This window comes from Lampetra fluviatilis, chromosome 72 (assembly GCF_964198595.1).
Source record: "Lampetra fluviatilis chromosome 72, kcLamFluv1.1, whole genome shotgun sequence".
Lineage (NCBI taxonomy): Eukaryota > Metazoa > Chordata > Hyperoartia > Petromyzontiformes > Petromyzontidae > Lampetra > Lampetra fluviatilis.
In genome coordinates, this window is record NC_136346.1 from 2,504,512 (window position 1) to 2,609,624 (window position 105,113).

The window sequence follows — 105,113 nt, forward strand, 5'->3', positions numbered from 1 at the left end:
GAACCCCCATCCACAAGACGGGGGCGCCACCTGCACGTGTGGAACTCCCCCTCCGCAGGCGTTGATGTCGGCGGGAGCGGCGCTTTGGCGGGAACAGCGCCCCGACCCGCCGCCGAAATGGCGGGAGCGGCGCTTTGGCGGGAACAGCGCCCCGACCCGCCGCCGAAATGGCGGGCCCACCGTGTGGCCCGCATGCCCGGGCCTCCCCCGCCAGCCCCCGCAGCGACGATGGTGTCCTCTCCCCGCGGCTCCGTCGCTCTGTTCCCGATGGCGGCGAAGCAGCAGTGCGATGCAAGTCCCACCACTCCGCGTGCAGCGCCATCTCTCTCTCTCTCTGTCACCGGGGCTGCCATCCCCGGGGCTGTCCGAAGGATGGTCGTCACACCGTCCCCGTCGTACGAAGGCGTCCAGGTGAGTTTTATATTTGTTTTTCGTGTGCTCATTTTACTTCCCTAGGATAACACCTAGCAATATTTATTTTTCCACAACTTCTGACGACTCGGGACTTGACGACCGATGATGTCTTCACTTTGGAGTACAGTACAACAGCCTCGCTCTGCGTTCACACCACGCTTATATCTGGTTTGGCGTGGCTGGCTCCGCCCCGGCGTGGCTGGCTCTCTTCAGGCCACGCCTCCCTTCCCAGGACACACCTCACTTCCCCCACCTCTGGGAAGGTCCGGATCCCTCCACCACGTGACCCCCCAGGCACCCCCTTGGGGCCCCCAGCCTTCGTACAGGCCGACACAGTAGTGACCATTCTATGTCACTACACTACCATACACACTGCTACACTACTATACGCGACACGGTCAAACTACACTACTATATACTACACTACTGTACACGACACCACGATACTACATTGAGAACTAATTTCTTTAGAAATGCTTGTTGTGTTTAGTTTTTTGTCCACCCCCTGCATCTTCAATTAACATGGTTGGCTTCGTATGGTGCGATAAAAATCCAATGTACATTCAATATCAGCGGTGACAGTCTGAATTGGTGGCTCCTCCCCGTTTGACAGCCTTAAATTAGTGCCAGGTGTGCGAAAATCAGCGGCTACTAAATTCAACAGTGCCCTCCACCCTGAGCACACGCACACACGCAGCACACGCATGTAGTGTCCCGGCGGGGGATCGCCTGGCACAACGGATTTTCATACAAAGGGCCCCTAGGTGGGAAGTCCCGCAACTTTCCCGGTGCCAGCAGATTGGCCGACCCCCACAGGACAAGTCCCATTGCGGTGCCCCTAAATTGACTTAAAATTGTATGGGCACACAGAATCACGGAGCCAGCCACAATGAGTAATGCAGGCCATTGGGGAGGGGGGCTGGGGTGAAATATTATGCGAGCAGAGCAGACAATGAGGTCAGGGGATCCCAGCGCCACAGACCGAATGCACATGGGCAGGGTGTGTATTCGCCAGCCGGACGTCCTTCCATATTAAACAGGCTGAGTCAGGAATTAATGAGTACAGGTGCACAGACAATAGGTTGAGAAATAACCGGCTTGACGTTCCATGTGTAGTGGTGATATGCGCTGGGGTAAGGATCGTGTGCCAGCGCGTAGTGATTGGCTGTGTGTGTTGGTGACGCGCGCTGACGGTGAAGGATCATGGGTCAGCGCGGGGTCATGGGTTATGAGGTAGTGATTGGCTGGGTATCGGTGACACGCGCTGACAGCGGGGGGATCGTGTGGCAGCGCGTGGGGATTGGTCAACTAAGGGGGTGCTCACGTCGCGGTCCGCATACGCTCCGTCTCCCGGGAGCGGAGGCTATATAAGGCGGTGCGCACAGGCGCACGGGGAGTTGGTGACCAGTGAAGACAGAAGACGGACGAGGAAGAGATAGGGCCCTGAGGCACCTAGTCCCGCTGTCCTTGTGGGGACCGGGGCCCTGTGTGGCTCAGAGGCGGGACCTTGGGACCCGGGGCCGAACGTCCGTGTGAGGGCCGGCCCGCGGGACCCAGAGGTCGTGACCCACGCCCAAGCCGGGGTGGGTCTGTAGGCTCCACGGACGCTACGGGGCTGGAGTGCCCGTGAGCGTGCACCGTGAGCGAGTAGCGTGAGCGTGCAGTGTGAGCCGTAGTAACCACACGTGTCAAGTGGAATGTGCAGCGTGAGTTGTAGTGACCACACGTGTCAAGTGGAGTGTGTAGTGTGAGAAATAGTGACCACACGTGTTATTGTGGAAAGACAAGATTTAATAAAGTGTGCTACCCGTCAAGTGGTTTCCCGCCGTCATTCTGAATACTTCAACTGGCATCAGAAGTGAAACAGTCTTCCAGGCATGGATACAAGGAAGACTCTTCGGACTCACGGGATTGACCGCGAGGATAACCTCGATGACTCGGGCCAGCTGGCATCAGGGGGAGAGGACGAGGAGATGCCGACGCCGCAGGACCCACCGGGGGCGCCCGACGAGCGGCTGGGAGCTGATGCCGGACTCCGCGAGGCGCACTCCCGTCTGGCAGAGCTGCTACTCACCGCGGCGTCCATCCTGGCGGAGATCACCACGTCGGGAGGAGCGGGGACGTCGGCAGACATTCAACAGGCTCGCCTCGCTGATTCCCGCCAAAATGACTTGGCAGTTCCCGCCATTTCAACCACGCGGACATCTTTTGGCGGGAACGGCGAGCAACACGTGGCGGGAGTTCTCCAAGCGCGCCCGCTTACGTCATCAGCGCGCGCTACGGACCGCCATCAGCCACCCGCCATAGGGGCCGCCATCTTGCAGACTGACGGTGGGGCGGAGAGGAACCACGTGGCAGAGGACGACTTCATCTTCCAGCAGCGCCTTCCCAAGTTGACAGCCTTCAAGGCGGAAGGCGGGGACCGGGGCGCATTCCAACACAAGTTTCTGGCGCATCAAGAAATGTCGGCCTGGTCCGACGCTACGGCGCTGCGGGCACTGCCTGCCATGTTGGACGACGACGCGCTCACGGCCTTCAGGTCCGCACAGAGGTCGGACCGCTCCACGCTTAAGGCTGCGTTGGGCCTCATGGCCAAGGTCTATGGACCTCCTTCGGCTTGTCGCCATCAGTTTTACGAGCGACGGAAGGCGGATACGGAGACCGCGCTCGCCTACCGCACGGCGTTATTGGCTCTCGCCAACGCTGCGTTCCCTCGTATGGACGAGGAGGGCCAGGATGCGATGGTCTTGGAGCAACTGCTCAAGTTGGCGCACGACCTGGGGGTCCCCATCAACACGGCCGACGAAGTCGACATATTTTCATTGCGGGTCGCAACAAGTATACAGGCGCACGAGGTCCTCAAGCGTAAACAGGGGGTCGTCTGCACTGCTGCCGTGGGCTCAGCTCCGGGCCCGGTGGTCACCGAGCCCCAAGTCGTCTGCCCACGGGAGGAGGCGTTCACCGCTGGACGACCGGGGGACTGGAGGACCGGGGGTCGTTCGCCTCTGCGATCGGCCCGCAAGCTGGAGCAACCGAGACCTCCGACGTCCCTCATCACGTGTTACAACTGCGGCCTCCGGGGCCACGTGGTGTCCGGTTGCCGTGCTCCACGTCAGCGCGCCATGGGACCTCGGCTGGACGACGACCAAGGCCCCAAGTCGTCCCTACTACCCCCGGCAAGTCGCGGCACTTCACATGCTCAGCCTACATGCACGACACACATGGGCCGTCGCTTTGCGGCGGAGGAGGGCCGATTAGGGGTCGGGGATTCGGTTCGGAGAGGGGGGTTCGTGCGGGACTGAGGGGACATTAAATGGTCTGAGTTGGGTCACAGAATAGTGGCTGCGTTGGCGGGTTCATCGGTCGTTACGGGATTCATAGACGGGGTCGAGGTCAGGGTGTTAGTGGACACGGGGGCGTCGGCGACTATTATTTCAGACCTCATTTACAACATTCTCCCCGTCCAATGTCGACCTCTGCTTCCGGTGGACGTGCCATTTTACGCGGCAAATGGGGGCTCGTTGGGAATTGTCGGGCAGATTCGGGCGTCCATTTGCATTGGGGATATTAAATTGTCGGGACCTGTTTTCGTCTCCTCTTCCTTAGCGGTTCTTTGTCTGTTGGGCACAGATTTTTTTGGCTAAAATGCCCATTAAAATTCTCATCGATCAACGTTGCATTGAGCTACCATCGGGTCGCCGTATTTCTTTTTTGTTGAATCCTACGGAAATTCGGACGGCGTGCGCTACGATACAAGCGCTGGCGACACAGACCGTGCACGTGCCCCCGGGTTCGCAGATGTTGATTCCCCTCCGGTTGAGGAAGCCATTGGATGGGGAGACCTCGGAACAGGGCGTGCTTTTGGGTCCATCAAATAGGGCTGTCAGAGGTCTGGATTTGTCGGTGGCTCACACGTTGGTTCGGGCTGACAAGGACCCGTTCGTTATGGTTCTAAACGCTGGTTCGCGGCCGGCCGTTATTCAGCAGGGCACTGTGCTTGCTCACGCGGCACGGGTCCCTGCGGAAGAGCGCCTTGTTGCGCATGTTGATCCAGTCCCGGCGCAGAAAATTCGATCGGGGGAGGACCTTGAATGGGTCGATTCGCTGTGTGCGGACTCAAAGGATTTGTCAAGGGTACAGTTGGGTGCGCTGCGTGCTTTGCTGATAGAATTCTCTGATGTGTTCAGTAAGCACAAATATGACATCGGGTGCACGGACCTGTTGCGCCACCATATTGAAACAGGCGATGCGGCACCGGTCAGACAGAATCCCTTCCGGCTGAGTCCTGCTGAGGAGGAACACGTTCAGTCGGCCGTCAACGATATGCTGGCGGCCGACATCATTTCGCCTTCTTCCGGTCCTTGGGGAACACCTATCGTGCTGGTTAAAAAGCAAGATGGGTCCTTGCGATTTTGTGTAGATTTCCGTCGCCTCAATAAAATCTCCGTGGCTGACGCGTATCCGCTCCCCAGAATGGACGAGTCCCTCGATGCATTGTCTGGTGCGCGATATTTTTCTACTCTTGATTTATTATCGGGATTCTGGCAGCTGCCACTCGATGACGAGTCTAGACCCAAGACAGCATTTCGGACTCCAGGGGGCCTGTTCCAGTTTAACCGGTTACCCATGGGACTTCACTCCGCTCCCGCGACGTTTCAGCGCCTTATGGAGTTGGTTTTGTCGGGTTTGCAATGGGATACTTGCTTGATTTACCTAGACGATGTCATTGTTTTCAGTAAAACGTTTGAGGAACACCTCCAGCGGTTGAGAGGGGTGTTCTTGCGGATGCGATCGGCTAAATTAAAGTTTAAACCGGCCAAATGCCACCTTCTTCGAAAGTCCATGAGATACTTGGGCCACATTGTCGATTCTTCGGGTATCTCTACCGATCCCGCGAAGACGAACTGTGTCAGTTCATGGCCAACGCCCACATCGGTTTCTGACGTACGCAGTTTCATTGGTTTTGCTTCCTACTACCGCCGATTCGTTGAGCATTTCGCCACCATTGCAAAACCCTTGCACGCTCTAACGGCAAAAGGAGTCAAGTTCCGATGGGGACCGGAGGAGGTGGCCGCGTTCTGCTCCCTCCGGGACGCCTTGGTGGGTGCCCCGCCCTTACGTTATCCTGACTTTACAAGTCCCTTCCTGCTAGATACGGATGCTAGCAACACGGGCATTGGGGGGGTGCTCTCACAGGTCGTTGGGGGAGTCGAACGGGTGGTCGCCTATGGAAGCAGGGTTTTGTCGCCGGCGGAACAGCGCTACTGCGTCACCCGTCGCGAGTTGCTGGCTATTGTTTTTTTTGTAGAGCAATTTAGACCGTATCTCTATGGCCGTCATTTTACGGTCCGGACGGACCACGCGGCGCTTCAGTATTCATTGAGGGTCGCCCAACCCTCGGGCCAATTGTCACGGTGGTTGGAAGTCCTCCAGGACTATCAGTTTACGACCACTTACCGTAAGGGGTTGCGCCACACTAATGCGGATGCCCTGTCGCGATTGTCGCCTTGTCCCAAATGTGCATGCTTAATGGGGTCGGCGCGCTGTAAACCGCCAGCTGCTGTAAACGTGGGTGCGTTGGCCGCGACCCCGGATGCGCCAATTGGTGACGTTCCCGCTACCCCTGAGGGAGGGGACTCGCTGCTCTCACTGTCTCTGATTGAGTGGGGCCGTCTCCAAATGGCTGACAGCTCCCTGCTAGCGTTGCGTCGCAGGGCGGGGGTCCCGAGGAGGGCCGGAAGCGAACTGGCTCCTGGCTGCTCACGCAGGGCCTGCTAATGAGATGGGACAATTTGTCCCGGCGGCATGCACTCATGGTGCCTTCCGCTATGCGGGGAAGAGTTGTCCTGGCCGCACACTAACGCCTCTTGCATTTGGGGGTAAACAAAACGCTTGCTCTACTTCAGCGTGACTATTATTGGCCGGGGATGGGGAGCGATGTGGTAAATATACTAAAGGGGTGTGTAGACTGCGCCAGATGGAAACCACCGCCCGTGGCGTCAAATCCACCACTGCAATCTATTCAGGTCTCGCGCACTAACGAGCTCGTTGCGCTCGATATTTTGGGGCCTTTTCCAGTCACGCCTAGGGGTAACAAGTACCTGTTGGTTGGTGTGGAATACTTTACCCGGTGGCCTATGGCGTGGCCACTCGCCAACCAGTCGGCGGCGGCTGTGACGGACGCCTTTGTCCAGGGCTACGTTCTGGACAAGGGGGCTCCCGAACGCTTGCTGACCGACCAGGGAAATAATTTTTCGAGTAAATTGCTGCAGGAGGTGTGCGACCTTTTGGGTACTAAGAAGGTGCGCACCTCCCCGTACCACCCACAGACGGACGGGATGGTGGAGCGACTCCACAGGACTTTGACTTCTATGCTGTGCCAGCAGGTGTGCGAGGCGCATGTTGACTGGGACCTGCAGGTCCCGGGGGTCCTCGCCGCGTATAGAATAGCCCCCCATGCAGCAACGGGATTTTCCCCATTTTATCTGATGTATGGTCGGGAGGCCGACCCGCCCATGGAAACTCAGCTGGGTCTTTCCGCGTCACGAACGAATTCAAAATTGGCCGAACATATTAAATTTAACATTGCTAAGCTGACCGAGGCACGGGAGGCCGCACGGCTTAATTCGAGGTCTCGCCAAATCGCCAACGAGCGTTTGCGTGCACGGAAGGTATCCGTGCACGACTGGAAACCGGGCGATAGGGCCTGGCTGCACTGCCCTCAGGCACCTTTGGCTACGTCGCTTAAATTGTTGAGGCCATGGCGGGGACCCGTGGAGGTCGTGCGGGTTGCACGCCCCCAGTGTGTTCAGATAAAATGGGGAAAGCGTCGTTGGTCCGTCCACCCCTCCCGGCTGAAACCGTTCTCGCCTCCGTATGGCCTCCCTTTGTGTCGTGAGGACCGAGCATGTGACGTGACCGACGACCCGAGGAGGGAAATGTCTCCGCCTGATCCTCACATATCTCCGCCTGATCCGCTCCCAGGTGGCTCGGAACTGACAGCTACCGACCACCGGCGGCCGGATCCCCGCGACACGGCCGGTCCTTCCAGGCCCGATCCGTGCCTTCCGGGGCTGCCGGAGCCACCAGACGGTCGTCAGCGTCCCGTCCCGTACGATGGACCGGCCAGGCGGACTCGCGCTAAGTCGCGCAACTTTTCCTGACCAACTGAATGAGGGGCCGATGCGGCGGAGCGTCTCGTCACTGCGTTCCCCATCCGCTCGACCGCTCTATCACCCCGGTTGAGGAGCGAGCGGAGGGGGGGATCGATAGTTACAGAGACACTGGACACGTTTTTTTCTTGGAATTACTTTTATTGTGTTGTTCGTCGGTTTGTACATAGCTTGTGTCTGGTGTTGTATGTTGTTGTTGACTTTTTATTGTGTTGTTCGTCGGTTTGTACATAGGTTGTTGTCTGGTGTTGTGTCGTTGTGTTGTTGTTGTTGTGTTACGGGGCACACTGGGGGGTGGGGATTTTGTTGTTGTTACTATTGTTGTTGTTGTTGTGTTGTTTAGCAGCCGGGCCGGCTGCGAGCTATGTGGGAGGGGGTGATGTAGTGGTGATACGCGCTGGGGTAAGGATCGTGTGCCAGCGCGTAGTGATTGGCTGTGTGTGTTGGTGACGCGCGCTGACGGTGAAGGATCATGGGTCAGCGCGGGGTCATGGGTTATGAGGTAGTGATTGGCTGGGTATCGGTGACGCGCGCTGACAGCGGGGGGATCGTGTGGCAGCGCGTGGGGATTGGTCAACTAAGGGGGTGCTCACGTCGCGGTCCGCATACGCTCCGTCTCCCGGGAGCGGAGGCTATATAAGGCGGTGCGCACAGGCGCACGGGGAGTTGGTGACCAGTGAAGACAGAAGACGGACGAGGAAGAGATAGGGCCCTGAGGCACCTAGTCCCGCTTTCCTTGTGGGGACCGGGGCCCTGTGTGGCTCAGAGGCGGGACCTTGGGACCCGGGGCCGAACGTCCGTGTGAGGGCCGGCCCGCGGGACCCAGAGGTCGTGACCCACGCCCAAGCCGGGGTGGGTCTGTAGGCTCCACGGACGCTACGGGGCTGGAGTGCCCGTGAGCGTGCACCGTGAGCGAGTAGCGTGAGCGTGCAGCGTGAGCCGTAGTAACCACACGTGTCAAGTGGAATGTGCAGCGTGAGTTGTAGTGACCACACGTGTCAAGTGGAGTGTGTAGTGTGAGAAATAGTGACCACACGTGTTATTGTGGAAAGACAAGATTTAATAAAGTGTGCTACCCGTCAAGTGGTTTCCCGCCGTCATTCTGAATACTTCACATGTAAGGCAAGATGAACGTTTGAAAATCAGGTGCACGATTGGTTGAGCAGGATAACATAACCCTGGACTTTTGTTTGAAGTCAAGGGGCATAAAAAGGGAACTAAAACCCGTTCAGAGGAGATCTCATCTCCAACCTCTTGGTCGCCAAGACGACCCCCCTGCCATCCTGCCTCCTCGAGCCACTCGCAGCATCTGTGTGATGCCAGCGAGTGCTGCTACAAGGCAGTGATTGGCAAGGTTTTTTTTTCAGTGCAGTGTCTGTGATTTGTGTGTGGAGCGGCTATGTGGGGGCTGATGCCCACCTCCCCGCTCCCCGTGAGTGGGTGGGGCGCGACGTCCACCCCCTTCACTCCCCCCTCCCCCTCGGCCACTTCCCGCCGGGCCCCTGCCGATCGGGTGATTGGCCCCCCCCACCAGCACCCTCTTTGAGGGACATGGCTAAGTGGCTGGCTCACCACCGCCAAGAGTTATTCCACACAATCCACCACTAATGCGGAGGTGTCTGCGTGCACGCGCGTGCCCGTGCAGGCGCACGTCACCCACCACGGCTAGCGCTAAAAATAGCTGTATGAATATGCACGCGCCCCTCCCCCCTTCTATGGGTCGGCCTTAATCCGCTGTGCTAACATATGCTAATGCTAGCGGGAAGGGGATGGCTGGGACAGGGCTGTATGAATATGCACCCCTACCCTACCACTACTGATGTAAACGAAAAGAAGGAGATGACCTGCGGCGGGACCCTGGGTGCACGTCTCGCTATTTCTACCGTGTAAACGCGCCGCGTAAAGCGCGCTGTGCAAACACGCACGCGAGTGCAAGCACGCGTAAACGATGACGGTCGAATAGATGGTAATCTACGCGCAAACGGCAGGGAGTGGATTTAGTGCACCCCGACCCCCGCTTAATCACTCACGCGGTACAGCAGGTGCGCGTTTTCTACACACACTCGAACGAAAACCCACGTAAACAATGACGGTCGTATAGATGGTAATGGATGCGCACCTCACACACCAACCCCGTGCTCGCTCTCTCACGCACCCCGCCCCGCAGCTGAAGGTCGAGCCGCCACGTGGCCGATGGAGATGGCGGGGCAGCAGCGACGGGGAGCTCCTCTTGATTCTCCAAAAACCGACCCACTACCTTGCTCTGGCCCCCGATCCCCGGCGACTAAACCCCGCCTCTGGCCACGCCCCTCATGGAACCTTCGGGAGCGTTCCAGAGGCTTCTTGGGTGGCTCCGCCCATTAACCTTTGGCCTAGATGTAATCCTTCCCCTAGATAACCCATAACTGCATATCACACCACACCCCACATAATACAGAGGACGCTCTCATTACACAGGTGTTAAGATGTTCAAACACCAAATAGAAACATTTTGCAAGGAAGCAAGCCTGCATTAACCACATGTACTTGTGGTGAACATGCAAACAAACATGCTCTGATACTTATCAGAGCATGTATTATAATACATGCATTGTCTGGTGTAGGCTAATCAGTTTCAAAAACAATGCGTGTATTTAGAATAGGTTTTCCCCTTTTTTCTGGAAAGAAAACAGGTGTTAAGATGTTAAAACACCAAACTGAAACCTTTTACAAGGAATCATGTCTGCATTAACCACAATACTTGTGGTCAGCTGTCTCTGCTGTCTATGGTGTGGACCAATCAGTTTCAAAGACAATGAATATATTATCAGAGTATGTTGTTTGTTTGCATTCTGACCACAAGTATTATGGTAAATGTGTAATGGGTTTGATTGAGGCGCACCCTCAGCTTGTAGGCAACACTATTTATTAACACATAACAACCAACGTGAACACTATACATAAGGTGGTCACCACCGTTCCAAATCTAACTAACACTCGGGGAATAATACACAGCATGACTAAGGCAGGTGACGGGCTGCCTGGGTACGAACGACGATCAGAGACTCGAGGACCGTTGATGACGTCTTCATCCCAGGGTTGAACAGCCCAGCTCTCTGTTCACACCCCGCTTATAACGCCCGTGGTGTGGCCGGCTCTGCCTCAGGCCATGCCCCCCTTCTCAATCCTTTGGGAAGGTACGGGTCCCCAACCACGTGACCCCCAAGCTCCCCCCTGGGTCCCCTAGCCCCCCTTTGTCTGGTCACGTTTCCTGTTGGGTTCACGCAGAGTGTCACGGCCTGACATGACTTCCGTTACACCCGCCTACAGCACCCATATCGAGCTAACACAGTAGTGACATCATATGGCCCTACGCTCGTACAGTCCCGACACAGTAGTGATGTGGTATGTCACTACAAATGCAGGCATGGTTACTTGTAAAAGGTTTCAGTTTGGTGTTTTAATATCTTAACACCTATTCTTTGGGTCTTTCGGTAAAGCCACGTAGATAGAAAATAATAATAAAAAAATAAAATTATCACGACATTTCGATCTCAACACAAGCAATCGTTATCAGGTAAAAAAGATATAGCGGAAAAGCTGCTGAGGCCGGAAAAAATATAGTGGGAAAGCTGCTGAGGCAGGATGCTATAGAGGTTTGAAATGGGTGTAGCCCAGGGGTGGGCAAACTTTTTGACTCGCGGGCCAAAATGGGTTCTAAAATTTGACAGAGGGGCCGGGCCAGGAACAGATGGATGGAGTGTTTGTGTGAACTAATATAAATTACATGTAAAAATCATTACATTAAAGGATTTGGCCTTTAACAGGTAGCAAAGCATTTATATGCAAGGCAATTTAACAAATTGCACGAACATGAACAATACAAAAACATGTCGTAACGTGACTGATCAAACATCATGAATACATCTGAGGCCTGCGCCCAAACCAATTACCTCACTTGAACTTCTTTATTATCTACATTAACAGGTTAGAGCAGCCACGCAGGCTGTGTGTCGGAGATTTGGCTCCAACCTCGCTGCAGCAACACATAATCACTTTCAGTTTCAGTGGGAACAGTGTTGTTGATCTCCCATTTTTGCCAGTGCATCCAAGTCTGGAGTTATTTTGGTTGTGGCAATTCTCAAGATAGATCTGAGGTGCTGATCCGTTAACTTTGATCTGTGACGGGCTTTGTTGGCGTTCATGACGCTGAATGTCTGCTCAAACACATAAGTCGAGCCAAACAAAGTCAGTATCTTTTGTGCAGTCCTCCGGAGGTTTGGAAACGTGGCTCTGTTAAGTAAAGCATAACAGCCGTCCTCAGGTGAAGAACATGTCTGTCGATAAGACAGAGTCTGAATGACACGTCCTAGGCTTGGAGCGTCTATTTAAGCTGGGAGGGAGGAGGAAGAGCACCTTGACAAAATAATTTGCATATGAAGAGGAATTTAGCATATTTATGGAAATGCAGGAATGCGAATAGTGCTAATTGTGAAATGCGTGGGAGGTGGGCGGGGGGTTTTCAAAGTCATATTATGCCCATGCATATTCTTAGGTTTTTTCGGTAAAGTCACGTAGGTAAAAACATTCAAATTAATAAAAGTAAAATAAAAATCACGACGTTTCGGAGGCAACACAAGCTTCCGTCTTCAGATGGAACCGTCACAGCCACGACAGCTGTATCAAGTATATGAGAGATTGCAGGAGCTACCACTCCGTTTATATAATGGTTGGAGAGGGGGGAAGGGCCAAGTACAGCACACTTTTTTTTCATATGGTCAGGTGAGGCTTAAGAGGGTGAGCCTTTGTTATGGTTTGTGACAACTAAACATGGTGAACAGAAGAGGACTGGCGGATCCTTGGGACATTCTGTCTACAGGAAAGCCACCCACACAGATTCCTACTTGAAACCGGATTCCCACCACCACCCATCTCAAAAGAATTCTCTCATCAAAACGCTATACCACAGAGCCCATGGCATTTCTGACCAACACCACCTGGCCGGTGAATTAAGACATGTACATCGGGCCCTCAGGATGAACGGATACTCTGACCGCACTATCCGCCAAGCTGTTTCTCCCACCACACAGAAACAGCCACATGAAACTCCGACCAAAACTATCAAGTTACCATACATAGCAGGCGTGACCAAAAAGATCTCCAAAATTCTAAACAAACATAAGATCCAAGTCCGATTCAGTACAGTGCATAAAATCCGTGATCTGATTCCATCTGTGAAGGATGTCGTTCCTGACTTACAGTATCCTGGAGTCTACAAATCGAGTTGCATTTGTGGTGATTGCTACATTGGAGAAACGAAACGTCATGTTTCTGATCGTGTCCGCGAGCACAAGTCAGATCTGAAACACGGCAGAACTGATTCTTCGGCCGTTGCCGATCATTGCTACAACTCGGTGGGCTCTCATGGAATTGTCTTTTCCGAGACCAAGGTTCTCTGCAAACCTCCTGGCTACCATCAAAGGTTTGTACACGAAGCCATACAAATATACAAACACAGACATAATTTCAACCGTGATGATGGTTACAAACTGAGTAATCATCGGAAGGATGTGATTAACCATGCAAAAAAGATTTAACTACACTTATTTGACCAATCTTATTTATTATTCGACAGACAACTATTACAGGTGTACCATGTTTACCATGTTCACCATGTTTAGTCGTCACACACCATAACAAAGGCTCATCCTCTTAAGCCTCACCTGACCATATAAATAAAAAGTGTGCTGTACTTGGCCCTTCCCCCCTCTCCAACCATTATATAAACTGAGTGGTAGCTCCTGCAATCTCTCATTTACTTGATACAGCTGTCGTGGCTGTGACGGTTCCACCTGAAGACGGAAGCTTGTGTTGCCTCTGAAACGTCGTGATTTTAATTTACTTTTATTAATTTTAATGTTTTTACCTACGTGACTTTACCGAAAAAACCTAAGAATATGAATCCTTGCAGTCACGAAAGCTTCAAATCTAGAATTTATGCCCATGCATTATGCAGGATTAGCAGCATCAAAGGGAGGGGGCAGGGGCAGCACCAACAAAGGGAAGGAATGTTAATAGTGTGCAGCTGCAGCAACCAAACAACCACGTAACAAGCTAAAGTATAAACTACATAGTATCATCAGTATGCCAAGTACACTCTCAATAAGCTGAGCTACCAACCGTAAGTAATACATTACAGCTAAACTTTTTAAACTTTTTCCTTACATCACACGGGTCTATCCCACACTATATGCTGCCATAGACAAACCCAACACCAAATTGTATACTGTATTACTATACACTACCCTATGTCTTAGAATAATACATAGTGTAATATTACAAGTATGTATTATTCTACCCACCCAACTGTATACCACACTGCTGTATATTCACCATACAATCACGATACTATATATTACCATATACATTGTATTAAACATTACACCTTAATACTATTTATTATTATACAATATGCTATACACTATACCATTGACCGTCGCGTGAAAGGTACCAAGAGGAAGCAACGAAATATGTCAATGGGAGAGCGGCCGAAGGAAGCTTGCAGCGGAGCAAAGAATCCACTCCCCGCGGAGAACACAAAATATATAGTTAATGTCAGTGAGTGGAACGCGGTCTGAAAGCCACCGTAAACGCGGACGGTGGCTTTCAGACCGCGTTCCACTCACTGACATATTACACTGGAGTCAGAAGTGAAAAGGCATGTCAAAACAGCTCAGAAGAAAGAATATTCCTGCGCCATCATCTGCTACATCATCCGACGACGACGACCTTCCTCAGGCGGTGGACCTGCCTGCGATGGAGGAGGAGATCCGTGCGGGAACGAGTACGGGTCCGGGAGTCCAAGACGTCGCCGCGTCGGTGGACCCGTCTGCGCCGGAGGACGCGGACTTGCGATGGAGACAGATGGCGGCGCAGCTGGAGACACTGAAAATCGTGCTTGCGCAATTGTGCGAGCTCGTCACGCCGAGGACGGCATTGCCTCCGCTGTCGGCGCCATCGGCCACGCGGCACGAAGACGCCATCTTGGGCGTGGCAGGAGAAGAACGGCGGGAAGCCGCCATCTTGCGCTCTCCATGGCGGGAGGCCGCCATCTTGAACACGTTGCGATGCGACGCCATTTTGAATATGCCGCCTGATGAGTCATCGGCTGAGGACGGCGCAACAAGGAGTCGCAGTCGTCATCTCACGACCGTTAAAGAATTCTCCATTGGTGGCGATTGGAGTGCTTTCGCCTGCAGATTTTTGGCGGCGGTACGCTCTGCAAGGTGGACGGACGCTGAGGCATTGGAGGTTTCACCGACTCTTTTCGATGACGAGTCGGTGAGATTCTTCCGTTCTATAAAGGCCGAGAAGAAGAAAACATTGAGAAGAGCTTTCGACGAGATGGCAGATGCATACGAGCCACCGGATGATGCTCATCGCCGGTTTGTTCAATGCCAGCGAGCACCCGAGGAGTCGCCGGTGGCATACAGGGGTGCGGTATTGGAGTTGGCCATGGCCGCATACCCGGAGACGGAGCCTGACCTGCTCGAACCTCTCATCTTGGGTAAGATGCTCGAGCTGTCCCGGGATTTGGGGATTCCTATGCCGGTGTGTGACCACGAAAAGCTGACATCCCGGGCGGCCGCTAAATGTCTGGATGCCCAGTTCAACCTGCGCCGTTGGAAGCAAGTCACGGCGTAGACGGGGGGGCCCATCGTCGAAGGAGGTGCCATGGGTTGAGATCCCAAGAAGGCGGTGTACGTTCCTGACGGGGGGGGGCCCGCAGGAGCTGACAGCCACCTCCGCTCAGTGGTCGGCCCGCAGTAGGCCGGGGCCGCGATCTGCGCCGCCGACACGGGAGCGTCGGGACGGGGGGCCTGCGGCGCGGCGCAATGACGTCGACTGCTTCCGCTGCGGTCGTAAGGGCCATTACGCCAGGGACTGCTGGGCCCGTGTCCCAGGTCCGCCCCAGCAGGAGGCCTCGACACCGGACGCGCCGCGGAAGGATTCTCCAGGACAGGCAAGTCGGTGCGCACCAGACACCCGGCAAGGCTTGACACCTCACTCATCACCGTTGTCGTGCGATCCGGGTGTTGTTAATAACGGGAGGCCATCGACTGGGCCATGTCGCTCGGTAACGCAGTGGCGTAAATTGGCACGGCGGGTCGTCGTGGCCGCTACTGGTTCGTCCACTGTACCTGGTTCTATACAAGGGGTGGACGTGCGTATTTTAGTGGATTCCGGAGTGTCCGCGACCATTATATTGGATGTAATTTTCCATCTGTTGGGCATCCCACCAGAGGCCGTGCGTCCGGTTTACGATTCCTGCGTCGCTGCGAACGGGGGTAGCATGGGCATTGTGGGCCAGGTGGACGCTAAAATATCTATCGGGGGAGTGTCGGCCTCAGGAATTGTGTTAATTTCGAGGTCCCTTGCAGTTCCTTATTTGTTGGGAACTGATTTTCTGGCCAAAATGCCCATTATAATCAGAATTAATGAAAACTGCATTGAATTACCGGGTGGGCGTAAAATTACATTTCTGCCGTCGCCCTGGGGGCGGCCTGCTCCGGTCGCCCAGGTGCAGGCGCTGTCCGAGGTATCTGTTGACATTCCACCTGGCTCACAGATGCTTATCCCTTTGCGATATCGGAAGCCTGTGCCTGGTCGTCACGGTGCAATTGGGGTTTTGTTGTCGCCGTCCGCCACCATAACGGGCGGATCGGCGCTCGTCGGGGAGCAAACTATTGTTCGGCCGGACCAGCAGCCGTTTCTGCAGGTGCTTAATGCAAGTACCGAAAATGTGTGTGTGCCGGCTGGTACGGTTGTGGCACATGCCACTACGGCGTTTATGGCACAGGATTGTCGGGGCAGCCAGGTCATGGTTCGTGGTGTTTCAGGCCCTGGGGCCGCAGATAATCGCTGGATCGCCGAATTGTGTGGGGAAAATCCTTCCCTCTCCGGGGAACAACGTTGCGCGCTTCGTAAATTATTATTGAGTTATTCTGATGTGTTTAGCTCCGACGATTTGGACTTGAGACGCACCTCGTTGCTTTACCATCATATTGACACAGGGGACGCTGCCCCTATTCGGTTAAACTCGCATCGGATGAGTCCGCGGAGCGAGATCAGGTTCGAGGGGCAGTGGATGACATGTTGGTTGCGGACATAATATCTCCATCTAACAGCCCATGGGGCGCGCCTGTTGTTTTGGTTAAAAATAAAGACGGCAAATTGCGATTTTGTGTGGATTTTCCGAAATTAAATAAAGTGTCTGTGGTGGATGCGTACCCCCTGCCGCGTATGGACGACTCCCTCGATGCCTTGTCGGGGGCGAAGTTCTTTTCGACGCTAGATCTCTCTTCGGGATTCTGGCAGCTTCCCCTTGACGAGCCCTCGCGGGAGAAGACTGCTTTCCGCACGCCGCAGGGGTTATTCCAATTTAATTGTCTTCCGATGGGGTTGAATGCTGCTCCTGCCACATTTCAAAGGTTGATGGAGCGGGGTTGCAGTGGGAGACATGTCTGATATATTTAGACGATATTATCGTCTTCAGCCGCACATTTGATGAGCATTTACTGCGGTTGGAGGCTGTGTTCGCCAGGATGCGTTCCGCTAATTTGAAATTTAAGCCTAAGAAATGTCACCTACTGCAACGGTCTGTGCGCTATTTGGGGCATATCGTCAGTGCGGACGGGGTGGCCACGGATCCGGACAAGACAGCGTGTGTCCGTGACTGGCCAACCCCGGCCATGGTGGGGGATGTACGTCGGTTTTTGGGGTTTGCCTCATATTATCGGAGGTTTGTTCCGAATTTTGCGACGATCGCGAGGGCCTTGCATCTCCTTACGGGTAAAGGACGGAAATTTGCTTGGGGACCGCCAGATGAGGCGGCGTTTCAGGGCTTGCGCGATCGATTGGCTACGGCGCCGACGTTGGATTATCCTGATTTTGATCACCCCTTCATTCTGGATACGGACGCGAGTGACACGGGCATTGGGGCCGTGTTGTCGCAGTCCAAAGGTGGTGTGGAGCGCATGGTGGCGTACGGTAGCCGGGTATTGTCTCCTGCAGAAACCCGCTACTGCGTCACTCGCAGGGAACTTTTGGCTATTGTTTTCTTTCTCCGCCAATTTCGCCCGTATCTCTACGGTCGTTCGTTTATTGTACGCACGGATCATGCGGCCTTGCAGTATGCTCTCAAGATGGACCAACCATCCGGACAGTTGGCGCGGTGGTTGGACACACTGCAAGAATTTTCCTTCCAAATTCACCATCGGAAGGGGGTGCGTCACGCGAATGCGAACACGCTTGCTAGGTTGCTGCAGCGATCCCCTTGCGCGTGCGCGTCTGGGACGCATAGATGTGCGCCGATTCAACAATCCCCTCAGCCTGTTGCGTTGGCGGTCGAGGTGCCTGAAGCTCCAGGGGAGCCGGGACCGGCTGATGGGATTTTGAATCTTCCAAGGGCTGTGTAGATTCGGGAACAAATGTTGGACGATTCATTGGTGACTTTACAAAATCGGTCTGCGAAGAAGAGTGGGGGACCGGGTACGGGGGGTATGCCGGAAACCGCTCTCCGCGATGGTCTGCTGATGTGGAGAGAAGGGTTACAGGAACGCTGGCGTCTGGTTGTACCGGCATCCTTGCGGTACGAATTGATTAGGACTCTGCATTGCGACACGCTTTTACATCTGGGGGTGCAGAAGACCCTATTGACGTTGCAGCGAGATTACTTTTGGCACGGCATGACAACGGATGTCGTCGGTCACGTTCGCGCGTGTCCCGATTGTGCCCGGCGAAAGCCACCTAAACAACCATATGTGCCGCCGATACAGTCTATTCAGGTGTCTCGAGTTAATGAATTGGTGGCATTAGATATTTTGGGACCCTTCCCGCCATCCGCTAAAGGTAATAAATACTTGCTGGTTGGGGTGGAGTACCTCTCCCGCTGGCCGATGGCCTGGCCGTTGCCCGACCAGTCGGTGGCGTCTATCACAGACGCCTTTCTATTTGGGTACGTTATGGACAAGGGGGCGCCGGAGAGGCTCCTCACAGACCAAGGCCGGAATTATTCTTCTAAATTGTTGGGGGAAGTGTGTGCGGCTCTTGGAACTAAAAAGATACGGACATCTCCCTACCACCCACAAACGGATGGTATGGTCGAACGGCTAAATCGGACTTTGTCCACCATGTTGTGTCACACGGTGAGTGAAAAACAATCAGATTGGGATTTGCATATCCCTGGGGTACTTTCGGCATACCGGATGACGCCGCATGTGGCTACGGGATATTCGCCGTTTTTCCTTATGTACGGTCGCGAAAACGTGCCGCCGATGGATGTGCAGTTGGGAACTGGAGTGAGGGGACCTGCTAAGCCTCTTCCTGATTACATTCAGGACACCGTTCGCCGTGTTACTGAGGCGCGGGAAGGGGCCCGCATGGCTACGGCCAAAGCCCAGGCCCGGAACGAGCGGTGTGCTCGACGCTCTAAGGGGGAGTGCCCTTGGAAGGTGGGGGACATGGCCTGGCTCCATTGCCCACAGGTGCGGCCAGGTACTTCTCCTAAATTACATAAACCATGGCAAGGGCCGGTTCGCCTCATCGAGGTTCCCAACCCACAGTCTGCGCGTGTTCGGTTTGGATCTCGGCATTGGTTCGTTCACACGTCTAGCTTGAAACCATATGTGGCCCCTCGAACTGATGCGTCATCTCCTGATGTTGCCTTGCCGGGGTCTGTTGCTGCCGACTCACCCTTGCCTGTGCCTGTTGACCTTGCAAGAGCGCCTGTCGTGCCTTTTACAGACAACCCGGCCGTGACACTGCAGGAGACAGGGGACTCTGCTCGGGGTGTGCCTACCAGGGCTGCGGGGACTCCGAGCCCCGCTGCCCTTCCGACCCCGCCGCAGACACGATCGCGGGACACCCCCGACGCTGGGCCTTCAGGGATACAGGACTGGGACGTTGACGGGCCTCCAATAGTGACAGGAGAACTTCATCCTGTCGCTCCTAAAACCCCGTCACGTTCCCGGTCTGCAGGAGGGCCGCCGCCCGTCCGGGACGGACCGGCGACCCGCACGCGGTCGAAGTCCCTTACATTTTGTTGAATTTTACTGTTGTGATCTTGTTGTTATTGTTATATTTATTGTATGCTTCGTTGTCCTTGCATGTGTGATGGTTGTGTTCGCTCGCATTACTTGTTGTCGTTATTGTTCAGCCGAGGTCGGCTGGATTTTCTCTATGGGGGAGGGTGGTGTAATGCGGGCGTTAACGGCCTCGCGGATATGACGTCACGGGGGGAGGAGTTAGGTCACGTGAGAGAGAGGGGTGAGGTCTTAAGGGAGAGATACCGGAAGGGAAGAGGGAGAGTTGGGAATAGAGACAGAGTGAGGCCACGCAGGGCGGAGGTTGGAGAGTGGCGAGATCGCCACACACACAGTTAAGACTCGGCACCGTCGGCCAGCGGTGACGAGCACGGAGGAACGGGGAGCAGCGGTGGAGCTGCAGTGAGAGCAGCCAGAGAACTGCACAAAGGGGACCAGCAGCGGGACTGCAGGAACGAGGAAGGCTACGGGAGCGAAGGCAGCTGTCGGGCTGCCAAGCGGGGAGGCTCTGAGCGATGGCCGTGTGGGACAAGTGTAAAGAACCCAAATAAAGGACAACGGAGACACACCCAGTGAACGAGTCCTTTATTACACTCGTATAAAGTTCACAAGTTTTACGACTGTAATCACGACATGATTAAGCTGCAATACAGACTTACACAGGGATTCCTGATTGATGATGCAGTGACGGAAATAAGATCCTGGACAGGGTTTTCCTCTTTCACTTTATCCTGGATTCTTTTCAGCAGCCCAACATTTTTTCCAGTTAAATTTGGCGATCCATCCGTTGTGACATTGACAAGTTTACTCCAACGTAGCTTCGTTCTTTCTATGACAGCAGATACCTGGTTATACAAGTCCTCTCCCCGCGTTGTTCCTTTCAGGGACTCCATGATCAAAAACTCCTCTGTTATCGCAAAACTGTCGTCAATGCCTCGGATAAAAATGAGGAGCTGAGCAGTGTCTTTTACGTCCGTACTTTCATCCAGTGCTAGTGAATATAATTCAAAGGAATCTGACTTTTTGTTTAATTGACTGGCTATATTTTCATCAATCAGTTCCACACGGCGAGTCACAGTCCTGCGTGATAAACTGACTTTTTCAATTTAAATTTCGATTTAAAGCTTTCGTGACTGCAGGGATTCATCTTCTTGGTTCTTTCAGTAAAGTCACGTAGAAGGGAAATAATAAAATAATAAAAATAAAACATAATAAAAGAATTCTCACGACGTTTCGGCCACATCGCAAGCCGCCGTCCTCAGGTGAATAATAGGTCTGTCGGAAAGACAGCGTCTGAATGAGCACCACCATGCTTGGCAGCGTATATTTAAGCTGGGTTGGAGGGGGAAGGGCGCTTTGACAAAAGAATTTGCATATCAAGAGGAATTTAGCATATTTATGGGAAATGCAGATATGGGATTAGTCACTACTTGTGGAATGCGTAGGAGGTGGGGGGGGTTTAAAGTCATATTATGCCCGTGCATTATGCAGGATTAGCAGCATCAAAGGGAGGGAGTAGGGTTAGGTTAAATATACGCTGCCAAGCCTGGTGGTGCTCATTCAGACGCTGTCTTTCCGACAGACCTGTTCTTCACCTGAGGACAGCTGCTTGCGTTGTGGCCAAAACGTCGTGAGAATTATTTTATTATGTTTAATTTTTATTATTTTATTATGTCCCTTCTACGTGACTTTACCCAAAGAACCAAGAAGATGACTTTTTCAAATTTGCTTTTGATCTCCGGACAAGATGTCTGCTGTCTGTACCATGCATTCTTTACAAACTCGCCTTCGGAGAAAGGCTTGCTAGCCTTTGCTATTTCGAATGCCACCAAAAAACTTGTCTTGGTAGTTGACTCTTGAATCGCAGTTTGTCAGTGAAAAAAATGTTTCTGAGTCTGTAATTTAGCCGCCAACCTCTGAGCCGTAGCCGCCCGTTCTCGCGTTGACTGCTTGCTAGCATAGTTAGCATGCTTCGTAGCAAAGTGACAGCTGATGTTGTACTCCTTGAAAACTGCGACATTTTCTCGGCATATCAGGCATACAGCCTTTGTCCACTCCGTGTTAAACACTCGGCACTTTTCGTTTCCTTGATCCGCTCATTTTACAGAAGGGCTCACCGAAAAACCTAAGAATATAAGGGCTCACAGGGCAAAGCGAAAAAGTGAAGGGAGCACCATATCTAACTCAGCAATGTAAACAAACCATGAAAATGGCGCTGACGGCCCACAATGCATTGCGAGATCATGTGCCCTTTCGAGCCCTATACAGTAGAACCTCTGGTCACGACCATAATTCGTTCCATAACTTTGGTTGCAACCCGATTTGGTCGTGACTCGAACCTAATTTCCCCATTGGATTTTATGTAAATACGATTAATCCGTTCCAGACTCCTCCTATGTAAATACGATTAATCCGTTCCAGACTCCTACGAACTGTATATAATTATTGTTTAAAAAAAAAATTTAAGCACAAAAATAGTTCATTATGCCATAGAATTCACAGTGTAATAGTAAACTAAATGTAAAAACATTGAATAACACTGAGAAAACCTTGAACAACAAAGAAAACTAACATTGCCGCGTCAAGCTTTAGAATCGTTCAACAAGATGATTGTTTCGTCTGCTACATCAGTCGGTCGATTCTGATATAGAGAATATTCGTATGAGCAATTCATGTTTCTATTGAAAGTAAGTTAACAATAATATTTGGGTACAGTATTATTTTTGGAAGCATTCACTGCATCATCGTATGAATGATGTGAGAAGAGATTAACGGGTTCTTATGTTAGCGATTTACGTACTCAGCGCTTTCGCTCTCTAAATTACGGCTTGAATGAGGGGGGAGGGGTATGACTACACTCACAAAATCAATATCTTACTAAGCGAGGCTGACTGAGCAAGCGGCCACACGTGGGTCGCTGTTGTTTGTAAACAAACAACAGAAAATTTGGCGCTTACAAAAAAATGGCTTGGAAGGGGAAATCGGCCGTGGCCATGTTTGATCGCCACCCGAGTTTGTGCTCGTGACCAAATTCCAAAAAATTGTGAATTTTTTGGTCGGAACCCAATTTGGTCGTGGTCAGAAGCGTTCGTGACCAGAGGTTCTACTGTACACCACACTCCCGGTCAAAGTGAGCTATCTATACGGCCCGGGGGCCGTACTTTGCCCATATCTGGTGTAGCCCAAGGGTCATAAGCGAAGTGGGTGGGCTACCTCCACGACGACGAAGCTGTGGAGATGGCCATTGTATTGTGAGAGATTAGCATGTCAATGTAAGAAAAACGAACATGAAAATCACCGCAACATCGAGGAAAACGAGCAATGGTGGCTGTGTTAGTGATACATTTAGCCTGTTAACCTGGCAATGTAACTCAGAGTAGAAAATAACTGCTAATATCGGCAGGTAGGATGTAAACATCACAGCCAGTTATGACTTAAACTGGTTTATAATGTCCTTCCAATAATTGCTCAGTTTGTACCCATCTTATCGGTTGAAATTGTGTCTGTGTTTATATATCTGGATGGCTTCATGAACGAATCTTTGCTGATAGCCAGTGGGGTTGCAGAGTACCTTCGTCTTGGAAAAATAAATTTCGTGTGCCCACAGTGTTAAAACAATGATCAGCCACGGCCGAGGTATTGGTCCTACCATGTTTAAGATCTGCCTTATGTTCACGAACACGGTCCAAGACATGTCGCTTAGTTTCCCCAATGTAACTACTGCCGCAGACACAGCTTAGTTTGTAGACACCAGGGTATTGCATGTCAGGGATCACATCCTTCCCAGATGGGACCCAATCAAAACCATCACCTTTCCATACATAGCAGGGGTGACCAAAAATATTTCCAATATCATGAGCAAACACAAGATCCAGGTTCGATTCAATACAGTACACAAAATCCGTGATTTGATCCCATCTGTGAAGGATATCATTCCTGACATGCAATACCCTGGTGTCTACAAACTAAGTTGTGTCTGCGGCAACAGTTACATTGGGGAAACAAAACGACATGTCTCGGACCGTGTTCGCGAACACAAGGCAAATTTGAAACACGGCAGAACCAATACCTCTGCCGTGGCTGATCATTATGATAACGCAGTGGGCTCGCACGATATTGTTTTTTCCGAGACCAAGCTACTCTGCAAACCTTCGGGCTACCATCAAAGATTTGTCCATGAAGCCATCCCGATATATAAACAGAGACAATTTCAACAGAGAATATGGGTATAAGCTGAGCAATCATTGGAAGGACGTTATTAACCAAGCAAAGTCGCAACTTGCTGTGGTGCTTCCATTCTTCCCTGCCGTTTGGCTGTTATCTCCGACTCTGTTGGGTGCCTCTGCATTAACGGGCTGGGGTCTCACTAACATGGCCACCTCTGCTCCTTTCTCCTCGTTGTATTGAAGGTTCTGGCTGTGTGATGGGCTGTGTGATGGGCTGTATGTCTCACTGGCGCGACTACCGTTGCGGTGGTTCTCTTGCGTTGACGCGCTTGCCTCTTACAGCGCAGTTCGCAGCGCCGCAGCTTGTGTTACACAGACACATGACATTAACTTGGTAATCTCCCTAATCTCTCTGCCTAATCTCTCCCATCAACATAGTGCTAATCTCCCATTAACACCGCTGTTGTGCGTATATGCGGGGACGATACTCTTATGCGGCAACGGAAGCTAATCACTCTCCCTAATCTCTCTCCCTAATCTCCCCCATTAACACAACTGACGTGATTGCGTGGGGGGATGGAATTCCAGTTCAGACCCCGCCTGCTTACCCTTCACCAACATATATAACCTCTTGTTGTAACAGCTCTCTTGCTGTGTTCTTCCTGGTTCAACAGTTCCACTGCTGGATTATTTTTTCCGCCTGAGGACGACCTCTTGTGTTGCGATCGAAATGTTGTGATATATTATTTGTTATTTTATTTTATTTTTCTACCTACGTGACTTTACCAAAAGAACCAAAGAGTAGGTAGTAGGATAGACACACACAAACGTGTGTAGTAAGATGGACACACACATGTGTAGTAGGATGGTCAACAACAGGAACATACAAACTTTGGTGTTGTTGTTCGAAAAAATGGAAGGAACCGGGAAAGAGAGGAAGACTCTAACAAAGTAATGGCTTGACGATGACAGCGCTATAAGAGATCAATGCCAAAAAGATATGGCTACTACTACTTGAGCATATGCTATACACTACTATACATGACACTACTCATTACACTACTATACACTACGCTATACACTGCACTACTGTATTATACACTACTATAATGTGCACTACTTGAGTATGTTGGCACTATAAGAGAGAGGAAAGTGGAATGACGAACTGTGTATTGGACACCGACCACTAGGGGTTCTCTGAGGCATGACTGCCGATGGCAATGCTTTCTCTTGAATAGCCACATGTGTAGTGGTGATACGCGCTGGGTGTATATGTCGTGTGCCAGCGCGTATGTACGGGTGTGTGTGTGGTGACGCGCGCTGACGGGGAGGAGCAGGCGTCAGTGCGCGGGTGGGGGTAGTGCTGCTGATTGGCTGTGTGCCGGTGACGCGCCCAGAGGGAGTGATCGGGTAGCAGCGCGGTGTGATTGGTCGGAGAGTGGAAACACGCGCTGAGCGGAACCGGATCGTGGGGATAGCGCGTGGGGATTGGGTAACGGAGGAGCGGTGCCGACGTTGAGGTCCGCATCCGCTCCGTCTCCCGGGAAGAAGGGGTATATAAGGTGATGCACAGAGGAGCAAGGGGCAGAAGTGGAACCATCTAAGAATGAAGACGAAGGTGTAGAGATAGAGCCCGGAGAGGAGAGTAATGGAGAGTAGAAGAGAGTAAGGTATAGTGTGTAGCCAGCGAGAGAGAAAGGTCTACACGAGCTGAGTAAGGTATAGTGTGTAGCCAGCGAGATAGAACGGTCTACACGAGCTGAGTAATGTATAGTGTGTAGCCAGCGAGATAGAACGGTCTACACGAGCTGAGTAATGTATAGTGTGTAGCCAGCGAGATAGAACGGTCTACACGAGCTGAGTAATGTATAGTGTGTAGCCAGCGAGATAGAACGGTCTACACGAGCTGAGTAATGTGTAGTGTGTAGCCAGCGAGAGAGAACGGTCTGCACGAGCCGAGTATGCATACGGTGTAGCCAGCGAGAGAGAACGGTCTGCACGAGCCGAGTATGCATACGGTGTAGCCAGCGCGAGAGAGGCAAAGTCTACACGAGGCGAGAGAGGAGAGTGTAGCAGAGGCGCAGAGTCTACACGAGGCGAGAGAGGAGTGTAGCCGAGGCGCGGAGTCTACACGAGGCACAGAGAGCCGGCAGCACAGAATCCTGAGTCAAGAGAAGTGCGGTGTGAAGAAGAGAGGCCACGCGTTGTATTGTTACAAGTCAAGATTTAATAAAAGAAGTGTGTTCCCGTCAAGGAGTTTCCTGCCGTCATTTTCCAATACTTCATCTGGCGTCAGAAGTGAAACGGGCTTCCAAGTATGGAGACGAGGAAGACCCGTAGGACCCACGGGATTGACCGCGAGGAAGACCTGGACGACTCGGAGCCGCTGGTGGCGGGGGGTGAGGAAGAGGACTTGCCCACGCTGCAGGGTCCGTCGACGGCGCCGGCCGAGCGACCGGGGACAGACGCCGGGCTTCGTGAGGCGCACTCCCGACTGGCGGAGCTGCTGCTCGCCGCCGCGTCCATCTTGGCGGAGATCAGCTCGTCGGGAGGAGCGGGGACGGTGGGGGACATTTTACAAGGTCGCCCCGCAGATTCCCGCCAAAACGAATGGGGGATTCCCGCCATTGCGCCTGGGCCTACTTTTGGCGGGAACGGCGAGCGCCACGTGGTGGTGGGATCCCAAGCGCGCGCATCGACGTCATCAGCGCGCGAGGGGGTCCGCCATCTTACGTCTGCTGCTGGAGCCGCCATCTTAGACACCGACGGACAGGCGGAGAGGAACCACGAGGCGGATGACTTCATTTTTCAGCAGCGCCTGCCCACGTTGTCAGCCTTCAAGGCGGAAGGCGGAGACTGGGGCCAATTTCAGCGAAGGTTTTTGGCGCATCAAGAGATGTCAGCGTGGTCCGATGCTACGGCGCTGCGGGCATTGCCCGCCATGCTGGACGACGATGCGCTCGCGGCCTTCAGGGCTGCACGGAAGTCGGACCGCTCCACGCTGAAGGATGCGCTGGGTTTGTTGGCCAGGGTCTACGGGCCTCCCTCTACATGCCGCCATCAGTTCTACGCAAGACGGAAAGCGGCCACGGAGACCGCGCTGGCCTATCGCACGGCGTTGCTGGCTCTTGCTGATGCTGCGTTCCCTCGGATGGACGAGGAGGGCCAAGACGCGATGGTTTTGGAGCAGCTGCTCAAGTTGGCGCAGGACCTGGGGGTCCCTATCAACACAGCTGACGACATTGATATTTCTTCTTTGAGAGTCGCCACGAGTATTCAAGCGCACGAGGCCCTACAACGGAAGCAAGGCGTTGGTTGCAACGCTGCTGTCGTCGCAGCCCCGGGGTTGGTGGTCGCCGAACCCCAAGTCGTCAGCCCACGAGAGGAGGCGTTCGCCACGGGACGACCAGGGGACTGGAGGCCGGGGGCCCGGTCGCCTCTGCGATCGGGCCGAAAGTCGGAGCAACCAAGATCTACTCCGACCCTCGTCACGTGCTATAACTGCGGCCTCCGGGGCCACGTGGCGTCCGGGTGCCGCGCTCCGCGGCAGCGCGCCATGGGAGCTCGGCTGGACGACGACCGAGAGCCCAAGTCATCTCTACAATCCCCGGCAAGTCGCGGCACCTCACACGCTCGGCCTGTTTATTCGGCACACATGGGACGCCGCGTTGCGGCGGAGGAGGGCCGGTTAAGGTTCGGGGATTCGGTTCGGCGAGGGGGGTTCGGCCGGGACCAGGGAGACATTGAATGGGCGGAATTGGGGCATAGAATTGTGGCTGCTTCGGCGGGTTCGTCCGTTGTTACGGGATCTATTGATGGGGTTGAGATTAGGGTGTTAGTGGACACGGGGGCATCGGCAACTATTATATCGGACCTCATTTATAATATTCTTCCAGTCCAATGTCGTCCGCTGCTTCCAGTGGATGTGCCATTTTACGCCGCTAATGGGGGATCGTTGGGCATTATCGGTCAGGTTAGGGCGTCCATTTGCATTGGAGATATCAAATTATCGGGACCCGTTTTCGTTTCGTCTTCTTTGGCAGTTCCGTGTCTTTTGGGCACTGACTTTTTGGCAAAAATGCCCATTAAAATTCTTATCGATCAACGATGCATTGAACTGCCATCGGGTCGCCGGATTTCATTTTTGACGGGCCCTACTGACATTCGGACGGCGTGCGCTACGATACAAGCGGTGGCGACGCAGACAGTGCAAGTGCCCCCGGGTTCACAGATGTTGATTCCCCTCCGGTTGCGAAAACCATGGGTGAGGGAGGCTTCGGGACAGAGTATGCTTTTGGGTCCTTCTAACAAGGCTGTCGGGGGTCTTGATTTATCGGTGGCTCACACTTTGGTGCGGGCTGACAGGGATCCGTTTGTGATGGTTTTGAACGCGGGGTCGCGACCAGCTGTCATCCCGCAGGGCACCGTGCTGGCTCACGCGGCGCAGGTTCCTGGGGATGATGGGTTGGTTGCGCAGGTGGGCTCGAGCCCCGCGCGGAACGTTGAGCCAAGGGAAGACCTTGAGTGGGTCCATTCGTTATGTGCCGCCTCGGACGATTTGTCGGCGGCGCAGTTGGGTGCGCTGCGCGAGTTGCTCATTGAATTCTCTGATGTATTCAGTAAACATAAGTATGACATTGGGTGCACGGATTTGTTGCACCATCACATTGAAACGGGCGATGCGGCGCCGGTCAGGCTAAATCCCTTCCGACTGAGTCCCGTGGAGAAGGAACATGTTCAGTCGGCTGTTAACGATATGCTAGAAGCCGATATTATTTCACCCTCCTCTAGCCCGTGGGGAGCGCCTATTGTGCTGGTTAAGAAGCAGGACGGGTCCCTGCGATTCTGCGTTGATTTCCGTCGCCTGAATAAGATCTCTGTGGCTGACGCGTATCCGCTCCCCAGGATGGATGAGTCCCTCGATGCATTGTCTGGTGCGCGATATTTTTCGACTCTTGATTTGTTATCGGGGTTTTGGCAGTTGCCGCTCGACGAAGAGTCGAAACCTAAGACAGCATTTCGGACTCCAGGGGGGCTGTTCCAGTTTAACCGGTTACCCATGGGACTTCACTCCTCTCCAGCGACGTTTCAGCGACTTATGGAGCTGGTTTTGTCGGGCTTGCAGTGGGATACATGCTTGATTTATATGGACGATGTCATTGTTTTCAGTAAAACGTTTGAGGAACACCTCCGGCGATTGAGAGGGGTGTTCTTGCGAATGCGATCGGCTAAGTTGAAATTTAAACCGGCCAAATGTCACCTCCTTCGTAGGTCCGTTAGATACTTGGGTCACATTGTCGATTCTTCGGGGATCTCCACCGATCCCGCGAAGACGGATTGTGTCGGTTCGTGGCCGACACCTACGTCCGTTTCCGACGTGCGTAGTTTCATCGGGTTTGCTTCTTATTATCGGCGGTTCGTTGAGCACTTCGCCACTATTGCAAAACCCTTGCACGCTCTAACGGCGAAGGGAGTGAAGTTCAAATGGGGACCGGAGGAGGAGGCCGCGTTTCGCTCCCTCCGGGACGCCTTGGTGGGTGCCCCACCCTTGTGTTATCCCGATTTTGCCAGTCCCTTTTTGCTGGACACGGATGCTAGCAACACGGGCATTGGGGGGGTGCTATCCCAAGTCGTTGGGGGTGTCGAAAGAGTTGTCGCCTACGGTAGTAGGGTGTTGTCTCCGGCGGAGCAGCGCTACTGTGTCACCCGTCGCGAGCTGCTTGCCATTGTTTTTTTTGTGCAGCAGTTTAGGCCATATCTGTATGGTCGTCACTTTACAGTCCGAACGGACCACGCGGCGCTACAGTATTCATTGAGGGTCGCCCAGCCCTCGGGCCAGTTGTCGCGTTGGTTGGAAGTCCTCCAGGACTATCAGTTTACGACTACGTACCGTAAGGGGTTGCGACACACGAATGCTGATTGCTTGTCGCGGTTGTTGCCTTGTGATGAATGCGCGTGTTTGTCGGGATCGGCGCGCTGTAAACCGACGCTTGCGGGGGAGATGGGGGTACTGGCTGCGACAGCGGGCGCACCGAGTGGGGATGATTCCACTGCCTCTCAGGGTCGGGACTCGCTGCTCTCGCTGTCGCTCAGCGAATGGGGCCGCCTCCAGATGGCGGACAGCTCGCTGCTAGCATTACGCCGCAAGGTTGGGGGTCCCGAGGGGGACCAGGAGCGTACCGGCTCCTATGTACTTGAGCGGGGCGTGTTATTGAAATGGGACAGTTTGTCCCAGCGGAACGCACTCGTGGTGCCTTCCGCTGTGAGGGGGAGGGTTGTCTTGGCGGCACACGAACGCCTCTTGCACTTGGGAGTTAACAAGACGCTTGCCCTGCTTCAGCGTGACTATTACTGGCCGGGAATGGGAAGTGATGTGGTGCATATTCTGAAGGGGTGCGTTGAGTGCGCCAGGCGTAAACCACCGGCCGTGGCAGCTAATCCACCGCTGCAATCTATTCAGGTCTCGCGTACCAACGAGCTCGTTGCACTCGATATTTTGGGGCCCTTCCCAGTCACGCCGAGAGGGAATAAATATTTGTTAGTGGGGGTCGAATACTTTACCCGATGGCCTATGGCGTGGCCTCTCGCTAACCAGTCGGCAGCGGCTGTGACGGATGCCTTCGTCCAGGGCTATGTCCTGGACAAGGGGGCTCCCGAACGCCTGCTGACCGACCAAGGTAAAAATTTTTCGAGTAAATTGTTGCAAGAGGTGTGCGATCTGTTGGGTACCAAGAAGGTGCGTACCTCCCCGTACCACCCGCAGACTGACGGGATGGTGGAGAGACTCCACAAAACCTTGACTTCCATGCTGTGCCAGCAGGTGTGCGAGGCACATGTAGATTGGGACCTGCAGGTCCCGGGAGTCCTTGCCGCGTATAGAATGGCCCCCCATGCAGCTACGGGGTTTTCCCCATTCTATTTGATGTACGGTCGGGAAGCTGACCCGCCAATAGAAACGCAACTTGGCCTGTCCGCTCCACGAACTAATTCTAATTTGGCAGAACATATTAAGTTTAATATTCATAAGCTGACAGAGGCGAGGGAGGCCGCACGGCTTAATTCGCGGGCTCGCCAAATTGCTAATGAACGGTTGCGGGCACGGAAGGTGTCCATGCACGAATGGAAACCAGGTGACAGGGCCTGGCTGCATTGCCCTCAGGCACCCTTGGCTACGTCGCCTAAATTGTTGAGACCGTGGAGGGGACCCGTGGAGGTCGTGCGCGTTGCACGGCCCCAGTGCGTTCAGATAAAGTGGGGAAAGCGCCGGTGGTACGTTCACCCCTCCCGACTGAAACCGTTCTCGCCTCCATATGGCCTCCCCTTGTGTCGTGATGGCCGGGCGTGTGACGTGACCGGCGACCCAGAGGGGGAAATGTCTCTGCCTGATCCACACGTATTGTCGCCTGATCTGCTCCCAGGTGTCTCGGAACTGACAGCTGCCGATCACCGGCGGCCGGATCTCCGCGGCGGGGCCGGCCCTTTCAGGCCCGTTCCGCGCCGTCTGGAGCGGCCGGAACCGCCGGACGGTCGTCAGTGTCCCGCCCCATACGATGGACCAGCCAGACGGACTCGCGCCAGGTCGTGCTACTTTGCATGACCTGCCTCGTGAGGAGTCGGGGCAGTTGGAGCGCCTCGTCACTGCGTGTAGTCGCAGGGACGTGGGGCGCGTTCGTTTCGAATTTGCTCGTATCGTGTTATTGTTGACTTTTCGCGTTCATTGTCAATCTGTACATAGTTATTCTTGTTGTTGCTGTTGTTGTGTTATGTTACGGGGCACACTCGGGGGGTTATGGGGTTTTTTTTTTGTTGGTTGTCGTTTTATCGTCGTGGTTGGTTGTTGTTAGCAGCCGGGCCGGCTGCGAGCTATGTGGGAGGGGGTGATGTAGTGGTGATACGCGCTGGGTGTATATGTCGTGTGCCAGCGCGTATGTACGGGTGTGTGTGTGGTGACGCGCGCTGACGGGGAGGAGCAGGCGTCAGTGCGCGGGTGGGGGTAGTGCTGCTGATTGGCTGTGTGCCGGTGACGCGCCCAGAGGGAGTGATCGGGTAGCAGCGCGGTGTGATTGGTCGGAGAGTGGAAACACGCGCTGAGCGGAACCGGATCGTGGGGATAGCGCGTGGGGATTGGGTAACGGAGGAGCGGTGCCGACGTTGAGGTCCGCATCCGCTCCGTCTCCCGGGAAGAAGGGGTATATAAGGTGATGCACAGAGGAGCAAGGGGCAGAAGTGGAACCATCTAAGAATGAAGACGAAGGTGTAGAGATAGAGCCCGGAGAGGAGAGTAATGGAGAGTAGAAGAGAGTAAGGTATAGTGTGTAGCCAGCGAGAGAGAAAGGTCTACACGAGCTGAGTAAGGTATAGTGTGTAGCCAGCGAGATAGAACGGTCTACACGAGCTGAGTAATGTATAGTGTGTAGCCAGCGAGATAGAACGGTCTACACGAGCTGAGTAATGTATAGTGTGTAGCCAGCGAGATAGAACGGTCTACACGAGCTGAGTAATGTATAGTGTGTAGCCAGCGAGATAGAACGGTCTACACGAGCTGAGTAATGTGTAGTGTGTAGCCAGCGAGAGAGAACGGTCTGCACGAGCCGAGTATGCATACGGTGTAGCCAGCGAGAGAGAACGGTCTGCACGAGCCGAGTATGCATACGGTGTAGCCAGCGCGAGAGAGGCAAAGTCTACACGAGGCGAGAGAGGAGAGTGTAGCAGAGGCGCAGAGTCTACACGAGGCGAGAGAGGAGTGTAGCCGAGGCGCGGAGTCTACACGAGGCACAGAGAGCCGGCAGCACAGAATCCTGAGTCAAGAGAAGTGCGGTGTGAAGAAGAGAGGCCACGCGTTGTATTGTTACAAGTCAAGATTTAATAAAAGAAGTGTGTTCCCGTCAAGGAGTTTCCTGCCGTCATTTTCCAATACTTCACATGTACCCCCCTTTGACGATGCTGTAACATGGCTAGTATAGGCCGCCATTATAATAAGCCTACCTGCCCCCAGCCATGGGTTAACAAGCCCTCAATGGCAGAGCAGATGGAGGAAGATGTTAAGATCACAATGGTTGTGAAGGAGGATGAAGGCTGCAGCAGAACGATATCTCCAATCGTCTTGGTCACCTTGCCATTTGATTCATGGCCCTGTTCGGTCAAGAACTGTGTGGAAGCTGCTGGGCAATAGATTCTCCACAATAAAATAAGTCACACACATGCGTTTTTCATGAAAGGAACAACATCTTCCAGCACATTCAACACAAGTCCTTTAGCGACCAGCTAGTGACGACGAGGGCAGGATTGTGAAGTTTGGAAGCTTCTAGCCACAAACTGGCATGAAGGCGGCAGCTACAAGAAGGTTGTCTAACACTCGCCGTGGACATGAGTGTGTTTCGGCAGCTGTAACTGCGACTGAGCAGTCCGACGTGGAGAAGGGGCTAGAAAAGGTGCCCTTAACATAGTCTGGCTCACCCCTTCCCACCTGGATAACCTCATCCAGAGGGATCATTATTACTGTGGTGGAAACAAAAATAAAAATCAGACAATTACATTTGGGACCTGGAATTTCAGGACCCTTATGGACAACGCCAAAAGTGAATGCCCAGACTGCCGCACTGCAATCGTGGCCCGGGAACTCAGACGACACAACATTGATGTAGTTGCCCTCAGTGAGACTCGGCTAGCACGGGAGGGGCAGCTCTCAGAACAAGGAGGTGGCTATACCGTCTTCTGGAAAGGCAGACAGGAAGAACACCGATGGCTGCACGGAGTTGGTTACACCATCAATAATTAACTAATCAATAACGTTGCCGAGTTACCTGTCGGAATCAGTGAGCGCCTCATGACTCTATGTCGCAAACTGGTAGGGAGCCAATATGCCACTGTCATCAGTGCATATGTTCCGAAACTTGATGATGAAACCAAAGAAGAATTTGACGCCAACCTTGACCATGTCCTTTCTACCGTTCCTGTGGGAGACAAACTTATTAATGCCAGAGTTGGAAGGGACTTAAACCTCTAGAACCATTGGCAGGGAAGGAGTGGGAAAAGCCAATTCCAACGGCATCCTCCTCTTGACTAAATGCACGGAACATGGACTCATCATCACTGTCACGTTGCCTAATCAGGAGGGCTGATGGTTGGGGTGCTTCGCGTTTCCCTGATGTTCGACCACTCAGAGCCCTGGCTGTTAGGGGTGTCAGCTTGTTATTCCTCCGAGCTGACACCAACCACACCAGACAGAGGAGTTACGCCGTGAAGCAGGCTACCACAACGAACATCACCCAAGTAACAATCAATCCCCGATCACCCACACACATCCACTCACACCTACAGTCCCTACCACTTTCCTGAGACACACACCGAAGCTTTGGGGGGGGGGGGGAGAGAGAAGAGGGGGGGGGGGGGGTCGTTCACCTCCCCCACGCAATCTGGCCTCAGTTCCCCTGCTCCTCCTCCAGGGGCCTTCCTCTCCCCTATGTAACTCTGCTTCACATTGCACCCGTCCGTAGACAGGGGGAAGATGTTCTTGGGCCACCCAAGCGGCCACCCTGGCAACCCAATAGCACCCGATTTCACTCTCGGTCAGTGCCAGGCTGCAGCTCGCGAAATCCACAGCAAGAACATTTTTCAAATTTTGAAATCCACAGCAAGAAAATTTGAACATCTGATGATGATTGCTTGTGTTGCAGTCGAAGTGTCGTGAGAATTTGTTTTATTGTTTTATGTTTGTATTATTTTATTGTTTCCCTTCTACGTGACTTTACCGAAAGAACCAAGAATATGAATCCCTGCAGTCACGAAAGCTTAAAATAAAAAAAATACCACCAACAGTGTTAGACCAGAGGACCTTAAACTATACATTGTAATATTACACTATGTATTATTCTACACACCCTACTGTATCCCACACTGCTGTAAATTCACTATACAAATACGATACTATATGTTACCTTATACATTATATTAAACATTACACTTTTATACTATGTATTATTATTATACAATCTGCTATACACTATACCATTGACCGTCGCGTGAAAGGTACTAAGAGGAAGCAACGAAATATGTCAATGGAAGAGTGGTGACAGGAGACTTGCAGCGGAGCAAAGACTCCAATTCCCTGAGAATACAAAGGATATATAGTCAATGCCAGCGAGTGGACTGTGGTCTGAAAGTCACCGTAAACGTGAACACAATCAGTTAAGACCCGAAATGGTTTATCACGTCCTTCCAATGATTGCTGAGCCAGAATACATCTTCTCGGTTGAAATTGTCTCTGTGTTTGTATATGTGGATCGCTTCATGAACGAATCTCTCATGGTAGCCAGATGCCTTGCAGAGAACCTCTGTCTTGGAGTAGTCAATGTCATGTGAGCCCACTGAATTATAACAGTGATCTGCCACGGCTGAGGTGTTCGTCCTACCGTGTTTCAGGTCTGCTTTATGTTCACGGATGCGGTCCGAGACATGTCGTTTGGTTTCTCCAATATAGCTGCTACCACAGAGGCAAATTAGTTTGTAGACGCCAGGGTACTGTATGTCTGGAACCACATCTTTTACAGACGGGATCAGATCACGGATTTTATGTACTGTGTTGAATCGGACCTGGATCTTGTGTTTATTCAGAATTTTGGAGATCTTTTTTGTGACCCCCGCAATGTAGGGTAAGGTGATGGTTTTGAATGGCTCCTCAAGAGGATTCTTCTTGATGGTTGGAGTGATGGCTTTGCGGATTGTGTAGTCGGAGTAACCATTAGCCTTGAGAGCTTGGCGTACGTGCTTGAGTTCACTGGCACTGTGTTCCTGGTCGGATATGCATTGGGCTCTATGGTGTAGAGTCTTGATGAGGGAATTCTTCTGGGATGGATGGTGGTGGGAATCCGGTTTTAGGTAAGCATCCGTATGGGTAGCTTTCCTGTAGACAGAGTGGCTCATTGAACCATCAGGTCTCCTTTTAATTAGGACATCCAAATAGGGTAGCTTGCCATCTTTTTAGACTTCCATGGTGAATCTGATGGCTGGGTGTATGGAATTGATGTGGTCGAGGAATTGGTCTAAAGCAGGCCGGCCATGTGGACAGATGACAAAAGTGTCATCCACGTACCTCTTCCATAAGGTCGGGCGTAGAGTGGCAGTCTGGATGGCGTCAGTCTCAAATTTCTCCATGAAAACGTTGGCTACAACCAGAGATAGGGGGGAGCCCATTGGGGTGCCCTCAGTTTGTTTGTAGAAAGTTCCATTCCAGGTGAAGTATGTATTGGTTAAGCAGTGTCTCACCAGAGGGGGTACCTCAGTATTCAGTCCTTGATGAACCAAGTCTTCAATGATTGCGATGGTGTCAGGTACAGGAACTTTGGTGAATAAGGAAACCACATCAAAACTGACAAGCAGGTCGTCTGGGGACAGGGAAATACCCTTGATTGTCGATACCAGGTGAGTAGAGTTTAGTACCGCAGAGGTGGTTTTTCCAGTGAAAGGGCGCAGGATTTCAGACAAAAAACGAGCCAGTTTGTAGGTGGGGGAGTTGATAGTAAAGACAATGGGACGAAGGGGTGTAACTTCTTTATGTATCTTTGGCAAGCCATATAATCTTGGTGGCCTGGCCGCAGAAGGTTTCAACGAGAACTGTTTGGTTTGATCAATTAATGCGGTTGAATCAGACATGATTTTGTTGGTTTTAATGACGAGGCTGTTGGTGGGGTCTCTTTTTTATTTTTGTATAGCTGCCATCGTTGAGTAGTTCTTGAATTTTGTTGTTGTCTTCTATTTTGTCCATGATGACAGTGGCATTGCCTTTGTCGGCTGAGAGGACGACAATGTCATCCCTCTTTTTTAATTGAGCTCATTCAAAACGCTCATCTTTGCTGATGTTGCTAGCTGGCATCTTTGCGTATTTGAGGGTTGCAGCGATTTCAGATCTTGCTACGTCTGCAGCGATGTGACCCAGGCCCTTTAGATCCACATCTACTTGGGCAATCATATCATTAACTGGTATGTGTCTAGGTGTGACTGCAAAGTTTAGTTCTTTAGCAAAAACGGATTTAAGACCATCAGAAATAAAACTGTTACTGCGATTAATTACGACTTTGTTAACGTCTAGCTTTTCGGTGTGTGGGTCCGGTCTCTTGTTGGAGAGGAGGTTGAATTCGGAAACCAAGTTGTCCTTACATTTGGTCGACATAGTGGCAGCTAAAGAGGCAGTCATATTGTCTACATGTTCCCAATCCGATGTGGACATTGTTGCAGTCAATGATGAGTGTGATTTGTAGAGTGTCTTGTCTAACTGCTCAACTATGTCCATAAAACTGTCTCCCAAGCAACGGCTTCAGCGCAAGGGATGCCTACGGAAGATCAACGTCGAAGGTCTTCAGGACTCGATTAAGCAAATCTCTTCCTCCAATGCCTCAATGAGAAACTGTCAAACTTGAATCACCAACAGTGGGAGAATGTTCGCAGCATTTGGGATATCATTAAGTCCACGATCATTAACACATGTAAAGAGACACTTGAAGGCTCTACCAATAAACATCAAGACTGGTTTGATGAGAATGATCAGGAGTTCCAAGAGTTGATAAATCGCAGACGCAAGGCTTTTTGTGGTTGGAAAAAAGATACCAATTCCAAGCAAAATACGTGGAATCACCATCAAGCAAAGGCAACAGTCAAGAGGTCCCGTGATATAAAAAGAGATGGTGGGAAGGTAAGGAAAAACAGATCCAACATCTTGCCGATATCCATAACATGCGCGGCTTTCGCATTACCACCAGAAGTGCCTATGGTTTGAGCACTTAGGGACCAACCCCTCTAAGGACTAGGAATGGAGATGTGATCAAGGCAAGGTTCGCTGTCAACACTCGTTGGAAGGAGCATTTTGAAGATCTTCCTAATCGTGATTCGTTCGTCGATGACAGTGTTTTCCACCCCATCCCACAACACCCGATCAGAAATGAGTTTGCAATGCCCCCCAACCCTTGATGAAGTGAGGAAAGCCATCAAGCCGATGAAGAACAATAAAGCATCTGGAGCAAATGGAATCCCTGCTGAAATATTCAAACAAGGGGGGATAGGAGCTCATGTCACGGCTCCAAGCACCCATCTTGCAGATTTGGAAACACGAGGAAATCCCAAACGACCCCAGGGATGCCATTATTGCGACCATTCATAATAAAGGAGATACAATAGATTCTGGAAATTACAGGGGGATCGCCTTGCTGTCCATTGCAGGAAAGATCATTGCAAGAACTCTCCTTCCCAGAATCCCAATGTGGGTTCAGACCATCAAAAGCCACAACTGACATGACCTTCACTGCCTGCCAACTGCTAGCCTTCTGCGACCTCATGCAAGCCTTTGATTCTTACAACTCAGAAGCACTCTGGAGGATCCTTCAAAAGTACGGATGTCCATCGAAATTTGTCACCATTCTTCGCATGCTGCATTATGGTATGCGAGCAATGATTCTTAGTAATGCATCCATGGTAAACCACTTTGAAGTTAAGACTGGAGTCAAACAAGTCTGTGTCATTGGTCCAAACCTCTTTTCAGTTATCCTTACCACAATTTGACACTTAACTATTGGCAAGCTAAACTACCAAATGGATGGTAAGTTGTTCAACGTCAATCGACTTAGATCGAAAACTATAACCATCCCGATCGACAGCAGTTATTGAGCTCCAGTATGCTGATGATGCTGTAGTGTGTGTCCATTCAGAAGCAGTTATTCAGGCAATCGTCAACATTTTTATGAAGGCATATGAGAAAATTGGACTGACGCTTAATATTCTAAAGACTAAGGTCCTCCATCAGCCAATTCTCAATCAGCAGTCCTCAATACCGACAACATACATCCACGGTGAGACTCTGGAGAATACTGAGCATTTCCCATACCCCAGAAGCCTTATTTCTCAGAAAGCTGACATCGACAAAGAAATCCAAAATCGCCTGAAATGTGCAAGTGTAGCTTTTGGTCGGCTAAGAAAATTGGTGTTTGAGGAACGTGGCATCAGGTCCAAAACCAAGATCATGGTTTATTAAGTAATCATAATATCTACCTCACTGTACAAAGCTGAGACGTCAAATCATACAGGAGATATCTCAAAGCGCTAGACAAGTACAATCAACGCTGCCTGCGGAAGATTCTGAAAATTAGGTGGGAAGACAGATGCAATACCATGTGTCCTCTGACAAACAAACACCACGACCATGGAAGCCATGATTATTCGACATCAGCTTCCCTGGGCCGGCCATATCGTCCGTATGGCAAACTCCAGGAAGGATGTCCTCTAGGCCAACATGAAGAAGTGCACCATCGACAGCAACTCATGAGAGACTCTTGCCCAGGATCACCTCAGCGTGGAGACAAAGTCTATTTCAAGGATCCAAACATGTTGAAACGCAACAGCAGCCCGACTTACTAATGCATATTCTTTGGGTCTTTCGGTGAAGCCACGTAGATAGAAAAAAATAATAATGCAGTTCCACCCACCACTCTTTCTGGACATAATTGCCTGAATCTATCGATCCCAGACTGGTATCTTCAGCCATCTTCAGACCCACAGATAACACTACGAAACACAATTTTTGTTCCTGGATAGTAAGTGTTATTTTGTAATTGCTTATGCCTAAAAATAAAAGAAAATGGCTTTTATTCCCCACAAACTTTGCTTTTGTGACCAGGACAATGATATTTCGAAATTTACCTATTTTCGAATGAGAAAAGGGGCGAACTTGCGTCTTTTCGTTCACATGAAGTCAGAAAAAATAACATGAATCAAAATTTACATTTATTTATACTAAATTATTTATAATCCAACTTTTCTATGGAAGACAATCATCCTTTATTGCGATGGATAGCCTATGTTGATGATGAACAGGATGACTATAAACTACTATACACTAAATTTCGATTTAAAGTTTTCGTGACTGCAGGGATTCATATTCTTGGTTCTTTCGGTAAAGTCACTATACACTACACTTTTCTACACCGCTATGTGCTACACTATACACTACACTACTATAGACTACTATGTTATCTTGATGATGGCGATGCTGCTCACCAAGTGTGTTGGCAAGAGGTGGGCCATACACTTTACCCCACCACACGTGATATGCCAATGGCGACTATGATGAGCGGTAAAATACACTTCGCACCACGGGGTGGACAAGAGGCATAATTTGCAAGTTGAGTGATCGCTGGTTTAAAGTGGCCGTGCCAGAAGAATACATTTATTGCGAGTCTTGTGTGCTACCCCATTGTTCTAAAGCCAACATGCCACTTGCCTTGGTTTCTCAGTGAAAAAAAGGTACACATTTTAATTATTTCTAGAGACTCTTCTATACGTGTGACAAAACCGGAAACTAGATAAAAAAAATAAAAGTTCATTCGGTTAGCGATAATGCAGATACATCTTGTCACCTTCCAATGTTAGTCTTATTTTACTAAAGATGGGACAAACAATTCCAGTTCTTGCGGTGTCGCCCCTGCAATGAGCGTACCACAAGTTGTTAATTTCTCCATGGCCCATGCGTCTGTCCTCCTCTTGACTCTCTGATTTCACATTAACACTAGCAGGAAGTACCCGGCGTTGCCCGGGTTTTAAAAATATTTCCAAACTACTCTTAATAATGTAACTGCAGTGCGTACTGACTGTGGTGGTACCTGCTTTCACTGCAGCAGTGCATACTGTGGTGGTACCTGCTATGATTACAGCAGTACATGCTGACTCTATAGCAGTATTTATGGACTGTATAGCACAAAGTACTCACCTGTCAGAGTGGCGTGGTGAGGCCTAGTCCCGTGCAGAGCCTCCGGCCTCGCCTAGATTACCCAGCCGGCCAAGGTGTCACCTTGGCAGGCTGGGGTTGGGCTGCTACCCCTGCCCCCCCCCCCCCCCAGCCACGATCTCCTCGGCCGCTCTGTAGTAATAAATAATAAGTATAACCCGTAAAACAAAGTTTTTCACTATAAATTCTTTATATGCGTGGCAGCGAACTTAATATAAAGGATTAAAAAATATATTCGCCTGTGAAGGACGCGGGGATCGATCCCGCGACCTTTGGCATGGGAAGCGAGGGCGCTACCAACTGCGCTACTCCGCCACGCCCTCGATGAATGGGCCAATCGCAGCGCTAGGAAAACCAAACGGACCAATCGTGTCTCGCAAATCCCTCACATTTCGTCCAATGAAACTGCGTATGGTCCGGCGACACACAGACAGACAGACACACACACAGACAGACAGACAGATTTGCGATTTTATATATATAGATAACCAAGGGCACTTGTGCCCCAACCACTTCGTTATGATACCAGGACGCTTGGGCTACGCCCATTTTAAACCTTTAAAACAGCTTCCCTTTAGTGGCTTCCCCCACTTTCCACCTGATGAGGGTTGCTTGTAGTTTTTTTTACTATCTACGTAACTTTACCGAACGACCCAAAGATTATGAATAAAAAAACACCCCAAAAGATACAAAGATAAAGATCCCCTGTATAGCCTGTAACAGACTGTTGGCACACGGGTGCGGTGGGTGGCCCACAACCAATTCAGATAATCTTCACGGTTGTTGGTGGCAGTGAGTGGGAATCAAACTCTGCTCCCCAAGACAAAGACCCCCCCAATAACCTGTAACAGACTGTTGGGGTAAGTGCTGTTAGTGAGTAGCAGCACCTCTGAAGGCCGGACCGTCACACGAAGGGGGTGGGAAGCCATCACTACACCCGTCCGCCTTTGTATCAGTGGCGATGTTTTTACACATCACACCGGGTTACTCATTTAAGTCGACCTAGGGGAGGCCCAGAGCCGATTCAGGTAATTGTCACTGGTGTTAGTGGCCGTGAGTGGGAATCAAACTCGGGTGGCACGGGTTCATAGCGCAGTGCGCTAACCGCTCACACTACCACTCCCCCAATATGTATACTCACATACATAACACACGTGCATCGACACATATACACTATGTATTAAAAGACGATTCCCAGATAAATACATTTAATAGGTTTTACCATGTATGGCAATAATAAAACAGAACTTGTGTTAAAATGTTCAAACACCAAATAGATGATACCTTTTGGCAAGGAATCAAGTCAGCATTAACCACACAAATTTTGGCAAAACATGCAAATAAATAATGTACGCATTGCAGTGGCGGCTGGTGATATTTATTTTTGGGGGGGCGCATTTTTTTTATTTTATTGAGGGGGGCAAATAAATATAAAGCAGTACCAAAAACCATTTTGACTACTTGAATATAAATTTTGATGATCTTTATTTACATTTCAGACCAAAAGAAGTACCAAAAAGCATGTTTCCTACTTGAACATAAATGTTTCTCTTTTATATACATTTCAGACCAAAGTACCAAAAAGCATGTTTCCTACTTGAACATACATTTTGCTCTTCTTTCTTTCTGGCCACCAAATTTCTCAACTACTCTCTGATTAAAGTCAGTCATCTCCGTAACAAGTCTCTTTTCCATGGACAGCAATGCCAGTGCATTCAGCCTCTCCTGGGTCATGGTGTTTCTGAGAAAAGTTTTTATTCGTTTCAAGGTTGAGAAGCACCTCTCAGCTTCAGCCGTGGTCATGGGTGTGGTAATGATAACTTTTAGGAGAGTCACAGTTTCGGAAAAGACTTCTTCGAGATTATTCTCCATAAACAGCTGGAATAGGTCCACAGCACCGCGGCAGGCTCTGAACTCTTCCTTGCTGTAGATGAGACTGAGCTCCGTCTTCAGCTTGCTTCCACTGAGCATCGGGTACGCTTTCATGGTGCTGCTCAATGCATCTTCAGGAAAGGTATCCTTGTACTCATCAAACCTGTCCCCCTGCAACAAGGTGGCACAGACAAGGTGGTCTGTGAAGGAGAAACGCTCCCTAGTGTGTCCCAGGATTGTGTCACAGACCTATAGAGATAATTAAACAAATAGATATATAAATGTAAGGTAGTAGCCTGGAGTAGACCACTAATTGTCACAGTTGCAATTACTTTCAAAAGAAAAATAGAGCCATTTGAGTTTTTGTCCCATACAAGACTGTAGTTTTTGGTGGCTTCAAATTTCATTTGATCATTTATTTTTATGTTGCCAATTTATTATTTTTGGGATGCTATTGTATATTAAAATTAAGATTTTTGTTAGGATTTATACCAAACTAAAAATGTTTTCTTGAGTCTGTAGAATATGATATGTAGGCAGGACATCTCTGCAGCACAACAATAATGTAAAATGGGATTTTGACTGATTTCTATAACAAACTCACCTCTGCTGCAATCCTTTCACGGTCTTCCGAACTGAGCGCCCGGCGCCTCTTTGCTGGACGAGAACCACTGCTTTGCTCACCAATGGAGTGGAGAGAGTTTCTGCAAAGGACAAAGATAATTTATTATAATTTTGGCAAAGGATAAAGAGAGTTAAAAATGAAAGAGAAAGCAAATAATGATCATATTACAGGAATAAAGTTACCTGATCTTTTGTATTTCTTGTTGGAACTGTTGGATGCTCACTTTGATATGGACTGAATCAATGTTCTTTTTCTGGAGCTTGGCATAGAGGAAGTCTACATGTGGCATGATGTGGTGATAAAGTTCCAGAAAGAACTTAAAATCCTCATCCTCCAGTAGCATGGCCAGGGCTCCTGCTTCTCTGACAGTATTGGGCTCGAAGTCACCTGAGTCTTGTATGCTCTCAAAACAGTGAATGAGATCCTCTCTGTGCTCAAAAACAGTATTAATGGCATGGCTATGAAAGTTCCATCTGATGTTGCTGGATCTTGGCAGTCTATGGGCAACCACTTTATCCAGAAAACATGTCCGCTTGGGTGACTTAGAAAAAAAGCTGGCAAATCCATCAATGTTAGAAAAAAATATTCTCGTCTTGGATATGTGAGACGTGGCCTGTTGCATTATCAGGTTGAGCTGATGTGCGTAGCAGTGAATGTAGTGGGCATTTGGGTACACATCTTGTATTTTTCTCTGAACACCTGCAGTAGCACCCCTCATCACGCTGGCCCCATCATGTGCCTGGCAGATGAGCTTACTTTTCTGATCCTTAGGAAGGATAGAAGCAAGACGCTCTTTTAGTGCAGTAGCAATGGACTCAGCTGTAGCTGACTGCAGAGGGATGAACTCAAAAAATCTTTCCTGCACGTTATTTTTGTCGTCGATGTAGCGCAGCACAAGCACAAGTTGGGACTGTGTGGCAATATCTGTTGTTTCATCTGCCTGGATTGATAAAAAACTACTTGTCTGGACTTCTTTGATTATTTCTTCTCTTGTAACAGACAACATACAGTCCAGTAGCTCGTTCTGTATAGTTTTCGACGTTCCCTTAAATACAGTAGCACTGTCAAGGTGCTCTTTCAATGCTCCATCAAGAGAGGCAACAAAATCCACCAACCCGCGAAATATACCGGGGTTATCTGAGCTCTCACTCTCATCATGGCCACGTAACGCCAACTCAAATGCTCCACAAAATTTCACACAGTCTATTATCCTGGACAGTATGTGTCGATTTTTTGTCACCTCTTCGTTGTGCCTTCTAATACCAATCCTGTAGCCTTCATCTAGTTGTTCAGCAATGCTAACTCTGCCCAAAAACGTTAGTTTCATGCTATTATCAATATGGCTGCGGCTACTTTCATGACGTTTGCATTTGTCAGAGAGATGTTTGAGGTCTCTTACCCCCGTCGTTGTCCACAAAACTTCAGTGCCGACACTTTGAAATAAAAGACAGGGAAAACAAAAAAGAGAATTGCTAACATCACATCCAGCCAGCCACCTCCGTTTCTCATAACAAGCGCGGGTGAAGCTTCGTGTGTAGCTTCGTCCTCTGTCACTGGCCTGCTGCTGGATTTGTAAATCGGGTTGGTCCGGTCCGAGATCCTTTATCTTTTTTTATTTCTTCCAGCGAAAGCCTTGTGAAAGGGTTTTTTTGTAAATAAATTACAGAATTTGGATGAACTGCTGCCATTGTTTACACAAAAAATTTGATCAGCCTAGCAAGTGTCGAAGTGGTGTCGCCTGCGCACTCGCAGTAGTGGCCCAGAGCGTAAAGTTGAATGACAGGTGACGAGAACCAATCAGATTGGATAAAATAACATGTATCCAATTCTGATTGGCCAGGGACGCAACGACTTGCGCCCTGAGGAGAATCTTTAAGAAACCAATTAGAGACCAGCTTCAGGTCACATGCTGTCCGAAAATTTAAAGTCTCACATAGACATCCATTTGTCCGGCGTCCCGCATGAAACACATTGAAAAACATCGAAAATAGTTGACCGATTAAAGCCAGTTTTTATTAAATGCTGATGCTTTTCTTACTACCAGCCGGCACATCGTATGAAAAAAATATTTTATTTATGTATTTTTATATAATTTTTGTATATGTATATTTCTTGAATCTTGATGGGGGCGGCGCCCCAGCGCCCTCTATTGACAAGCCGCCACTGACGCATTGTCTCTGAAACGTATTGGCCTACTCCAGAGACAGCCTTCTTTATGGCCTTGTCTCACCACCAGTGTTAGCAGACCAAAGAATGCCAAAAGGCGAATAGTACAAAGACAATGAAAGTGTCGTGATATCGCGGATGTCACTGTATGGTGCCAGCCCTAGAGCGGCACGGTCTGAGATGCACTCACATCGTGGACATCACGTATGTAGCGACATCGTGTATGTCGCTGTGTAATGCCGGCTCTAGCGAGGCACGGCGTGCGATGCATTGTCATCGCGGACACCCCATAGGTGGGTGTAGTACCAGCCCTGGGGGGGGGGGGGCTCGGTCAGCGCTGGAATAGCGCAGTGGCACCACGTGTGGCGTGCTGTGCTGACTCCTACAGGAGGAAGTGTGAGAGTGTCAGCCATGGGATAAGGTTACCCTTGGCCATGGTACTCTGGTTGACCCTGGAAGGCAAGTGACCAGAAAGATCTACACAGGGGCCCCAGGTGGGGGCTAGGGGGTGGTCACGTGTCAGGGTGAGATCCTACGGGAAGGGTCGAGAAACGACGAGAGGTTTCTCGAAGGTGGTCGTGGCCAAGGGCGGGGCCAGCCACGACTGAGCAGCATATAAACCGGGGTCCCGCACATGGACCGGAGTTCAGCGTTGCTATCGTCATCTGAAGATCTACGATCTACGTTCTACGTCCAAGAAGAAGTCACCAACATGTGGACGAGGACTCCAGCTAGGGTCCTGTCTGTTGTAGCTACTCCCAGTAACTTAGTTATTTTCATTTTTATTTGTATTATTATTTTATTTTCACCTTCGTGACTTTACCGAAAGCCTATTCTAATTTTTTCATAATTTTGCTACTAGAAAAAAAGGTATCCCATATATATAAAGGTTCAACCCGAGCTACAAGTGTTCTGATGTTTGCATTTCCTTTGTACTGTTCGCCTTTTGACATTATCTGGTATAACATCGGTGGTAAGACAAGATCATGAAGAAGGCTGTCTCTGGTGTAGGCCAATCAGTTTAAAAAACAATGCCTACATTATAAGAGGATACTTGCTTGTGTAGTGGGTTCGACTGAGGCGCACACTCGAACTTGGAGGCAACAGGTTTATTACAACACCCCAACAGGGTCACTACATAACGTACACTGGTTCTACATCTAGGTGATAACTACGCGGTTAACTAGATCACAACTGGCTAATTACATAACCGGGTCAGTCAGTAACACACTGCCTGACCCACGATGCCGAGCGTAAAGACCAAAGACCAAGGACCGAGGATCGAAGAGACGTAGCACCAACAGGTTCCATTTCAACAGAAAGCCCATAACCCTCTCGGGACTGCCCTTTTATGCTCCTGAGTGTGGCCTGGCTCAGCCCTCAGCCATGCCCCCTTCTAGATCCTACTAGAAGGCTCTGGCCTATATCACGTGTCCCTCGAGCACCCTTTTGGGGCCCCTTGCTACCATGCCCCGGTCACGTGCCCTCTCGGGTTCACGCAGAGTATCACGTCCTCAATTTCTCTCTCTCCGACCCTCACCAGAACTATGCCCCCTAGGGCCCGCTTCCATGCCATATCCACTGGTGCAGGAAAGAGACTCAAGACGTACAGTTCCACTCTTTTGACAGTAGCTGGCGCTAAACACCATAGTGAATCCATATGTCACTACACTTGCATGTTTTGACACAAGTACGTGTGGTTAATGCAGAACTTGATGCCTTCCAACACGTATCTATTTGGTGTTTGAGCACCGCAGTTTAAAACTTGAGCTTCGAGTATTTGGCTGCTCTACATTTCCACGTGATGATGAAAAGACCCAATCCATTGAGCTATCACTTGTGATGGCCAGGTCGCTTCTGACAAAAGAGCTACGTAGCTCGGTGGGGCTCACATTCACTGTCAACAGCCGCACAAAATTCAACACCCTCCTGTCAATGTGTGGTGACAGACACCTGCTGAACATCACAATCAGAAGTTCATTGTGCGCAGTGGCTATTTGAGATTAGTGTGGCGGGGGGGGTGATCAGCCTTGTGCACGCCGGCATCGCGCGGCGCATTCGGAATGCTATATACACTACATGATATAGTACACCACTCTACACTACAATATACACTATATGATATAGTACACCACTCTACACTACACTATACACTACAAGATATAGTACACCACTATACACTACACTATACACTACACTTCACGAGATAGTATACACTACACGATGTAGTACACCACTATCCACCACACTATATAGTATACACTACACACTATAGTACACCACTATAGACTACATGATATAGTACACCACAATACACTACACGATATAATGCACTATACACTACACGATATATCACGTAACTTTACACTACATTATACACTACACGAAATAGTAATAATGCTGTAGGTGGCTTGGTTGGGGTGCCTCGCCTTGTATACAGGAGGTCGTGGGTACGATCCATGCTGTATATTTGGAGTTTGCGTCTCTCTTTCTCCGTGGTCGCGTGGATTTTTTTTTCTCCAGGTCGTCCGGTTTTTCCCCCTCCACACTTAGAATCGACATCAACCACGCGTTGCGAATCTTTGGGCTGCTGTGCTTTCCACACGATGATATCAGCCACACTTCGTTGGGCTATCGTTTGTGATGACCTATTGGCTTCTAAAATAAGTAATATTTTAAAATACTTTTATTAAAACACGCTTTAATGAAATGTACCGTACTAGTAATGGCAGGACTCCACGACTCCAGGAAGTGGCCCCGAAACTTGCCACAACGTAAGGGACCGACGGACCGTGGTGATTAATAGCCAGCGTGATTTGAGCGTGGACAATTAGAGCCAAGGCGAAACATAACATATAAAAAATAATGTTTAATAATATATATTGTATGATATAATATAGTATTGTCATCAGTATGACATAAGTATACCAAGTTTGCAGTCGATACCACATTGGGAAGTGGGTTAAAATTGAGTTACAAGATTTGAGGATACGACAAGAACAACAGAGTCAAATAAAAGCGTGTAAAAAAGCTATATAGCCCACAGTGGGGCCTTATACCTGGAAACACAAGTTATATTTGTAAAGTGTGTTAAAGTATTTAATTTTGTTTTGAGGTAGCGCGTCTATGTTCCTCCTCAACCTTGTTGTTCTCTGTACCGTCACTGCAGATCGACAGAACCGAAGATAACAAAAATAAAATGTATCCTACATTCAGCAATGGATGTCTGTTGATCTTCACTATGCGCGTGCGTCTGCATCGCAGGTCAGACGCCGCCCCGTATGGGCTCGCTGTCGTCTTTCAAATGTGGAATTTACACAATCCCTTCGTGTGATGTTCTACCCCCCCAGCCCCGCCTGCACCTTCCTCGATGGCCACGTGATGTCCCCCCCTCCTCCACTCCCCCTCCTCCCTCCCCTCCTCCCTCCCCTCCTCCACCCCGCCTCCTCCACCCCCCCCCATGCCCCCTCCTCCACCCCCCATGCCCCCTTCTCCACCCCCCGCCACCTCCTCCTCTACCCTCCCCCAGGCCTCGTCACGAATCACTGAGAGCCAATGTACGAAGAGGGGAGTTGTTGTGGTTAGTGCGTGTGTGTGTTTATGTGTCTTTGTGTTTCTGTGTCTGTGTTTCTCTGCGTGTTTCTGTGTCTTTGTGTTTCTGTGTGTTTCTCTGTCTTTGTGTTTGTGTTTCTCTATGTGTGTTTTTGTCTGTGCTTCTCTATGTTTCTGTGTATTTATGGTTCTCTATGTGCGTGTGTTTCTGTGCCTTTGTGTTTCTCTGTGTTTCTGTCTTCATATTTCTGTGTATTTGTGTTCCTGTGCGTGTGTTCCGTGTTTCTGTGTCTTTATATTTATGTGTGCATGTTTCTGTGAGTATTTCTGTCTTTGTGTTTCTGTCATTGTGTTTATGTGTGTTTCTGACCTTATGTTTCTGTGTATTTGTGTTCCTGTACGTGTCTGTATTCATATGTCTTAATGTTTGTGTGTGCCTGTCTCTGTGTGTGCGTGTGCTTCTGTGTGTTTAATTGGTATGTGGGGGAGCGGTCGTAAACATCACCACTGGAGAGACAAAGGTGTCGTGGCGTGGTGTTGGCCACCCACCCCCTCGTGTGCTGTACCGGCCTTCATAGGTGCTTGCTAACGGCACTCGCCCCAACAGCCTGGACAGGTTATAAGGGGAATCTTTGTTATTATATTAACTTCGATGTATGTGTGTCCGCCTGCCTATTTGTTTCACGTCGACGTGTGTCCCCGAGTGCTTGTCTGTCAGTGTTTTACTATCATCGTCTCTTTGTGTCCTGTTGATCAATGCGTGTTCCTCCTACCCCTACACGGCTCAACCAGAAACCCCAACACTTTTGTCCTTCTCCGCGAGGGCTTCGATTAGAACGGGTGGAAACGTGCGGCGCGGACGATGTTCAACTTGCACCATGGCTGGTGGCACACACACCCGACACAACAGTCTTCAACAAAGCCAGTCTTTATTTCCTGAGGCACGAGACGCACGCACGCACGCGTCTTCTCACTTCACTCCAAGCCTGTTGAGCTCTCTCGTTCTTCCCTCCCAACCCACCACCACATATATATCCCCCAAGCCCCCTTTCTTGAAGGTTCCTTGACCCACGTTTCCTCTACAGCCAATCACATTCTCACTTTCTCTTAACGGATCCCCCCCCCCCAACCGACCTCCGTTACCACGCCCCTTTTCCATTTTGTATGTCTCCCTCCAATCCCTTAAATGAACCTTATGGCGGGACCCTCGGGGTCCCCATAAGCCCCAGTTCTCACATAAACTGCGTTGCAACGTCATTTTATGTCTGTTGAAGGGGAACGATACGGCAATCTATTCCTCTCGACGACGGCAAATTTTGGCAACGACGGGTGCTCGGTGAATGATCCGCACCAGGTGGGTCGCGGTGTTTATGTGCGCGGTGGGATGGAGTCGTCAAAATCTTGTATTAATTACGATTTAGATTTCCGTTTATTCTGGAACCCGGGGTCCCGCCATAAGGTTCAAATGTCCCCCCCCACCCCCGACTCTATCCGTGCCACCTGAGTGTCCACCACGTCAGGTGAGCATCGTCGGTAAGCGATGCAATCTCTACGTACTGTACACGCATGCCATTGACTTAAAATGCGCACGACGGTCAGGTTGTATTGCACTTTTACCGTATCAACAACACGCATCTTCTTTACAACACTGGTAAATGCAACTAATCGAACATCCAGAGTTAATGTGCCTATTATTATACATATACACCAAAACCACAATGTCAGTTTACGACAATATGGAATTCTACAAACACATTCTTACGAGTGCACGCTTTCGAGGCAGGCTGTCCAACAACAAAACATCCTATTTGGAATAATAATAGGCTATACACTTTCTGGCATTAAAACAGGTGTTAAGATGTTCAAACAACACACCTTTTGCAAGAAATCAAGTCTGCATTAACCACGCACAGGACTTGTTGCAAAACGTGCAACCAAACTTGCTCTGATAATGCACGCATTCTCTTTGAACCCGTTTGGCCTCCACCAGAGACGGCGTTCTTTATGGCATTCTCACCCTACCGGTGTCAGACCAGAGAATAACGCCAAAGGGCGAACAGCGCAAAGGAAATGCAAATATCAGGGCACTTATAGCTCGGCAGTAAAAAAAAGGTTCAATAGATATGATCCTTGTCGTGTTTGTTGCAGCGTAGATTATGGTGAAGTTGATGGCGGTGTGATAGCGATGATGATGGCAATGTATGATGACAATAGTCTTTGCATAACATGCAATGAAACATGCTCTGCTAATTACGTATGCATTGCCTTTGAAACAGATTGGCCTACACCAGATAGATACACTTTCTGTTATGGCCTTGTCTCACTACCAGTCTGAGACAAGAAAACGCCAAAATGTAAACGGTACAAAAACAATGCAAATATCAGTGTCACTCGGTGGTTAGAACGTTTGTTGCCATATTTTGCCACGGCATGAAGTGTGCTTGATGTAGATGTGGCCGGTCTGCCCCGTCTCTCCCCTCCCGTCATTAATCCTTGCGAGGGGGAGAGCAGGGCTACACAGACTCAATGCCTTGCAATAATAGGTGTCCATTTGGCGTTTGAACACCTGAACACCACTCCTGTGCTACTGCGAGAAAGGGTGTAACGCCGATTATTTATTGAAAAAAAATGATCATCATCACCATCACACCTCGATGATCCCGGGGTTATTCCCAATCAGACGCAGCATTCGATCTAGAGCGCCGATGCGCGGAGCCGCTCACCTGATATTAAGCTTTGAACGGGTGGAGAGCCCAAAATGGGCGAGACTGGACAATGAGACCCATCATCCTGGCTCTCTGGAGATCACATCTGTATGGTTTAAAACAACATGGAGTTGAAACTCGAACCAGTTGCGTGTTCAACCGTTGTATCATTCTAAGCGACGGCGTAACGACATCATTATCAGCTCATGGGAGGGGGGGGGGGGTGTTGCGGAAAACGGTCAGGTGGAGTTTCCCAATACAGTTGATCATCGATTTGCCGGCATTCGATTATCCGATTTCCAACATTATCCGGCGGTCCCAGCCCAATCCGGCAAAACCCGCTCCAAAAACCTGTAACTAGTCCAGCGATCGGGACCGCGTGCGTGTGACAAAAAAAAGTAGCTACGCTTGAATCTTGACTTAAAGCTTTCGTGACTGCAGGAATTAATATTATTCGGGTCTTTTGGTAAAGTCACGTAGATAGGTTCAAATAAGATAACAAAAGAGTCTGCATTGAGCAGCTTTCCTCCTCTTTCCTCCTGATGACGATCGCTTGTGTTGTGATCGAAACGTTGTAGTTCTTGTTATTTTTGTTATCTTCTTTGAACCTATCTACGTGACTTTACTGAAATACCAAAGGAATATAGCTATGCTTGATTTCAGTGTTAAATATTACGTACAGTACATATAACAATTCTATATTTATTTAAAGTTGCACATTTTGATGTGACGTCACATTTCTCAAACCCCCCCCCTCGTCACACATCGTCACAAATGTCTGACCCCCCCCCCTAGGTGCGTGACGTCATTTATGGACGCCCCTTACGCTCACACGGTCTCGAACATTTAACGCTGTAGGGGGTCGCTCCTGTCTTTTCGCAAAAAATACAGCCACGAAAACAACAGCTCCTCTCAGTAGCTACGAACTTCTTTTGCAAATATTACGTTACTGTGCTCTTGATTAAATAAAAAATAAAATGCGGAACGTAAAATGAAATCTTTTCATAAAAAAAATCTAACCGTGTTTTAAATGTGTTGTTGTTCTTTGGCACACTGTTCTTTTCGGGAACATCTCATCGTGGTAGTTATTAAGGGGGTACCACCAGTTCGTAGCTTTGGCCACTAGGGTGGTGCAAAAGCAACCCATTCACTCTTCTTAATCGTCGGTGTCTCCTGTTCAACCTCTACCATGGGTCTTTCCCCCCAATATTCTTGCACAGACCACCGGCTTCTGGATGTTGCCATTTTTATTTTTTTGCCAAATCTTGATGACGCAGTACATTGTGTTTGTTGCAGGGGAAATTTTAGGAGATGATCCGTGTGGTTTGTAAGAAGCCCCACGATTTCCATGGGAAGAGTTGCATCTCTGCCGAAACCCAGAACCCACCGTCTTCAGTCTGTTTAGCCTCCACCATGTGCGAGCCATTTGGAATTGGAACCAGACACTTGATTTTTTCCCCCCATTCTTTTTTTCCACGGGGGAAGTTGTTCTGGCATCCTTCCGGTGACGTGGTGTCAGGGTGGTTACAGTGGAGCACAAGGCGCTGTTTACTCGATGAGAGAAGGGTGGTGGTGCTCGCCGATGGTCACGTAACGGATGGCGGACATCCCACTCTAGGACTATCCGGTCTCCTCTACTCCTCATGTTAAGGAGCTATATGCCACAGTGCAATATAGGCAGGGAACATGGGGTGGCACTTAGGCACACCCCGTTACGATTCTGCACGTATCATTTAAAATTGTGTTGTCGACATGTTTACTGTGGGTTGAGCATCCCCAGTTAGAGCGTGCACACTCAGCCACAGAGCGGATTAATGTGTCCGCCTCCCCCCACTTTTAATTTGTGAGCTTTCGCAGGATGTCGTCTTGTGTGTTTGCCTTGTCTTTTGTACAGTATTTAAAGTGTGCTCTCTGTAGCCGACTATATGCGATCCAGTGCGAATCGTATTCTAAGCGACCGCGTTAACCTTTAATTATTATTTGATGAATACCTCCCTCACGCCGCGTCAGTCGCCAGGAATTGTTTTACCATACTTCACCATGCTGGTCAAATGCAGGTTGTTGGTGATAGAGAGACTTTGTTCTATGTTAAGCCTCCCACTATAAATGCGACAAATCACCCCCCACCGCCAGTCCAATGTCTATTAAGGTAGAGGTATATTTAAGTGATCTAACCCCACATATAAAAATACAAACTTTATTACGGATATTATTGGTCACGAAAGCCTACTACGACGTGTTAAACTGAGGTAGAGGTGTCTTGGCACTTGATCTACGACCAACAACCCGGCGAGCTCACGGACAAAAACACACCGGTGGTAGAGACTGTATAAACCTGTCCTTGGGCCTCCCCTAGGTCGACTCGGCCTCAAATGAGTACCTGGTGCAGTGTGAAAAATAAATCATTGCCACCGGGGAGACAAAGGCGGTCTGGCGTGGTAATGGCCAAATCACTCCCTTGTGTGCCACAGCGCCGGCCTTCAATGGTGCTCGCTAACAGTACTTGCCTCAACAGTCTGTTTAGATTTGACTTCTCCAAGACAGAGGTTCTCTGCAAGCCATCTGGCTATCATGAAAGATTCGTTCATGAGGCGATCCACATATACAAACACAGAGACAATTTTAACCGAGAAGATGGATTCTGGCTTAGCAATCATTGGAAGGACGTAATAAACCATTTCGATACACATTAGGGTGGGTAGAATAATACATAGTGTTAATTTGAAATGTATAAGGTATAGGGTGGTTTATAGTAATACAGTATATAATTTAATGTTGGGTTTATCTATGGCAGTATATAGTACGGTATATGCTCGTGTGATGTAAGAGAATAAAGTTTAGATGGAAGCATATTATATAATTTTTACGACGTAGAATTGTAATGTATTACTTGCTGTTAGTAACTCAGTTTATTGTAGAGTATAGTAAGTATACTGATGGTGCTATGCAGTTTATACTTTAGTTTTTTATGTAGTTTATACTTTAGTTTTCTACGTGGTTGTTTAGTAACTGCAGCTACATATCATTAACATTCCTTTCCTTTGTTAATGCTACTCCCTGCACCCCCCCTTGGTGCTGCTGATCCTGCATAATGCATGGGCATAATATGACTTTGAAACCCCCCCCCGCCCACCTCCTACGCATTTCCCATGAATATGCTAAATTCCTCTTCATATGCACATTCTTTTTGTTAAGGCGCTCTTCCACCTCCAACCCAGTTTATATATAAGCTCCTAGCTTGGTAGTGTCTCATTCTCATTCTTCACCTGAAGACGGCTGCTTGCGTTGTAGCCGAAACGTCGTGAGAATTATTTCATTTTATTATGTTTTATTTTTATTATTTTATTACTTCCCTTCTACGTGACTTTACCGAAAGAACCAAGAAGATGAGTCTGTTTAGACTATACGGGGGATATTAGTTTTTTTGGTGATAGTGGTGGTGATGCTGCTTAGGTTATACACCTCCTGAACGTTCTGGCTATACCTGCAGACACATAACTGTTGTATATTTAGTGTGTGTATGCGCGTCCGTGTATATCCAAGTGTAAGTCGATGTCTTTGTGTGTGTGGGTCAATGTCTGTGTGTGTAGGTCGATGTGTGTGTCTGTCTTTTTCCCCCGGGCAACGCCGGGTACTTACCGCTAGTATGGATATAATCTGTGTACGTGTGCACTTGGGTGAAAGTACATGTGTGTGTAGTTATCTGTGGCTCTTTCCATGTGTGTGTGTGCACATCTGTCTGTGTGTGTGTGGGGAGTGGTCGGGTAGTAGCGGTTAGTGCGCTGCACTACGAACCCGGCGACCAACACCAGTGATAGTCTTTATCTGAACCGGACATGGGCCTGCACTAGGTCGACTAGGCCTCAAATAAGTACCTGGTGTGGTGTGTAAAAAATCATCACCACTCGGGGGACAAAAGGCGTGGTGCTGTCCAAACTGCCCCGTCTTGTGCCACAGTTTTGGCCTTCATTGGTGCTTGCTAACATAACTTTCCCCAACAGTCTGTTAAGACTACACGGGGGGTCGTTGCCTTTGGTGATGCGAGATTACAGGCACCTCGCCGCTATCAGCAGGTTCACTTGGGTGAATAGAACGGCTATAGAGCCCCTGTGGGGTTGGCAAACAAGCCACGGATAAGAGCGAGCAGCACCTTGGACCTCGATCACGCGGCCAAATGTAGATATGAAAAAAATTATATAAACATTTCGCAACTGTATTTACGAGCCACGTGGGCTACAGGCGATTAGGTTGGCTACGTTCGGTGCGAAAAAAAGTCTACATACATACCTCCGATTAGCACGGTTCGCTATGTATGGTGCAAAAGAAGTTCAACATATACAGTCATACCTCGGTATACGACCACTTTGGAATACGTCGAATTTGGTATACGTCGTGTTTTGACGAGAAAAAAATGTCTTGGGATACGATGTCTTGCATGGGATATGACGCGCTTGCTAGAACTTGTATGGGCCAGGATGAGTCACCGCGTACCTGCGTATGCCCCGTTCACGACTGAAAGAAAGCGCCGCTCCTCAGTCTGTCTGTAGATCTCGTTCAGTGCACAACTCTTGCTATAACTCTCTGTGAATTTCCACGTGTTTTTTTGTCATTTTAACTTCTCTCAGCAAGGTAAAGTGACGTAATTTTTTATTTTTTTTTATTTTAATTTATTTATGCATTTATTTTAATTTATGTATGCATTTTAGTAATAAGTAGTGTCTAAATTATTTTATACAACCCCATTAATGTATAATATGACATATAAAATATAATTTTTTATACTCTGGAACGGATTTTTTCCTTTCCCTTTATTTCTTATGGGAAAAATTAGTTTAGTTTACGTCATTTTCGGTATAAGTCCTACCTTCTGGAACGAATTAACGACGTTTACCGAGGTACCACTGTATTTCGACGAGCATGGTTGGCAATGTATGGTGTGAAAAAACTTCAACGTAACATACATTGCATAAGGCAATTTAGCACCGATGGCATTGCTGGAAGGGGCTTTGATAATTTCTCGACTTTATTGCAAATAAAGTATAAAAACAATTATGCATATCTTACCGATAAAAGGCATTTTTGTCTGTCTGTCCGTCTGTCTGTCTGCGCACATGCACTTGCAAGGGATTTTGCTCTCAAACGGTGGGGTTTACGTAAAAAAAACCTTTGCCAGCGACCACGCCGTAAGCCCCACGGTGGACAAGCGCTATTCCGTTTTCCTGTCCGTTACCTTTAAAGAACAGTGTTTTTTTGCGATTTATTTTTATTTAAATATTTAGTTGTCAAATTATTTATTTACTTCCCTTCGCCGCTCGGGGAGTGCTAACGCAGCAGGCTGCACTTGCGCACAACATCCACTAGGTTAGCCCCTAGCAATCCACACGCGCCATCGCCGCAGGTAGCAACACACACACGATCGGCACAGATTTTCATTCACGTTACACATGCAGCAAAAGCACACAACACGTTATGTCTAACCCAATGCGTCATCAAACTACTATAGAGCCCCTAGATATTATTATTATAGTGCTTAAATTGTATTATTGTAGCACGGACGGGGGAGCGGCCCAGCCCCCAGCCTGCCAAATTCACACCTCGGCCGGCTGGGAAATCTAGGCGAGGCCGAGGGCTCTGCATGGGACTAGACCTCACCATGCCAATGTTAGCCACAATATCCTTTTCTTCTTTCCCTAACCTTACCTTGATAGCAACCCCGTTTTTTTTTAATAACCTTCCGAATATTACATTACCTACGTTTGTGTGCAGACATTTTTTGTTTGACTGCTCACAACTAATATTTAGAAAATCACTTGGTCGTTTTTTTTTAATTTGTCAACTCGCCTTCATGGAAATATACGTTTTGTATCACCACCTTGCAAATATAACATTAATACTGTTTGTGTGCAGACAAATGACATTTCTATTCCTTGCGTCTTTTGCTAAACTCAAGTACATTGCAACTTATGATTTAAATTATCACCTTCCAAACATTACATTACAAAAGTTTACGTGCAGAAAATTATAATTTCTCCTCCTAGCTTCTTTCGCTAAACTCATGTACATATAAACCTGCTAATTTCATATTCACCTTGATTACTTTATAATATTACAATGTTTGTTTTAGTTTGGGCGCATATAATATTGCTTACTTACCTTCGCCATTATTAAGAGATGTATTTCAGTTGCAAAACCACGTGGACAGAAACCTCTTCTTTACATATGTAGCGTCAGATCGCGTACGCACATTTGTAGCGCTGACCTGCAATGGCGGACAGTGCCCATCAGGGGCGGTACCTCATACCGGCGGGGAGATCGTTACAATCCCCAGCCCAGGAGGGAGGGGGCTGCGGGGTGTTCTGGGATCCCTGGGACCCCCACCCTTCTGGAACTCCTAAGGGGGCGTGGCCAGAAGCTGACACACTGGGGAGGTGTATAAAAGCCAGGCCTCTCCACAGGTTGAGGGCAGAGTTACGAAGACTGAAGACCAGTTAGACTAGGACCCTGGGACCTCGAGCCCGCTGCCCTTGTAAGGGCCGGGTCGAGCTTCGACCAGTGGTCGGACCCGTACCTTGGCTGGGTCGGGTCAGGATAGCCTCCCCAGTCAGGACCCTGGGACCTCGAGCCCGACGTCCTTCTCAGGGCCGGGCCGAGCTGGGACCAGTGGCCAGGACCCGTACCTTAGCTGGGTCGGGTCAGATAGCCTCCCCTAGGACATGGCGAGCCGGAGGGCTGGGAGTGAACAGGGCAGTGTTTAGGTCACACTAGCCCGGAGGCCATACCTCCCTAGCTAGTGGGTGTTAAGGGAGTTGCTGTTAGTTAAAAATAAATATACCGTGTTGCCTCTACCTCACCGTCTCCACTACACATACTCATCTTCCTTTTATTAAATTCATAATGTTATTGTGCAGAACACTATTCTTTCCATTCATTGCTTCTTTCGCTAAACTCACGTACATAGAAAGCTGCCATTTAAAAAAGCACCTTGCAAATATTCAAACTTATTTTTGTGTACTCACACCTAATATTTTACACTACCCTTGGACATGTCTACTATTTTTTTGTGTCAACTAACGTTGATAGAACCATTAATTTTAACGAATCACCTCGCAAATATTACAATTAAAATGTTTGTGTGCTGACTACTACCATTTACCTTCATCTATATTTATATATTCTAAATTGCCTCTAGGTCAAGGTGTGCATGTGAGTCCCTGTCCGTGTCTGCCACCATGTGTGTCTGTCTACGTCCGTGTGCTTGTGTGTATAAGTCGATGTGTGTGCGAGTCGATGTGTGTCTGCATTTTTCGCTAGGGAAATGCCGGGCACTTCCTGCTAGTGGATTATATAATGCTTTACAAACCGATGTATTTGTTGTCTGCGATGGTCACTGTGTAGCTGTAAGTGAAACCAGACATGTTTGTCTGTTCAGGGCAAAATAAATTTTCCCATTTGTAAGTAGTACCTTTTGCTCTGGTTTGTCTTCACGTTTTGAGAAATACCTTTTGAATCAATTTGGCCAGAGGTTAGTCCCTGATAACAACGAAACAGATTTACTCAAGTTTACCTTAACATAGTCAAAATATATCGACGGACAGACAGGCACACAGAGCTCATGCATAAGCCTTTCAAAGTGTTTAACCAGGTTATGCAGTAAAAAAGTTTATTTTTGGGGGTTAAGTGGTGTAAATATGTCTCGTTAAACCGGCCACTGCCCGACACAGCCATTGAGTAAGGGGGTTTATCACATAAACAAACGTAGCCAATTCGTTACTAGCTCAGCACTAAATTAGCTGTTGTGCTGGAGCGTAAACCCACATCAGTGAAATATTATGGTAGTTGAATTGTAAATGTGAACTCTTTGGGTCTTTCGGTAAAGTCACGTAGGTAGAAAAAAAATAGATCACGACGTTTCGGACGCAATACAAGCATCCGTCATCAGGCGAAGAATGGTGAGAAAGATGCTACAAGCAAGGGGTTACATAAGTGTGAGGCTAGCAAACAGAAGACTAGCAAGCGTCAGATAATCCTAGAGGGGGATTGAGGGGCTGCCATAACGAGAGAGCGGGTGGGGATGCAATTTACAGAGGGATCGGCGGCAGGAGGAGAGAGAGGGGGTGGGGCAGAGATAGGGAAGGGAGCTGCGCGAGTGCCAGGGGGAGAGAGAGGGGGGGCGCAGGAAGAGAGAGAGGGGGTGGGCATAGATAAACGGTGGCAGGGAGATAGAAAAGCTGTGTTAGTGAATGTGACTCAGAGAGCCGAGAGAAGCTGCTAACATAGGCGGGCAGGAAGGGGACATCACAGCCAGTTATGACCTAAACTGGTTAATAACGTCCTTCAAATGATTGCTCAGTTTGTACCCATCTTCTCGGTTGAAATTGTGTCCGTGTTTATATATCTGTATGGCTTCATGGACAAATCTTTGATGGTAGCCCGAAGGTTTGCAGAGTACCTTGGTCTCGGAAAAAAACTATCATGTGAGCCCACCGCGTTAAAACAGTGGTCTGCCACGGCAGAGGTGTTGGTTCTGCCGTGTTTCAAATCTGCCTTGTGTTCGCGAACACGGTCCGAGACATGTCGTTTCGTTTCCCCAATGTAACTGCTGCCGCAGACACAACTTAGTTTGTAGATACCAGGGTATTGCATGTCAGGAATCCCATCCTTCACAGATGGGATCAAATCACAGATTTTGGGTACTGTGTTGAATCGAATCTGGATCTTGTGTTTGTCCAAAATTTTGGAAATCTTTTTGGTAACACATGCTATGCATGGCAAGGTGATGTTTTTTTTCTACCTACGTGACTTTACCGAAATACTCAAAGAGTATGGATTCCTGCAGTCACGAAAGCTTCAAATGAAGATTGTAAATGTGTGTTATGGGTTTTAATCTCCAACACAACCGATTAATGGTGAACTAGTAAACTAATTGACTACGTTTTTTTCCCTCCAGATTTAGAAACATCCGTTTAGAGTATTTAGCTGCTATAAATTTCCACGTGATGATGAGTCACTTCGTGGAGCTATCATCTGAAAAATACCTACACAGCTCAATAGGCCTTACCTGGTAAAAGAGGAAGTAAATAAATCGCTTTAATGTCATTCAGTGGTTGCCCTTAGAAGGGGAGTGCAGTGTTGGGTTCCCTCCCCTCCTCAACATTTTCTTGTGGTCAGCAGATCTGCTCGACATCTTTCTATATGTCCTTGCTTTTCATAACCGGTTTAGTTTACGGTGACGGGTGTGTACAAAACGTGCGTCACCTAAAACGGGTATGCGCATTGCCTCAAAATTTGTTTTGTGGTGTGCCTGCTACCACAACGCTGTTTAGCAAGGAAGTTCGAGGACTGTCCTATGCGACAATGGAGCTGTGGTGATACATAAACTAAACTATTGAAGTGTTAACTATTATTTTTATTGTACCAGGTAAGACCCACTGAACTATGTAGCTCTTTTGTCAGAAGCGACCTGGCTATCACAAATAATAGCTCAGCGAAGTGGCTTGTCATGTGGCAATTTATAGCAGCCAAATATTCTGAACACGTGGTGCTGTTGTTTCTGAATGTGGAAAGCCGGAGGACCCGGAGAAAAATCCACGCGACCATGGGGAGAAAGACACCACAAACTCAAAATATATAGGCGTCAGGGTCGGGATAGAACCCATGACCTCCTGCATACCAGGAGAGGTAGTTAAACATCTCACCTCCGTGGCACCATATGTCCAGGTCCGGACGACGTGCAACTTGTACGTATGTATGTCTGTTGAACTTCTTTCGCACCACCAGACGGAGGCAACTGTGCTAATCGGAGGTGGGGGGAAGACAAACTAAAGACAAAAAGCTGTTTAAAAAAAGTTGAAAATTTTCTAAGAAATTACTTGGGAGGGGAATCGTAGAGGTGGTGGCATTTCCACACGAGCTGCTCCTGCTGCTACCCTTGGTCTTTCTGAGTGGTGAAGGTCGTAAGTTTTGGAAGGTGCTTACGGAGCTGCCTTGGCGAGCCGTTCTCGACTGTGCAACATCGCAGACGATGAAGGAAGTTGATTTACTCCCTTAGTTTGACGAGGTGCCAAGTAATTTTTTTTCGTGAGTCGACTACTCTCGACAAAGCTTCTTCAGTGTCGTGGAATCTGCACTTACCTAGGCAAGTATTGAGTACTCCATTGCCACTCTACACTATTTAGCTTGTCGATGGTGCGGAGGCTTTTGGTAATCAAAGGGGAGTTGTGCCACTTTCCGCAAGATGTCGAGCCTACAATCTGCTCTTGTGACCATGGTGTTTGTATGGCTGGTCCAGTTGATTTTTTTGTCAATGGTGACCACCACAATATTACATTTTTATTTAAAGCTTTCATGACTGCAGGGATTCATATTCTTGGTTCTTTCGGTAAAGTCACGTGACTTCACCACAATGTTGTTAGTGGGATACTTGGTGATGGTAATACAAGGCGCCGTGGTGGCTAGCAAATGTTAACTACCTCACCTGGTATATAGGAGCTCGTGGGTTCAATCACGAACTTGACACCTGCTGTATATTTGGCGTTTGCGCGTCTCTCTCCCCGTGGTTGTGTGGATTTTTCTCCAGGTCTTTCGCTTTTACCTTACAATTTTGAATCATCATCATGCGTTTTAGAGTTTTTGGATGCTATAAATCTCCACATGATGTGGATATTTATTTGGTGATAATTGTGGCCATAGCTCAGTGGGTCTTACCTGGTAAAATAAAAAATAAAAAGTTTAGTTTATAGAATGCTATTGGGGAGGTGGTTAGGCTCTCTCTCTTATTGGAGATGGTCATTGCCTGGCAATTTGTTACTTGCCACTTATGAGTGCAGATAGTACTTGGAGCATCATGTTCGCTATTGTGAATGTCAAACAAAGTACAGAAATATTCCTTTCCCGTGAACATAATAACGTGGAATTGTCACTACTGATACTGGACTACCAACAGCTGTCTGTCCTCATTTGCCTTTTCAATCACAGTACAGTCTGGTTCTCCTATAATGTGGCGGTAGTAGAAGAACACCATGTTATGGAGAAATCGCGATATAATAATATATAGTACAGGGGGTAAAGCACAGGCCATGATAACGCGCAAGATGATGCATAATGCAGGGCCGGACACAGCCTGAGAGGTGCGTGGTGGGTAGCGTTTATAAGCATCATCCAGCAGCATTCCCTTGCCTTGTTGTGTGGTGATGATGATGGTGCTATGCCGAGGCAGCCACCGTTACAAACCACTTTTTCCTCTTCGTGCGATGTAGTTCTGTTTGCTCGATTGCAATATATATCCGATTCGCATCCGCATCATAAAAAAAGTGTGTTCCCTAATTACACGTCCGTCAAGAGTACCACCGCAGCGGCATTGTTAGTTGACCTCTGTCAAGTGAGATCGATCACTGACAACAGCCTCAATGCAAAACCCCACAGCCACAGCACTCGCCCATGCTCTCAAATAAAACTAACTCACAACCTCGATGTGAAACCAAAAGCCCTCATACCTTCCATTTACAGGACCGAGCCCCATATCCGATGTAAATTGCACATTGGAGGGAAGGGATGAGGGGTGCTGCTTCACATTAGTCTACCAAGCTTAGTTGGCACGTGGAGGTTGAATTTGGCATCCGTAATGATGGCACACGGTGACCTGTAACTGGGTAGCTGCGATCTGCGAGGTGAATGTGTAGCACAGCATTTAACTTTTAATCTGATTTCAGCCACCATATTATTTTGTTTTGGCGCCGCGATGGCTAGGAGATGTTGAGTACCTTGCCTGGTATGCAGGAGTTCGTGGGTTCAATCCTGACCCTGACACACCACACGTTTAAGGTATTTGGCTACTTCTATACATTTCCACACGACGATATCAGCAACTATGTTGAGTGATCATATGTGATAGCCTGGTCGCTTCTGATAAAAGAGCCACATAGCTCAGTGGGGCCTTACACCTGGTAAAATAAAAAAAGAGTAAAATAGTAAGACGTTAATAGGCCGCTACGTTAAGGTCTGTGGCCTGGCCACGCGGGCCCGAGGATGTAGGCCCTCGGGCTCTGCCTCCCTCCTGCAGGCGGCGGCGGAGGGCTCCCCAAGCGCTGTTCGCAGCTTGGCCCAGAAGAGTGGCCTCGCTGCCTCGTCCCGGGGCCACACCACATGGGTCTTAGTGTAGAGTAGGCGGCGCATGCGATGGTGGGCGGACAGCTCGCGGTCGGCGATGTCTTCGATGATGAGCGTGACGAGAACGTCGCGGTGCTCGCTGAAGAGGCGGTACGATGCCATCTGGATCTCCATAGAGCACCACTCACTGCGCAGGAAGCCACGGCTCACCACGCACACGGTCCTGCGGCTCTTGTAGATGGCATCGACAATGTTGTCCACGATGTAGCGGCCCGGCACGAAGTCGCGGTGATGCAGGCACAGCCTGTAGGGCGGCAGGGGGCCCCCATCCTGCTCCAGGCGTGGCACGAGCTCTGACATGACCCAGGCCTCGTCGCGCGAGTTGTACGAGATGAAGGCGTCATAGTCATGTGCCAACCCATCGGCGGCACGGCGCCGCTGCTCACGGAACCAGGCGAGGAAGACATGGAAGCCGTAGCGGATGTGCCAGCGCGCCTTCACGTGCACCAGTGTGAGCGCCACGAAGAGCGCCACGCTCGGCGTCACCGTGAAGAACAGGATCTTCTCCTCCTTCTCGCGGCACACGGCCATGTCAAAGTCTGCAAAGGGTGCGGCGGAGCCCTGCGACTCGCCCGACGAGCAGCTGAGCGAGTAGAGGCCCACCACCTGCACTTGGCTATTTAATGACCAGTTCTGGAACCACGAGTTGTCGCAGGTGCACACCACAGGGTTGCCGCTCATATCCAGGTAGTTCAGGTCACCCAAGGGCATGAGGGCCTCCTCGGTGATGCTCTCGATGGCATTGTCTACCAGGTAGAGTGTCTTGAGGTGACCCAGTGTCAGGAACTGGGCATCATCCACGGCACTCAGGCCCACATTGCGCAGGTCCAGGATGGAGAGGTTGGTGAGCCTGTGGAAGACGCTGCGATTCATGGTCTGCAGACCGCTCCCCATGTGCTGCATCTCTAGCAGGCGCAGGCTCACCAGGTCGTCGAACGGGTGCGATGCATGGTCTGAGATCTGGTTCCCGGCCAGGTGGAGGTTCTCCAGGAGGCGGAGGCCCGCGAACAGGTTCTCCGGAATCCTCTGGATGCCGTACGGCTGTTGGGCACTCAGCTTGAGCGTGATGAGGTTGCTGAGGTTGACAAAAGGCGGGTTGTCCAGCAGCCTGGTGCTGTACGAGATCATGTTCTTCACCAGGTCCAAAATGCGGAGCGACTCCAGCCCCGCAAACATAGACGGCATCACCCAGCCTATGGAATTTTCATCTAGGTAGAGGTTCCGCAGGCCCACCAGTCCCACGAAGGTGTGCTCCTTCAGGGACGAGATCATGTTGCTACCCAGGTCCAGGATCTTCAGCTGGGTCAGATTGCCAAACACCTGCCGGTGCAGGCTATTGATGCGGTTGCGCCTCAGGTTAAGCGTCTGCAGGTTCTCGAGGGCCGCGAAGGGTGATGACGCATGGAACTCGTGGATGAGGTTGTTGTCCAGGCGCAGTTCGGTCAGCTCTCTCAAGCCACAGAAGGGATTTTGGCTGATGCTGAAGATCAGGTTGCCCTTGAGGATGAGCGAGCGCAAGCTGGGCACGTGCACAAATGCCGAGTTTTGCACCAGCGTGATCTTGTTCCAGGCGAGGGAGAGCGCCTCCAGATGGGGCAGCCGCATGCACGTGTCGCACGGCTCCAGCACGTTCAGGTGGTTGTAGTCCAGCATCAGGGAGCGCAGGCCATGGTTGGGTCCCACCAGGGAGTAGCCCTGCATGGAGCGGATGTGGTTGCGTGACAGGTCCAGGTGGCGGAGAGCGGTGCAGTTCCTGAGTGCGTCCGCAGTCAGGTTGGTGATGCCATTCCTCATGAGGAACAGGGATTGAACCCTTTCCATGAGCTGGGAGCTGCATAGCATCTCGAGGCTGCCATGCCTGCTGAAGCCCGACTTCTGCAGTTCTAGGGTCTGTGGCTGGGCATTGTCGAGGTGCTGCAGCTCGCGGACATCGAGGCGGTTGTCCCCCAGCAGCAGGTAGGACACACCGCTGATATTGAGGCTCTGCAGCCCCCTGACATCCTTCAGCCAATTGCGGGAGAGGTCGAGGAAGGTTATGGTGGTGAAGAAATCGGCTGGCACCAACACCGCGCTGATGGAGTTGTTGGCCAGGTGAAGCCAGCTGAGGTTCCGTGGCAGCACGGGGCCTTCGCCACTGCTCATGTTGAGCGTTTGGATAGAATTTCTGCTGAGGTCGAGGGAGTGGAGGCTTGACAGGTTGGCGACAGCCTGCACAATCGATGGGAAGTTGCGCAGCGCGTTGTGCATTAGGCTAATGTTGAGGATGCTCCTGAGGGGCGCAAACAGCTCAGGCGAGAGGCGTTTCAGGAAATTGTGGTCGAGCAGCAGATACCTGAGCTCGGAGAGGCCGCTGAAGGCATCCCGGTCCAGGGCCCCGATACGATTTATGGACAGGTTCAGCGTTCGAATGGAGAGGTCCTGGAAACTGCCTGCCCGGATGGTGGCGATGCGGTTGCGGTCCAGCCGCAGGAACAAGAGAGCGCTGCTCATGTTCTGGAAGAGGCCTGGTCGGAGCTCCGATATGGAGTTTTTGGACAGGTTCAGCACCTGCGGTGTATTGTGGATGTCCAATACAGCCTCCAGAACATCTTTTATGCCACCGTTCACACATTCCACAGTGCCGGGGGGCTTCTCTATGCACTTCCGTAGGCTATAGCCCTGCACCGTGGGCAGCCACAGCAGGGTGGCGGCAAGCAGGAGCCACGGCACGAGGGGAATCCACTGACCGCCCTCGTGGCTGGAGCTGGCAGAGGTGAGGACTGTGGCCTCGTAGCCACGATGGTGCTGCTGCTGCTGGAGGCGGCACGCGGTGAGGCGTGGGATGCCCATTGCTTGATGACCACTCAGGACTGCGAGGTGAGAAAGGGGGGGAGTGGAGAAAGGATCGTGAGCCTCCACCGTTTATCCATATGTAGTCGATGGTCGTGTTTTTTTGGCTAGATCGCATGCATATAAATGCATGTCATTAAACCTGCCACGACCCGATACGGCCAATCAGTCAGGGTGTTGTCACGTAAAAAAAGTGGTCAATTCGTTGCTAGTTCAGCACTAAACCGGTTATTGTGTATTGGAGAGTAAACCCACAACACACATTTACCATTCGAGTACTGTTACTTTTCGCCGGTGTGATTACAACAACAACCTGCCTCATCAGGCAACAGCCAGATTTGTGGAGAAATCCTCCTGCTGTTTCGTTCTTAAATACAGGTGGGGATAAATGTGATGTTGTCACTGGTGAGGCAATCAGGTGCCAAGATAAGAGGGGAGTTAATGTATTAATGATCAGCACGATACTTAAAGAACACCAAATAAATATGAAATACTCCCAAAAACAACTGAAATCGAGAATATTTATTCCTTAAGGAATCCGATGAGCTATAAAGCTATTTTTGCACAGTCGTCCAGTAGGGGCACAGGGTCAGAACGTTACAATAACAAACACTACACAAAACACGATAGGAGTGCAGAGTACAAGACAGGCAAACAAATCACCAAAAAACAAACAAATAAAACTAAACCGTCCCATCCTACCACTGAGATATTAACTTATTTTTCAGAATCAACCTGGCAATCAAAATAGTAGCTCAACAAAGTGGCTTATCATCATTGTGTGGAAATGTATAGCAGCAAAGTCTCTGCTCAGAGAAACATCGGGCAACGCCTCTTTTCTACGAATGGCCCCAAGCCGGCATTGAAAGTCTGAAATATATTCATAATAATAATTAAAATGTATAAAGCACCCTGAAACAATCGTTCTCAGGGCGCTATGCATGGAAAGGTGGAAAATAGAGTTAACATCGACCAAGGAAAGAAGGAGAGGACGTTAAAAAATAACTAAAGAGAGGAAGCCATTTGAACCGATATGTTTCGAGTCGAGATTTGAAATGTTTTGAAAGTCCGGACCTCGAAGGGGCAAGGAGTTGAATAGTTTAGGTGCCGCAATTGCAAAGGCACCGTCATCCCCAAGTGTGAAGCCTAGAACGTCGGACTTGTGAGCAATGCACAATCAAAGGATCTTAATGATCTTGATGGACTATATGACTGAAGGTCATGGATCGAAGGAGGAGCAAGTCCATTTAAAGCCTCGAATACCAGCAAGATAATCTTAAAATCAATACAGGTATGGACAGGGAGCCAGTGAATGCACAGGGGCACAAGTGTGAGCTGTAACTAATAAAGGTGTACCAGTTAGCAACCTGGCGGCCGCATTTTGAACATACCAAAATTATTGACCTCGTGTATATGATAGACATTCCAACCATCAATAAATAAGTTAAGAGAGATCGATTTGGATACTTGTTGGAGGTACTGATTAAAATAAACTGTGTTTTATCATTCATTTTAAGGAAGATTTGAGACATCCATGCTTTGACATGAGACATTGACTGTACTAATAATGAAACTGCAGATATAACATGCAATCCCAACTGTAGGTAGATCCGAGAGTCATCTGCATAACAGTGATATAGCTGAGCCCTTGGTGTTGTAATGAAGCTCCAAGTGGGGCCAAATAGACAGAACAGGATGGAGCCTAATACTGATCTCTGAGGGACACAGTAAGGAACTAAGTTAATTATGGATTTATAAGTGCCCATTCTGACAAATTGCTTGCAGTATTAGAGATAATAGTTGAACCATTTCAACGTGGTGCCTGAGATCCCTATCAAGACCTCCAATTGGTTGAATAAGATATTGTGATAAATTGTGTCTAAGGCTGCATTTAGGCCAAGGACAAGGAGAGCGCTTGGATAATATTTATTAGCAGCAATTAGGAGATCATTAATTATCCTTACTGAGGCTGTTTCAGTGCTATAACCAGATGTATAATCTAGACTGAAATGGATCGAGTTATTTGAAAGCAGGTGTAGATGAAACTGTGATGTGACAGTCTATTCAATAATCTTAGATAGAAAAGGAAGATTTGAGATTGTGCAGAAGTTGCTAAGGACGGTTGAATCGAGACCAGCTTTCTTGAGAAGCAGTGTTACTGAAGCCATCTTAAATGCAGAAGGGACAATTCCAGTTTTTAGTGACCTGTTAAGAAGATTTTTAAAGAATAGGAAAATAAAATAAAAATTCTACCTAAGGACAGGAGTCAGAAAAGGACCAAGAGGAGAAAACGTGGGATAAGGTTTGTTAATTAATTAAATCAGTTCAGAGACTGAAATTTCAGAGAACCCAGCTAATACTGTGTCATTAAAAGATGGAGAAGGGAAGTCAGAAGGTAGAGAAGCAATCTTCTGTCTACAGATACTACTACAGCGATGCTACGAACATCAGAAAAAAGTGTACATCTGCTTCATAGATTACGAGAAAGCCTTTGACTCAGTCGACCACGACCGACTAGCTGCTCTATTAAAACAACTGGGACTAGCTAAAAACGACATCAACTTCATCATTGCTCTTTATTGGAAGCAAACAGCCCAACTCCGATATGACAACGAATTGACAGATCCAACACCAATACAAAAAGGTGTACGACAAGGCTGCCCACTTTCACCCAGTCTTTTCAACATCTACTCGGAGCAGATTTTTGATCGAACACTAGCAGATAAAAACATTGGTATTAAAGTCAATGGACAATACATCAACAACATCAGGTATGCTGACGACACTGCACTGCTGGCCGATTCGGAACAAGACCTACAACAAATCTTGGACGAGGTTGACACAGAGAGTCAAATATGGGGCTTACGAATTAATAAAAAGAAAACAAAGGTTATGAAGGTAAGCCGAACTACAAGCGAAATAACAATCAAGCTTGGCAGCGAAAAATTGGAACAAGTACACCGATTTAAATACCTTGGTGTAATCATTGACGATCAGTTGAACCATGAAGTCGAAATCAAGAGCAGAATTGAACAAGCAAGGCAAGCATTTATTAAATGGAAAACACTCCTTGCAGACCACAACTTGAGTACATCACTGAAACTGCGCACACTGAAATGCTACATCTGGTCAATTTTGCTGTACGGAGTAGAGACGTGGACATTGACAACAACAGCAACAAAAAGGCTTGAAGCTTTCGAGATGTGGCTGTATCGAAGAATGCTGAAAATCCCATGGACAGCCAAAACCACCAATACACAAGTTCTGCAAGATATGGGCACTGACAGGCAACTGCTGAAGACCATCATTAGCAGGAAGTGTTACTACCTAGGCCACATTGCCCGAAACGACCACAAATACCAGCTATTAAAGCAAATCCTTGAAGGAAAAATCGAAGGGAAAAAACGACCAGGACGGCCAAAAACGGCATGGCTCAGTAACATCAAAACATGGCTACAATTAACAACAGCACAAACTCTACACGCCGTGCTAGACCGGGACCAATATCATCGTGAAGTCGCACACGCCGTTAGGCAGCACTAAAGAAGAAGAAGAGGGATGACTGGGCAGATAAGTAATTGAGACCGGATGGAGCTATTTTTTCGAGAAAGAAATGTTGGAGTCAATTACAGAGAACATCAGAGTGGCTGGTCGAGTACCTTAGGTGGTTTTAAGAGCTGGTTTATGGTGTCAAATGCATGACACCATAAACCAGAGCTGGTTTATGGTCAAATCTGATTTTCTCCAGGCTAGTTTAGATTCGCGAACCACAGTTTTAAGTACACGAATATGAGGTGAGAACCAAGGTGAGGGTTTGATGGGTGAGATGTGGCTGGTTTTAAGAGGGGTCAGGGATTCCAATATTTGGTGAGGGATGGATTTATAGGCCAAAGCTACCTTGTCCACCAGCAGCGAACTAGGCTGAGAGACAGGAGAAAGGGAAATAGACTGGGCAATACAATTAGGGGGGATAGAGTTCATGCTGCGATGTGATTAGATATTTATGGGAACCAGATGGTGATGGTGAGGGTAACTCAAAGATTATTGCAGTGATCTGAAAAGGCCTATATCAACAACAAAAAGGTTTGAAGCGGAGCACCCAATAGAGCACACTGAGTATAAGGTATGGCCACCTGCGTAGGGCCCTGAACATGTTGTAAACACCAAATGAGTCTGAGATGGCTAAGAAATCTCTAACTCGGGTGGTAGATGAGGAGTCTATATACATGCTAAAATCCCCACATAGTAGAATCCGGTTGAATTCATTGACAGGAGCTCAGGGAAGTCAGCAAGGAAGGTAGTTGTTGGACCAGGTGGACGGTAACGCAAGCATGATAGTAGAGGTTGCAATGTTTTTTCAACGCAGAGCCACGTGTTCAAAGGAATGGAACATAGGTAACAAAGTTGACTGGATATTTGTTATACTGCGGATGAATACAAGGCTCTACCGGGACCAGAAGATCAGGGTCTATCATGAAAAGAAAAACCTGAAGGCGTTGCTTCAATTAGTGACAAATGGTCGGAAGGTCTATGCCAGGTCTCACTGAAACATGTGAGGTCCAGGGAATTTTCTAGAATGAAATAATTATACTCTTTGGTTCTTTCGGTAAAGTCACGTGGGTATACATTAAAATATATCACGACGTTTCATCAGGTGGGAAAGCATGGTCTGCTGCTGAGGCAGACTAAGTCTGCGCGACTTTACCGAAAGAACCAAAGAGTATGGATTCCTACAGTCACGAAAGCTTCAAATCAAGATTGAAATAATTTACGAGTAGTGCCTCACTCTTTAATGAATGAATGTTTAACAAAGTGACTGAGCAAGGTCAGAAACAGGCAGATTGAGAAATGGAATGTCCTAACCAAATGGCCCACAGTGGTCCCGAAGGTGTGCAGGGTCAGTCTTGCATAGATGCTTGTGTGAGAGTGGACTGTGAGAATGTTGGTGTTATGAGATGAGTCAGATAACGGGTTAATGACCCGAGTGCGAGGTTAGGCACGGAGAGACCACGTTCTCCTGCATCCAGTTAGGGGTGCCATGGTGGCGATATGTTAACTCCCTCGCCTGGTACGCAGGAGGTCGTGGATTTGATCCTGACCCTGACGGCTGCTGTACATTTGGGGTTTGTGTGTCTTGCTTCCCAGGGTCATGTAGATTTTTCTCGGGGTCCTCCGGTTTTTCCCTCCACATTTAGAATCAACATCACACGTTTAGAGTTTTGGCTGCTATACATTTCCACATGTTAAGCCACTTCGTTGAGCTATCATTTGTGGCCAGGTCGCTTCTGAAAAAGAAATACTATATAGCTAAGTGGGCCTTACCTGGTAAAAAAAATACAAATTGTTTCTAGTTTTTGGAGTTTCTAAATAATCCCTGTGCTGGAAAAAAGGCACGCAACAAATTTCATAAAGTGGGAAAAACACCCAAATCGACGTCTCACACTGGTGGCTTTGTTGCCCTCAAACAATTGCAGAAATTGGTTTTCCTTATAGCTGTTTCACGATCCACCCATAGCTTGTCAATTTGTTATGGTCTTGAATCCCCCCTCTTACTCCATCCTTTACTTTCCACCCTTCACTCTGTCCTTTAACTTCCATAATAGAGTTTTTTTGGGTTAGATCGCGTACATCTCTTCCTCTTATTTACATTCTGCTTCCTTTCATTTAACTTGCTTTTTATATTGTTTGAACTGTTTAGATAACAACAACTCGAGGTGATTGTGTTGGTCACCATGATGATGTGCACCATTGGTTCCATGCATTCCTGAAGTTACGGGGGCTAGGAGATTTAACTACCTCACGGGGTACACAGGTAGTGGATTCGATCCCGATCCTGACGACTGCTGTTTATTTGGAGTGGACGCCTCTCTCTCCCCGTGGTTACGTGGATTTTTCTTCAGGTACTCTGGGTTTCACCCCCCCCCCCTCCCCATTTAGAATCAACATCACACATTTAGGAGTAGTTGGCTGCTGTAATTTCCACGTGATGATGATCTGTAGCGTTGAGCTATCATTTGTGATGGCCAGGTCGCTTCTGGTAAAGCGCTCGACGCAGCTCGGTGGACCTTACCTGGCAAAATAAAAAAAAATGCTGTTATAGTTTTTAGTACTATATGGTTCAAAGTTTGGCTTGTATGTATGTGCATATCCTAATGTTTAACCAACTTACGCCATTTCCAGACGTAAGTTTGTTCGGTACTCAGTATTCCATCGTCACCTGAGTTATATAACTATAAATTAACTAAACTGTGATTTGAAGCTTTCGTGACTGTAGGAATTACTCTTTGGTTCTTTCGGTAAAGTCACGTAGAAAGAAAAAAAAATCATAGAATACGACGTTTCGATTGCAATACAAGTAACCGTCATCAGGTGTGAATGCAAGCTCGGAGAGAGACACACATACAGAGAGAGAGAGAAACACAGATACGGAGAGAGACACATACACAGAGAGAGACACAGAGAGAGAGAGACAAACACACAAAGAGAGACACACAGAGAGAGACACACAAAGAGGAGAGACACATAGAGAGACAGACGCAGAGAGACACACACGCAGAGAGACACACACGCAGAAAGACACACACAGAGACAGAGAAACAATGCCTCTGTGACGGGATATTATATAGAGAAAGAGGGGAGTGGGCAGATAAATTAACATGTCAATGAGAGCGGGAGGGAGAGAGAAATTGGAAGTTTGAGAAAACAAACATAGTAGAAATGTAATGCAATGCAACACAGAGAGTCGGCTAACACAACAGTTAACACTTTACCTGGTTAATGTGGGCTCCACACGGTGCGAAAGAAGTTCAACATACATACGTACATATAATAATAACTAATTCGTAAGGCGCACATTTTTCACTTGTCCGACGGCAGCATAGCCCAGCTGAGAGACCCGCTCAGTAAGAGCCAAATGAATGTTTTTTTGATAAGGCGCTTAAAGGCGAGTAAAGGGCAGAGGTCGCAATCGGGTACCCGATACCCGTACCCTACCCGATACCCGGCTACCCGTACCCGGCCGGGTATCGGGTACCCGTTTGCGACCCTGGTGCGGCCGGGTACGGGTGCGGGTAAGGAATCAAAACCCATTTGCGACCTCTGGTAAAGGGTCAGTGTTGCGAATGTGGAGGGGGGTGGCGGCGGCGGCGTTCCAGGTGGAGGAGGAGGGGCCAACAAGGAAGAACAGTGCCACAAGGGTCCTGAACTCGGTGTCGAGAGGAAGTCCTGAGTAGAGCTGCGGGAGAGTTCTGGTGGTGGTTTGGGAGCAGGGCGTCAGGAGATCCTAGAGCAGGGGTGGGGAACCTTTTTTTCTGCCAAGGGCCATCTGGATATTTATAACATCATTCGCGGGCAATACAAAATTCTGAACTTAAAAATTAGCCTGTTATATTTGGTCAAACATTTAATTAACTCACCCCTAATGTGATGGCTGTAACTGCTTCTCTTTGGTGAGGCGTGTGATGTTAGCTGGTATTGATGATGTTGCTACTCGCAACTGCTTTTCCAGGTTTGCTCCTAGATTTATTGAATTTCTAGTCCCGCCTGCGGTGGCCTTGGCAGGGCCAGACCAAATGATTTCGCGGGCCTTACCCGGCCCGCGGGCCGGACGTTCCCCACCCCTGTACTAGAGGTACGGAGGGCTAATAGTGATCATCATAATGACGATCACTATTAGCATCATCGTAAATTGCTGTTTCCGTCACGACCAATACCAGCACCATCGTTATCACGAACAGAAGCAAGCATCTCGATCACGATTCGGAATCATCATTACCACGACCATTGTCATCGCTTCCGTAAAATCAGCACCAGCATCCTCGCCATCCATTATATCATCATCGCCACTATCATTGCTATCATTACCACCATCAACTTCATGACCATAATCTCCGCTGCAATAAAGGTGACCCGGATCATAAAGATGACCAAGCATCTCTCTTCACTACTCAACCCAAGCTATAAATACTCTGATGCTTGCGTTGCCTTTGTACTGTTTGCCTTGTGGCACTGTTCTCTGGTCTATCACAGGCAGTGAGACAAGGCCTAAAAAAGGAGGCCGTCTGGTGTAGGCCAATCAGTTTCAAAGGCAATGTGTGCATTATTATCAGAGCATGTTTGATCGCATATTTTGCCACAAGTGCGGTTAATGCAGTACTAGATTCCTTTCAAGAAAGGATCTATTTGGTGTTTAAACATCTTAACACCTGTTTTATTGCCATAAAGTTTTCCTTTCGATGATTTTTTGTTGTTGAATTGGCACTTTTGATGTTGGTCGGATTTTTGCATCTTTACAAAGCAATAAAGCAATGATTAGTTACAATTTTAATAATAATAATAATAAGACTTTAATTATTTTTTTGTTTAATTGCGCTGAAAATTCACGTATCCTAGCCAGCGTTACACGGAGCGGACAATGGCAGGCGTTAGGCACATATGAACCTTATGGGGTTAATTCTAGATTTGAAGCTTTCGTGACTGCAAGGATTCATATTCTTAGGTTTTTTCGGTAAAGTCACGTAGGTAAAAAAATTAAAATTAAAACTTATAATAATTTTAATGTTTTACTTATGGGGTTACCCAGGGCGACCAAATAATACTAAATGGCCGAGGCAATGAAATATTTTATTTCTGGGACACTACTTTTCCCTGGAGTGTACTTAACTCCGCGATGTCGAAACGCCAAACATTAGCGTAAAAAAAAACGGTTATCGAAAAATAATACTTTTAATAAGTGCATCGTGTACAGCTCGTCGAGATGAGTCGATTGTCGCATAGCCGACCATCAACATGACTGCATCACGGATATTATGCGAGAGCCGGGGTTCTATGGTACCCCGAGGTACAGCCATAAGGTTCATTTCACAAAAACTACACGTCTAAATAAGGTAGGAACAATGTGACACGGGATTCGTAAGGATAAGCGTACCGTGTGCTCTTAGTGACAGTGCCGTAACGCCGATACTCCTTACTCCAAGCCAGCTTACCATCTTGATTTGAAGCTTTCGTGACTGCAGGAATCTATACTCTTTGGTTCTTTCGGTAAACTCACGTGGGTATAAAATAAATCACGACGTTTCGGGAGCATGCGTTTCCTCCTCATTCCATCACCAGGGGCTTTCCCACCTGATGATGGACGCTTGTGTAGCGCCCGAAACGTCGTGATTTATTTTATTTTATACCTACGTGACTTTACCGAAAGAACCAAAGAGTACAGCTTACCATCGTTCACCGTGCATATCCGGTGAGAAAATTAAGCCTCGGCCATCACCATCACCACCACCAATCATCATCATGGTCGTGTCACATACCTGGTTGTGACCGTCTCGTCCAGTTGCCAAATGTTTCTTCGCACCGACCCGTCACGAGTGCCTGCCACACTCGCTAGACGCGTGCAAGCGTCTGTTTGTGTGCGTGTGGTTAGATAAGATAGAGAGAGGGGCGAGAGGGAGGGGAGAGCGAGAGGAGTTTTAGAGACAGTGCAGGGGGCTCGCGTGGAGGCAGCGTGAACTGGGTCGCCTTCCTTGCACCACCCCCCTCGAGATGTGTACAGACCGGTTCGTGAGCGCCACGCGTGCGGACGAGTCACGGCGAGGAACTCTGCGATGCACGTACAGTAGCGGGTTGTACATGACACGGGAGGAGGATAATGAGGAGGAAACGCAGGCTGGCCCACGTCATAGCACGCATTCCCCCCCCCCCGCCGCAATCGAATACAAAATGAAAATGATGTCACGCAATTTTGGACTATTTTTGACCCCCCCCCTCGTCACACGACGTCACAAAAAGTCAGACCCCCCCCCCTCAAATATGACGTCACAAAGCTCTGCCCTCCCCCAAAATAAAACATGCATCAAATCGCTTTAAACTATTGTCATTGTAGTGCGTTTTTAATGTGGCGCTGCACTCTGATGTTGTAGGAGAAAACATTTATTAAAAAGTCCATCACCCCGGAAGAATGTAGGTTCATTGCCATCAGATTGCACAACCAAACGAATCCCAAATAAATTAAAAGTTAATGACTGGTCACCCACCGATTTTTTAAGATTACCCAGCACACTTGTATTATGAGTCTTGGCATGTGACTGCAGCTTGTATGCTTACCGATTGGCCAATTCGGTGTGCGAACTGAGTAATTAGGTCGCCAAGCTCATTCCGAACCTGACCCTCACAGTGTGACCTTGTTGGGTCCTATCTTAATTTAGGAGCTTTCGTGACTGCAGGAATTATTCTTTGGTTCTTTTCGGTTAAGTCACGTCTAAAAATAGAATAATAAATTAAAATAAAATAACATATTACGACGTTTCGATTGCAACACAAGCAATCATCATCAGGCATAAAAGAAATAGCAACAAAAATCTAAAACACGCAAGCCTGAAAATTAATTTTCAGGCTTGCGTGCCCGTGCCGCGTTGTCAGCTTGCTCCTCTCTCTGTGTGCCGTTGTGATGTCTGTCTGCTTGTATGTCTGTCTATAGTTTTTTCTAGTTAGATTTTTGTTGCTATTTCTTTTATGCCTGATGATGATTGCTTGTGTTGCAATCGAAACGTCGTAATATGTTATTTTATTTTAATTTATTATTCTATTTTTAGACGTGACTTAACCGAAAAGAACCAAAGAATTGTTGGGTCCTCTCCGGGCCTCGGATCATTGTTTAGTACCTACTCCTAGGACATTTGCATCTTGTTGGTTGTAAAACCGGCATGCCACTGCTATGCCCTCACCATTACCATCATCCTTAGACCCACCCTAAAAAACCTGAGCCCAAGTTTCCGGGCTGTGGCACATCTGTGTACCCTATAGGTGTTACAGGTGTGTTTCGTTCCATTTTATCTGCCATTGGACACACACAATGGGAACAAAAACAAATGTGCGTGTTGAATAATTCCTGATGTACTGACGCAAATAAAATATAAAAAGTAAATGATGACACTCAGCTGCCCACACACGCACAGCAAGCTCTTGGCAGCCAAATGACAATGCCTTTTACAGGAAAAGAGTCACGGCACCAAGTATGATCGTAACGAGGGGATAGGCCATTGAATAAAGACAACAATAATAGATGAGTTCGGAGGCGATGAGTGGACAATCTGCGTTGTGGTCTGCCCTCTTGAGGATTGAGTGACCACCACCGAGGGACACCAGAGGGTTATGGGACGGCAACTTGTTATTTCTATTTCTTCTGAGGAGGAGCATTCGTGGATCTGTAATTATGACCAGATGCACAGCAATCAACCCCACGTTACACAACACGTCACTGCTTAATCCCTGAACAGTATCCATCCAAATCTCAATAATGATAACACCTGCTTATAATACACATTTAACATCAAACATCTGATAAATGTAACATTAAAAAAAGATCTTAAATATTTTTTTTTTACAAAAATATCTTAAAGAAACATCTAGAATGCCGTCTAAATACTCTATCCTCGTCACAGCTACTGTGATAATACTGCACAAATAAAATATATTTGTATAACAAAACATTTTATAATTCAATTATACTACTGAAATGTAAATTTGGCAATTCATTTTAATTACCAGAAATCTATGAAGCAACTATTCTTTCTTATATCTGAATCAGAAAAACCTCTACCAAATAACGTAGATAATTCTGCTAACTCCATCAGCACTGTTCAATTTAGAGCTGCAGGGCAGCCATTTTGTGCTGGTTTCTTTTCCTAACATAACTTAATATCACTATATTTAATCAACTATTACAAAATGAACTCATTATTGTATCACTATAACATTCGAATCACCTTCCCATTACTGTATATCCATTAAATTAACTTGAATTGATCAAACTAGACACATGAGCACTAGTATATATAATTAAATAAGTACAACGGTGTTAATGATGCCATCTTGTCTTTCAACTTTCCTGCGCAAAAACGGCTAAATAAACTAAATAAAACTCAAAAAGAAATTAACGTATCATACCTGTAATTATGACCAGATGCACACCAATCGACCCCACATTGCACACCGCACTGCTCAATCCGTGTAGTTGTGATCGAGTGTTAATATTGTGCACCCACGCCCGAATAACAGTATTAAATAATAAAAATCCTCTTTAATAATAAAGATCTTAACTGTGAATATATTTACTATCATTAAACAATCAGCAGCTAATTCACATAACTTAAGGTATATCAGTTAATTAATATTAGAATAACAATAACAGTAATTATTAAACAGTTATATATAGCTATAACACAGACTTTCGCGACAAATATCCATAATACAAGACGAATCATCAGCATGAGACTAAATTAACACCAAAGGAATATAAATTACTCCCAAATACAAATGTCGGCAATGGCAGAACATGCGTACCAACAAAGATACTCAATTGATTTTGATAATGTTGAAGTTTTGTGCAAAACTAGTTATATAATCTATCGAAATTGAGAGAAATAATTATTATAACCGTTCGGATAGCTGAAGGTTTAGTGCTGTTTGTAAGCGAATTAGCAAGTAATATTGTTTAACTGCATGCCTATACAGGTCACCATACGTGGATGGTGATAACCTTTGAGTAGACAATAACAGGTACTGCTATTGCAAATGTACAAGAACAATGTGCATGTGTAGTGACATAGAATGGTCACTACTGTGTCGGCCTGTACGAGGGCTGGGGGCCCCAAGGGGGTGCCTGGGGGGTCACGTGCTGGAGGGATCCGGACCTTCCCAGAGGTGGGGGAAGTGAGGCGTGTCCTGGGAAGGGAGGCGTGGCCTGAAGAGAGCCAGCCACGCCAAACCAGATATAAGCGTGGTGTGAACGCAGAGCGAGGCTGTTGTACTGTACTCCAAAGTGAAGACATCATCGGTCGTCAAGTCCCGAGTCGTCGTCCTGGGCCAGGCAGGCCGTTGCCTGCCTGGTCCAGTCTGTGTCGTGTTCCAGAGTGTTAGTGAGTTGAGGAAGGTGGTCACCACCTTATGTACAATGTTAAAGCTAAACCAGTGAAGACCGAAGATCGTCTAGCTAGAGCCCTGGACTCCCCTGGGTCGCCGCCCTTGTCAGGGCCGCGCAGGACCGAGCCAGCGGCGTGGTCCCGAGAACCAGAGCTAGTGCTCTGGGACTCCGGGTACCGTAGCCCGACTTACCAGTGTCGGGCCAGACAGCCTCCCCTAGCCCGTTAGTGGAGGACTAGGAGGTAGGTCAGAGATAGCTAGCAGTGTATTCCCAGCTAGCCGGGTGAGGGGGCCGATACCCCCTCCAGTGTTGTATGTCCGCGGTTGTGACAACTATTGCGGAATAAATACGTGTGCCTCAACCCCGGCGTCCAAGAGTCCTCAACGATATTACACATGCATTATGTATAATAGTTTAACACGTAGGCTTTCGCGACCAATATCATCCATAATCGAGGATTTTTTGGTTAGATCGCGTAAATATATAAATGTGTTGTTAAAACCTGCCCCCACCTGACACAGCCAATTAGTAAGGGTTGTCACGTGAACAGAACATGCCAATTCCTCACGAGTACAGCACACCGGAGTGATGGAGAGCCAAGCCACAACATTTACAATCTGAGTACGACGTTTCGCCAGTAATTACAACTTGCTTCATCAGGCAATAGCCAGATTTGTGGAGAAGTCTGTTTCGTTCCTTATTACAGTCGATCATGTTCATGATCTAGACACTACACTATACACTATTATACACTACACTAAAAACTAGAACTAGCTTAACTACCCGGCTTCGCCCGAGACTTGGATTCTTGTCTTGGATTAATGCACGGCCTATGCGTATGGTGGGGGGGATGTGTGACGTCAGCAGGCACCCTGCATAACGCTGCCGCATACGGGTGACATCACAGATGTGACGTCACCACTCACTTGCCGTGCAAAATATATCCATTATTGTGCCCCCCCCCCAAAATACAAAAGTCATGTTTTATACTTTTTGCATTGTGGACAGTCTGGAAGTTACCCACATGCCAAATTTCAAGTTTGTTGCATGTCGGGAAGTATGCTAAACATTTCGAACAGACACACATATTAACAAATTTTCCTTTTATATATAAATATACAATATTATACACTATACATACACTACTATACACTATACAATACTCTACACAGATAACACTGTAACCATTTTTTTGTCCTTGGGTAGTGTTTTTTCCAAATTGCTTATGCCTCAAAAGTACAGAAAATGGCTATTATTCCCCACAAACTGTGCTTTTGTGAACAGGACAATGATATTTTGAAATTTACCTATTTTCAAGAACTTTCCAGATATATTCAGTGCTCAGCAAACTTGGAGTAACTTCTAGAGCATTCTAGAACTTTCAAATACTATAGATAGTAGTGTAAATACAGGGGCTTTAAGCCCACCAGTTCAGTTTCGTTCCAGCTGCCTAAGTGGATACATATCTGCATTTTTCTGAGATGGAATTAAGAGGCTACAAGCATCCGGCAGACACATTTTGCTATGTCTGCGGCCAATTATCAAGACAAGAGCGAAAAAGTACTCTGTGGAAGCATCTGCTAAGATGTGTGAGGCCTACAAGGCATATTTTGGCATACCTGTCGGGGATCAAGTCAAAACCTGGGCACTTCATTTCACCTGCGAGCTCTGCAAAAAAAACTCTGGAAGGTAAGATGGACAATTGTTGCTCGGAATTTAATGTTATGAAATTTGTTAAAAGCAGGGACACCAAGGCGCACGACCACAGACGGGACTGGCCACAGCGAACCGAGTTTTCTGTGGGGAGGAATAACATCAAGTGGGAGCCACTGGTTGACCCCCGGAAGGTGCTGATGCTACCACTGCACATCAAATTGGGCCTTATGAAACAATTTGTCAGAGCTGTAGATAAGGAGTCGGCAGCCTTAAAGTACCTTCAAGACTTCTTCCCTAAGCTGTCTGAGGCAAAGGTCAAAGCCGGTGTCTTCATTGGGCCACAGAAAAAGAAGATCCTGGAGTGCAACGAATTCCCCAAGAAGCTCACTAGTAAGCAGAAAGCGGCTTGGAGCAGCTTTGTTGCAGTGGTTCGTGGCTTCATGGGCAATAACAAGGTCAACAACTACGTCGAGCTGGTTGAGACTGGTGAAGAACTACGGCACAATGGGCTGTAGGATGTCCCTAAAAGTCCATATCCTTGATGCTCATCTTGATAAATTCAAGGAGAACATGGGAGCGTATGCGGAGTTGTAAGGTGAGCGCTTCCACCAGGATATACTGGACTTTGAACGCCGCTACCAAGGACAGTATAACGAGAACATGATTCGTGAAAGGGATTTACAGTATAACCGTAAATCTCGATAAACTACTCCTAAATCTTTTGTACTAATTTTTTTTATTACTTTAGTATAAATCGTGTTAATTTTTATTCATGTTTTTTTTCTGACTTTATGTGAACGAAAAGACAAAAATTCGCCAGTTTTCTGATTGAAAATATGTACATTTCAAAATATCCCTGTTCTGGTCACAAAAGCAAAGTTTGTGAGGAATAATAGCCATTTTCTATACTTTTTAGGCATAAGTAATTACGAAATAAAACTTTCTACCCAGGGACAAAAATTGTGTTACATAATGTAATTGATGATTGTCTGTATTCACTACGTCTGTAGACGTGTCAGGCTGTAGTAGATGGCCACGACTCAGCTCGCACCAGACGTGGCCAAAAAGGTTAGACGAAGAAAAAAAGACACCACGTGAAAAAACCTAGGAACACAATGTTATAACATACGGATCAATTAGCCAATAATCAGGGGCGCGACTATGGGTGGGTGTGGGGTGTGTGTGGCCGCGTTATGCGACGCTGGGGAGCGGGAGTATAGTGGGTCATATTCTTAGGTTTTTTTTCGGTAAAGTCACGTAGGTAAAATTTGTTTGTTATGTAGGCTAGGCGTAGTCACAAACCGAACCTCTCCATAATAAAGGCTCGGTCTTCTGTTATGCAGTCTATTCATAGTCTCAAGCCGCACCTTACCATAATAATAAAAAGTGGGCCATTCCTGGCCCCCCCCCCCCTCAACCATTATATATACGGAGTGGTATCTCCTGTAATCTCTCATTTACTTGATACAGCTGTCGGGCTGTGACGGTTCCACCTGAAGACGGAAACTTGTGTTGCCTCCGAAACGTCGTGATTTTTATTTTATTTTACTTTTATTAATTTTATTTTTTTACCTACGTGACTTTACCGAAAAAACCTAAGAATATGAATCCTTGCAGTCACGAAAGCTTCAAATCTAGTATAGTGGTTACTATGCTTCACGAGGATCCCGGCGACCCGAGTTCGATTGCAACTCACCTTCCACCGACATCAGTGAAAATTATCCGAACTGGTCCTGGGCCTTCCCTAGGTGGACTCAAATGAGTACCTGGTGCGGTGTGTAAACATTGTCACAAGGATGATAATATCGGCCGGGTGTGGTACTGGCCACCCACCTGCTTGTGTCGGCCTTCATAGGTGCTTGCTAACAGCAACTTGCTCCGACAGTCTGTGACAAGCTGTACGGGGGATATTTGTATTTTGTTATGCGATGCATAGGGGGCCCAGTCGTCCATAATGTGGGGGGGGATGGGGCTCCGAATCAATGTTAATTAAAATTATTCCAACAAAGAATGCATTCATCAAAACGTACCCGCGTCAAGCATGGACCAAGTCCCCCGAATAACCGTATCTGCTGGTTATTGTATAAAAAAAAATATGATTAAGTAGAACAATTAACCACGAATACTAACAACAAAAAACATTGTTAGAAATGCGAAAAGAAATGATTTTTCTGAAAAATTACACACGGCGTAAACAATATAGAAGCGCTACTGCCGGTGTTTGTTACTGAACAGAAGAAGGCTTTTATTTTTGATAATTGACATTCTGCATGCAATCAAGACGGCACAATAACTTAATTGTGAGTTTTGTAACCTTCATATATTTGTTTTAATTAATAACTGTCAATATAAGACTGTCTTGTTATCAAACCCCAATATACGTTGCAGCAACAACAAAATATAGTTATTACCTAACATATTATTGTATACGGGATGAAAAACCACCCATCGCTGGATGGGCATGCAAACTGTACATGTATACTGTGCATGCATGGTGTGCATGCAAACTGTGCATGCATAAGGTATGTTGATTATCCTATGATTCAGCCAACTGGTAAGAGGTATCCATTGTAATTTATATGCATACACCAACCATCCCCCCCTGCTCTTTTCACCTAATTGACTCACAAGTGAAGACGACATTTATCCGCTCAAAACAGAAGGAAGATCTCCTCCGAAGGATCGTAACCTTATCGTGGTAGTGGGGTTTGTGTGTTTCAATGAGCCTCAGAGGTATGTCGCCTGGAGTCTTGTACTCCTGCTAGGGTTTCCCTTGGCGAACAGGTCTGGGGGGAGGTTCAAGACAAATAACGGTATACCGGGACACCCCCCTGGAGCCAGGCCTGGGGGCAGTGTTCGCCAGCGAGCGCCTGGTGGCCTAATGACCCACGTAACCCGGGCGGGCCCAGCCCGAAATGACTACGTCGCGCTGTCTTGCGGACCCACCATCTGCAGGACAAAGGGTGAGGGGTGGGTGCGATACCAATATGGCAGGGAGAGGAATGATTTTGAATGGACTAGACCTTGGCAATGGACACTATTAGGATGTGTAATGTGACGTCACTGGTGGGGAAGGAGCCCGAGCTGACAGAGGAAGTGGAAAGGTATCGACTAGACAAAGTCGGCCTCACCTCCACATACAGCATTGGCACTTTAACCAAAATTCTCGATCAGGAGTGGTCTCTCTCCTATTCTAGAGTAACCCCTGGTGAGAGGCCCCGGGCAGGTGTGGGGATTCTCACAAGTCCCCAGGTGAGTTCTGTTCAGTTGGAATTTGTCGAAATGGATGAGAGGGTCAGCTCAATTAGACTTCGGGTCTCAGAGAGGACAACTCTGACTGTTGTCTGTGCTTATGCACCAAACAGCAGTTCAGAGTATTCGGCCTTCTTGGAGACAGTGGGTGCAGTGCTCGAAAGAGTGCCATCTACCGACTATATAGTCTTACTGGGCAACTTCTATGCTCACGTGGGAAACAATTGAGATACCTGGAGAGGCGTGTTTGGGAGGAATGGACCCCCTGATCTGAACTCGAAAGGAGCGATGTTATTGGAATGCTGCGCTAAGCACGGAATGTCAATAACAAACACCATTCTTTGGTTCTTTCGGTAAAGTCACGTATAAAGATAAAATAATGAATTAAATAATAGCATACTACGACGTTTCGATTGCAACACAAGCAATCATCATCAGGTATTAAAGAAATAGCAACAATCTAACCAGAAAACTATAGACAGACATATAAGCAGACAGATATCACAAAGATACACAGAGAGAGAACATGTATCTCGGCCTCGCTGTGCGCTGCATTGCACCGCTAGTCGAGTAGATAACCTTGCGTTCAATAAACCCTCGGAGCCAGGATGAACGTCCGACTCCAATCGTCATTTATTGATTTCAACAAGGTAAAACTGGTGAGAAAACACAGATACAGCATCTGTTATAATCCGTAAACACCCACACAATGAACACCACAGCATCAGAACATTGTCTTAGATAACAATAGATCCTGGAAGGACCAGGCCCCCACATTACCTCTGAACAACTAGACAAAGGCACAAGCTGGTGCGTTGCATACAGGCACATCGTGTATTCATCCCACTGCACCCCAAATGTACAGCATTACACTTAACACTAAACTGTGGATGAGATACTTTGTCATCTTTACTCTCAGGATCGCAACATAGGCACAAGTCTGACTCGACCTACTAAATCACAAGTAACATCCACAATAAGGAAAGTCGCAGGCTTCGTTATTAACTAGGCCTCGTATTTACTACAACAACTTAACGGCACCATAAAGGCATTTACATCACTATAACGGCCATTCCAACATTACAACAGCATTGCCAATATTATAGGAATATAAACAACTTACAGATAATGCTTCTTAAGCTCCCACAATGGACAAGTGCGGCTGTGGTCTCACTGAGATGCGATGCGTGCCGCCATCTTGACTTATCTGTGTAATGGCCGACGCCCGCGTGGTACAGTGGAAATCTAACATCGTCACTTCCTGGTCATGTGACCAACATTAGCATAAAAAAACAGGAACTTCCTTTGACCGTACGCTCCATATCTGCCGTGAGGCAAGACACTCCCCGTCTGGTATCTAGGAGATACCACCATTTATTTCCTATCTCATAAACAAGGGTATAACAACTTCAACGGGTCGACTTATTTGTCCATATCTTTGCGAGAGAGAAGTAGTACTATCTCGACTTTGGGCCTGATGAAAGTTCTTGCGACACCTTGCTTCGCAATCATAACCTCGAACTTTTCCATCGGCACTTGGAATCGACTTGAGGATGCGGCCCATTTGCCACTCATTCCGTTTGGCTTGGTTGTCCTTCAGTAGGACGAGGTCGCCTTCTTGGATGTCTGGTCTGTTAGACTGCCACTTGTTGCGCACTTGGAGTGTCGTAAGGTACTCGTTTTTCCAGCGATGCCAGAACGTGTTCGCGAAGCTCTGCACTTGTCTCCATTGACGTCTGTAGAGGTCTGCAGTGCTGGCCTCCTCGGTAGGTGCCGTGAGCACATCTGTCTTCTGGGTAAGAAGTGTAGCAGGAGTCAAGATGAATGGTGACTCCGGGTCGGTTGAGACGGGGATCAGGGGTCTTGAATTAATTATGGATGAGACCTCGGCCATGATAGTGGTTAAGACCTCGTGAGAGAGCCGTGTGGACCCGACATCACATAGCATGGAGTCGAGAATGCGTCGAGCAATCCCGATCATGCGTTCCCAGGCTCCACCCATATGTGAAGAGTGGGGAGGATTGAAGACCCATGTGCTGCCTTGGTCACTAAGGTATTTCCTGACAGAATCATCTTCGACATTCTCCGTATTGATCTTAAGCTCTTTACATGCTCCTATGAAATTGGTTCCACAATCAGAACGGAGTTGCTTGGCTGGCCCTCTGATGGCGAAGAATCTCCGGAGTGCATTTATAAAGCTCGAAGAGTCCATGGACTCGATGACTTCGATGTGCACTGCTCGTGTACTCATACAGGTGAACAGCACTGCCCAACGTTTGCTGTTCGCGAGCCCTCCTCTGGTGCGGCGGGAGATGACTGTCCATGGTCCGAACACGTCGATCCCTACAGAGGTGAAGGGAGGTTCCACATTGAGTCGATCGGCTGGGAGGTCTGCCATTTTCTGTTCTTCCTGTTTTTCACGCTTACGACACCGGATACACTTGTGGATTGTGCTGGCGATGCACCTCTTTGCTCCAACGATCCACAGCCCTGCAGATCGGATTGCTCCTTCTGTGAAGTGCCGACCTTGGTGCTTGACCTTCTTGTGGTAGTGGCGCACAAGTAAGATTGCGATGTGGCTCTGGCTTGGGATTATGAGGGGGTTTTGTTCATTCTCATGTAATTTTGCATTCCCTAGCCGACCACCGATCCTGAGCAAGTCGTCTTTGTCCATCCTGGAGTTTAGCTTCCTGAGGGTGCTGACCCTAGGAAGGTCTTCTTCCTTGTTGATGGCCTTGATCTCACTTGCATACGCTGCCTGTTGCACACAGCGGAAGATTGATTTCCTTGCTCTGGAAAGCTCGTCTTCAGTGCGTGGCACTGTGCAGTGATGCCATCCATTGCAGCTACCAGTGGTGCCTTTCATCGGGCGATGGAAGCAGTCTGCGATATGCGTCAAATGTGCTATTGCTCGCACGAGCGTCGTCCATTTCGAGAAATGTTCAAAATGGTGTGGACTCAGTGGACTTCTTGGTTGCACATTTGTTACGAAAGTTGTCACTTGAGGACGAATCTCCTTGTCTGACTCGGGCTCTATGAGTCCAAAGGTCTCTTTGGTAGTACATGGGCCACCGTCACGTCGTAACAGGAACGCTGGACCCGTCAGCCAGATGGTTTGATTCAGCAGAGATGCAGGGACGGACCTAGTTGCGAAATCTGCTGGATTCTGGTCAGTTGGAACGTAATTCCATTGCTCCGGCTGCGTCGATCTCCTGATGTGTTCCACCCGGTTGCTGATGTAGCTGTAGAACCTTCTGGTTTGGTTGTTTATGTAGCCTAGTACGACCTTACTGTCCGTGTAGAACTTGACCGCATCCAGTTTGACGTCCAATTCGTCTAAGATCAGTTCCGCCACCTCTGTAGCAAGAACCGCTCCACACAGCTCAAGCCTTGGGATGGTATGTTCCGGTTGTGGGGCCTTGCCGTGGAACTCCTTCCAGGATTCCCACTCGGACGACAGCTCCGAGTCGAGGAACGGAGAGGCCACGGTCACAGCGACCACCGCCACGACCACCAGCAGAGCGACGAGCAGTAGCTTCGTCTTTGGCTTCCTCTTGTCAGTGAGGACTGGATTGGAGAAACGTGGAGGAACAAAATCCAGCGAAGATGGTGGATGTACGTGCGAAGTTGTGGTCAGCATGGTGGTTTCTTTGTAAGTCTGCACGGTACAGCCTTGACTTCTCTCGCCAAGTTTCTCTTTCAGCGTGAAGTAGTTGGGGCACGGTTTGAAAAGCGACGTGCGTCCATTCGTGAGCACACTCGTTCTGAATGTGTTAATGTGGTCTGGTTTGTGTATTCCCTTGAGACAAACGTCACCTACGATGACCCATCCTAGGTCGAGTCTCTGGGCATAGGGAGCGTCGTGAGGTCCATTGCGTTGATTACGAACCTTGTGGACTCTCAGCATGTCCCTGCCGAGCCGAAGTAAAATCTGTGCCGCGTGATCCAATGGCGGGATGAACTCTGCTATGGGTTTCAGGTGTGGGTGGTGACGTGCAACTTCGGGCGTGGGAATCTCACTCCTGTCGTCCGGTATCTCATTGCACTCTGTCACCGTAGGAAGGGCTAGCTTCATGGTGCTATCTATGGTTTCCACCATGAGGCTGCTCGCTCTTCTTCCCGCTGTCTCCATCAGTCCTGAGCATGTGTAGGGGTGTTAGAGAGAGAGCCGTTATGCATGGCAGCTTATGGGAAACAAACACAGTGGGCGGGGCTACGTGAGTGCACGGGGGGGGGTGCTCTCAACGACGTCCGCACCAGGCAGCCCGGGGCCCCACCCCTCAGCGGGGGTTGAGTATAAAGGGGGATGTGTCAGAGGGCTCGGGGCAGAATGTTAAAGCTAAACCAGTGAAGACCGAAGATCGTCTAGCTAGAGCCCTGGACTCCCCTGGGTCGCCGCCCTTGTCAGGGCCGCGCAGGACCGAGCCAGCGGCGTGGTCCCGAGAACCAGAGCTAGTGCTCTGGGACTCCGGGTACCGTAGCCCGACTTACCAGTGTCGGGCCAGACAGCCTCCCCTAGCCCGTTAGTGGAGGACTAGGAGGTAGGTCAGAGATAGCTAGCAGTGTATTCCCAGCTAGCCGGGTGAGGGGGCCGATACCCCCTCCAGTGTTGTATGTCCGCGGTTGTGACAACTGTTGCGGAATAAATACGTGTGCCTCAACCCCGGCGTCCAAGAGTCCTCAACGGTATTACATCTGGTGTCAGAAGTAAAAATCTATGAACATGGACACGCGCCGGTCAGCTCGGGTCAGGATACCGGGGGCGGAGGACACCGCTGCAGTCGGAGAGCCCGGGATGGGTGAAGAGAGCACGAAGCAGTCGGGGCCAGATACGGCTACGCCGCAGCAACAGGAGGGTGGAGAGGTGTCGGCAGAGGGGCTGAGGCAGGCGCACGCCAAGCTGATGGAGCTGCTGCACGCCGCTGCCAGCATGCTGGACCACATCACTCAGCTGGGGGCTGCTGGACCGCCACGGGGCGACGAAAGCCGACGACCACAGCGTCTTCCCGCCATTTCGGCGGAACACCAATTTGAAAATCCCGCCATCACCGCAGCTGCAGTTGAGGGCGTGGCCGGCCTGAGCATCGCGTCCAACGGCGGGCATACAGTACCTGCCTCGTCATCGCCAACAGACGGGACGTCACCACGGGTGCGCCCCACCCCTCAGCGGGGGTTGAGTATAAAGGGGGATGTGTCAGAGGGCTCGGGGCAGAATGTTAAAGCTAAACCAGTGAAGACCGAAGATCGTCTAGCTAGAGCCCTGGACTCCCCTGGGTCGCCGCCCTTGTCAGGGCCGCGCAGGACCGAGCCAGCGGCGTGGTCCCGAGAACCAGAGCTAGTGCTCTGGGACTCCGGGTACCGTAGCCCGACTTACCAGTGTCGGGCCAGACAGCCTCCCCTAGCCCGTTAGTGGAGGACTAGGAGGTAGGTCAGAGATAGCTAGCAGTGTATTCCCAGCTAGCCGGGTGAGGGGGCCGATACCCCCTCCAGTGTTGTATGTCCACGGTTGTGACAACTGTTGCGGAATAAATACGTGTGCCTCAACCCCGGCGTCCAAGAGTCCTCAACGGTATTACATCTGGTGTCAGAAGTAAAAATCTATGAACATGGACACGCGCCGGTCAGCTCGGGTCAGGATACCGGGGGCGGAGGACACCGCTGCAGTCGGAGAGCCCGGGATGGGTGAAGAGAGCACGGAGCAGTCGGGGCCAGATACGGCTACGCCGCAGCAACAGGAGGGTGGAGAGGTGTCGGCAGAGGGGCTGAGGCAGGCGCACGCCAAGCTGATGGAGCTGCTGCACGCCGCTGCCAGCATGCTGGACCACATCACTCAGCTGGGGGCTGCTGGACCGCCACGGGGCGACGAAAGCCGACGACCACAGCGTCTTCCCGCCATTTCGGCGGAACACCAATTTGAAAATCCCGCCATCACCGCAGCTGCAGTTGAGGGCGTGGCCGGCCTGAGCATCGCGTCCAACGGCGGGCATACAGTACCTGCCTCGTCATCGCCAACAGACGGGACGTCACCACGGGTGCGACCGGCGATGCCATCGGTCGTGCGCGCCGAAGCAGAGCCGGGTGAGGGGGACGAGGAAGGGCGACCTTCTGCGGCAGCCGCTGCGCTACATCAGCGACTGCCTCCACTCAAAGAATTTGTGGGCGAGGAAGGCGACTGGGGCGGCTTCCAGCGGCGCTTCCTCGCTCACCAGGAGATGGCGAAGTGGACGGACGCCGAGGCTCTCCGCGCGCTGCCAGCACTCCTCGACAGCGACGCCCTCGCCACTTTAACATCGGCACCGAAGGAGAGGCGCTCTACGCTGCAGATGGCGATGCAGGTGCTGGCTGCAGTTTACGGTCCGCCGTCAGACTGTCGCCAACTCTTCTACGATCGCCAGCGGGGGGCAAAGGAGTCGCCTCTGGCGTACCGCATAAGCCTCCTGGCACTGGCAAAGGCGGCCTTTCCACGGATGGACAACGAAGGTGTCGACGCCATGGTTACAGAGAAGATACTCCTGCTGGCGGACGACTTGGAGATCGTCATCGTCGCACAGGACGACGCGGAGATGTGCTCCCTCCAAGCAGCACGACTCCTCCATGCAAACCTGCTCGCGCAACAAAGCAAGGCCAGCAAGGCGGCGAGCGGGCGTACCGTGGCCGCAGCCACCCTCCCGGCGGAGGAGATCTGCGCCATCGACCATCAACGGCGGCAGGGAGCGGGAGTACGGGCGGACCGGGGCGGCTCGAGCCATCCCGATCATCCGTCGTCGTCACCAGCGCTCCCGCGCTGCTACAACTGCGGCATCCGGGGCCATGTTGCCTCGGGGTGCCGCTCTCCTCGGCAGCAGGGGACGACACCTCGACGGGACGCCAGCCCTCTTCCCAAGCTCCATCATCATAACCCGGCGAGTCGCGGCACCTCACATGTTTGGCCCACGCACACACCCGCCACACACTCATACACCGCACCGATTGGGGGGCCAATATCGCGCACCATCGCACCAACACGCACCGCTCTGGGTACTCAGATTGAACCCAGCCAGTGGTCCGTGTTGGCCCATCGTGTTGTAGCCGCGTCGTCGGGGTCGTCGGCCGTTGTGGGGCACATCGACGGGGTCGAGGTGCGCATCCTGGTCGATACGGGAGCATCGGCGACCATTATTTCGGAGTTAATTTACAATATTCTCCCTGCCCAGAGCCGTCCTTTGATGCCTGTTAACGTGCCATTCTTTGCTGCTAACGGGGGCTCACTTGGCATCATCGGACAGATTCGAGCCCTAATTTGTATCGGGGATATTAAATTGTCTGGGCCGATTTTTGTTTCCTCCTCGCTGGCGGTTCCGTGCCTGCTGGGGACGGACTTCCTGGCCAAAATGCCGATTAGGATATTAATCGACCAGGGATGCATTGAGCTCCCGTCGGGCCGACGCATGGCGTTTCTGCCATCCCCCGGTACGAGTCGGACGGCGTTCGCAACGGTGCCGGCATTTGTAGATAGAACGGTGCGCGTTCCTCCGGGGGCACAAATGTTGGTTCCTTTGAAACTTCGGCGGCCCTTCGCTAAGGGCATTGGGGCCCAAGGGGTTCTGCTGGGGCCATCTAGGGCCGGGGTTAGTGGACCTCATTTACTTCCAGCCCAGACCATAGTAAGAGGGGACGGAGACCCCTTCATCGCGGTCCTCAATGTGGGCTCGCAGACGGTGGTGGTCCCGCAGGGGACCGTGCTTGCTCACGCGACGCCGGTGCCCTGTGAGGAACCCGTCGCGAATCACGTGAGTGCTGTCCCTGCACCGCGACCACATTCGGACAGCGATGAAGGGTGGCTCGAGGCGCTTTGTGCGGGATCGACGGACCTGTCACATTCAGAGCGTCAACAGCTTAAAACGCTACTGCGGGAATTTTCCGACGTTTTCAGTCGGGACAAATACGATTTGGGTTGCACTCATCTGCTGCGTCACCATATTGATACGGGTGACAGTGCGCCAATACGCCAGAATCCGTTTCGGTTAAGTCCCGCCGAAAAGGACCATGTCAAATCGGCTCTTGATGACATGTTAGCCGCCGACATCATTTCTCCTTCCACCAGCCCTTGGGGAGCGCCGATCGTCCTGGTTAAAAAGCAGGACGGCTCGTTGCGGTTTTGCGTTGATTTTCAGCGCCTTAACAAAATTTCGGTTGCCGACGCATACCCGCTCCCACGGATGGACGAATCGCTGGACGCCTTGGCGGGAGCGCGATTCTTCTCCACATTGGATTTACTTTCGGGATTCTGGCAGCTTCCTCTGGACGATGATTCAAAGCCTAAAACTGCTTTCCGTACACCGCACGGCCTGTTCCAATTCAACCGGTTGCCGATGGGACTCCACTCAGCGCCGGCAACTTTCCAGCGTTTGATGGAATTGGTTTTGGCTGGATTGCAATGGGATTCGTGCCTGATTTATTTGGATGACGTTATCGTCTTTAGTAAAACTTTTGACGAACATCTCCAGAGGTTGCGGGCGGTTTTCCTAAAGATGCGGGCTGCTAATTTGAAATTCAAACCCCAAAAATGTCATCTGTTATGCGATTCGGTGCGTTATTTGGGACACATTGTGGGGCGCTCAGGTATTGCTACCGATCCCGCCAAAACGCAGTGCGTCAGCTCCTGGCCGACTCCCACCTCGGTTGGAGAGGTCAGGAGTTTTATTGGCTTCGCGTCGTATTACCGACGTTTCGTCGCAGATTTTGCGACGATTGCGAAACCCCTACACGCTTTAACATCAAAAGGGGTTCGGTTCCACTGGGGTCAGGAGGAGGAGGCTGCTTTCTGCTCCCTTCGGGATGCCCTGGTAAAAGCTCCTCCCTTGAGTTACCCCGATTTTTCTAAGCCTTTTTTGCTCGACACCGATGCGAGCAACACAGGTATTGGGGGCGTGCTTTCCCAGGTGGTTGACGGCGTGGAACGGGTGGTTGCGTACGGCAGTCGGGTGTTGTCTTTGGCGGAGCAAAGATATTGTGTCACCCGTCGGGAACTGTTGGCAATTGTCTATTTCATCCAACAGTATCGCCCATATCTGTACGGTCGGCATTTCACCGTCCGCACAGATCATGCGGCACTGCAGTACGCCCTGCGAGTTCAACAGCCATCGGGACAATTGTCCCGATGGTTGGAGATCCTCCAGGATTTTGATTTTGAAACCACCTACCGTAAGGGCGTTCGCCACACAAATGCTGACGCTCTGTCGCGCATGCCAACCACCTCCGAATGTGCATGCCTCCTGGGGTCGGGACGTTGCAGGCCAGCAGGGGACATACCGGTTCCGGTCCTGGCGGCCGCCGGCCACGATGAAACATTGGTTCCAAATTCAATCGCACAACAGGGAAAAGATTCCCTGTTGGGGATGCCCGTCAATGAATGGGGGCGCCTCCAGATGGAGGATACCTCTCTCCTCGGGTTGCGTCGTCGCGTCGGCTGTGCTGGGCAGGGCAGGGGTGATGCCGACGCATGGGAATTGGTGCATGGTCTTCTGATGCACTGGGACGGAAAATCCCATCGACATTGGCTGGTGGTCCCTTCGGGGTTGTGGGGCAAGGCGGTGTGGGCCGCACATGAGCGCCTCCTACACCTGGGGACCCAAAAGACCCTCGCCTTACTCCAACTCGATTATTTTTGGCCAGGCATGACGAAGGATGTCGGGGATTTACTGGGGTCATGCCCTCGGTGCGCGCAACGAAAACCGCCAGCACGTGTGTCTAACCCACCCTTGCAGTCAATCAAAGTGCCCAGAGTTAACGAACTCGTCGCGCTGGATATTTTGGGCCCATTCCCCGCCACACCCAGGGGCAATAGATATTTGTTAACTGGTGTGGAGTATTTTACACGCTGGCCTATGGCCTGGCCCCTTGCCAACCAGTCGGCAGCAGCCATCGTGGAGGCCTTTGTTCAGGGTTATGTCCTGGACAAAGGTGCTCCGGAGCGGCTGCTGACCGACCAGGGCAAACATTTTTCCGGTAAATTGCTCAAAGAAGTCTGTGAGCTCCTGGGCACGAAGAAAATTCGTACCTCCCCGTATCACCCGCAGACTGACGGGATGGTCGAGCGTCTGCATCGGACCATCGCGTCAATGTTGTCACAGCAGGTGTCGGACTCACAGACCGATTGGGACTTGCAAATTCAAGGGGTATTGGCGGCGTACCGGATGGGCCCCCACGCAGCTACAGGATTTTCACCCTTCTACCTCATGTACGGCCGCGAACCTGACCCGCCTGTTCGTGCCCAGCTGCAGATCCCCGCGCCTCAGGGAAAAACTAAATTGGCTGACCATGTAAAATTTAATTTGGCCAAATTGACAGAGGCACGGGATGCTGCCATGCAAAACTCTGACCTCCGTCAGAAAGCGAATGAGCGGCTCAGACTGGGTCGGGCGCACATGCTGCAGTGGAAGCCGGGGGACAAGGCATGGCTGCACTGTCCCCAGGTGCCACTCGCAACCTCCTCTAAGCTGGTGCGGCCGTGGCGGGGCCCTGTGGAGGTGGTCGAGGTTTTGCGACCGCAGTGCGTGCGCATCAAATGGGGGAAGCGGCGGTGGTTCGTCCACCCCTCTAGATTAAAACCCTTCATTGCGGTACACATCCCCACTTCACACACGCGTGGCCAAACATGTGGGGGGTCGACCGACTCACTGGGTCCGTCTCCGTCGCGCTCACCTAATGCCTTGCCGGCTGTGCCACCTCCAGGTGCATCAGGAATGACGGGCTCACGCCCGATCACCCCTCCTGGGGATGCCAAGGGTCACGCGGCGTCGGATGAGGACTCACTCCGAGACGGACAGTTGCCACCTGACGGTCCACCACCCGGGGTTACCCCGTGTGAGGGGCCCGCTGCACGGACACGCGCTAAAATGCGCAGACTGTTGTGAGACCGGAAGATGTGTACATAGGTTGTGTTCATTGCGTGTTGTGTGTGTGGTGGGTTCCCTGCAAATTGTGTATAGACTGTTTTTACGGAATTCGTATTTAATCGGGGGGGTGCGTCGGGTTGTTTTCTCTTCTTGCTGTTGCATTCTTGTTGTGTTGTTCTTGTTATTGTTGAAAAATAGTGAGGCACACGCGCGGTCAGGGGGTAAATGCGCTTTTATTGTCGTTTTTTTTTTTATGTTGGCAGCCGGGACGGCTGCAAGCTATGCGGGGGGGGGGGGGGGGGTGATGTAGGGGTGTTAGAGAGAGAGCCGTTATGCATGGCAGCTTATGGGAAACAAACACAGTGGGCGGGGCTACGGGGGGGGGGGGTGCTCTCAACGACGTCCGCACCAGGCAGCCCGGGGCCCCACCCCTCAGCGGGGGTTGAGTATAAAGGGGGATGTGTCAGAGGGCTCGGGGCAGAATGTTAAAGCTAAACCAGTGAAGACCGAAGATCGTCTAGCTAGAGCCCTGGACTCCCCTGGGACGCCGCCCTTGTCAGGGCCGCGCAGGACCGAGCCAGCGGCGTGGTCCCGAGAACCAGAGCTAGTGCTCTGGGACTCCGGGTACCGTAGCCCAACTTACCAGTGTCGGGCCAGACAGCCTCCCCTAGCCCGTTAGTGGAGGACTAGGAGGTAGGTCAGAGATAGCTAGCAGTGTATTCCCAGCTAGCCGGGTGAGGGGGCCGATACCCCCTCCAGTGTTGTATGTCCGCGGTTGTGACAACTGTTGCGGAATAAATACGTGTGCCTCAACCCCGGCGTCCAAGAGTCCTCAACGGTATTACACATGTTCTGAGCGTGTATGGAAAGGAATTCCGACCTACGCTTAACTGATCAAAGAACTCTGACCTTACCAAAGACCTGTTGCTCTGGTCGTCCATTATAGCGTACATCCTTACTGCCCTTTCAGGATGTCCTTTGGGATAGACTCGGACGAGGCATATCTTTGAGCAAAATCTTCATTTGAAGCCTTCTCCACAGACTTCTGTGCATTTGGTTGTGATTGACGAAGTGAGTGTGGCGGTCTCGCCTTGCTCCCCGCCGTGCTCTGCTTCGGGATCGGAAGCCTTAGTGCCACTGGGTTTCGAGTAAAATGTGTGCAGAGCAGTTGCTTGTTTGTCGCTGCCACATTCCTCGCACTTGATATCTGCCTTGCAATTCCTTGCAAGGTGGTTTGTAGAACCACAGCATTTGAAGCACACTCCAAATTCTTTCAGCATGTTCTTCCGCTCTTCCAATGGCTTCTTTTTGAACTCTCGGCATTTCTGGAGGGAGTGAGGTTTATCATTCAATGGGCATTGCTTCTCTGGATCCTCTATCTTTTTCTTTGTGGTGGTTGCCTGGACGGAGTTTGCGAATGTCGCAGGAGAGACCTCTGTCTTGTGTACGGAAATTGGCACTCTCGCTGTTCCTCGTTTCGCCATTGCTCTTTCCATTTTTGGGAGATCTGGACTGGAAATCCCCGTGGTGCCAAACATGAAACTCGGGTCATTTCTAGTCTTAGCCAGGTTGCGGATAAACATTGAGAAAAAAGAGAATGGGGGGAATGCAACCTGATGCTCTGACTTGTATCTTGAACCCGCTGTTCTCCATTTTTCCTGCACGTCAAATGGCAATTTCTCTACGATGGGGTTCACGCCATGGTAGGTATTCAAGAAAATGAGACCTGGTAAGTAGGGGTCAGACTGGGCTGATTCAAGCTCCATCAAAAGATTTCCAAGCTCCCGTAACCTTTTATTGTCTCGACCAGAGATTTTTGGAAAGTTCTGCAACTTCTTGAAGAGGGCCTTCTCAATGGTTTCTGGACTACCATAGCACTCCCCGAGCCTCTCCCACACCGCATGCAGGCTTGAGGTGGGGTCGTCAATGTTTGCTGACCGGATCCTCTTTGCGTACTCTGCAGATTCATTTCCTAACCATTTCACCAACAGGTCGAGTTCTTCACTTGCAGAGATGTCTGCATTTCGGATTGCATTCCTGAAGGTAGATCTCCAGGCTCGATAGTTCTCAGAGTGGTCATCAAACTTAACGAGTCCTGTGTTGATTAGTTTGCGGTGAGCCAGGTACCTAGCAAAGTCCCCTAGTCCTGCTGATCCAGGGTGTGTCCATACTGGCGCTTGTGAGGTGGCATTATTGGCTGTATTGCCTAGCATGCCGTCATTTGCGATGGCGTTGGACTGTGGGACCAAAGGGTTTCGATCACGTTGGTTGGATCCCCTTATGTGACTGTCTGGAATGTGGGTCTGACTTGGTGCATCTGTAGTGGTGGTGTTGACGTGCGCCGACTGTGACAGTGATGGATCACGGGGCGGCGCGGGGTGCGGGGTTGGGCACGCGTTGTGGGCGTGGTGTGGACGCGCGCGCCGGGAGTGACAGATGACGGGGCGGCGCGGCGTGGGTGGTGAGGCACGCTGAGATGTGGGAAAACAGGATCGTAGCCAGCGCCCAGTGATTGGTCGAATAAGATGGGTGCTCGCAGCGACGTCCGCAGGTGGGGTATAAAGGGGGACGCGCGAGAGCACTCGGGGAGAGTTACCCAGTTGAAGACCAGAAGACGGAGCTGAAGACCTAGTGCCCCGAGACCCCTAGTCCCGCCGTCCTTGTGGGGACCGGGGCCTGTGTGGCTCGGAGGCGAGACTGTGGGACCCGGGGTCCGACGCCCACGTGGGTCGGGCTGGGGACCCACAGTCAAGACGGACACCCCGGGCAGGGAGTGTCCCGAATAGCTCAGTTGGCGTTAGTCGCCAGGGTAGCTAAGAGGGCGTTAGTCGCCAGGGTAGCTAAGAGGGTGTTTGTCACCCGAATAGCTCAGTGGGCGTTAGTCGCCAGAATAGCTCAGTGGGCGTTAGTCGCCAGGGTAGCTAAGAGGGCGTTAGTCGCCAGGGTAGCTAAGAGGGTGTTTGTCACCCGAATAGCTCAGTGGGCGTTAGTCGCCAGAATAGCTCAGTGGGCGTTAGTCGCCAGAATAGCTAAGTGGGTGTTTGTCACCCGAGATACTAAGTGAGTGTTAGTCACCCGAGATACTAAGTGGGTGTTTGTCACCCGAGATACTAAGTGGGTGTTTGTCACCCGAGATACAAAGTAGGTGTTAGTCACCCGAGATACTAAGTGGGTGGTTGTCACCCGAGATACTAAGTGGGTGTTTGTCACCCGAGATACAAAGTAGGTGTTAGTCACCTGTGAACGAGTTTGGTAAAATAAAGAGTGTGTTACCCGTGAAGTCGTCTCCCGCCGAGTTACTACATTACACATCCACGTCTGACCCCACGTGCGCGACGCTGAGTTGGCGACTAACTGCTACGGCAGGATATGCATTTCCACCATTCCTGTAGACAGCATTCATGTTCATTCGGTGTGGAGATGGCGATGCCTGAACGTCCACCCTTTGTTCAGTATCGTTTGGTGGAGGAGCATTGATGCATTGTTCAGACCAGTCCAAAATATTTTTTCTGGTGAGTTGATCACGGTCCTTGACAGGTATCTGCGTGCCAAACTCACTCCAATTCTCTTCCTTATTCAGGTTGGCTGCTGCTTCGAGCACCTCTGCCTGGGCCATTGCAGCAGCTGCTTCCTTTTTGAGTTGTAGGGTGCTTAACTTAGCATCCAGCTCAATTTTCTTCCGTGTGGCAGTAGCCACTAATGTACTCTCTTGCTCTTCAAGCTCTGCTTTTTCTTGCTCTGCTTTCTTCCGTGCGGCAGCAGTTGCTAATAGACTTTCTTGCTCTGCGAGCTCTGCTTTCCTCCGTGCGGCAGCAGTTGCTATGCTTGCTTTTTCTTGTATGCGAGCCTTTTCAATTGGCATGGCTTCCTCTTCAGCCATGTAGGCGATACGAGCGTTTGCTGCTTTCTGCTGCGGCGCGTGCCTGAGCTGCTGCCATACCAGTAGATGATATATGTGAGTGTGCTGAGGCTTTAGATCTTGTGGTGGACCTGAATGAGACAGAGTGCTGAGATTGTGTCTCTCTTAAGCCCTCCACAAGGTCCATTGCATCTTCTATCACTGCCTGCACATTATCATCGAGCAGTTCGAGGAAGTGCTCTTGTCTGCGCACTCCCTCAATGCCCTCATCTGTTTTCACCTTCATCAGGTGGGAGATGTATCTATTTGCCAGGAGCTTGTAGCTTGAGCTGCTCACATTCACTCGCTGGATGGCCCGCTGAATTGAGGCCACTGTGTCTGAGGCATTTGAAGCTTCAGATAAATCTGCTTCAACCCGGTTCCATGCCCGTTGTATCCTGGCATCCAGGTTCTGTTTCTCAGCCTCATAGCTTTCCAAGGCCCGTTGCGTCAACCTGACCTCTCTTTGGGGCCTTGAACTCCCTTGGTCCTCTTGAGGCAGGATGGGAGGTCCTGGATTGCTTAAATCACATTCTTCAGTATCTCTCCCTGTTGGACTGTGGCTGTCCATGCTGCGATGCTTGCAACACGATTTTAATGTAGACTCTTGCCGAGCTGGTTGCTTGCTGCAGGCTGACTGCTTGAGAGCACCTCTGCTTGCTGCAGGCTGACTGCTTGAGAGCGCCTCTGCTTGCTGCAGGCTGACTGCTTGAGAGCGCCTCTGCTTGCTGCAGGCTGACTGCTTGAGAGCGCCTCTGCTTGCTGCAGGCTGACTGCTTGAGAGCGCCTCTGCTTGCTGCAGGCTGACCGCTTGAGAGCGCCTCTGCTTGCTGCAGGCTGACTGTTTGAGAGCACCTCTGCTTGCTGCAGGCTGACTGCTTGAGAGCGCCTCTGCTTGCTGCAGGTTGGGAGCTTCAAGATGAGTGTCTTTTTACTGCTGCAGTATGCAATTATTTAATTTATTATTTTATCTTTATACGTGACTTTACCGAAAGAACCAAAGAATAATTCCTGCAGTCACGAAAGCTCCAAAATTAACAAACACCATGTTTGAATACAAAAATGTTCATAAGTGAATATTGTACCAAAACACCTTGGGCCGAAGGTCAATGATTGACTTTATAGTTGTGTAGTGAGTCCAACTGAGTCGCCGACGTTATCTTGGGAGCAACTCTTTATTTAACACAACAGTATGTAACATAACGCAACCTACGCTCGGGTCTCGAATACCCATCTAACCACGCTATGGCAGAACTAGACACGGTTCGCCATTCCCGGTCCGGACCACAAGCCACGCGGTCCCGGACCGCGTGGCTAGAGGCTTCTCCCTGACGTGGATCTTCGAACACCAACACTTGAAGAACCCCGAACTCCTCACGGAGTTCTTGTTATATGCTCCTGGGCTGGGGCTGGCTCCGCCCTTAGCCCTGCCCACCTTCCAGGCTCCTTGGGCTCCTTCTCGAATGTTCTCGAGAGCTCTCCCGGACCACGTGACTGCCCCTCGGCCCCCGTCCACTGGTGGCCCCCCTCCAGTATCGTCCAGTCACGTGACAACAGGTCAGCCAGAGTATCATGCCCCAGAGTAACCCTGACTGGCTGACACTCGCTCTCGCTCCCTCACTGGGAGCCGACACCCCACACTGCTCGCGGTGCCTCCGCGCTAACCAGCGCTCACCCAACCACCGCTAGTGTTGGTACTGCAGCCCGCAAGTCCCGGCACCACACAGTGATAAGTACAGTCACTACAGTTGTATCATCAGACCTAAGGACATATGTTCTGGAAATATGAGTGAAGAGAGGGGCAGAGTTGTCAACTGATCACCACCTGGTGTTAAGTTGGATCCGATGCTTGGGACACCGACCAGATAGATGTGGAAGGCCCAAACGAATAGTGCACATTTTCTGGGAATGTCTGGCAGAAGACTCGGTGCAGAAAAAATTCAACTTCCACCTCCGGGACAACTTCTCCTAAACTTCAGTGGAGGTTATGGACATTGAGGCCGAGTGGACAATGTTCAGGACCTTGATTGTCAATGCAGCTGAGAAAATATGTGGCCTGAAGGCAGTTGATACCTGTCACAGCGGCAACCCTAGGACCCACTGGTAGACACTAGTGGTGAGGGAAGCTGTCACGTTGAAGAAGGAGGCTCAATTGAGAGGTACTGGCTTGCCAATAGGGCGGCAACGGTAGCAGTCGCTGAAGGGAAAGCCCAAGCATGGGAGGAGTTTAGAGAGGCCATGGAGAGCAATTACCAGGCAGCCTCAAATATGTTTTGGCAAACCATCCGACACCTTAGGAGGGGTCGACGGGACGTGGCCCAGGCTGTTTTCAGTAAGGGCGGCATAACATTGACCTCAACTAAGGATATAGTCGAGAGGTAGAAGGAACACTTTGAGCTCCTCAACCCAGTGGACATGCCCTCCTCTCAGGAGGCAGCCCTGGAAACAGCTGGGGGGTCAGATCCAGCATGGCTGCTGAAGATTTCTGCGTCAGTCGAGGGCGTTCGGAGCGGCAACGCTGCTGGGGTGGACGAGATTCGCTCAGAGTTGTTGAAAGTGCTGGGCAGGGTAGGCCTGTTGTGGTTAACATGCCTCTTCAATGTTTTATGGAAGACGGGTACAGTACCTCTGGATAGGAAAATTGGGGTCGTGGTTCCTATTTTTACAAAAGGGGACCAGAGCGTGTGCTCCAACTACAGAGGAATCACACTGCTCAACATCCCAGGTAAAGCTTATGCAAAGAGTGCTGGAAAGAGGCTCCCTCCGGTGGTCAAGCCTCAGATTGAGGAGGAACAATGCAGGTTCTGTCAAGGTCATGGAACAATGGACCAGCTCTTTTCGCTCTCGTAGATATTTGAGGGGTTATGGGAGTATGCTTCTCCGGTCTACCTCTGCTTCGTCGACTTAGAGAAATAATATGACCGAGTTTCCTGGAATGTCATGTGGGAGGTACTGTGGGAGTATGATGGAATGGTGCCGCTTTTGTGTTTTGTCCGGTCTCTCTATTCCCAGAGTGAGAGCTGTGTCCATATTCTTGGTGTTAAATCAAAGTCGTTCACTGTGGGACTTGGACTCCACCAAGGGTGCGTCTTGTCTCCACTCCTGTTTGTGATTTTCATGGACAGGATATCAAGGTATAGCCGAGGTATGGAGACTATCTAGTATGGAGGCATGGCGGTGGCGTTGCTGCTTTTTGCAGATGACGTCCTTTTTGCCTCGTCAGTATGTGATCTCCATCGTGCACTTGAACTTATTGATGCTGAGTGTGAAGCAGCTGGGATGAGGGTCAGCACCTCCAAATCTGAGGTCGTTGTACACTCCCGGGAGATGGTTGTTTTTTTACATTCAGGTGAGGGGGTAACAGCTGCCCTTAGTGTAGAAGTTTAAGTACCTCATGGTCTCTTTCCCAAGTCATGGTATTTGGGAGCGGGAGATCGGCCAGCAGATTGGTGCAGCATCCGCAGTGATACAGGTGCTAAACGATTCTATGGTAGTGAAGTGGGAGCTGAGTTTTCAAAGAAAACTCTCGGTTTACAGATCCAATCTACGTTCCCACACTCACCTATGGTCATGAGCTTTGGGTAATGACTGAGAGGATGAGATCGCGGGTAAAAAGGGGCTGAAATGAGGGTTCTTCGCAAGGTTGCCGGGTTCACTTTCCGAGATCGGGTGAGAAGCTCGGTAATCCAGGAGAGACTCAGTCGAGCTGCTGCTCCTCCGGTTCGAGAGAAGCCAGTTGAGGTTGTTCAGGCATCTGGTGAGGATGCCCCATGGTAGACTCCCCCTTGAACTCTATTAGGCACGTCCCACTGGACAAAGACCCCGGGAAATGGTGGCAGGACTATGTCGCTCAGCTGGCCTGGGAATGCCAAGGAATTCCAAGCTGCCAGGGAAAGCGAGGTCTGGACTGACCTACTCAACATGCTGCCGCCGCGACCCTCACCAGGACAAACAGATTGATAAAAAAAATTAACGAACAGGAGGACGATTTCTCCACAACTCTGGCTGTTGCCAGAAAATGCTGCTTTTTGTTATTACTGACGAAGCGTCATGGTTATTCGACTTGTAAATGTTGTCGTGGGTTTACTCTCCAACACAACCGGTTAGTGCTGAACAAGTAACACATTGGCATGTTTTGTTTACGTGACATACCTCACTAATTGGTCATGTCGGGTGTTGGCGGAATTAACTAAACATATTTACGTGATCTAACCCAAAAACCTCTTATGCATCCGTAGGATTTCAGTTAAAGCGAGTCGGGAGAAAGGAGTGGGGCCCACAGTTGAATTTTGCATAGCCCCTCCCTCCCCATTGAATTAGGCACCGGTTGCACCGTTGTTATTGAGAGGTTACACAACACCCTAGGATATGAATAATAACGACATCCAAACACCTCGTGAATGAACACTTTCGAGTTGTGGAGCCACAAGATAAGGCAAAACCTGCCCCCGAATATATATTTTAACTTTGTATTTACCGTATGTTGGACTGCTTTCGCGCTGTATGTAGCCAACCGTGCTCATTTTAGCTGTTGTGGGCTCCAAACCCGTGATCTGCTTTTCCTCGGGTTAATCGCAGCCCTCATGCTGTCGTTTGTCGCCCCCTGCCTGTGGCTCGTTGAATGTTTGCGAAGTGACTCCGGCACCTCAGGGAGTGCCCAAAAGGAACCCACCGAGTCACGTGTTCACTGGTCACGTGATGTTGTATGTGCATCTTCTTAGGTTTTTTCGGTAAAGTCACGTAGAAAGTAAAATAAAATAAAAACAACAAAAAAAATTAACGAACAGGAGGACGATTTCTCCACAACTCTGGCTGTCTACGTGACTTTACCGAAAAAACCTAAGAAGATGATTCCTTGCAGTCACGAAAGCTTCAAATCTAGAATTAGTTGTATGTGCAGTTTATCATACATTTTCCGGCACACGATTATCCGTCTGCTTCCAACATTATCCGGCGGTCCCAGGCCGATCCGTCGAAACCGGCAAAACTGCTCCAAAGGCTTTAAGCAGTCCGGCGATCGGCACCGTGTGTGTGTGACAAAGAAAGTAGCTCCGTTTTATTTCAGTGTTAATTGTTACATACAGTACATTATACACTACATACAAAAACTTAAAAAATGAAAATACTAGACGTATATACATAATCCCATGCAGCGTCTTCGAGATTGGAGTGGTAAGTACGGTACAGTAATTAGGCACTTTTTACAGTAGGAAATTTTAGTCTATTTGTATGTTTATTGTTGCCAATTTCACATAGTAAACGAATATAAAGCACAACACCTAAAACATTATACGAGTGCAAAAACAAGCTATTTTAAATAATGATGATGGAGTGATTATCTGGCATTTTTGAAAATTCGGCGCCCCCTCCCCCCAAGCTGCCGAATAATAAATGATCAACCTTATGTAATCGATTATTTACAGTACTGTATATAATCGATGATCTACTAAAAATGGGACCTTTTTGGCAGTATCAAACTATAAAAAAAATAGAAATGGTGGTTACCATTTCTATGAATAAAACAGATAGTAAGATTTCGATTTAAAGCTTTCGTGACTAACTGGCGCGTTCTATTTATGTGACAAACCTTGCTAATTGACAGGTGGTGGCAGTTTTAACGACACTTACGCGATCTCACCTCAAAGAACACCTTCATGCATAATATTGGTGTTGAAAGCGTACTTCAAAGTGTTAAACCAGTTATATTTTTTGGTTAGCTTCAGGAAGCAACCGTAAAAGACGGAGGAAGTCCACCCAGAAACAAACTCCACAAAGGCACCCTCCGGTGAAGAATCGTAGCGCGTGATCTCCACCATACTGTGTGGCAATGTGCGTAACGTTCACGCGCTTAATTTAGAATTGAGATCACCATCTAAATACGGGTAAAACAAATCGTGGCCGTATTTTAAAACGGCAAACACTTTTGAAAAAAAATTGTCACTGTTGATAATGCGGCCATCGTCACCCACAGATGGATGTGCCTCACAAAATTTA

At 49.3% G+C, this 105,113-nt stretch overlaps 1 protein-coding gene and 1 long non-coding RNA gene across 3 annotated transcripts; both read right to left on the bottom strand.

Moving 5' to 3' along the window:
* Positions 1-42,350: 42,350 nt before the first annotated feature.
* LOC144953063 (uncharacterized) lies at positions 42,351-76,103 on the bottom strand. 2 transcript variants are annotated; one of them, XR_013640752.1, is made up of 4 exons: positions 75,826-76,103; positions 44,500-44,533; positions 43,080-43,179; positions 42,351-42,646 (listed from the first exon to the last, which is right to left on the bottom strand). It is a non-coding gene; the product is annotated as an uncharacterized LOC144953063 (long non-coding RNA). The 2 variants fall into 2 exon arrangements; XR_013640751.1 differs by lacking the exon at positions 75,826-76,103 and having other exon boundaries at positions 44,500-44,828.
* On the bottom strand, positions 63,131-66,207 carry LOC144953064 (uncharacterized). The gene has a single exon (XM_078883583.1). The coding sequence runs from the start codon at positions 66,176-66,178 to the stop codon at positions 63,509-63,511; it is 2,670 nt and encodes an 889-aa protein (XP_078739709.1). The 5' UTR covers positions 66,179-66,207; the 3' UTR covers positions 63,131-63,508.
* Positions 76,104-105,113: the final 29,010 nt, after the last annotated feature.

What these genes read in the sequence shown, in the direction of transcription:
- LOC144953064 (XM_078883583.1), bottom strand. Translation starts at nt 66,178, where the DNA reads ATGAGCAGCGCTCTCTTGTTCCTGCGGCTGGACCGCAACCGCATCGCC.